Genomic DNA, 144179 nt, shown 5'->3' with positions numbered 1-144179 from the left:
AGACCCAGTCTTATTTTACTATAATATAAAAACCAGTCTGTAATATAATATAATAATATAATATAATATAATATAATATAATATAATATAATATAATATAATACCAGATTTTATATTAATTTTTGCTCCAAAAAATGCATTAGAGCTGATTGGCTGGCTATTTCTTATTTTCAGGGAAACACGGTAACTGTGAAAAAACAGCAGGGATTCTGTTTGTCTGGGTAAAACTAAAGACTGCTAGAAACCCAGGCATCCATTTAAAGCACCCGTGCACAGACTCACTCACTCTCAGGCACTCACCCTGGCAAAAAATCAGCAGAGTCAGCAGCTAAGGGGATAACATGGACATACAGGAAGAAACTTAGTTGTGTGGCTTCAGGGCAGAGGCTAGAGGGAGAGTCACCATTGTCCATGTGTTGAACCTTCCCCATCAAATGGCCAAATCTCAATCTGCATTAACCTGGTTAACACCACTTGCTCCAACCTGATAACTCTCTGAGATTCCATTCCACTTAACCCATGCACTGCCACAGACTTTTTCAGGGATAGGTGTACAGCCCTTGACATGTGCTTCAGTATTTCATAAAAAAAAAATCTCAGAGTGAAGTCATCCAAATGGCAGCGTGAGGTGAGCCTCTGGAAATCTCCCCTGGAATTTACAACAAATTAAAAAACTATAACTCCACAAAGGACTCCCTGCATAGCAGAAAGGCAATATAAAGAGGCTCACTACTAAATTCACCTGAAGGTGGGCAAATTGTGTGAACAGGGGAAGAGGGAAGGGATAAGTGTGGAGATGGTGCAGGACACAGACCTAGTTCGATACTCCAAGCTCGCTGCATCCTGGAATACCGCAGCTGTGGGAGAGAAAAGAACTCGGACTGCGAGGGCTCCGTTTATGGCCCACAGGGCTGAGGGGACAGCATATGACATGGCTGAAACCAACGCTCAGGGCAGATACCTTGGAACAAAGACTGAGGGAAGAAGGCTGAAAACTGTGGTTTAAGCCCTCACTGCCACAGAACGGAAGCCTTAGGCAGTGAGACTAGTGGCCTCCTCCCTACCCTTCCAGAGCTCGCCCCACCCCCTTCTGCCCAGTGCTAGAAGTGGAACAGTAGCAGTGTCAGATAAAAATAACAGAATATTTGCAGTTCTGAGAACTGTGGTCTGCAGACACAGATTCGCAGCCCAACTAGTTTCGGCAAAGGGGAAAGAGCTCTGGAAGCAGGACCAGCTGTGGTGGTGGTCGCCACCATTGCCCTGGGCCACCTCACACAACCTATCCTGCCCCTACCCCCACCTATCTGGGCAGACCCCTGCAGGAGTAAACAGAACTGCTGAAACACACCGGCTCTGAACCTGGTGAAGGTAGAGCTTGGGAAATTCAAAAGCTCTCTGCATCCCAACAGGGACGCAGTGTCCTATGACCCAGGCGAACTGTTAACAGAGGAGAAGACTGCCTTCAAGGGAATCCTCCCATTCTGTGTGAAGCTGGAATAGTGCAGAGAAAAACATAACACTACAGTGTGAGAGAGAAAAAAGACTGCAGTCGGAGAGAAAATATTCTACAAACACGTACTGGAAAACAAACGAAAGACCTCTTCCTATCAACCTGTTGCAGAACCCACTCCTGTAGATGTCTAGGAGGAGAAATAATAAATCAGTAATTGCCATGAATAACCAAGGCAACAAGACAGCTCAGAAAAAGGTAAAAAGTCTCCAGAAAAGGAACTTAAACATATGGAAATATATGACTTAAACGACAGAGAATTCAAGATTGCAGTTCTGAAAAAACTCAACGAGATACAAGAAGACACAGAAAGGCAGTTTAATAAACTCAGAATCACAATCAAAGAACAACATGAACATTTTCCCAAAGAGATTGAAATGTTAAAAAAGAACCAAATAGAATTTCTGGAGATTAAAAACTCAATAGAAGAAATGAAGAATGAAATAGCCAGCTTAAGTATTAGAGTTGACCAGATGGAGGAAAGAATCAGTGACATTGAAGATAGAATGCTGGAAATGACATGGATGGAAGAAGAAAAAGACTTGACACCTAAAAGAAAAGAAAGAACTCTACAAGAACTTTCTGACTCCATCAGAAAGTGTAATATAATAATAATGTGCATACCAGAAGGAGAAGAAAGAGAGAAGGGAACAGAGAATATATTCAAACAAAGAGTCAATGAGAACTTCCCAAACTTGTGGAAAGAACTGAATCCTCAATTCCAAGAAGCATATAGAACACCTAATTACCTCAACCCCAACAAATCTTCTCCAAGGCACATTGTAACGAAGCTGTCAAAAATCAACAACAAAGAAAAAATCCTCAAGGCAGGCAGGGAAAAGAAGATGGTAACCTACAAAAGAAAGCCCATTAGATTATCAACAGATTTCTCAGCAGAAACTCTACAAGCCAGAAGGGAGTGGAACCAAATATTCAAACTATTGAAAGAGAGAAATTATGAGCCAAGAATAATATACCCAGCAAAGATCTCCTTTAGATATGAAGGAGGAATAAAGCCCTTTCCAGACATTCAGCAGCTGAGGGAATTTTCTAATACACAACCTGCACTACAAGAAATACAAAAGGAGGCTATTCGACCACCGTCAACAGGGACAATTTGTGGCAACATAAAACATAAAAAGGGGGAGAGTAATGGACTGAACTGGAATATGTGAATGGAGAAAATAAGCGTGCTGAAGGAAATGGAATACTCTAAATATCAAACTTTCTTTTACATAAAATTAAGGGTAACCACTCCAAAAAAATCCAGCACAGAAATATATACTGTAATAAAAGAAGAAACAAAGGGAAACATCATAGAATACCACCACACACAAATAATAGACAACAACAAAAAGGCAAAGAAACAATGGAGACACAGCCTTACCAGAAAACTAAATATGGAATGATAGTAAATCCTCACTTATCAATAATCACCCTAAATGTAAATGGACTGAACTCACCAATAAAAAGTTACAGAGTAGCAGATTGGATTAAAAAAACTAAACCCAACCATATGCTGTCTCCAAGAGACACATCTCAGCTACAAGGACAAGCACAGACTCAAAGTGAAAGGGTGGATATTGACACTCCAAGCAAATGGTACACAGAGAAAATCAGGTGTAGCCATAATGATATCAGATGAAACAGACTTCTGGGTGAAAAAGATAACAAGAGGCAAAGATGGACATTTCATAATGGTAAAGCTGACTATACAACAAGGAGACATAACAGTCATCAATATTTATGACCCCAATCAGCCGAAATATACCAAGCAACTACTAACAGAACTAAGGGAGAAATTGACGAAAACACAATTATACTAAGGGACCTAAATACATCATTGACAGCTATTGATAGATCATCCAAAGAGAAAATAAATAGTGAAACAGCAACCCTAAGTGACACATTAGATGAAATGGACATAATTGATATTTAAAGAGAACTTCATCCTATAACAACAGACTATACATTTTTTTTCTAGTGTACATGGAACATTCTGAAGGATAGACCATATACTGGGAAATAAAACTAGCCTCAGCAAATTTAAGAAGATTGAAATCATACTAAGCACATTCTCTGATCACAAGGCTTTGAAGTTGGATATCAACTGCAAAAAGAAAGCGGGAAAAAACACAAATTCATGGAGATTAAACAAGATACTTTTTTGTCCAGGCTTTTTGCCAATTTATACACTGCTCATAGCAGATGAAGAAGCTACAAGGAGAAGTTCTAAATTTCATTCCAAGTTAATGTAATATAAAATCCAACCTAGATGAAAACAATTAGCATTTATGTCTCCGAAAAGTGCATCATATATTGCCATGTAAAATAAAAACTACAAAAAACATGTTTACTGTGCATTTCCAAATTAAATAGGTTAGAAAAACACTTTGAACTATCTGAAAATTGTATGTGTGCTCTAGTGCTACACAATGAGAACAAACACCATACAAATTGAGGAACAATATACATCTAATATAATTTTCTGTGTACATTTCTTTGGGACTTCAAAATAAAAATTTCCAAACTATACCCCAGAATCTACTGCCAATTTTACCAATTTTACCACACATCTGATGACATTTTGCAGAAGTGAAGTTCAAGGATAAACAACATACTTTTAAAGAACGACCAGGTCAAAGAAGAAATGAGAGGAAAGGTCAAAAGATACATAGAAACAAATAAGAATGAAAATACATCCTACCAAAATTTTTGGGATGCCGCAAAAGCAGTTTTGAGAGGGAAATTTATATCATTGCAGGCTTATCTCAAGAAACAAGAAAAATCCCAAATAAATAACCTCAAATTACACCTTAAAGAACTAGAAAAAAAAAAAGAAGAAGAACAAATGAAACCCAAGGTCAGCAGAAGAAAGGAAATAATAAAAATCAGAGCAGAAGTAAACGAAATAGATAACAAAAAGACAATAGAAAAAGTTAATTCAACAAAGAGCTGGTTCTTTGAAAAGATTAACGAAATTGACAAACCCTTGGCTAGACTCAAGATAAATAGAGAGAAGACACAGATAAACAAAATCAAAAATAAAAGCGAGGACATTATCACGGACACCACAGAAATACAAAGGATCATCCAAGAATACTATGAAGGACTACATGCCACCAAATTCAATAATCTAGAGGAAATGGACAAGTTCTTAGAAACATATAGCCTTCCAAGGCTGAACCATGAAGAACTGGAAAATCTGAACAGACCGATCACCAGTAATGAAATTGAATCAGTCATCCAAAACCTTCCCAAAAGCAAAAGTCCGGGACCAGATGGCTTCACTAGTGAATTCTACCAAGCCTTCAAAGAGGATCTAATACCAATCCTGCTCAAACTCTTCCAACAAATCCAAGAAATACAGTACTCCCTAATTCACGTTTTGAGGCCAACATTACCCTGATATCAAAACCTGGAAAGAACAACACAAAAAAAGAAAACTACAGACCAATATCTCTGATGAATACTGATGCAAAAATCCTAAACAAAATTCTAGCAAATCGAATGTAACAATGCATTAAAAAGATTATTCATCACAGTCAAGTGGGGTTCATCCCAGGGCCACAAGGATGGTTCAACATTCGCAAATTCATCAATGTGACACATCACATAAACAAAACAAAGGACAAAAATCATGTGATTATATCAATTGATGCAGAAAAAGCATTTAACAAGATACAACATCCATTTATGATTAAAACACTTAATAAAATAGGTATAGAAGGAAAATACCTTAGTATAATAAAGGCCATATATGACAAACCCTTGGCTAATCTCATAATTAATGGTGAAAAACTGAAGCCCTTTGCTCTACATTCAGGACAAGACAAGGCTGTCCCCTATCACCTCTACTTTTCAACTTAGTGTTGGAAGTCCTCGCCAGAGCAATCAAGCAAAATAAAGAAAAAATAGGCATCCAAATTGGGAAGGAAGTAGTTAAATTATCACTCTTTGCAGATGACACGATGCTATATAGAAAACCCTAAAGACTCCACAAAAAAGCCGTTAAAAACAATGCATGAATACAGTAACGTTGTTGGCTACAAAATCAACATACAAAAGTCCATTGCATTCCTGTATATGAACAATGAAATCTCAGCAAAAGAAATAAAAAACAACAACAATTCCTTTTGCAATTGCAGCAAAAAGAATAAAATACCTAGGAATAAACCTAACCAAGGATGTGAAAGACCTATATGCTGGAAACTGTAAAACATTTTTAAAAGAAATTGAAGAAGACACGAAGAAATGGAAAGACATTCAATGCTCATCTATTGGAAGAATCAACAGTGTTAAAATGGCCATATTACCAAAAGCAATATACAGATTTAATGCAATCCCCATCAAAATCCCAATGGCATTTTTTAAAGATATAGAACCAAAAATCATCAAATTCGTTTGGAACCATAAAAGATCCCGAAGAGCCAAAGCAATCTTAAGAAAAAAGAACAATGCTGGAAGTATCACACTCCTTGAATTTAGCTTGTACTACAGGGCAACAACAATCAAAACAGCATGGTATTGGCAGAAAAACACATAGACCAATGGAATAGAATTGAGAACCCAGAAATTAAACCACATAAATATGGACAGATAATTTTTGACAAAGAAGCAAAAAACATACAATGGAGAAAAGAGAGCCTCTTCAATAAATGGTGCTGGCAGAATTGGATAGACATGTGCAAAGGAATGAAACTGGACTGCTATCTGTCACCATGTACCAAAATTAATTCAAAATGGATCAAAGACTTAAGCATAAGACCTGACACAATAAACTGCATAGAAGAAAACGTAGGTACTAAACTTATGGACCTTGGGTTCAAAGAGCATTTTATTAATTTGACCCCAAAGGCAAGGGACATAACAGCTAAAATAAATGAATGGGACTATATGAAACTTAAAAGCTCCTGAAGAGCAAAGGAGCCATCGACAGAATAAAGCTACAAAGAACTGAATGGGAGAAGATTTTTCAATCAGTGCCTCTGATAAGGGGCTAATATCCAAAATATATAAGGAAGTTATGCAACTCAACAACATAAGAACAAACAATCCAATTGAAAAATGTGCAGACGAACTGAAAATACGTTTCTCCAAAGAGGACATACAAATGGCAAACAGAAGTATGAAAAAATGAAAAAAAGTTTAAAAAAAAATTACGAATAGAATTACCATATGACCTATCAATCCCTGTCCTGGGTATCTACCTAAAAAAATCTGAAAACTTTTATACATAACAACAAGTGTGCTCCAATGTTCTTTGTAGCTTTATGTACAATGGCCAAGACATGAAAACAACCAAAATGTCCTTTGATAGATGAATGGATAAAGAAGTTGTGGTATATATACACAATGGAATACTATTTGGCGGTAAGGAAAGATGACATAGGAACATTTGTGACAACACGGATGGATCTTGAGAGTATAATGCTAAGCGAAATAAGTCAGACAGAAAAATCAGAGAACCATATAATTTCATTGACATGTGGTATATAAACTAAAAACAACAAAAAAACAAGACAAACCAATGAGAAACAAAAACGCATAAACACGGACAATAGTTTAGTGGTTATCAGAGGGTAAGGGGGGAGAGGAGGGTAGATGAGGGTAAAAGGGATCAAATATATGGTGATGGAAGGTGAACTGATTGTGGGTGGTGAACACACAGTGGAATTATAGGTGATGTAATAGCATTGTTCACCTGAAATCTATGTAACTTTACTAACAATTGTCACTCCAATAAACTTTAATTAAAAACAAAAAATCTCAAAAGTCAGCAGGTCCCTGTCAGGAAGCAGCTGACTTTAGTGTGCCTTGCAATTCTTAACTGAATGGCTCCAGGCTCAGCAGTGTCACCAAATTAGAACCTGTATAAACTAGGTGAACACTACTCACCCCATTCTGGTGACACCATGAGACTCCATCTCACCCAACTCACGTACTGCTCTAGGCTCTTTCATTGGCTGAAACTTACCCAAAACTGGCAGATGGAAGCAGGCCTCAGGGTCCCCTGTGCCTTTGGCCAAGTAGCTCCAAGCCTGGTACTGGTGGCAGCCATCCTTGGTTCATAGTGTGGCTTCTATCATGGACCTCCAGACTTAGCAACCAACTGCAGATCACTTTATAGCTCCTATCATTTAGTCCTGGGCTGGCCACAGGCAGTGGATGACCTTGTTCTGCACCAGAACCCCTCGCAAGAGGCCCCAGAGCCAGCACACACAGTGGCTGGCTTTAGACCACAACAGAGCACCACCCAATTAATGCCACAAATGCACCCATTGGGTTGTCTCTGCAGGCACCAGAACCTACCGGGGTGAATCCTGCTCCATCAGCTTAACCCTACACAGAAGCTTGTATTCTGTGGTCATAACCAATCCTCACAGCCAGTCAGCCTTAGTGTCAATCCCATCCACTGAAGTGCCAATAGCAATCAAAGCTCAAATACAACAAGAGGTCACACACAACTCACACAAGTGATAATCTTGGAGCACTCAGCTCAAGTGATCATGGAAACTGCACCCTCGGCCCCACAAGACACCTACAACATAAAGCCACCCAGCCAAGTCAGGGAAACCTAGCAGATTTACATAATACATAGAAAAAAACTAGAGTGGCAGCCAAAATGGAGAGACCAAGAAATGTCCCAAAGAAAGAACAGGAGAAAACTCCAGAAAGAGAAATAAACAAAACGGAGGCAAGCTAAAGAGTTCAAAACACTGGTTAAAAGGGTGCTCAAGAAACTTAGTGAGAACTTCAACAAAGGGATAGTAAGCATAAAAAAGGACATAGAAACCATAAAAAAGGACCTGTCAGAAAGGAAGAATATAAGAACTGAAATGAAGGATACATTGGAAGGAATCATCAGCAGATTACATGAAGCAGAGGATCAAATCAGTGATTTGGAAGATAATAGTAGACAACGTCCAATTGGGAAAGTGGGAAAAACAAAAGGATAAAAAGAAATGAGGATAGTTTAAGGAATCTCTGAGACAATATCAAGTGTAAGAACATTCACATCATAAAGATACCATAAGGAGAAGAGAGAGAGCAAGGGTTTGAGAACTTATTTAAAATGATAATGACTGAAATTTTCCCTAAACTGGCAGAGGAAATAGACATGCAAGTACAAGATGTGCAAAAACTCCCAGACAAGATGAACCCAAAGAGGCCCACACCAAGACATGTTATAATTAAAGTGTCAATAGTTAAAGACAAAAAGAGAACCTTAAAAGCAGAAAAAGAAAAGCAGTTAGTTACCTATAGGGAGCTCCCATAAGACTTTCAGCTAATTTCTCAACGGAGACTTTGCAAGCTAGCGTGTTTCGCCAAAAATAAGACCACCGGACAATCAGCTCTAATACGTCTTTTGGAGCAAAAATAAATATAAGATCCAGTCTTATTTTACTATAATATAAGACCCAGTCTTATATTATACAATATATATAAGACCGGATCTTATATTAATTTTTGCTCCAAAAGACGCGTTAGAGCTGATTGTCAGGCTAGGTCTTATTTTTTGGGGAAAACGGTAGAAAGGATTGGCATGAAATATTCAAAGTGATGAAAAGTAAGGACCTACAACCAAGACTACTTTACCAAGCAAGGCTATCATTGGAAATTGAAGGAGAGATAAAGAGCTTCCCAGACTAAATAAATAAATAAATAAATAAATAAATAAATAAATAAATAAATAAAAAGAATTATTACCACCAAATCAGTATTATAAGAATAGTTAAAGGGAATAAGAAGAAAAAACAGATAAAAAATATTGATAATAAAATCGCAATAACTACATATCTATCAACAATTACTTTCAATGTAAATGGATTTAATGTTTCAATCCAAAGACATAGGGTGGCTGAATGGATAAGAAAACAAAACTCTTACGTATGCATTCTACAAGAGACTCATTTCAGATGGAAATACACAAACAGACTGAAAGTAAAGAGATGGAAAAAGGTATTTCATGAAAATAGAAACCAAAATAAATTTTTAAAAAATCTGGATAGCAATACTTATATCAGACAAAATAAACTTTAAAACAAAGGCTATAACAAGAGACAAAGAAGGACCCAGTAATTCCACTTCAGGGTATTTATCCAAAGAAACCCCAAACACTACTTCAAAGGGATACGTGGATCCATGTTTTCATTACAGCATTAGTTACAATAACCAAGATATGGAGGCGACTTTGTTACCCATTAATTGATGAATGGATAAAGAAAAGTTGGTGCATATCTACAATGGAATATTACTCAATCATAAAAAGAATGAAGTCTTGCTATTGGCAACAATATGAATGGACCTAGAGGGGATTATGCTGAGTAGAATAAGTCAGACAGAGAAAGACGAATGTCATATGATTTCACTTCTATGAGTATGTGGAATCTAAAGAACAAAATAAACAAACAAACATAACAGAAACAAACTCATAGATACAGAGAACATTTTGATGGTTACCAGATGGGAAGGGAGTTGGGGGAGTGGGTAAAAAAGCAGAAAAGATTAAGAAATATAAAATTTTTAGTTTCAAAATAGTCATGGGAGCATAAAGCATAGTATAGGGATACAATCAATAATATTGTGATAATTATATATGGTGTCAGATGGGTACTAGATTTATCAGGGTGATCTAACTCATAAATTATATAAATGTCTAATCACTTTGTTTCACACCTGAAACTAATATAATATTGTATGTCAACTGTAATTGAAAAATAAAAAAATTAAATAAATAAAAAATCATATGATCATATCAATAAATGCAGAAAAAGCATTTAACAAAATTCAGCCTCCATTTATTATAAAAAGTCTCAGCAGAGAGAGTTCTCTCAATAGAGAGAACTTAACTGAACATAATGAAGACCATATATGACCAACCCACAGCTAACATTATACTCAATGGGGAAAAGCTAAAAGCATTTTCCTTAAGATCAGCAACAACACAAGGATGCCCGCTTCCACAACTTTTATTCAACATACTCATAGTATTGGAAGTCCTAGTCACAAAATTAGACAAGAAAATTAAACCAAGGCATCCAAATTGGAAAGGAAGAAGAAAACCTATTGTTTGCACATGACACGATATAGTCATGGGGACCCTAACAATTCCAGCAAAATCTGTTAGGCCTGATAGATCAATTCAGTAAAGTAGCAGGACGCAAAATTAATATTCAGTAATAGGTCACATTTTTATACACCAATAATGAATTATCAGGAAAAGAAATTAGGAAAACAACCCCATTTACAATTGCAGCAAAACATAAAATACCTAGGAATGAATTTAAGCAAGTTCGTAAAAGACCTGTACTCAGAAAAGTATAAGATATTGAAGAAATTGAAGAAGAAACAAACAAATGGAGGCATATAGCATGCTCATGGACAAAAACAATTAACACCATTAAAATGTCCATACTACCCAAAGCAATCTATACATTAATGCAATTCCAATCAAAATACCAATGGCATTTTTCAGACAACTAGAACAAATAATTCTAAAATTAATATGGAACCACAAAAGATCTCCAATAGCCAAAGCCATCTTGATAAAGGAGAACAAAATTGGAGGTGTCACAATATCTGATATCAAACTGCACTACAAGGTATAGTAATAAAAATGGCATGTTACTGGTATAAAAACAGACACATAGATCAATGGAACAGAATAGAGAGTGCAGAAATAAACTCATGGCTATGTGGTCAATTAATCTACGACAAAGGAGGCAAGAATATACAATGAGGTTAAGACAGTCTTTTCAATAAATGTTGTTGGGAAAACTGGACAGATACATTCAAAAAAAAGTATGAATCTACCCCACCTTCTTCATATACAAAAAGTCAAAATGGATTGAAGACTTAAATATAAGACCTGAAACCATAAAATGCCTAGAGGAAAACATAGCCAGTAAATTCTCAGACACTGTTCTTAGTAATATTTTTTTTCTGATATACCTCCATAGGCAAGGAGAACAAAAGAAAATAAACAAATGGGACTATGTCAAAATAAAAGTTTTTGCAAAGCGAGGGAAACCATCAACAAAATGAAAAGACAACCTACCAATTGGAGATAGCATTTGCCAATGATATACCCAATAAGGGGTTAATATCCAAAATTTATAAAGAACTCATGCAAGTCAACACCAAAAAATCAAATAATCCAATTGAAAAATGAGCAGAGGACCTGAATAGATATTTCACCAATGAGGATATACAGATGGCCAATAGACATATGAAAAGACGTTTCAAGTCACTAATCATAAGAGAAATGCAAATTAAAACCACAATGAGATATCACCTCACACCTGTCAGAACAGCTGTCATAAATAAATCAACAAACAAGTGTTGGCGAGGACATGGAGAAAAGGGAAACTTTGTGCTATTGATAGGATTGCAAATTGGTGCAGTCACTATGGAAAACAGTTTGGAGTTTCCTCAAAAACTTAAAAATAAAACTACCTCATGACCCAGCAATTCTATTTCTGGGTATTTATCCAAAGAAATCCAAAATGCTAATTTGAAAAGATATATGCACCCCTATGCTCAGTACAGTGCTATTTATAATAGCCAAGATATGGAAGCAACCTAAGTGCCCACCAATAGATGACTGGATAAAAATGTAATACATATACACAGCAGAATACAACTCAGCCATAATAAAAGACGAAATCTTGTCATTAGTGACATCATGGATGGACCTAGAGGGTATTATGCTAAGTGAAATAAGTCAGACAGAGAAAGACAAATACAATATGATCTCATTTATATGTGGAATCTAAGAAACAAAATAAACAAGCAAAATAGAAACAGATTCATAGATGCAGGGAACAAACTGATGGTTGCCAGATGGGAGGGAAAGTGGGAGCCTGGGTTAAAAAAGTGAAGGGATTAAGAAGTACAAATTGGTAGTTACAAAATAGTCACAGGAATGTAATAGTCACAGCATAGAGAATATAGTCAATAATGTTGCAACAACTATGTATGGTGCCAGGTGAGCACTTGACTTATCAGAGTGCTCACTTTGTAAATTACATGTATATAAATGTCTAACCACTATGTTGTACATCTGAAACTAATATAAAATAATATCAAATGTGAAAAATGCAAAGAGACAAAAACAACAACAACAACAAAAACCCGATGTGAATTATATTGCTGGAAAGGTGAATGCTAACGACGTCTCCTTTTAAACGTGCTCTACTTCTCAGGAGCTTTGTCTCATGTGCCTTCTATATTGAGTCACTTTCTAAAGGTTTCGTCTCATGCAAACACCGAGGCATCTCCCAAACACCCCAAACCATGGAAAAACCTTGATGTGAGTTTGGAAAGGTTTAGTGTACAGGCGCGTAGTGTTACACTATAGTAACAGAACTAATTTGCTCACTGAGTTTGCGGTATCCCACAAAGACAGAAAATAAATTGGATCTGATGTTGTAGGAAATGTCTCTTTTCCCAAACTTGCTACAGTTAATGAGGATGCCAGAGTTTCTTAGCATCTGCAGTGTGACTGTTTCCTTGTAATCATGAAATGTTAACATTTTAACTCAGTAGTTTGAGAATGGAGGAACATTTGTGGAATATGTGGACATTTGCTCAGTTGAACAAAATAGGATTTTCCCAATTTCTAGTTGTAATTAATATATTTTACATCAATTGAAGAAAATATTAATAAGGTAAAAATAAGCCTTAAAAAACTACATATCTAAAATACCACACATTTTATCCCAATTATTTATCACCTAATCCATGTTTAATACGGCTCATACTAAGCCAAATCTGTATTCTGTAGTATTTACAATGTAATTAAGTACTCTCTTCTGTTAACTACAGAAATACTAAGCCATTATTTATTACCAGTCTCTCTTTGCCATGCAGGCTGTTTTCGGGATTACATATCAGGGATCAGCGAACTGTCAGGCTCTGCACTCATAGGCATCTCTCTGTCCAAACAGGATGCTGGGATGTTCCACCTCATGTACTGTTCTGAGCATTCTCTGGTGCAACGTCTCAGTGTGCTGACTTAAGGCAGATCGTTTTGTTTAACCATATATATATATATTTATTTAAAATAAACTTTGGACTCAAATAATGTCTCTGGTGTCAGACTGAGTGCTAGTTCCTTTCAAAAGGTAAAGAAAGTGGGTTTCTCTGATTTACTTCATGGTATGAAAGAAGCCAGACTCTATATAACAGAACACAAAAGGTTTGGCTTTATAGAGCACTGCCAACTCTGGAATAAGATTTCTTTGCATATATTTTTGGCTAAACTCTTTTGATGTCATCTATGGCCAATTTGTCATCCTCTTTCTCTCAGCAGTATATTTCCTCAGACTGCAGAGCTCTCAGGTCAGGGGGTCAATACCTATTCCTGGGCTTTTTTTGCGAAAACAATTCCATGTTCAGAGCAAGCTTGTGGTAAGAAGATATGAACAATGTCAATAAATAAACCTGGTCGATGTTAACCCAAAACACTCATTTTTAAAATACATTTTGAATGTTCTGTTTATGTCTATGATACTTATTATTTGTATTGTTTTTCTATTGATCTGTATCAGGACATCTGCTCTTATGTTAGAAGGACAAAAATATTTGACAAAGTACTGAGAAGCACTGTCAATTTTCCAGTGCCTATAGACAGACATAAACGCAGATACAAGAGGCTATTTCCTAGTAGCGCTTTATCCCAAGAAATAACATAATTCTAAAATATTTTGGCTAGAAAGTTATATTATAAAATAACATTCTGTTTCCTTTCTGTTAATTATAATAGTAATAAAAATTATAGCATGCTCTTTCCTTTTGTTTATTCAGTTACTTAGTAGTACATGGTATTTTGGTTTTGGGCAGGAAATTTATTAAAAACAAATAATTATATTAAAAATTTAGTAGTGATTTAAAAACAAGTAGGTTTTTTAAAGGCTAAAAAGCATAAGAAGGAAATAAATCTCTCAGGTAGTCCAAGGCATCAGTGTTTATGAACTCTTAACAGATATTTAGGCAAAATTAACTTTAAACACATTAACAAATATGATAAATTACAAATAAAGCATCATTTTGCTTGAAAATGTGTCATATTTAGTTAATCTTAGTGCTTATAAAATTTTGCAAAGCATATTTTTTTAGCCAGTGTTTCACTTTTGTACTTCACAAAAGTGCTTCACATTTGTGGCTGGACTATTGATTAGTGGCAGTGGTTTAAATGGCATTACCAAGATGTTTGTGAGATCGTACTTTTAGAAAATGGGAAAAGTATCTTTGTAGAGAAAGGGCTGTGCTTTAGAAATCTGCTTGTTTAATGGCAAATATTCTTCCAAGGAAACTTTTGAGAGAAATACTCCTGACATGGGAGATAATGAATTTTTTGGTCTTCTCAACAAGTAATTTTATTGCTGCTACGTAAACATATAAGACTATATCATGGTTATACGAAAAACAGTGAATAACTTGACAGTCAATTTCTCTATTTTAACTGACAAATATGAGGCTTGTAGGAAATAGATCTATAGTATCTACTATTTATTGTCTCTGAACCTCCTTACATCATACATTTAGTGTTTTATGAGAGGGTCTGAAAAGAACCCAGCTTTCTTCTTTCTTCTTTCTTCTTTTTTTTTTCTTTAAATTTTATTGGAGAATATTGGAGAACAGTGCATTTCTCCAGGGTCCTTTGCTCCAAATCATTGTCCTTCAATCTAGTTGTGAAGGTGTCGTGCGGGGCGGCCTGTGGGGTCTCTGGTCCCGCGCCCCACATAAGAACGCAAGACACGGTAAGGCCAAACAGGAACACCCACGGAACCATAGATAGGGGAGTCAAACCAATATATTCTCGCTGGTGGCTGGGCTGGAGACATAGGAAGCAGGATCTACATAATCTGCAACCCGCCGTCCTAACAGCACTTGCCAGCCACCATCTTCTTGCTAGCCCCCATTTTTTTTTTGCTAGCTTAGCCACGACAGTTCTATTAGTGGCCAATGGCTTAGGGTTACAGCTGACGGCCAACTAGCCACAGCTGATGGACATCTGATCACAGTTGATGGCCATTTACTACCCAAGCCAGCACCTTTCTATGTGAGGCCAAGAGCCTGGAAACTGCTTTTGGGGGCTTTGTCCCCACACTCCACCCCTACAGGGTCTCGCCTCACAATCTACATGACAAGCGTCTTCCGCGAGGGGCCCTGTGAGAGGAGCCTGGAGGTGAATGCAATATCCCGGACACAGCCAGGCTCTCTGAGCACAGCCAGGGTTTCTCAGGGCACCACCAGTACTCCTGGGCACAGCCAGACTTCCTGGGCTTCTTAGGGTACCACCTGTTTCCTCGGGCACAGCCAGGGCTCTCAGGGCACTGCCATTCTCTCTGGGCCTCTCAGGGTACCGTGCTGGAACAACAGCGGCTCACATCAAGGTGCTTACATATTCTCGATGGGGGCCAGTCAAGACACAAAAGCAAACACCCGCCAGTTCCACTACATGGTGGCATGTTCCCAAACAGTCAAGCAGTCCATTAAATTAGGGATGGAAGGCAATTCCCCATAGTCCATAGTCATTCGCCAGGGCTGTCCTGGGGGTGAGGGATGACCTTGACCTCACTCTCATCTCCCAAGGAGGACTCAGCAAGTGTTTCCTCCCGGGACAAGTCCCGCATCCAGGCCGCCTCAGCAAGCAGTTCCCAGCCCACAGGGCGGCAACAACCTTCGCTTTCTCCGGCCTCTGCTGGTTGGGGAACCATCCACATCTTTCCACCCCTCCACGGGGGTCCAGCTCTCAGGCAACTGCTCCTCCTGGTCTTCCTGAGACCGAGTGCTCATACGCACAAACTCCTCCATGCCCTTCGGAGGGCTTTGGCCAGCACCATATCCTGCCAACTACACCATGTGTCGTGCAGGGGACCCTGCACACTGCACCAGTGTGGGGACAAAGTCCCCAAAAGCAGTTTCCAAGCTCTCGGTCTCACATAGAAAGGTGCTGGCTCGGGTAGTAAATGGCCATCAACTGTGATCAGATGGCCATCAGCTGTGGCTAGTTGGCCATAAGCTGTAACCCGTAAGCCATTGGCCAGTAATATAACTGCCGTGGCTAAGCTAGCAAAAAAAAATGGGGGCTAGCAAGAAGATGGTGGCTGGCAAGTGCGGACTGCTGTTAGGATGGCGGGTTGCAGATTATGTAGATCCTGCTTCCTATGTCTCCAGCCCAGCCGCCAGCCAGAATATAGTGGTGTGACTCCCCTATCTATGGCTCCGTGGGTGTTCCTTTTTGGCCTCACCAACTTCTGCGTTCTTATGTGGGGAGCAGGAGCTGAGACCCCGCCAGATGCCCCGCATGACAAATGGCGCAGCGAGCAGGGTCCCATGCACGACACCCACGGAACCATAGATAGGGGCGTCATACCACTATATTCTTGCTGGCTGCCAGGCGAGACACAGGCAGTAGTAGCCACATGATCCACAGTCCGCCATTCACTTCTCTGCCTGCCAACCAACCAATCAACACAGCCCCGCAGTTACATCAGTAGCCAATTGGCTAACTGATTACAGCTGATGGCCAACCAATCACAGTTGATGGTCATTCACTAACTGAGCCGGCACCTCCCCACGCGAGGCCGAGAGCCTGGAAACTGCTGTCTGGGACTCTGTCCCCACAGGAGGCCACAGCTCAGCTCCAAGTCCAGTCACCGTTTCAATCTTTAGTTGCATGGGGCACAGCCCACCATCCCATGCAGGAATTGAACTGGCAACCTTGTTGTTGAGAGCTCGAGCTCTAAGGAACTGAGCCATCTGGCTGCCCCTCCGTAAGCTCAGCGTCAGCTTGTTGTCTTCAATCTAGTTGTGGAGGGTGCAGTTCACTGGCTCATGTGGGAATTGAACTGGCAACCCTGTTTGTTCAGAGCTCACGGTCTAACCAACTGAGCCATCCGGCCACCCCCCAGCTTTCTTCTTATGATGCAGCTTCATGAGGAAAATTCTTGTCTGTCTTGTCTGACTGTGATTTGTTCTCCAGCTCCCCTCACCTTCTGAAACGTCAGTCCTGGCAAGGGTTGTTAATAATGTTGCTCCAGAGTTTGGTAGATGCAGCCTGCGGTTTTGTTTGCTTATTGTTGGGAAGTTGAAGAAAGCCAGACTCGTCTCAGGGACTTCTTGATAAACACACATTGCAAAGTACAGAGCACCAAGGATCAGCAAATTCAGTTGCACATATTAGGCAAAGGGAGGAGAATCAACTTTAAACATAAACAGATCAGTTTAATGAAGACATGGGGTGATCCAGGCAGAAGCCTCGTCAGTAGATACTTTGTAGCAGGGCTCATTCTTTCCAAGGGCCCCTATGAATTAAGTGGTCAAAGGCATTGTTCATAACCACTGAATAGGCAGACACATTTAAAGACCAGTTGGCCTCATTAGTAAATGAAAAGCTTGCTTTAGGGTAAAATTCATTTTGTCTGTAAATTGACACCAAACCTTCAGGGCAATGATGCATGAAATTCTCAAGTGTTTGAACATATTTATGAGGAAAAAATCATTTCATCTTAGTATATACATGCCTTCTTGCTTGTTCCACCCCTGGTTGGCCAGGCAGATCCAAGACCAAGGTGGATATAACCATGTCTCTTACAAAAGAAGTGCAGTAGATCACTGTACTTACGAAATCTACTCTTGTGCCCGTTAGACTCTCAGTTTCATTAAACAGCATTTTTTATACATTTATTGTCAAAGGCTACATTGAAGCAGACTAGAAGACACGTGGATTACTATAGTACACAAAGGACTCTATGACTAATTTATTACTTTGCTGGGACTTCCTAAGGTCTCTGCCAGCCTTTTAGCCTGGCAGATACTTTAGGAGATTCTTTCAGAAGCTCCTGTCAACTTACAATAGTTGATAGATCTTTGATATTCTCAGCAGACTGTCTGAGGAAATCTGTTAGAAGCACTTATTAATGTACAGTATGTCCAAATTGATTTTCAAATGTTTCTCAATATCAAGAAATTACCTTGGTAAATATTTTTGATGTGGTCTAACAATATTTAGGAGCATTTTTGCTGCATTTAGTGCAGTTTGTCAAATACTTAAAGACAATTGGAGAGTTCTCTGATCTTTGGTAGTTTTAAGTGGAATTGTTTGTAGTTTATCATTTTTAGTTATATAACTGAAAGTCTATCTAGCTAGAGAGATACAAGTATTTAAGTCTGAGAATGAAGTGCTGGCATTTTGTAATTCAATCCAATGAATTTCAATGCATGCAAATATCATTAGAAAACATGCATAAGAACTACAAAATGAAGTGGCAATAAAATTATTGTTTTGCTAAAGATTATCAAAAGTTAAAAACAAAAACTTTTTGAAAAGTTTCTGAAGTGGTTTATGGATATGTTGTAGCACAAAGGCAAATTTTTCTGGAAGTACCCTTTCCTTTTTTCCTCCCGCTTATTTATTTTTAATTTCCATCTCTTTTTCTATAACAGAATGTTATTATGTGGATTTAAATAAAATTTAAAACATTTAAGGACTACTATAGGTATATTTAATAGTGATTAGGAGTTAAAATAGCTGAAAAATAGGATTTGTAAATTATTAATTTTTTTAACGTTAGATCATAACAAAAATATGTCTTGGCTTTTAGAAAGATATTGTTGATTATAGTTTTTGTTTTAGATTATAAGCTTTAATAATGTATTCATTAGCATTTTTTATATTATTTAAAAAGTTATTTGTTTTTAATGAACTGCCTGTGTTTAAGTGCAGGATCTACCATTTGCTAGTTGTGTGACATTGGACACAATACACAAACCTTATTCTCTACGTGCCTCAATTTACACATCTGTAAAATGAGGATAATAATAGTTCCTACCTGTTACAGTTCTTAGGAGCATTTTATGAGTTAGTATTTTTAAGATACACAGTCTCCTTGTGTTTGTTAAATAAATAATACAGGATATCTCATTTTATTGAGCTTTCTTTTATTGCACTCTGCAGATATTACGTGTTTTTACGAATCAAATGTTTGTGGCACCCCACATCAAGCAATCTATGGGTGCCATTTTTCCTAAAGCATTTGCTCACTTCATGTTATCTCTCACATTTTGGTATTTCTCACAATACTTCAAACTTTTTCATTTCTATTATATTTGTTATGGTGATCTGTGATCAGTGATACTTGATGCTACTATTGTAATTGTTTTGGGGTGCCACAACCGTGTCCATATAAGACGGCAAAAATTAATCTATAAATGTTGTGTGTGTTCTGACCTCTCTACAGACTAGCTGTTCTTCCATCTCTTTCTCTCTCCTCAGGCCTCCCTATTCCCTGAGATGCAACAATATGTAGATCAGGCCAATTAATAACCCTACAATGGCTTCTAAGTGTTCAAGTGGAAGGTAGAGTCACACATTTTTAACTTTAAATCAAAAGCCACAAATGATCAAGCTCAGTGAGGAAGGCATATCAAAAGCAGAGAGAGGCTGAAAGCTCTTGCGCCAAACAGCCGGTTGTTTAGCCGGTTGTGAATGCAAAAGGAACATTCTTGAAGGAAATTAAAAGTGACTCTCCAGTGAACACACAAATGATAAGAAAGCAAATAACCCTTGTTGCTGATACGGATAAAGTTTCAGTGGTCTGGAGAAAATATCAAAACAGACACAACATTCCCTTCAGCCAAATCCTAATCCAGAGCAAGACCCTAACTCTCTTTAATTCTTCTCTTCCCCACCTGCAAAAAGATTATGACCCTCTGAAGGTTCAGATGATGGTTAACATTTTTTAACAATAAAGCATTTTTAATTAAGGTATGGACATTGTTTGTTTTTGACAAAATGTTAATGTATACTTAGTAGACTCTCTATTTTTGTGCTAAGGAAACACTGTTACCCATGGAAAATAAATCTATAAGAATCTGGACTGAAAAGTCCAAGGTGTGTTTCATAATGAAATCATCCTCATGCAGGTAAGATTAGGAGAAAGGGGACAGTTTGACATTTGCTGACCTTCGGAGTCACAGCCTATTTTTCAGAGCTTGTTTGAAGGTGATGGTGCCCAGAACTTCTTAATAAAGATAATGGACTGTCATGATTAAGGAACTCTCATTTAGGGACCTGATGATAATAATCAAAGATCTGATGCCTCACTGAAAGCACTTCGGAAGTCACTTCATTTTAATGTTGAATGTGTGCAACTAGGGTTCACACTAGCATGAATGTGACTTAGATATCTAGGCTCAAGCATTAATGTGAAGAAGAAGAAAAAGAGAGAACATAAAAGGCAAATGTATTAGTCCATAAATCAGCAGTCTATGCAAAGAATGCGCATTTTAAAGACTGCTATAAAAGATGTACCTTACGTGGATCGAAGCAAGGTAACTTTGGATGGGGATGGGGATGGGGGATATAGGCTGAGAGGCTGGGTGGGGGCTGGGAGAGGCAAAGAGCGGTGGGGTAGGGATGATAGTAGGGGACTTACCTGGGTGGAAATGGAGGCACCAACTGCAACTTAACCATTCCCCAAGACTGCCCTGGCTCTGAGACTACTTTCTGGGCAACTCACCTTTTGAGAAGTGTTTGGCAATAGCTTTATAGATTAGAATGTGTGGTAAGTGCTCTAAACTGTGCGTGTGGGAATAGGCTCTTGGCTAACTCACGTTCAAACTGAAGAGAGAACAGACTGAATTATATTGCTTCAGGGACAGTGCATTTCATTCACTGGGCAGAACTAAACCACCCCTGACAGTGGCTCAGCTATAATCTCTGGTTCAGCTAAATAGCAATTTCACTTTGCCTTGAGAATGCACTAGCTCTACAAAAGTGAAATTTAAAAAAAGACTTTACCTTTAAAGTCACCCACAATATTACCTTATTTGGTCTATGTTTCCATTTAGACATGGAGGCGTTTCTAGTTAGTATTTTGCAGGATGGTAAAATAAATAGGTCCCATTAGTATCTCATCTAATCTTTATTCGTATCACTAAATGTTCTCTGTCATAATTAGTCTGTCATTACATATATTGCTGAATATGAAATATATATGTATATATATATATAGTTCTTCAAGTTCTGAATATATGATTCCCTAATATATAGGAAGTACATATACATTATATATAAATATACATCTATATAATATGTATACATTGCCCCAATATATATGTATATGAAATTATATATATATGCATTGCCCTAACATATATATATGAGCATATATATATTCAGAACTTGAAGAAACTAAAAAATGTATGATACATTTATGATTTTTATATACTGTTTAATCATTTTCTTTTATATAAATCAAATTTTATTTTCCTCTTTAAATATTTTCACCTCTTCTCTCCAAATAGATGTAGGCATTTATTGTTTTTTATTCAGTCATTCATTTTTCAAATATTTATTATTACCTGAAATATAGCAAATACTGTACCAGGAGATAGAGCAAGGAGAATTCGTGTTTCTAGTTCAAAGTGTTGAGTATCTGTTTGGAAAGATAAAAATCTGAGATGGGGCACAAGAAAGTTTTAAATCCTTTATAGATTGACACGTAGATAGTTGTACGTGCATAGAACTGGATTAGAAGGATAACATATATTTAGTTATCTTAAAAGAGGGCGAATATAAATTTAAAACAGGCTCTCAATTTCAAATCATATTTTTATTCAAAGAATAATTTTAGTTAACTTGCATTCTTAAAAGGAAGTTAAATACTTGGAGATTTTTTCTTCATTTTTTATGCTATTTAATATTTATATATTCTTTTAACTACAAAAAATTTGTAGTATATAAAAGTACAATTAATAGTTTAATCAATCCAAAATCCAACTTTAACAATGATCAATATTGGCTATTTTCCTTTCATCCATGTTCCTTCTCGCAACACTTTTTCCATATCCCCAATCTTATTATTTTAAAGCAAATGCTGGAATTATGTAATTTCTTTGGTAAATACTTATGCATGTATCACTAAGAGTAAAGGATTCTTAACATTATCAGAATACCATTGTCATACCTAAAAATTAATAATTTGAAGTGAATTCCAGAATCTCATAATTCCATCTGTAAATATTTCTGTTTGTATTGCTAAAACATAGGATTTTAAGAAACATAACAATACCATTATCGCACCTAAAAAATAATGGTAACTTAAAAAATATCTTTTAAGGTCAGGTCAGTGTTCACATTTTCTTAATTGTCTCCTAACAACCTTTTTATAGTTACATTGCCCTAATCAAGTTCAGAAGATCCATATTGCATTTAGTTAATTAATGTTGTAGGTCTATACCAGTCCCCCACCCCCCAACATACACAATTTCTTTGTTGAAGAATATAGGTTGTTTGCCTTGTAAAACTTTTCACTCTCTGTCTTTGGTTGATTGTAAACTTGTACTGTTTTTTTTTTTGTTCTTTGTTTGTTTTGTTTTTTAACATGTTCTGTTGTCCTCTGCATTTCATATATCATTGGATTCAGAGACTTGATCAGGTTTAGATTTTTGGAAGGAATATTTTTTTGGTGATTCTTTGTACTTAACCACATTATATTAAAAGGAGCATAATGGTGGGTTATTTCTGTTTTTGTCATAGGAAGATGGCTGAGCAAGTTTAGGTATTGTCTACTTCAGCTCTTCATTTATAAAGTTTCCTATTATCCTTTCACTCAATGGTGTTAGCAGTCCTTGATTATTATTTCTAGGTCCATTATTCTTTATTTCATTAATGTTGTAAAATAGCAGTATTCTCATTCTAGCACTCCTGCTGCTTTTATTAGCTATAAATCTTCAACAAAGAAAACAGATTTCCTTATCAACTGTTTGGTTATCCAGAAATACAGATTCTACAAAAAAGGTAGCATCTATTACTGATATTTTCCTTTAACTTATCAGGTTAGAATAAAGACTTGTTCATCCTAGCAGCCTCCAAAGCTAAACAATAAGTTTTCCCGTCATTACAAATTCATGTTTTTAAAAAACATATTTGATATTTCACTTCATTCATTATTTTTAATGTTTATGTAGTTTCATGTTGGGCCAATAAGAGCCAATTCAAATTTACTTCTATTGTTATTTTGACCTGACTCAAGTAGTCATCGAAACCTTCCTTGCATTGTAATATTATAAGATGTTCCAACCTCATGCAATACACTTCTTGCTCTCTATGTGGAATCAATCACTTCCCTAATTAAAACTATCATCTTTTCATGGAAAATGGTTCTTAGAGACCAAAATTTAATTTATAGTTATTGTCATTGTTAGTGGGGTTTATTACTGTTTCCAAAACAGTAATTTTGTGTGTGAAGCAAAGAAATAAAATTTTTGAAAGAAAAATAATGTACAAATAATATTTTCAATTCAAATTTAAGATTATAGATTCCTCATTTAGCTTCTTTGATTTTATATCCCTTTTCTCTTTGGCTGAAAATTCTGTTTCCAAGTGACATCAATATATTTGCTTATTTTCTTTATATTATAAATTATATTCTGCACTGCATATACTATATAGAGTAGTTTCAAAATAATGTTAATATCATTATAGTTGACCCTTCAGTAACATGGGGGTTAGGGACACCAATCCCTCCACATAGTAAAAAATCTGCATATAACTTTTAATTCTTCTAAAACTTAACTACCAATAGCCTACCATTGACTGGAAGTCTTACCAATAATATAAACAGTCAGTTAACACATATTTTGTATGTTATTTGTGTAATATACTGTATTCTTACAATAAAGAAAGCTAAAGGAAGGAAAATGTTATTAGGAAAATACACTTACAATATTTATTGAAAATAATCTGTGTATATGTGGACCTATGCAGTTCAAACCCATGTCATTCAGGGGTCAATTGTGCTATCAATATGATACTGAATATTTTTTTTAATTTCTTTTCAGTTCTTTTTATCCTTAGGCTATACTTGCAAATACTATATTTTAAACTCACTAGAAAGTAATTAATCAAGTTAATTATTTAGTTAAGTTTATATACTTTTGTTTTTAATTTTAGGAATTAATTTTAAATTAGATATTTTGGTTATAATTATGTTTAATGTTTACATGGCCCCAAAGTAAAATCTAAAAAAAAGTTATGTTGCATGAAGTCTAACATCCATTACAGACCTTCTTTTGTGTCCTTCACTCCCCTATAGGAAGCTATTTTTATTTGCTTTGGTTTATTTATCGTTTGTTAATATATAAACCAATATGTGCAAAATATTCATAATTCCCTTTCTTTAATAAAAGTCTGCATATTATACATCCAGTTGTGTGTTGTTGTCACTTTTTTTTTTTTTATGCTACCAGTTCTCAGAAACAAGAGAGAGTTCAAGTTGTGTCTATGTGATAGCCCTTGAATCAACTTCACTTTAGCTCTTGAAGGTTGTATTGGGGTAAGTGACAATATCTCCTTCTGTTGGTGTCTGAGACAAATTACACTCTCTCAAGAAGGATTTTTGTTTGTCTTTCCTCTATTGTTTTTTTCAGTCTGTTTCCTTAGGCATTATATTTATCTGAAATCCTTGTAGTTTTTGTCATATGAATAGTGTTCATTCCCACTTTTTGCAGTTGATGTAGTCTTTTCCTATGTGTAATAGTTTATCACACATAGTTATGGACATTTGAGAAGAGAAGGGAGAAGACCTAAATGTCTGGGTTATTGTGTAACTCTTAGAGCTGACTTAAAAAGATAATTTAAAGGGTGGAGGACAGGTCAATAAATAAAAGAGTATAATATATTTCATGTATGAAGGATAGTTTAGAGATAATATTTGGAAAAACAAGCTCAGAAAATTGGTTTCACTCAAGTTGGAAAATGCCTCGATTTAGTATGATTTCATTATTAACATCAATCACCATCATAATCATTGCTCTAATCTCAGACAAAAATCAGTAGCTGATGCCTATTTGTTTAGGGTTCTGTGCTATTTGTTGGAGACTTATGCCTCAATGAGTCATCTCTGAAAAGGGCAAGTTCAGTGATTGTTGTTGCAAGTGTAATGATGACACTCACAATGGTTAAGGTTACAGTATACCGGCTATTGACTTTATGGACATAGATTTATTCATGAAGAAATAGGATAGAATTCAGGTTGGTAAAGAAAGTGTGTTTGCAAACGTGATAAAGAGAAGAGTTGTGTATTTTTGTGAACAGGTATCAAAAATCTAGAAAAAGCCATATTTTCCAGTACAGCTAGAACTAGGTGTTTGTTAATTATTCTGAAAAAGTTGGTTAAAATAAGGGAAACATTACATAACTAATCATGCCTTAACATAAGATATCCAAATTACTAAAGATAATAGATTGAAATTCCTTCTTATCTATTTTACATAAATCACATGTGTAACATGGTGGATGAATAAACAAAATAACATACAGAATGCACTCCGCAAGAAACTGGGGGTGATGTAAAGAGCTATGTGACAGGATCTTTTGCTATTTGCATCTCATAACTAGTTGGACATATAATGCATACATAGCGAGATATTATGTGGAACATTTTTGCTACAGGAAAATTGAGAGCAAAGGATATTAAGTGACCACGCATTATAAAGAGAAGGGACTGGAGAGATCCAAGATGGTGGAGTAGAAAAACACATCCTTCCATGAACACATTAAAATTACAACTAAATTATAGAAAAATCAAGCTGGAAAATGATCTGAAGTCTCCAAACAGAAGTCCTATAACTAAAAATATAAGGAAGAATGTCACATCCAACATAACATGGGTAGTGAGAGAATGAGACTGGGAGGTGAAGGGTTAAGAAAGAAACAGAAATCAAGAAAGTTTTGAAACAGGGGCCAAGGGTCTCACAGCCTCAAAGGACTGAAAGCCCCAAATCGGGCCACCTTGTGGCTTTTATTGATGCACATACAAGGAAGTAGCATTGTTTTTTCTATGGTCTGTGAGTCTCATACACCATACCAGAAAACTGGTTCAAATCAATGACACTTGCCTACCGAAAGTCCCATGATGTATAAATAACTATTGCTTATACCTCCCCTGGGGACAAAACCTTCATGCTGAAATTTGCTGAGATGGAGAACTGATGTTATCACATCTAAAATCACTTCCCAAGCAGGGTGTGGGAAGGAATATAGCCACATAGGCAGAAGCTCTCCTTAACCAGGGGAAGGTGGGAGGCTATGCCCACCTCTATCAACCCCGTGAGTCCTCCTGGTTGTTCCCATGCAACTTCCTGTCTTAGGCCGTTCCTCTCTTGTGGAATCTTACCCATCTTTGGCTAGCCAGCCATCCTTTGGGGCAAACAAGGAGACATAAGGTGTAAGCACAAAGGTGAAGCAAAGTCCCTGAAAGATTAGTCTCATAGACTCTTCTTTCTTTTTAAGGGTAGGCACGAGGGGACAGGCGAGCAGGCAGCTGTGTGACAACAGAAGGAGCCATATTGAGACTGGTAGGAAGGGCTGAGATGTGGCATGGACCCCAAACCTCCCTGTGGCAGTTGAGAATCAGGAGGGGAATCTTGGTCATGGAGGTTCCCCTTGGAGGAACGAGGGAACCCAACCTCCAGATCAGGCTCCCCAGCCTGGAGTACTGGTGCTGGGAAAAGGAGCTCCCACAGCATCTGGCTATAAAAAACAGTGGGAATTCCAACCATTAAGTTGGGACAGAAGGCTGTGAGGAAATCCAGACATCCTCTTAAATGGCTCATGCACAGACTCACTCACTCACAGACACTCACCTTGGACTCCAGTGGAGGGATGATGACTCAGGGGGTTTCAGAGACATACAGGGGGCAGACTGAGGTGTGTGGCTGCAGGCAGAGGACTGGAGAACAGTTGGCATTTTCCTGATGAGATGTCCTTCTCCCATGCAGCTGGTGCCATCTTTCCTCTATTGAGCCTGCCCCCCATGTGCCAAATCTGAATCTGATTGATCTGGTGAGCTCCACTGCTCTGATCTGCTGACTCAGCTGGGGCCCTGCCACACCCAGAAAGCACATGCCAGAGACACTTTCTCTGAGAGCATCCAGCCCCTCCCACATTGCACTCTTTCCTGGGAAATTATCAGAGTCCCTGGGCCCCAGATAGGCAATGACTGGCTTCAGTATGCTTTAAAACTTTTACTGTGTCACTCCAGCTCAGCACTGGCACCAAATCATAGTCTACATTAACTTCTTGACCATAACTCTTACCATTCTAATGACTCCCTAAGGCCCTGCCTCAACCAACTGGAGTACCACATGAGGCTTTATCAGTGGCTGAACCTTAAGGGAGCAGGCAGGTAGCAGCAGGCCTCTGGGTGTCCTAGCTTTTGTAGAGCTACTCCAGGCTTAGTACTGGTGGCAGTTGTCCTCGGTTCACAACATGACATTTCCTACACCAGGTTTAGCACAGGCAGTAAACAACAGAGGATTGTTTTGTAGCTCTTACTAGGTAGCATGTGGCCAGTCATAGGCAGTGGCTGACCTGGGACTGGATCAGAGTCCCCCAAGAGGTCTCAGAACCAATAAACTTGGAGGTTAGCTTCAGACCATAGCAGAGTACCACCCAACTAGTCCCACAAGTGGCACACACAAAATGTAGTCTCAGCAGGCACAGGAGCCCACTGAGGCAAATCCCACATAGTGGGGTAAGCCTACCACACAGCAGCCCATAATCTATGGATGTGGCCAAACCTCACAGCCAGTCAGTCTGAGAGTAAAGCTCACCCCCTAATGTGCCAATAGCAATAAAGGCTCAATTATAGCAGGAGAGTATATACAATCCACACAAGTAACACTCCTGGAGCACCTCGTTCAGGTCACCAGGGAGATTGTGCCACTGGACCTCACAAAACACCTACTACATAAGACCACCCAGCCAAGACTGGGAGACATAGCAGATCTACCTAATACACAGAAACAAACACAGAGAGGCAATCAAAATGAGGAAAGAAGGAAATTTGTCCCAAATTAAAGAACAGGAGAAAAATCCAGAAAAAAGAACTAAATGAAATGGAGGCAAGCAACAGAGACAGAGTTCAAAACAATGGTTATAAGGATGTCAAGGGACCCAGCAAGAACTTCAACAAAGAGATAGGAAGCATAAGAAAAGGACACAAAAACCACAAAAAACAGCCAGTCAGAAGTGAAGAATATAATAACTGAAATGAAGAATGCACTAGAAGGAATCACCAGCAAACTAGATGAAACAGAGGATCGAATCAGTGATTTGAAAGACAAGGTAGAAGAAAGCACCCAACTGGAACAGCAAAAATAATAAAGAATAATTAAAAAATGAGGATAGTTTAAGAGACCTCTGGGGCAACAGCAAGCATAACAACATTCATATCATAGGGGTACCAGAAAGAGAGGAGAGAAAGCAAGAGATTGAGAATCTATTTTAAGAAATAATGACTGAGAACTTTCCTAAACTGGTGAAGGAAATAGACGTACACGTCCAGGAAATGCAGAAAATCCCAAACAGGATGAATCCAAACAGAACCACACCTAGACACATTATAATAAAAATGGCAAAGGTTAAAGACAAAGAGAGAATCCTAAAATCAGAAAGAGAAAGGCAACTAGTAACTTATAAGGGAGCTCCCATAAGACTGTCAGCTGATTTCTCAACAAAAAAAACTGCAGGCCAGAAGGGATTGGCAGGAAATATTCAACATGATGAAAAGCAAGGACTTACAAGCAAGATTACCCAGAAAGGCTATCATTTAATATCAAGGACAGATAAAGAGCTTCCTAGACAAGAAAAAAATAAAGGAGTTCATCACCACCAAGCCAGTTTTACAAGGAATGTTAGAGGGACTTCTTTAAGACAAAAAAAAAAAAAAAAAAAAAAAATTATGGATAATAAAATGGCAATAGCTACATATCTATCAACAACTACTTTCAATGTAAATGGATTAAATGCCCCAATCAAAAGACTTAGGAGGGTTGAATGGATAAGAAAACAAAACCCTTGAATATGCTGCCTACAAGAGGCTCACTTCAGATTGAAAGACACGGACAGAAAGTAAAGGGATGAAAAAAGATATTTCATAAAAATTGGAACAACAACAAAAACAACAATCTATGATAGCAATACTTACACCAGTCAAAATAGACTTTAAAACAAAGGCTATAAGAAGTGACAAAGAAGGACCCCGTAATCCCACTTCAGGGTATTTATCCAAAAAAACCCAAAACTCTACTTCAGGAGGATATGGGCATCCATATGTTCATTGCAGCACTATTTACAATGGCCAAGATATGGAGGTAGCCTGGGTTCTCATTGAAGGAAGGATATATGAAGAGGAAATTAATATAATGAAGAGGATGTGGTACATATATACAATATTGTTCGGCCATGGAAGGGAATTGCCATCTACAGTGGCATGGATGGACCTGGAGGGTGTTGTGTTGAGTGGATTATATCAGACAGAGAAAGATAGATACACTGTGATTTTGCTTATGTGTGGAATCTAAGAACAGAATTAACATACAAAACAGAAACAAACTTATAGATACAGAAAACAATTTAATGGTTGCCAAATGGGAGGGGAGCTGGGGAATGTGGCTGAAAAGGGGGAAAGGGATTAAGAAATACAAATTGATTGTTCAAAATAGCTATGAGAATGTAGGGTATAGCATAAGGGATATAGTCAATAATACTGTCATCACTATGTATAGTGTCAGATGGGTACTAGATTTGTTGGGAGTGATAGATGGAAAGGAGTTGAGGGGAGGATGAAAAGGGTGAAGGGATTAAGAAGCACAAATTGGTAGCTACAAACTAGTCATGGGGGTGTAAAGTAAAGCATAGGGAATATAGTCAATGATATGGTAATAGCTATGTGTAGTCGGTATTAGACTAGTCAGGGGAATCAGTTCTTAAATTATATAAATGTGTAACCACTATGCTATACAGCTGAAATTAATATCAAATAATATTGAATGTGAACTGTAATTGATAAATTTTAAAAGGGAGGGAAGGGAGTAGGGGAATAAGTGGTCCAAATTTCCAGGTATAAAACAAATAAATGATGGTGATGTAATATACAGCATGGGGAATATAGTCAATAATACTGTGATAGCGTGGTACGGGGACAGATGGATGCTGGAATTATCATGGTGATCACGTCTTTAGGTATATAAATATTGATTAACTATGGTGTATCCCTGAAATTAATATAATTTATATGTTCACTGTATTTTTAATAAAAATCTTAAAAAGAGAGAGAGAGAGAAAGGCCAGGCACCCTGTGCAGAACATGCTAAGGGTGATCACTGCCCACCCTGACATGCACACACCATGATCTGGGGCCCTTAGCCTTCAGCCATTTAGAGTATACAAAAGGAGTCAAGGAAATTAACTAGAAGATCATGGGGAGAGATTTCCTTGGAAAGAATTGCTAAATGGCTCTTTGCCCTGGCTCCCAGTCCAATGATTGAAGGAAACACTCTTAGACAGTGAGAGTGCTCAGAGGGGAAGCTGGACCTCTGACTTCAAACAATATGTTCTGAGCTGTCCAAATTAGCTGAGCTGTTGCGAAGGGCCAGCAAGAGAGGTGGAAGAGCATCTATGAGTCCTAAGAGTTTGAAAACACACCACGTGGGGCATACCTTTTGCCTAAAGAAGTCTGCAGGTGAAAAGCTTCTGGAATCAACCTGATGACAGAACAGGTGGAGAGAATCATGGAAGGACAAGGGTGTCTGAGTGCTTCTGTTAGTCAACGAGACCCTGTCAATGTAAGCAGGCTTGAAGCATCCTTGAGGGCTTCCTACACAGGCAAGATGACATAGGCAGAAAAAAGGTGGGGGTGTGCCATCAGTGAGAGATGCTTAGAGAAGGTGGAGAAGTCATCACGCAGAGGAGAGAGCTTATGCCAGCTGTGGTTCATGTGCACGTCTGCATAGAGGAGCTCTCTGAAGAACTCACAACAGAGCCATACAATTAAAACTGCAAACATACCTGGAGACACCTGCTAAACTTCGGAATGCAACTGCTTTGCTAGAGTAAATCTTTTCTATCTCTTATCCTTGTTTCTCTTGCCATACCAACCCTGAAGGAGCCAGAGGCAGAAGAAAGTACAAAAGGAGGGTTGGAAGATTAAGATGAAAAATCATGGAGATAGTGACACACATTCCCTTTTCTACTCCAGGCCGGAGTAAGGGAAGGGAGAAGACTTAAATTGGAATAGTTTGAGGTTATATGATTTTTCAGATGGAACTGAATGACCTAATACTGTTAATATCTGAAAGTGACCAGAAAGGTTAAAGAATCTATGTGAGATATTTTCCTCATGTGTAAAAATGGTCCCCATATCCCTCCCACATTCACATCCTGCACCTTCCTTATTGTGCATGTGGGTTGAACATTAGTCCTTGCTTCTCACTGTTCCTTTCCTTGGCCTGCTATACCCACCTACCACTTCGCTGCCCATCCTTTCAGCAAACAGAGGACTCTCACTCAGGGTTGATGACTTTTTGTTGATAGACAGGGAGGAAATAGAAGAGAAAGAACTAAAAAGAAGTAAGTCTATACTCCAAAGGATTTAGGTAAGTGAAAGAAATGCTTTCTTTCCAAATTTCTGAATGTGTTGCTGATGACAGTTAGGACCTCTATCCATGGAGCCTTTGAAGTCAGGATTTGCTCCCCTTTGGCTGAGGACACGACAGGGACAGCTCTGTGGCTCTCTGGCCACAAGCTCCCTCAGCTGTCTGTGCTGTCACGCTGCTTGTTTTTACCACTCAGTTTTTGAATTGAGAAGTGAAGACCAGGAAGAATGGCCTATCTGAAGGCCACAGAGGAATTCTCTTATTGGAAAGAATAAACTAAAATAAAAAATTCCCCTCCAAGCACATAGGCCAGTGTATCTGTTAACAAAGAAGTCTGTGTGACAGAAATTATGCATTTGGTTGTATAAAGTGTTTTGGCTTTTCCCAGTTGAGTTGCTGTGGAGTTAATCCCAAAATAAGGAGAAAAGATGCTGTCCTATTTTTGTGAGGATTAACTCTTCAGACAACTATTCTAGGTGAACAAATGTCTGATCCATTTCTATGCATCAAAGCCCGTCTGGGCACTGATGGTGCCAGAAGGCCTCTGCTGAGCTGCAGCCAAAGCACGGAGATGCCGGCAGTCTTTCAGTGACTGATGGCACCACTACAAGAACCCTTTCACGAGGCCCAGAGTCCTAGGAGTCACTTACAAAACCATGGCAAGAATCTGTTCAAGGTTCAGCTCTGCTGTCAGAACTTGACAGCGTCTTGTTATCCATCATATTCTTTGATCCGTGTATGAAACCAAACGGAGTGATTTTCATCACTCTGCTGCTACCATGAGTACATTTCTTGGACAGAAAACTCAGTTCCCTGCTGCTGCCTGCTTTTCCTCTGGGAGGTCTGGAGGGCCATGACCTTGAATTTGGTATGGTGTCTTCAGAGACCTGTGAGCCTGTTGTCCAAGAATGAATAACTCATCAACCCCAAGATATTTAAGTGCATTCTGTGTGTGGTGTACATGGTGGGCTCCGGGGCCTAATTACCTGGATTTGAATCCGTTTGCCCACTTCCTTGTTGTGTCACATTTGGCGAGATACTTGCCCTATCTGTAGAAAATGAGGGTAATGATAGTATCTAACTCACAGAGGAGTAGTAACTCACAGAGGTTAACAGAGGATTAAATGAAATTGCACATATAAAGCTTTTAGTATAATGTTTAATGAATAGTAGTATCTAATAACAAATATAATCATCAAATGGATAAATACGTATCTAATAATAAAATCTAATGAAACTATCTGATCTCAGTCAGATCTTGTCAGTATAGGAATACCTCTCAAGTTGTGCAAATATTCCAAGTAGTGTGACTAGTGAGATCAAAATATCCTAGGATGTCGAAATTTTGCCACTTTCCAGAGGATGGGTGTAAATCAGCACCATTCCAACGCACTCAGCCTTTCTTTCTCTCCCACCAAGCTACCATGTTTCCCCAAAAATAAGACCGGATCTCATATTAAGTTTTGCTCCAAAAGACGCATTAGGGCTTATGTTCAGGGGATGTCCTCCTGAAAAATCATGCTAGGGCTTATTTTCCAGTTAGGTCTTATTTTCGGGGAAACATGGTATTACCACTTATTAAATTGGCTTCTCCCTGAGGGACATAATATTTACCTTCTTGCCTAATCCCCAAGAGAGGAGATCTTACTGGTGTCTATTTAAGTCAAGGAGGGTGTATCTGAGCAGTGGGGTCTGCAGCAGACACCATGAAGCTCATGCTTCGTGAATTACGCAAATACACTCCTCCATGAGCAAGGCTGTGGCTGTGAGCATACCTGCTGAACTGCCCTAGTGTAATGCAGTGACTCAGCAGACCTGAGGACTCCGTAGGAGCTTTCCAGTTGATTGGTAATGCAGGCAATATATTCATTACAGAATTTAGAAGTAGGCCAGGAAATAATTTTTGTTAAGTTCTATAACTGTAAATATGTTCTATCATCAAGATAATTTTGTATTAATTCCTTTATTCTGTGTTTATGCATATTCTCAGGCACAACTTGCTAGTTTGATGATTGAAGTAATGAGAGGAGAACAGAATCTAGATAGTTGAGGTGGTCAGCTGAGGATGTGGTGTGTGTGTGTGTGTGTGTGTGTGTGTGTGTAGGTATGGCATGGTCGGCAAGTATATAACATTTAGAAAATGTAGTCTTGGTTCTCAAGATGTCTCAAGCTATCGCCAGCACAATGCTAGGCACTTAGAAAGCCAAAAATAACTGTCAAATATTGCACGATGGTCCTTAGTTTCTTGTTTAGAAAACACATTTATAAGAATATCAAGTTAGCATGTGAATTTTCCCTGGGACTTAGCTTCTTGAAGCATGAGCAGTTGGATATCCTTGCCTCCCTCCCTCCTGGGTGGTGGCTGGGGCTGGAGCTGGTGAACACCTGCCTGTAACTGGCTCACGGGCAGAGGAACACAGGCTGGCCTTGGCATGAGTTGGCCCGACTGGCCCTTTTCCAACACTCCCTCTCTTCTCCTTTTTCTTTTCTCCACGGTCAAACTCCTTCCCCCTGGCACTTCTCAGAGTGTTTAGTTATGCTTTTGCTGTTTCCTGTTTCTTACTTGGCAGTATCTACCAAAATGACATAAACATCTAGACATTTAAAGTGATGTATAAGCAGGCCTAAGAAGGCTTGCTGATTCCTTTAGCATCTTTACTTTTCCATCTGCAAAAGAAGACATTTCGAAGCTCGTCCCTACAGAAATACAAAGAAAAAGACAAATGCTCTATGTTGAACTCTGCATATTAAAATGCTTATTTACTTATCTAACTACTGTTCAGCACCAGGAAATACAGTACGAAGATAAGACCATGACTATTGCTTACAGCAACGCCTCATGTGTGTTCACATCCTGGACTTTGTACCAACATACCTTCAAAATATTTTAGTCAGACAATGTTTCCTAGGCTTCAAAAAATACAGGAAACTTATTAAAAGCACTTTGTTACCTATGGCTATTTTGTGATCGCCTGAAATGTATATCAAAAGGATGGGAACTTATGTAAATATAATAACAAAACAAGGGGACAAAGTTTAAGTTTGTCCAAGAAATGTGTCATGCTTCATACTCATTGCTCCCTGAAAACCCACACAATTCACACCAAATTTTCCATTTAAAGTTCTCCGTGACCTGGCTACAACCTCTTCCAGGTCTATTATACCCACTTTTCATGTGTCCTAGAAATACCGCTATTCAATGTTCTCTTTGTTCCATGTGTCTGCACCTTGGTTTTTGCCAACTGCCAGCATTTCACATGTGACAGTGATTAGTTTGTGTTTTGCATTTTTTGTGCACATTTCTGTCTCACATACTAGATTGCACAAGACATCTAATATGCCAATAAGATCAAAATCATCATCTATTGTAATTTCCAGGCAGTCATTGGGAGAGTGCATCCTGGTGACTAGAGAGTCATTTATTTTTTTAATACAAACGTATTCATCATCTTCCCTTTAGAATGTAATGCCCTTTAGAATGATTTCCATTTTACACAGATATATAAATGAAGATGTCATATAGTTCAAATATCAGCAGGATATAACGAAACAGAGTAAAGTGACTATTCCAACCGATGTTTCCCACCCATCCTGCTTTTCTCCTCCGTTTTATTAATTTGTTTCTTCATCTTTATTGAGATATTTCACGCATGTAAAAGTCAATATCAATATTCCTTTACCCCTCTATTTTTACATAAATGACAGCACACTCTATATACTATTCTGCAATTGTATTTTTAACTTAACAGTATATCTGGGGCTCCTTCCCTACCAATATATAATGAGGTCCCTCATTCTCTTTTTTATCTGTGTAGTATTATATCTTATGATTACATTGTCAGGTATCTGATCATTTGCCTGTGCATGGACACTTGAGTTGTTTCTAATCTTTTGTTTTTACAAACAACGTTACAGTGAATAACCTTGTTCTATCAGTATTTTCATGTGTTGACATAACTCTAGAATGCATTCTGAGATGAGAAATTGTAAGATCAAAGGTATATGCTTTTGAAATTTGACAGATATGGCCAACTTGCCCTCCGCAGAGCTTATATCATAAAAACTCTCACTCAAGCGGATGGGAGCGTCTGCTTCCTCACAGCTTCTCCAGTTCTGTTGTTTTCACAGGTGATATTTTTCTAGTTTGACAGGTGAAAATCGATATCTTAATATAGTTTTAATGTGCCTTTTTCTTTGTCTGAGTGAGGTTGAAACTATTTTTATTATTAAAGGTCACCTTTAGTTCCTTTTCTGTGAATTGCCTATTCATGGCTGCTGCCCATTTTTCTTTTTGATTGTTAAGGGCTCTTTAAACAGTGAGGGGATAAGCTTTATGAGTGTGTTGTATGTTTCAAATATATTTTCCCATTTTCTTATTTGTCTTTTAGATTTGCTTAAGAGATTTTTGCTCCAAAACAGCTTTCCATGTTTTATGGCCTTAACTTATTAATCTTTTCTATTATTACTTCAGGATTTTCAGTTATACCCCCAGTTCTGTCCCTCAGCTCAGAGAGACTGTCAGGCTCTGTCTGGTTTCCCTTCCCTGCACTTTCGCCTGAAAACTCACTCCAGGCAGTAAGCTGGGGCAACCGTAGCATAGGCCTAGGAGTAGAATTGTTATAGGGGATGTATATGATGAGCTTTAGCTGTCAAAATGTTCTCCCAAGCCACGGTCCCAATTTATAGTTCCACCGGCTGTGTATGAGAGTTCTAGTTACCCCACAACCTTGCCAACACTGGTTATGTCAGTCTGTAATTCGATTCATTTTGGTGGTAATGGTTTTAAATTTGTATTTTCCAGTGACTAATGATGCTCAAAACAGGAAAAGATCCACTGTAGTTCGGTCTTTACAGTCCTAAACTTTAAACACATAATCATAGACCTGCTTTTAAACCAGCACAAATGAATCAATCCCTAAATGCCCAGGGATTGAATGACTCTCTTCTGTAGTTTTGTGTTGAGAGTCAGCCATCAGCCACAACCCTCTCTGCAGCATGGAGCTAAATTTTCTGAATGGTACCTTTTCATAAACAGAAGTTTCTAGTTTTAATCCACTCATGTTAGTTATTTTTTTCAGTTATGGGAAATGCTTTAGCATACTGTGCATTTCAAAAAAGCTGTGCCTGCTGCAATGTTCTAAAACATTTCCCAATGTTTCATTTAAAAAACTTTGTGTTTTTTTTTTTATTACAACTAAAAAAAAAAAAAGAAAGAAACTTTGTTGTTTTACCATCTACATTGAGAGTTTTACTCCTGGAACTGAGTTTTTTGTTTGGAGTGAGGTAGGAGTTAGAATAGTCTCTTGTGCTATATGCATCCAATTTACATAGAAAAAAATTGTTAAGAAAATGAGTTTTTTCCCTCAACTGCACTGCAGCCTCACTTTTGAAAGAAATAAAATGTTCATGTAAACCTGACTCTGTTTCTGGACTCTTAATGAACTTGGAATTTTCTTTGCAGGAAAATCTTTAAACAGAAATTAATTTTTTTGGAGGGGGATGAAAGTTTACACCAATTTTCCATTTCTTATGTTTGTTGTAGTAAACTGTGTTTTACTAGGAATTTATCCTTTTTAATCTAAATTTTCAAATTGTTGGAATAAAGTTATTCACTATATTCTCTTTTTTTCTGTTTTTAACATTAAAATTTAAAACACTTAAAAAAGTTGAAAGAATGTTGCAGTGAGCATTCATATACACACCACCTACATCCTACAATTTATATTTACTATATTTTATTATTTCTCCCTCAATCTGTTTTTCCATTCTTTAATTTACTGTATTTTTAAATTAATTTCAAATTTGCAAACATCCGTACAATCTCTGCTTCAGAATTCATACTCTTAATCAGTACAAGTTCTATTAAGAATGCATATTATTAATCTGTTTTCAATATGTTTTATTTTACTTTTTTTCCTCTGGAGGGAAAATTTACTTTAAGTTACACGTACCTTAGGCGTGCCATCTAGATAATTTTCACTCTGCAAATCAAACCTCTACCTAGATATAGGACATTGTCACTCTCCAGGTTTCTTCATACCCTTTGTCAGTCGATCATCCTTCCCATTACCAAGAGCCAATCATTGTTTTGATTTTCTTCTTTTTTTACTATAGACTAATTTCTCCTGTTCTAGCATTTTGTATGTATGGAATTATGTGGTATTTTTCTGTTAAATGTTTTAGTGTTTTTAATATCTGTAGCAGTGCTCCCTTTTTCATTCCAATATTGAGATCTTTGTCTCTCTTCTTTCTCTTTTTGTTCATTGGGGTGGGGGCAGAGTGGAGGATTAGTCTCAACAGGACTGTGTCAATTTTATCAGTCTTTTCAAAGAAACAACATTTGACTTTTAGATATATGTAGTTTGTATTGTTTTCTGTTTTATGAATATCTGCTATTTACTGTTTCTTTCCCTCTAGTTTCTTAACATTGAATTACAAATGTAGAAGGGTGTTGCTTATTTCTCGATGGGGAGGTAAGATGGATTCTTATTTTTTTTTAAATGATTTCTAGCTTAACTCTACTATGGACAATAAGAATAGTATACATGATTTCAGTTCCTTGGCATTTGTTGTCCTTGTTTTATGAACCAGCGTATAGGAAATTTTGATAACTATGTCTTGTACTCTTGAAAAAATATGTACTCTGTAGTTGTTCTCAATATTTTTTTAAATGGAATAAAGTCCATTTGTTAAGTATATTTTCAAATCTTACTTTTATTTACTAATCGCTTCTGTGTGTGTGTTTTTCTTTAGGTATGTTAAAATTTTTCATGATGATTATTTCCACTTTTATGGTTTTTTCATTTTAGTTTCATATATTTTTAAGTTCAGTTACTTGATGCATACAAATTTAGGATTATTATGTTTTTCTACTCAATTGACACTGTTATTGTCTTAAAACATTCCTTTTTATCTCTAGAAATTCTTCTTCCCCATCTCATATGACTAACTTACACCAGTTCTCTCTCTCTTTTTTTAATTAGTTTCCGGTGCACAAAACAATGTGATAATCAGACATTTATCATTTATATCCCTCACACTGTGTCAACCCCACTCCCCCATCCACTATCCCTCTGACATCGAACATAACCATTACATTTCCACTGTCTCTATTCCTAATGCTGTACTCTGCTTCTTCTAACTATATACATATACATATATATACATTTATATATATGTATATGTACATATATATATATATAAACTTGTAGTTGACATTCATTATTGTTCAGCCTTAGCTTCAGGTGTACAGTGCAGTGATCAGGCATCTACATCTTCCCTGAGGTGGTCTCCCTAACGAGACAAGTGTCCATTGGATACCCTACAAAATCTTTACAACATTATTGATTACATTCCCCAAGTTAACTTTCGTAATCCCATGGCAATCTTGTGGTTACTGACTGTGTTTTCTAATCCCCTCACCTTCCCCCTTATCCCCACCACCCCTCCCATCTAGCAACCCTTAGTTTTTCCTCTATGTCTCTGAAACTGTTTCTGATTAGTTCATTCATTTATTCTTTTCTTTAGATTCCACATACAAGTGAGATCATATGTTATTTGTCTCTCTCTGTCTGACGTATTTCACTTAACATAATGTTCTCTAGGTCCATCCATGTTGTTGCAAATGGTAAGATTTCTTTCTTCTTTATGGCTGCGTAATACTCCATTGTATAAATGTACCACGGTTTCTTAATCCAGTCATCTACCTATGGGCGTTTCGGTTGTTTCCATGTCTTGGCTATTGTGTATAGTGCTGCAATAAACATAGGAGTGCATAAACTTTTTTGAATTAGAGTTTGGATTTCTCTGGATAGATACCTAGGAATGGAATTGTTGGACCATAAGGTAGTTCCATTTTCAGATTTTTGAGATACCTCCATACTGTTTTCCATAGAGGCTGCACCAATCTGCAATCCCACCAACAGTGCACAAGGGTACACTTTTCTCCATATCCTCGACAGCACTTGTTGTTTGTTGATTTATTGATGATAGCCATTTCAACCGGGGTGAAATGGTATTTCTTTGTGATTTTTATTTGCATTTCTCTGATGGTTAGTGAGGTTGAGCATTTTTTTCATATGTCTGCCATCTATATGTCCTTTTTAGAAAAATGTCTCCATGTCCTCTGCCCATTTTTTAATTGGGTTGTTTGTTTATATGGAGTTGAGTTGAGTGAGTTTTTTATAAATTTGTGATATTAACCCCTTATCGGATATATCATTGGCAAATATCTTTTCCCATTCGGTAGGATCCCTTTTTGTTTTATTGATGGTTTCCTTTGCTGTGAAAAAACTGTTTAGTTTGATGCAATCCCACATGTTTATTTTTTCTCTTACTTCTCTTGCCCTAGCGGATATATCAGTAAAAATCTTACTTTGGGTAATGTCTGTAAAGTTTCTATATTTTCTTCTAGGAATTTTATGGTTTCAGGTCTTACATTTAAGTCTTTAAGCCATGTTGAATTTATTTTGGTATATGGTGTAAGGAGGTGGTCCAGCTTCATTTTTTGCATGTGTCTGTCCAGGTTTCCCAGCACCATTTATTGAATAGACTGTCTTTACACCACCAAAAATTCTTGCTTCCATTGTCATAGATTAAATGACCGTATAGGCATAGATTTATTTCTGGGCTCTCTGTTCTGTTCCTTTGATCTATGTGTCTGTTTTTATGCCAGTACCGTGCTGTTTTGATTACTGTAGCCTTGTAGTATAATTTGATGTCAGGCATCGTTATACCTCCCACTTTGTTCTTATTTATCAAGATTGTTGAGGCTGTCAGGGGTCTTTAATGGTTCCATATAAATTTTAGGATTATATGTTATATTTCTGTGAAAAACATTGTTGGTAGTTTGATAGGAATTGTGTTGAATATGTATATGGCCTTAGGCAGTATGGACATTTTAACTACATTAATTCTTCCTATCCATGAGCATGGTATCTGTTACCATCTATTTGTATCTTGTTTCATTTCTTTCTTCAGTGTCCTATAATTTTCTGAGTATAGATCTTTTACTTCTTTGGTTAAATTTATTCCCAGGTATTTTATAGTCTTTGGAGCAATTGTAAATGTTATTGTTTTCTTAATTTCTCATTCTGATGTTTTATTATTGGTATATACAAATGCAACTGATTTCTGAATATTAATTTTGTATCCTGATACTTTACTAAATTCATCTATCAGCTCTAATAGTTTCTTGGTGGAGTCTTTAGGGTTCTCTATAAATAGTATCATATCATCTGCATATAATGACAATTTTACTTCCTCCTTACCAATTTGGATGTCTTTATTTCTTTTTCTTGTTTGATTGCTGTGGCTAGAACTTCCAGCACTATGCTGAATAGAAGTGGAGAAAGTGGACAATCTTGTCTTGTTCCTGATCTTAAGAGGAATGGTTTTAGCTTACCCCCATTGAGTATGATGTTAGTTGTGGGTTTATCATATATGGCCTTTATTATGTTGAGATATGGTCCCTCTATTCCAAATTTCTTAAGGGTTTTTATCATAAATTGCTGCTGCATTTTGTCAAATGCTTTTTCTGCATCTATTGATATGACCGTGTGATTTTTATTTTTCATTTTGTTAATGTGGTATATCACATTGATTGATTTGCGGATGTTGAACCACCCTTGAATACCAGGGATGAATCTCACTTGATCATTGTGTATGATCTTTTTAATGTATTGCTGAATTCTTTTCACTAATATTTTGTTGAGGATTTTTGCATCTATTTTCATTAGAGATATTGGCTTGTAGTTTTCTTTTTTTGTTGTGTCTTTGTCTGATTTTGGGATCAGGGTGATAGTGGCCTCATAGAAAGTGTTTGGGAGCCTTTGCTCCTTCTGGATTTTTTGGAAGCACTTGAGGAGAATAGGTCATAATTCTTTGTTGAATGTTTTGTAAAATTCACCTGTAAAGCTATCTGGTCCAGGGCTTTTGTTTTTTGGGAGATTGTAAAGCTATCTGGTCCAGGGCTTTTGTTTTTTGGGAGATTGTTGATTACTGATTCGATTACCCTGGTGGTAATAAGTCTATTCAGGTTTTCTGTTTCTTCTTGAGTTAGCTTTTGAAGGTTGTATGCTTCTAGAAAATTGTCCATTTCCTCCAGATTGTTAAATTTGTTGGTATATAGTTGCTCATAGTTATTTCTTAATTTTTTTTTGTATTTCTGTGGTATCTGTTGTCACTTCTCCTTTTTCATTTCTGGTTTTATTAATTTGGGTCCTCTCTTTTTAAATGAGTCTGGCTAAAGGTTTGTCAATTTTGTTTATCTTCTCTAAAAAACAACTCTTGGATTCATTGATCTTTTGTATTGTTCTTCTGGTTTCTATTTCATTTATTTCCCCTCTGATCTTTATTATCTCCTTCCTTGTACTCCCTTTGGGCTTATTTTGCTGTTCTTTTTCCAGATCCCTTAAATGTGAAGATAAACAGTTGATTAGTGATTTTTCTTGTTTCTTTAGGTGGGCCTGCAATGCTATGAATTTCCCTCTTAGGATTGCTTTCGCTGAATCCCATAGATTTTGGGTCGTTGTGTTTTCATTTTCATTTGTCTCGAGGTATCTTTTGATTTTTTCCCTGATCTCATGGTTGACCTGTTCATTATTTAGTAGCATCTTATTCAGTCTCCATGAATTGGTGTGTCTTCCAGTTTGTTTCCTGCAATTCATTTCTAATTTCATAGCACTGTGGTCAAAGAAGGCAAATGGTATGACTTCAACTTTCTTAAATTTATCATGACTTGTTTTGTGGCCTAACTTGTGGTCTATCTTGGAAAATGTTCCATGAGCTCTTGAGAAGAACCTGTATTCTGCGGCTTTGGTGTGAAATGCTCTGAAAATATCAATTAAATCCAAGTGGTCCAATGTGTCATTTAAGGCCGTTGTTTCCAGATTGATTTTCTGTCTGGAAGACCTGTCCCTTGTTGTCAGAGGTGTGTTGAAGTTCCCTACTATGATAGTGTTGATACTGTTGATCTCTGTCTCTATGTCAGTCAATATCTGTTTTATATATTTAGGTGCTCCTATGTTGGGTGCATAGATGTTTACTAGGGTTATGCCCTCTTGTCAGATCAATCTCTTTATTGTCACATAGTGCCCGTCTTTGTCTTTTAATATATTCTACATATTAATGTCTATTTGTCAGATATAAGTATTGCAACTCTAGATTTTTTCTCATTTCCATTTGCATAAAATATCTTACTCCAACACTTCACTTTCAGCCTGTGTGTGTCTTTGATCTGAGTTGAGTCTCTTGTATACAGCATATAAAAGGGTCTTGCTTTCTTATCCACTCAGCCACCCTATATCTTTTGATTCGAGCATCTAATCCATTTACATTTAAAGTGATTATTGATAGATAAATAGTTATTGCCATTTTTAAATTTGTAGTTAGATTGTTTTCATCTTTCCTCTGTTTACTGAAGCCCTTTAAATATTTCCTGCAATACTGGCTTGGTGATAATAAATTCCTTTAGCTTATTTTCTGGAAAGCTCTTTATCTCTCCTTCAATTTTAAATGATAGCCTTGCTGGATAAAGCAACCTAGGTTGTAGGCCTTTGTTTTCCATCACTTTGAGTATCTCCTGCCACTCCCTCCTGGCCTAAAATGTTTCTGTAGAAAACTCATTTGATAGTCTTATAGGACAATCCCTTTTATGTAACCCTCTGCCTTTCTCTTGCTGCTTTTAGGATTCTCTCTTTGTCTTTAAGTTTTGCCATTTTAACTATAATGTGTCTTGATGTGAGCCTGTTTGGGTTTATCCTGGTTGGAACTCTCTGCACTTCCTGGGTGTGTATGTCCGTATCCTTTACCAGGTTAGTGAAGTTTTTGGACATTATTACTTCAAATATGTTCTCAATCCCTTGCTTCCTCTCTTCACCTTCTGGTATTCCTATGATGTGCATGTTGTTGCACTTGATGTCATCCCAGAGGTCTCTTAAACCATCTTCATTGTTTTTTATTCTTTTTTGTTGTTGTTGTTCCGTTTGGGTTATCTCTGCTAACTTGTCTTCTAAGTCGCTGATTCGATCCTCTGCTTCATCTAACCTGCTGGTAATTCCTTCAAGTGTGTATTTTATTTCAGTTATTGTATTCTTTAGTTCCAAGTGGTTGTTCATTATGATTTCTTTATCCTTCTTTATGTTGTCACTAAGCTCCTTAAACATTCTTATCATCAGTGTTCTGAACTCTGTCTCTGATAGGTTGGTTACCTCTATTTAATTTGGTTCCGTTCAGCAGGTTTCTCCTGTTCTTTTATTTGGAACATGTTTCTTTGTTTCCCATTGAAGCTGACTTTCTGTGTTTGCTTCGATGTAATAGGTAGATACCCTAGGGTTCGTAGTTTTTGCTGGCTTATCTTATGTAGTACGTGTCCTTTATATTTGACTTGCATCACTTCCTTCTTCTCCTCTACGTGTGCTCCAAAGGTGACTCTTGTGTTATGTATATTGTCCTGTTAAAGTTGACCTTTAATTGCTTTTCGCTTGTGAGTAGGTGGGGTTGACTCGTAGGCTGACTAGTTGTGAGACTTGGCTCTGCCCACAGCAGAGTGTTCTGCTGTGTGAGGGTTGACCATTTAAATGAGGTTTGGCCTCTATAGGCTCTTGTTCCTGTAGAGGATTCCCTCTGGGTGTGTCACTTGTAGGTCAAACCCAGTAGTACTCTGGTTTGGTCTGGAGTTGGCCTCTGGGTGTGTTGAATCTTGTGCCTCTTAAGCTAGGCCCTGGTGTAGGGAAATTTCAGAACAAAGCAAATCACCAAGCACAACAACAACAACAACAAAGAAAAAACCCAATACATTCACATGTAAAACAACCGATAACCCACACTTGACACAGGCAAAGATATCAAAGATATAAAAACAAAACAAAACAAAAAAAGCAGCACCAGTCTTGGCTTAAGCCCACCAAGTAATCTCCAGGTTGTCCTCTGCTGTACCAAAGAGTCCTCTGTGTATTGTGCAGGCAGAGCTGGTCACCTGGTGCTCCGAGTGACCTTGGGACTGCAGATGTAGGTGAGTGGGGCTCAGGGGTCTGAATGGTAGTTTCTACAAAGTCAGTGTAGTTTCTGCTCTTGCCTGCACATATGCGCACTGAGAATAGCACCCCCAGTCCTGTGCCCAGTTCTCCTGAGTTTTAGGGCACTTCTTCCGTGTGTGTGTGTGTGTGTGTGTGTGTGTGTGTGTGTGTGTATTTGTATATGGCGGGCGGGAGATTTCTGAGCTGCTGAAAACCCAGAGCTGTATCTGCTGCCTACTGCTGATCCCTGAGAGTGTCTCCACAGTTGTAATTGCCCTGCAGGCCAGAAAAGGTGGGGGCTGGGGGTGAGGGAGTCTCTTCTTTCCAAGCCCAGCAATATCACACTCTTCCCAGCCTCTTCTCTGGCTCAGAGTTGCATGCTGGTCTTCCCAGATCCTGAGCACTAGGGCTCCTCTGTAATCTGACACTACTCCTCAATTTAGGGGCCAGCTTAAGTCTCTGGAAGGGTAGAGGTAGGATAGGAAGAGTGGGGAGAGGGGCCCAGGTATGGAGTTTATGTTTTTTGTCTGACGTAGGGCCCAGCTGGAGGTAGCAGCTGAGGTTACTGCTTCAAATGCTGGATATGCTGCTCTCTCAGCGGGAGAGCTCAGCTCTGGGACACAGGGAAAGAGCCCACCTCCTGGCTTTCGTGGTTCTGTTCCCTCCTGGAGTCCTCTGAGTCTCTGCTGCCATGGATGTGGGCCACATCTCCACTCCACTCCCTTCCCTCTTCCCTGCTCGCCCAGTTTGCCCACCTTCAAGTAATCCTCCTACGAGTCTCTTAGCTGTTCTGTGTGATATGCAGAGTCCTTTGATGGGTTATAGAAGTTCTGTTTGTAGTAAGATCCGGAGGAGAACTCAAGAAGTCTGCCTTGCTTCCGCCATTCCTATGACGTCACCTATAACTTTCATTCTTTACTCAATAATACCTGCTGGCCCTCAAAGTTTGGTGAAAATCTGATATGTTTAGTTAGGGACTGGACTCATTGTTGAATATCACTATGGTCACCTTCAAAGTACTCCCCTTGGGAAGCTATGCACCCACGCCAGTGCCTAGCCCACTCTTAAAAGCAATTTTGGAACTCTTTTTCTGGAATGGTCATCAGAGCTCTCATTGTATTACTCTTGATGTCCTGAATGTCATCAAAATATCTGCCTTTCAATATTTCCTTTATCCAATGTTCAGCAAGTGAATAATAGAAAAAAAAAATACAGTTGCTGGTTGTAATTAAGCTGCCTTGTAGAAAAATAGAATTCTGAATGACTCTGACAAGCTGAAAATTAAATATAATGAAGTTTCCTGGGGGTAAATGAAGAATAATTTGTTTTGTGATGTAAAGACAAATCATAGAATCTACTCTGGTCCCTGCATGGACAGAACTGCCTCCATGACCTTGGTTAGTGTGGCTAGCACTGGAACACGTTTCCACTTCAGGGTCTATTGAAAAAATTTTGTTCCTGGTAAGGGCCCACTCTGTAGTTTACAGATGGCTCTCTTGTTTTGTCCTCACATGGTGGAGAGACAGAGGACTCTGGCCTCTTCCTCTTTTTTTTTATTGGGGCATTTATCCCATCAGAAGGGCCTGAGCCTCATGACCTCATCTAAACCTAATTACCTCACAAAGGTCCCACCTCCTACTACTGTCACACTGGGGAAATAGCTTCAACATATCCACCATTTTCTTTTGATTAGCGTTTTCATGGTATAATCATTATTGTCTAACATCCTTGGACTTTAAAAGTTTTTGTCCTTATATTTAAAATGCATTTCTTGAAAAAAGAATGATTTAGTTTTATTTTTCCATACATAAAATTTTGATCTTTTACTTTTAGTGAAATTACTGATATATTTGAGCTTAAATCTACCATTGTAATATTTGTTTTCTATTTGTTGTTGCATTTCTGTTTTATGTTTCTAGTTCTCATCTTTTAAATTCTTTTGAATTTCGTTGTTTTTATTATTCTATTTTGTTCCCTTTATGAGCATTTGATTATTGATATTTTTACCCTTTCTTTAGTGGATGATCTAGAGATTTCAACAAACATCCTTCATTTATGGAATCCAATATTGTTCAGTAATTTTACCATTTCCAGTACTGTAAGAAACAGAATATTTAAAATTAATTTGTTCACTCTCACATTTTATGCTGTTTCTTCTCATTATACACACACAAACACACACACATATTTCTACAGAAGACAGTATTACTTTATACAATAAATAATCATTTATATTTATCTATATAATTACTCTTTCTGCTCTTCTCCATTCATTCTTTCATACGTTCCCGTGCTTTCATATGAGAACATTTTCAATTTGCTTAAAAAATTCCTCTTAGTATTTCCTTTAGTGCAAGCCTGCTTGTGATGGTTTCTTTACATTGTCTGAAAAGCTATTTTGTCTTCATTTGTAAAAAACGTTTTTTACCAGACATAGAATTTCATTGTCTTCTGGCTTCCACTGTTTCTGTTGAGAAGTAAGTTTTTAGTCTCATTGTGGCTATTTTTAAGGAGTTAAGTTTAATTTTTTTTCTCTTTATCTTTTATTTTCAACAGTTTTATTGTTATATACCCTGGAATGGATGAATTGTATTTATTCTGCTTGGGGTGCATAGCTTTTCTTGAATCTGTGATCTGATGCCTTTTATCTGCTTGAGTAAATTATAAGCCTTTTTTTCTGCATTATTTCTTTTCTACTTTCCTTCTGAAACTCCAATTGCAATATGCTATACTTTTTAACTATAGCCCATATGTTTTTACTCTCTTCTGTAACTTTCATCTTTTTGCACTCTATAATTTATATTCTTATCTAAATTATTCTTATCTAAATTTCTTATCTAAATTTATATTCTTATCTAAATTTCTTATCTAAATTTGGATATATTCTTATCTAAATTTCAGTTCAAAGATTCACTCTGTAACTATCTAATTGGCTGACAAAAACATTCTTAATTTCAATTATTTTGTTTTTTCATTTTAATAATTTCTGTTAAATCATTTTTATTACATTTTTTTAGTTTCAAGAATACTACTACACTTCTCTAGCTTGTCATCTCATTTCTTGAATGTATTAATCAAAATTATTCTTAAGAGCTTGTCTTATAACTCCATCACCTAGATCTCTGTTAGGTCTGTGCTATTGTCTGTGATTTCCCTTGGTATTTGGTCATGTAGTCTTATCTCCTGGTCTGCTTGATAATTATTATTTGAATACCTTCCATTATTTTTGATGAATTATAGAGAAAATTTGTGACTCTAGATGTTGTTACTTTCCTCTAGAAAGGATTTATTTTTGCAACTGGTCAGCAGGTAGATCATAGACAGTTAGATTCGAGTCAGATCATTTTAATCCAATCAGGGTCAGTGTTTTTAGGAATGGTCTATATCTTGTTCATTCCTATTCCTAATGTGCAACCTTTGAGAATTTAAACTGAATACTTCAGTTGTTTACAAGCATATATTCTTCTGAATGAGCCTTAAACTTAAAAGCCCAGTTTTAATGCACAAAATCTGTAGCTCTCCTTGGCTTCTCATCTTCTCATCTGCTGTTTTCTTCTTTGCTCTCTCCTCTTCTCCACCACTTTTGAGTCAGCAAATTCCTTAAGAAAAAAAAGTAACATCCAGCCACCTGTCTGCTTCTTTTATCTGAATCTTGGCTGCTCAAGTCATTGTTGACTTTAAAAAAGGATTTTTGGGTTTTGTTTGTTTTGAACTTTTCTAGCTTCTCTAGTTCTCATGGTAGACCTGTTCTGCCACCATCTATCATCTGGTTCACCCTTGTCACAGTATAATACTTCTTAGTATTTTCCTTGAATTACTAAATATGATTTCAGTTCTCTTACTTGATGTAAGATTTTTGAACCCCAGCTATTAGAGATGAGTCAATAAATATATGTATTTTCCTACCCACTTTCAATCCTCTCTCCCAATATTTAATGATTTTTTTATTGCTTTTATAGTGTTAGGGCATAAAACATATTTTATGCCAATGAAATATGTTCTGCTTATATTAGTGACAGTTTTACTATTAAACATAGTTAATATTTCTGACAGTGCTCCTTAATCATCTCTTGGCTGAATTTCCTCCTTAGTACTTTGGAAAGTGTTCTTGGGAACAGTATTCCCTGAGTTTTAGAATGCGGAAAACTGTTTGTTTATAGCCTTTATACCTTTCTTCTTTGAAATAGAGTTTTCTGGTTATGAAATGCTTAGCTGTCTCTCTCTCTCCCTTTTAAAGTATTTTGCAGGTTTTTTTTTTCTTATGTTCTAGCCAACTTCCTCTTGCATGCTATGCCACTTTAATTTGTAGATTAAAACATTTCATCTCAGGAAAAATTTAAGTTATATCTTATGTGTTTGCTCTAATCTATTATTTTTCTGGGAGTATAATTTCATATATGTGTACATAATTTCATTGTCACATGCACACATGCAATTTATATGTTTATTATTCATTCTCATCTCTACTCTGTGTATATTGTGTACTTTGCAATGTTTATTTACCCTTTCTCTTCTAATTTTATTTAATTTATTTAATGGTGGAATGTTTTTCTTTTACTTATTTAATGAGCTCTGCAAATTCACATTTCATCCATTCCTGCTCTCACCATTTTCTCCTTGAATTCTTGCATTGCTACCTAGCAGTCTCTTGTCATAGAAATTATTCTTCCATTTACTTGTTTTTTATTTCACATTCCTGATGAAATAATTGTCAACGACTTTTATCTGCCCCATGAAAAATTATTTTCTATGAGTATTCTTCATCTCTTAAAGAATCTTGCTACTCTTCTCTATTATCGTCTAACAACCTTGGACTTTAAAAGTTTTTGTCCTTATATTTAAAATGCATTTCGTGAAAAAAGAATATGATTTATTTTTCTATACATAAAATTTTGATCTTTTACTTTTAGTGAAATTACTGATATATTTGAGCTTAAATCTACCATTGTAATATTTTTATACATTTGCTGCACAACTCTTTTTATCACTCATTGATAAATGAATTTGGTTTTCTTGGACTAGGCATTTGCAAAAGTGTCCTATATATCTATATCTATATCTATATCTTTATATCTTTATATATCTGTATCTATCTATCTATCTATCTATCTATCTATCTATCTATCTATCTATCATCTATCTATCTATCTATCTATCTATCTATCTATCTATCTATCTATCTATCTATCTGTCTGGCTATCTATCTAGGGAAAAAGAGAGAGAGAGAGAGGGTCCATACCTAAGGCGTCTTCTCACATGCTAAAGTCTGACCACTCATTGGACACACGGCTTGCTTTTGGAATTAATTAGGAAGTTTTGTTTTCTCTGCTCCTCTGAACCAAATCAGACATGGAGTGCCTTCTGCATTCATTCATTTGACCTTTTTCTACAATATTGTTGAAAACAAGGCTTTTCTCTTCAGAAAAGTGTTTTCCTCTCACCTCAAGTGACTATATATTTGGTAGGACTTTCTGTGATGTGGTGTTTCTAGACCGACTGTGATCTCTCCTTGGCTTTCTTTAACTTTTTCCTCTATGTGCCATGCATAAATTTTGCTAGTTTTTTTACACATATTTTTAAGCCTTCTTCTTGATAACTGAAAGTAAAGTTTTTGTTTTTATTTCCCTTCTTTCTTTTGAGTACTTTCAAGAAGGAAAAGGGGGAACTCTGGTCACACCTTGTATTGGGCATTTACTTCTTTGAAGATAGTGATTGTGTATGTGCATGCAAAGTGGAGAGGAAGGGCAAGTTACAGTTGCTATTTGGTGTCTGAGCAATAGAGCGATCCCACTCGGAGACTGAATTAAAAAAAAAAAAAGTCTGGAGGGGATGGGGAGAACTCAATTGCTGAAAGCCAAGACACAAGAATAAGGTGTGAAGAAGTCTAATGAATACATATATTGTTCCAAGTAGAATGAATTGTATTTGGGAGGTTGAAACAAAAAGGAACGGAGACCTGCTCCAAGTTTGACATCTGATAAAAACGGACTGTTTGTGGCAGTATATCTGGTTTACAGCATGCTCCAGGATAATTGGTTAGGGTTCGTGATCTGTTGAAGATGAGAAGTAAATCTTTAGGAATCAATATGAAAAAAGAGAAATTTTAGATGTTTAAGAAAACAGAAACAGAAGAGATGTGTTAATCATTAGAAACATTTCTCAAATCTGCCTCTGCCATGGTATGGACTTAGCAGTGTGATGCCAGGATAGGCAATTTGCAACAAAACCTGGCTTCCAGATACTTGGAAGGTGGGAAGAGAGAGAGACTAAGAGAGAGGGAGAGATCAGTTGTGAGGATGAGAGAGGATTTCATGTTAATTTCCAAATGTCTGCATGCAAGGGATCCCTGGGGATCACCTGGGCCAGGTAAGATGTACCCCCACAGATCTGGGGTGATAGTGGATGAGAGTTGAGCATAAACTGCCTCCCAGTGAAAGTGGGAAGATAAAAAACCTGTCAAAGACTCATTTGCCAAGTGATGTCATAGGAATGGAGAGGCAGTGAGGTGGGCTTATTGAGTACTCCTCTGGATCTTACCACATATTGAACATCTATAACCCATCAAAGGATTCTCTGCGTATCACGCAGAACAGCTAAGAGACTCACATGAGGATTACTTGAAAGTGGGCAAACCAGCTGAGCAGGGAAAGAGGGAAGGGAGTTGTGTGGAGACTGTGGCCCTAGCTACCGTTGTGGAGATGGGGTCCCCAGGACGCAGACGAGTTTGCAGCAGCCAGGCTCTGGGCTCTTTCCCCTGCATTCCACAACTGATCTCTCCTGCCTAGAGATCAGCATATCCAGTATCTGAGGCAGTAACCTTAGCTGAGATGTCCAGCTGGGCCCTACCTCAAACAAAAGGCAAACTCCATACCTGGGCCCTCCCCCACACTCTCCCATAGCAATCCTACCCCCACCCTTCCAGAGTCTCAGGCTGGTCCCTGAATTGAGAAATAGTGTCAGATTACAGAGGAGCTAAAGTACTCAGGATCTGGAAAAAGTCAGTTGCAGCTGTGAGCTGGGACCTAGGAAAGAGGCTGGGCAGGGAGACTGAAGATACCTGCCTTCCCAGCCCCCACGTTTCTGGGCTACTCCTGGCAGGGCAATTACAGCTGCGGAGACACACACAGGGATCAGCAGCGGATGGCAGAAGCAGCTCTGGGTTCTCAGCAGCTCAGAAATCCCGCACCCTCCACACCCTCCGATGGAGAAGTGCCCTAAGATCCATGAGACCTGTGCACAGGGAATAAGCCCATCTCCCAGTTTCTGGCTGTGGTGCTCTATGCGAGCGTTTGTGCAGGCGAGAGCAGAAACTGCATTGACTTTGTAAAAACTACCAACCACACCTCATAGTCCCACTCATCTAGAACTGCATTGCCAGGGACACTTTGGGCACCAGGTGGCCAACTCTGACTCCACAAGATGAAGACGAATCTTTGTAGAGCAGAGGACAACCAGGAGATTTTTTGGTGGGCTTAAGCCAAGACTGGTGCTGCTTTTTATAATTATTACTATTATTATTATTATTATTATTATCATTTTTAGCGCGCGCGCGCACACACACACACACACACACACACACACACACACACACACACATTTTCCCCTTTCTCTCTTTTTTTGTTTTCTTTTCCTGGCCTTACTTTACTGCCCTCATTCCATTTTTCTGTATTGATTTTTTTTTTGTATTTTTTATATTTTAGTCTGTTGAGTATTGGTTATCAGATGTTTTTACATGTAAGTGTACTTGGTTTTTTCTTTGTTAATGTTGTTGTGCTTGTTGATTTGTTTTGTTCTGAAATCACACTACACCAGGGCCCAGCCCAAAAGGGCCAGAATACACCCAGAGGCCAACTCCAGATTAAACCAGTGTTACCAGATTTGACCTACAAGTGACACACCCATAGGAAATTCTCTATTAGGCACAAGAGTGCATAGGGGCCAAGCCTCATCTGAGGGGTCAACCCTCACACAGCAGCACATCCACTGTGAGCATAGCCACTTCTCACAGCTAGTTAGCCTAGGAGTCAATCCCACCTACTGACAAGTCAAAAGCAATTAAAACTCAATTTTAACATGAGACTACACAAAACACAAGGGTCACCTCTGGAGCATACACACAGGAGAATAGGGAAGTGGTGCAATTCAAATATAAAGGACACATACTACATAAGATCACCCAGCAAAGACTGAGAACTCTAGGGGATCTACCTAATACATCGAAGCAAACACAGAGAGTCAGCCAGAATGGGGAAACAAAGAAACATGTCCCAAATAAAAGAACAGAAGAAACCTCCAGAATTGGAACTAAATGAAATAGAGGTAACCAATGTATCACAGACAGAGTTTAGAACACTGATGATAAAAATGTTTAAGGAGCTTAGTGACGACATAAAGAATGATAGAGAAATCATAAAGAACAACCAGTTAGAACTAAAGAATATAATAACTGAAATAAAGTACACACTTGAAGGAATTACCAGCAGGTTACATGAAGCAGAGGATCGAATCAGCGACTTAGAAGACAAGTTAGCAGAGATCACCTAAACGGAACAACAAAAAGAAAGAAGAATAAAAAACAATGAAGATGGTTTAAGAGATCTCTGGGATAACATGCACATCATAGAAATACCAGAAGGAGAAAAGAGGGAACAAGGGATTGAGAACATATTTGAAGTAATAATGACTGAAAACTTCCCTAACCTGGTGAAGGAAACCGACATACAAGCCCAGGAAGTGCAGAGAGTTCCAACCAAGATGAACCCAAACAGGCCCACACAAAGACACATTATAGGTAAAACGGCAAAGGTTAAAGACAAAGAGAGAATCCTAAAAGCAGAAAGAGAATGACAACAGGTTATATACAATGGAAATCCTATAAGACTATCAAATGAGTTTTCTACAGAAACTTTGCAGGCCAGAAGAGAGTGGCAGGAAGTATTCATAGTGATGTAAAAACAAAGGCCTGCAACCTAGATTGCTTTATCCAGCCAGGCTATCATTTAAAATTGAAGGAGAGATAAAGCTTCCCAGAAAAGAATAAGCTAAAGGAATTCATTACCACCAAACCAGCAATGCGGGAAATGTTAAAAGAGCTTCTGTAAGCAGAAAAAAGATGAAAACAATCTAACTAATGAAGACCAGAAATACAAATAACAAAATGGCAATAAGTATGTACCTATCAATAATCACTTTGAATGTAAATAGATTAAATGCTCCAATCAAAAGTGTGGCTGAGTGGATAAGAAAACAAGATCCTTGCATATGCTGTATAGAAGAGACTCACCTCAGATCAAAAGACGCACACAGGCTAAAAGTGAAGGGTTGGAGTAAGATATTTCATGCAAATGGAAAAGAGAAAAAACCTGGAGTAGCAATACTTATATCTGAGAAAATAGACTTTAAAATGAAGAATATATTAAAGACAAAAAATGGGCACTACATAATAAAGGGATGATCCAACAAGAGGACATAACCCTAGTAAACATCTATGCACCCAACAAAGCAACACCTAAATATATAAAACAGATATTGATTGACATAAAGACAGAGATCAACAGTAACACTATCATAGTAGGGGACTTCAAAACACCACTGATAACAAGGGACAGGTCCTCCAGATGGAAAATCAATATAGAAACAGTGGCCTTAAATGGCACATTGGACCAGTTGGATTTAATCGATGTTTTTAGAGCATTTCATCCCAAAGCTGCAGAATACACAAGCTTTTCAAGCACACAGGGAACGTTTTCCAAGGTAGATAACATGTTACGCCACACAAAAAAGTCTCTATAAATTTAAGAAAATTGAAATTATATTTAGTGTCTTTTCTGACCACAGTACTATGAAATTAGAAATCAATTACAAGAAAAAACTGGAAGACACACAAATACATTGAGGCTGAAACATGTTACTAAATAATGAATGGGTCAACAATGAGATCAGGAAGAAATCAAAAGATATCTCAATACAAACAAAAATGAAAACACAATGACCCAAAATCTATGAGATGCAATGAAAGCAGTCCTAAGAAGGAAATTCATAGCAATGCAGGTCTACCTAAAGAAACAAGAAAAATCTCAAATAAGCAGTCTATCCTTACACTTACAGGATCTGGAAAAAGAACAACAAAATACGCCCAAAGGGAGTACAAGGAAGGAAATAATAAAGATCAGAGTGGAAATAAATGAAACAGAGACAAAAAAACAAATAGAAAAAACAAAAAAATAATACAAAAGACCAATGAAACCAAAAGCTGTTTTTTTTTTTTTGAGAATATAAGCAAAATCAACAGATCTTTAGCCAGACTCATTAAAAAAAAGAGAGAGAGGACGCAGATTAATAAAATCAGAAATGATAGAGGAGAAGTGACAACAGACACCACAGAAATAGAAAAATTTTTAAGAAATTACTACGAGCAATTATACACCAACAAATTAGACAATCTGAAAGAAATTGATAATTTTCTAGAAGCATACAACCTTCCACGGCTAACTCAAGAAGAAATGGAAAACCTGTATAGACTGATTACCACCAGGGAAATTGAATCAGTAATGAACAAGCTCCCAAACAAAAGCCCTGCATCAGATGGCTTTACAGGTGAATTTTACAAAACATTCAAAAAAGAATTATCACCTATTCTCCTCAAACTATTCCAAAAAATCCATAAAGAGGGAAGGCTCCCAAACCCTTTTTATGAGGCTACTATCACTGTGATCCCAAAATCAGAAAAAGACATTACAAAAAAAGAAAACTATAGGCTGATATCCCTAATGAACATAGATGCCAAATCCTCAACAAAATGTTAGCAAACAGAATTCAGCAATACATTAAAAAGATCATACATCATGATCAAGTGGGATTCATTCCTGGTATGCGAGGTTGGTTATAGTCATATCTATAGATGCAGGAAAAGCATTTGACAAAATACAGCAGCCATTTAAGATAAAAACTCTTAAGAAAGTGGGGATAGAGGGACCATATATCAATATAATAAAGGTCATATATGATAAACCCACAGCTAACATTCATACTCAGTGGGGAAAAGGTAAAACCATTCCCCTTAAGATCAGGAAAAAGGTAAGGCTACCCATTTTCTCCACTTTTATTCAATATAGTTCTGGAAGTTCTAGATACTGCCATCAAACAAGAAAAAGAAATAAAAGGCATCCAAATTGGTAAAGAGGAAGTAAAATTGTCATTATATGCAGGTGACATGATGCTGTATAGAGACCTCAAAGACTCCACCAAAAAACTATTAGAACTGTTAAATGAATTTAGTAAAGCAGCAGGATATAAAATTAATATTTAGAAATCAGTTGCATTTGTATATACCAATAATCAACTATCAGAAGGAGAAATTAAGAAAACCGTCCCATTTACAATTGCTTCAAAGACTATAAAATATTTAGGAGTAAATTTAACCAAAAAAATAAAACACCTGTACTCAGAAAATTATAGGACACTGAAGAGAGAAGTTAAGAAGAAGCAAATAGATGGAAAAACATACCACGCTCATGGTTCGGAAGAATTAATATAGTTAAAATGTCTATACTGCCTAAGCCAATATACAGATTCAACACAATTTCTATCAAACTACCAATGACGTTTTTCACAAAAATAGAACATATAATCCTAAAATTTATATGGGACCATAAAAGACCCCAGATAGCCTCAGCAATCTTGAGAAATAGAACAAAATGGGAGGTATCACCATACCTGTCATCAGATTATACTACAAGTCTATAGTAATCAAAACAGCATGGTACTGGCATAAAAACAGACACATAGATCAATGGAACAGAATAGAGAGCCCAGAAATAAATCCATGCCTATATGGTCATTTAATTTATGACAATGGGATCAAGAATTTACATTGGGGGAAAGACAGTCTATTCAATAAATGGTGCTGGGAAACCTGCACAGGCACATGCAAAAATGAAGCTGGACCACCTCTTTATACCATATACAAGAATAAATTAAAAATGGATTAAAGACTTAAGTTTAAGATCTGAAACAATAAAACTTCTAGAAGAAAATGTAGGAAGTAACTTTGCAGACATTACTGTTAGTAATATTTTTACTGATATTTTTACTGATAAGGAAAGTAAGAGAAAAAATAAACATATGGGGTTATGTCAAACTAAAAAGTTTATTCACAGCGAAGGAAACCATCAATAAAACAAAAAAGCATCTTACTGAATGGGAGAAGATATTTGTCAATGATATATCTGATAAGGGGTTAATATCCAAAATTTATAAAAAGTCATCCAACTCAACACCATAAAAAAACAAACAACCTAATTTAAAAATGGGCAGAGTACATGAAGGGACATTTTTCTAAAGAGGACATACAGATGGCAAACAGACATATGAAACAATGCTCAACCTCACTAATCATTAGAGAAATGCAAATAAAAATCACAATGAGATACCACCTCACCCCAGTCAAAATGGCTATCATCAATAAATCTACAAACAAGTGCTGGGGAGGATGTGGAGAAAAGGGATCTCTCCTGCACTGCTGGTGGGATTGCAGATTTGGTGCAGCCACAATGCAAATCTGTATGAAGGTATCTCAAAAAGCTGTAAATGGAATTACCTTGTGACCCAGCAATTTTACTCCTGGGTATCTATCCAGAGAAATCAAAAACACTATTCCGAAAAAAATTATGCACCCCTATATTTATTTCAGCACTATTCACAATAGCCAAGACATGGAAACAACCAAAATACCCTTTGGTAGATGACTGGATCAAGAAACTGTGGTATGTTTATACAATAGAGTATTACTCAGCTATAAAGAAGAATGACATCTTACCATTTGGAACGATATGGATGGATCTAGAGACCAGTATGCTAAGTGAAATAAGTTAGACGGAGAAAGACAAATACCATAAGATCTCACTTACATGTAGAATCTAAAGAATATAATAAATGAACAAACTAATCAGAAATAGTCTCAGAGATATGAAGGGAAAACTGAGGGTTGCTAGATGGTAGGGGGTGGGGATAAAGGAGAAGGTGAGGGGATTAGAAAGCACTGTCAGTAACCACAAGATTGTCATGGGGATATGAAAGACAGCTTGGGGAATATAATCAATAATGTTGTAAGGATTTTGTAGGGTATCCAATGGACACCTGTCTTATTAGGGAGACTTAATGGACAGTGTAGGTACCTGACCACTGCAGTGTACACCTGAAGCTGAATAATAATGAATGTCAACTATAATTTATATATATATATGTACAGATATCTGTATATATATAAATTATAGTTGACATTCATTATTATTCAGCTTCAGGTATCTGTATGTATATATGTATATATATATATATATACAGATATATATATATATGCAGATATGTATATATATATATCTGTATATATATATATATGTATAGTGACAGGAAGTGGAGTACAGCATAAGGAATAGAGACAGTGGAAATGTAATGGCTGTGTGCGATGTCAGAGCGGTAGTAGATGGGGGGAGGGGGTTATCATTTTGTGAGGGATATAAATAATAAATGTCTAACTATTACATTGTTTTGTACACCTGAAACTAATAAATAAATAAGACTCCCGTGCCAACTCAAACACGGAATGATATCAAGTCTCAGTGTAATCTACTTAATATCTTTGTATTTTTAAGCATTTTGTTTACTTAAATTTTTAATTATAGCTTTTTGACATTTTAAGTATTCATAGGAATGATGATAGAGAGAAATTCTGTGGTAGAAAACTGAGAGAGGAATATGCTGAGTCCTGATGTCAGAATCACAGTTGATAATGAAGAGACAATAGTCCATTTTGTGTCTCTGGAGCAGTAATAACTTCCTGTACATTATGTAACCCACTAACGTTACACAAGAAATCCACTATGGTGTGGGAGTCAGATAATAGGTTATCACAGAATAACAGTAAAATCACAACTCTGTGTGTGTTTTAATGCCAGATCCTTTGAGAAACGCAGTTTTTAGAGGTGATGGATTAATTTCCAGATTATGAGGAGATTAATACACTTGCATTTTAAAATAAAAGGAAGGACACAATGAAGGTGTTCTTGCCTATCTTAAACTGATCTCTTTTCTGGCACAGAGGAAAGATTAAGATGAAGAATTTCAATTTAAGGCAATCCTGTAAACATTTAAAATAAAAACTGTTAAGCCTATATGGAATTAAGAAGAAAACACCTGCTGTCTCCCCTAGCAATCACATGCCTGGTCTGACCACCTATGAATATGCAATTACAGTGTGAAGCCAGCAAGAGGAATGTGTGTTTCCTTCAGTAATGAAGAGAAACTGGATTGAAATTGATCACTAAACATAGTGTTTTACGTTGTCTGAAAAACTTCTCAGTTCAAGTATGGTATATACATAATTGAATCATGTATAAAGGCATTTGGTTTTTAACCTAGATCCCCAATTTAAAATAAATTAAAAGTTAGTTAAATGGAACTTTCTCAGAGATTATTCTATATAAGACCCTCTAGCTAGATTACAACTTATTAGTATTTTTGTTTATCTGTAACTAGAAGGTAATAGTATTTAGTACTATTTACTTGAAAAAAATCTTTTCTGATTGTCAGATTGGAAATATTCTAATGTAGTTAGAATTCTCACTTTTGAGCCCAAAGGGGGTTCACATAAGATTCAGACATATTATAGGATGGATAGTCTCTGCCAGGGGTCTGAAATTTTATAAATTCTGGGAACTCTTGAGGAAAAAGAGTGATAAAAATAGAAGACACACACACACACACACACACACACACACATATACATGGTGTGATAAATAAATACGGGGAATGTTTAAATTTAAAAAAATATTACAGTAAAAGACATATTGCCATTAATCCCCCTCAGAATATGCCCACTTACTTTGAACACACTTATCCCATCTTTTTTTCCCCTTTCTGAAACAGTTCTGGAAGTCCTCTTTCGTGAGTATCTTTAATTGCACTGTCCTGGCTGCCTTGATGTCCTGAATCAATTCAAAACATTTTTCTTTCATGGTTATTTTGACTTTGGGGAAGAGCCAGAAGTCACACGGTGCCAGATCCAGTGAATAGGGTGGATGAGGATGACACACCGTAATGTTTTTATTTGACAGAAATTGCCATATAACAGAAGCAACGTGTGACAGGGATCATTGTCATGACAGGATGAAGCAAGGACACTCACAAAAGAGGACTCCCAGAACGGCTTCAGAAAGTGGCAAGAATGATGGGACAAGAGTGCTTGAAGCAAGGGGGAGTATTTTGAAGGGGATTAATGGCAATGTGTATTTTACTGTAATAAATTATATATATATATATAAATACTGGTGTGATAAAAAATATGGTGAATGTTTAAATTTTAAAAATTGATTACATGTTATAGCCTCTCTGTTCGTTAGTGTTTTCTATTTCATTATGTTTATTATTTACTTCAACCCATTTTTTTGTATTTATACTGTTATTTTTTATTTTCGAACTTCCTAAATAGGACACAATGTATAATTTTCATCTCTTTTACTTTTCCTTTCTTTTGAACTTATGTTACAATCTGTACCCAATACATTTAATACCTAAATTTCTTGGTGTTCTATTTATATTGTTTATTGTGTTTGCTGCTGCAATTCATGGTGGCTGTTTCCTTATGCTAAATTTGGGATTATCTGCAAAAATCCTTCAAGGTGTGAATGGAATTTACAATCCTCCAGAGAGTTTTCTTGATGATTTCTTCAAATACCCTGGCTCTCCAAGCCCAGGATCATTTTGATATCTGGTTGATATCTGGTTGATATATTTTGATATCTGGTTGATATATTTTGATATCTGGTTGAATTTCTCAACCAGAGTTTCCCTGAACATATTGGCACTGTAACTTAAGCTACTAACAAAATACTAAAAGATATACAGCAAATACAAAAAGGATCTTCCATCATGAGCTGGTTGGTTTATTCCAAAAATGTAAGGTTGATTTAACATAGTTTAAAAAATCAATGTATTCATTCTACCATGTAATGAAAATAAAGAAGAAAAATTTTATGATAAAAAAATGATTACAGTAAAAGACAAATTGCATATATATATACACATATACACAGACACATATATACACTCATATGCACTCATGTATATACACACAATCTTATATAATACACACACATATATAATGTATACACATATAACATGCCTATGTTATATATAGGTTTTATATGTTATGTATAGATATTAAATATAAAATACATGTATGTACATATATATGTACTTATATACATATATATTATATGTACTTATATACATATATATCATAGGTATTATAAGAATTATTAAATTTTGGTCAACTTACTGAGCAGTACCAAACTGTTTTAAGTGTCATTTCTTTGTAATCATAGTTAGATTATTCTTAGCCAGGGGTAAAGTAACATTAAAATTGCAGAATCATAATTCAATTTCTTTGACCGTGTTCGAACACACAAAGATTTATTTGTGCCTTCAGAGTTTATTCTATATATGATCTATGTCACAGCTTAACTTGATGTGAATTCTGATCCTTCTCAGTGTCCTCCCTCATACACAGGCAGTACTCAGAAGTTGCTCACGTGTGTTTACATGCAGTCCTCAAACCTTTCTCCTGTTAGCTGAGGTCTGCCTTTCTCTCTGCAAATGCACCGTCATTCCTTTCTCTGGCCCAGTTTCTGCTTCCAGGACCTGCCACACACTCCTGTACACTGCCTACAGTTGACCTCTGTTGCTCTTGTCTGGTCCAAGTGCAGCCAAGGCTGGGATCGCTTTTCTCTCGTGCCCCCTGATGTTGCTTACATCATGAGTCTCAAGTCCACACTGGAGTAGCAAGGCTACAGAATATGAGGATCCTAAGAAATTCATGAGTTCTAATTTAAGAAATATTTTAAATTGAGGTTTCAAAACTTATATGTATGACTTGACACAATGATACAACACTTTCTTAGCTTAAGACTTTAAAAAAGTACATTGAGTTTCTTCCTTCAGAGGGACTACCACATCATAAATGCCTCCACCTCCTACCCCCTGTGGTGGACATCAGGAGTCTCAGGGGAATAGAGAGATGAAATTGTTCTCTGCCTTCATCCCTTCCTTCATGAAGCCTAAAGGCTGCCCACAGCTACCCCACCATCAGCTCTCAGGAAAATAATGGTGAGGGTGCATGTGGTGAAAATTCTTGATTAGAATAGGTGAATGAGATTATGAACTATAATTTTATGAAAGATAGAATGAACATTTTTATCTCTTTGGTTCTCTTATCAACAGATCCTCTTTAAGTAGCAAAATCAAACCAAACCAAAGGCAGAAGTAATAATGATACATCACAGCCCAGGGTAAGCTTTTGGACAAATACCCAGATAATGAGCATCAGGCATGGCTAGTCATAGGGCAAGGATATCAGTGGGGGTTAAGTAGGATGTTAGCAGAAGCTGAGCTTAGAGCTGGGTTCGACATGACTCATGAAAGAAATAGAAAAAGTCTGGAGTAAGTGTCAGAAAGTCCAAGTAAGATGAAAGACATGGACATAGACAAGATAAGATGTGTGGGATGGAATTGTCTCCAGAGGTCCTTGTGGTATAAGCACACACATCAGTGTAGGATCTCGTCTCAGCATTCAGAAGTCTTTTCCAAGCAGGACTATGACTGCAATATAAGGGCTCAACTTGGGCAAAAAGAAGACAAAATAATTGTTCCAACCTGGAAACTGGGCCCTTAGAGTGTCATTAGGTTTTGTGTAGGCAAGACCACCCAATGAGAGAAAATGAGAAAATGTGATGCCAGAATAGAATCTTGTTGTCTTCTGCTTTGAGATCCAAAGTGTGTGTCAACAGAAATCTACGTTCAGAAAGTGCTGATCACTCCATGAGCAGACTGGGGGCTTAGAGCCCCTTCTTTCATGACCCCGCCCAAGATATAGAAGGAGACAAGATGATGGATACTATTCTGTTAATTTGGAGTCACAGACCCTTTCAAACTGTGTGGCCTTTTGACACACAGTTTCTTCATCTCCTTGTAGGATGATACTAATATCTCCCTTGTGTTATTGTAACATGAATCAAAAATAATGACTTAAAGTTCTTCACTCTGTGCCTGGTTCATATATAACACTTAATAAGTGACCATATGATTTCACTTATATGTGGAATCTAAAGAATAGAATAAATGAACAAACTAATCAGAGAAAGTCTCAGAGATATAGAGGAAAAACTGAGGGTTGCTAGATGGGAGGGGGGTGGGGATGAGGGAGAAGGTGAGGGGATTAGAAAGAACGATCGATAACCACAACATTGCCACGGGGATACAAAAGACAGTTGGGGGAATATAATCGATAATTTGTAAAGATTTTGTAGGGTATACGATGGACACTTATCTTACTAGAGTTACCACTTCATGGACGGTGTAGGTGCCTGACCACTGCAGTGGTCTGAAGGTGAAGCTGAATAATAATGAATGTCAACTATAATTTAATATATATATATATATATATATATATATATATATATATATATATATACACACATATATATATGTGTATATATATACGTATATAGTCACAGGATGTGGAGTACAGCATAAGGAATAGAGTCAGTGGAACTGTAACACTATATACAATGTCAGAGGGGTAGTAGATTTGGGGAGGAGGGTTATCACTTTGTGAGAGGTATAAATGTCTATTACATATTTTTGTATGTCTGAAACTAATAAAAAAATAAGTGGTTATTGTCTCTGTTAAAAGCTTAATTGATGCGGGATTATAGCATATAAAGATGAGATGAACAGTAACTTAAATCTATTTTCTAGATGGTAGAAGCAATAATGAAGATGGAAGGTAAAAATACATTGTTTTGTGGTCTGGATGAGTTTTATGAATCTATCAAACCATAACATGTTTATAATGTCATCAGCACTGTGTTGCCTTTTGCACTATGAAACCAACAGCCATTTCAAGTTTTCAAGTCTGCCAAATACCTTCTTCAAGAATGGGGAATTCATTTTATCCCGGTTGCCATTTTGGAGGGAAGTAGTGAAACCCTTTATGAGCTCCTTCTAGCAGCTGTGAAGACAATAGGGAAGTGAAGACAATACAACTACAAGATTTTCAGATTTATTAGAAATGTAAAAAGACAGTTAATTGTCCAGTGAAAAATAAATGTATAACCAGCTAAGCAACCTAATAAAAAGACCTGAAGCAAGTCATCTTTAATTCAAAAATTAAAAATTGGTGGTTGAGGGCCATGGTTAGGAAATCTAGAATTTAATAAATTGTTAGACCTTACTTGCTCTTTCAGAAGTAGATGTAATAAATTATAAACACCTTGGTTAATGATTCATTTAGGTAATATTTTTGACATATTTTCCTTATTGACTGTCAGAAAAAAGTAGAGAAGCATTTAGTATGATGATTCACTGAAGCACATTGTCAATTTCCTTTATCCCAAAAGTTCAGAAGGGCATCACATAAATCATGTTTTTCAATATGTGCGTTTTTTGTTCCTCTGCAATGCAGTAATTTTTTTCTCTCACTTATTTCTGGTTTATATTTCCTTTGTTTCTTTTTAAAACAACAATAACAGCAAAAACATGTATATATATATATATATATATATATATATATATATATATATATATCTCCCTTTCTTTTACAAAAGGAAGTATATTTTACTTTCCCCCATTTTTTTTTCATAAAAGGAAGTATACATTATGTACTAAGTGGATCATTTACATTATTCTTTCTTTTTTTTTAATTTATTAGTTTCAGGTGTACAAGACAAGGCAATACTTAGAGGGAAGTAAGAGAAAAAATAAACATGTGGGATTACATCAAACTAAAAAGTTTTTTCACAGCAAAGGAAACCATCAATAAAACAAAAAGGGATCCTACTGAATGGGAAAAGATATTTGCCAATGATATATCTGATAAGGGATTAATATCACAAATCTATAAAAAACTTACTCAACTCAACTCCAAAAAAACAAACAACCCAATTAAAAAATGGACAATGTAGTGATTTTTGATATGCTCTTTGCATATCTGCTTTTAAACACTGGGAAGCACTACCAGCAGTTCTATTAAGAAAAGCTGTAAAAGTTACTATGCATTTTTTAATTAAACACTCCACTTTTGTACTCTTCTTACAAATCTGAACTCATTTTGTCCTCGCAACAGTCCTGTAATGTTGGTACTATTATCATCTGTATTTCATAGATGAGGCGACTGAGGCATGGAGGCCGGAAGTAACTCTCTCTTGCAGAGCTGGGCTTCAACTCAAGAAGTTTGGGTCCAGACTCCTTGCCTTGGGTCCAGACTCCTTGCCTTGAGTACATTCAGTACTGTCTTGGTTTCATTGTAAACATGGATGTCTTTCTGTGTTTGGGAGCCCCAGTCTCTTGACCTGATTTTATTTATTTATTTTTAGACCTCAGGGGTACAAAATTGAGTTAACCATATGGCAAATTTTTGTCCTATGATTCTGCAAGCACTTTTTTTGTTGGATCATTTTTTGTTTCTCTCCTTCCCATCTCCACCCTAATGTATTTAACATGCTGTTCTCCATTCTTCCTCCATGTGTTCGTGTAAATGCATGTAACTGTATCTCTGAAACCTGTCAGGATACTTGTGCATGTTTTAAAAATTACATAAATTGTACTGTGCCATGAATCTCCTTCTGCTTTGTTTCTTTTTGCATTTCAAATCCTTCTGATCTAGCCACGTTGTTCTAAGTAAAATAAATTCATGATTTCTGACTGTTGCAGAGTATGCTACTGAATGCATTTATCACACTAATTATCTTTTCCTCTACTGAGGAACATCTATGTTGCTTCCAACTCCTTACTACCGTAACCAATGCTATGATAAATATTCTTCTACATGTGTCATGATGGAGTTGAACAGGAATCTCTCTAGGATAGACCTAGGGATGGGATTGCTAGATTCCATTCATACTTAATTTCTTTAAGTATTTTTAGATCTCTCTTTAGCTGAGCTATACAAGTTTATACTTCTACCCACAATTCATACTATTTTCTTTCCCCACATTCTGACCAGCTCTTCCTATTATTCAAATGTTTAACTCTTACCAATGTGATGGATACAAAGGCTAATATATTTATAAGATGCCCAATTTGCTAAGAATCAGAACCAGAACTCTTGTTTTACACATTCCCACCATTATTTTCTTGAGAGAGAGCTGCTGGTGTGGTAGCTGTCGCAGCACTTGGACTGCATGAAGGCAGAGAAGAAGGTGGAGAGTAGGCTCATCCTCTGTTCCCCCAAGACTCCTGTGGCCCAGCGTGGGGAGAGTATGGCTGATGGTGTAATGCGGTAGAAACTCTGAGGGAAGAAACTCAACCTGTTTTTCAAAAGTCTGAAACTGAAAAAGAGTCACTTCATTGTACTGATTCATAAATATATTTTTTAAAACCTCATTTAAAATATTTCTCAAATTAGAAGTTGTGAAATATTTCATATATTCTAAAATAATTTAACTATACCTTTCCTATTCTCTATTGTTTAGCTTTAGAAATTTTACCTTTCATATTTAGATATTTTATGGATTTGAAATTTGTTTTGGGATGAATTTTGAGGCAGGAGTCAGATTTACTTTAATACTATGTAACAGCTAATTTTTCCCACACCATCTACTTAATAATCCATATTTTCCCTAATGATTTTCAATGATATATCTGTCATATACTTCATTTCCAAGTCTGTTTTGGGGATCACTATCCTGTTCCACTGTTCTATATATTTTCTTGTGCTAACCTAACCTTATGACTTTTATTTCTGAAAAGGAATCTTAATTATTTGTGTAAATTTATTATTTTATGTGGTTTTTAGAATCAGTAGGAAAGTTCCCTCCAAAATTCTGTCTGTACATTTATTCTAATTGGTTTAACCTAATTGAATAATTTATGGAAATTGACACCTTTATAATTTCAGGCATCCCATCTATGAACCAAGTATATTCCATTTCTTTAGACAGTTTTCTTTTATATTCTTTAATAGAGTTTGAATACTTTTTTCCATAAAGAATGTGTACATCCTTTGTTAAGGTATTTCCAGTCTTCAGTTTTTGTTACATTGTTAGTGGCACTTTATTTCCTTTTATATTTTTTAGTAAACTACTGCCAGTTATATAGAAATACAATTGATCCTATATCTAGCACCCATGATAATCTCTAATTATTCTACTATTTTGTTATTCTCTTAACCCTTATTCTCCCTATTACTAACATCTTTTTTCTTTGGCCATCAGTACTATATTGAAACATAAGAAATGCTTCTAAAATTTCTTTACTGAAGATGAAATTTGGTATGGCTTTTAGTCGTTAGATTCTTAGATTAAGAGTTTTTAACATAAATAGTTATGAAAGTTTTTAAGTTCTTTGTCTACATCTATTGAGATCACCATGTGTTTTTTTCTTTCAGCTGTTTTCTTTTTAATGTTAAATTGTTCTTGAATTCCTGGCATAAAGTATAATTAAGCATGATGTATTTTTCCCATAAACCATTCGATTGTATAATTTAATATATTATTTAAATGTTTGCATTTATGTGAAATTGTCTCATAATTTTTTTCTTGTACTGTTCTTATAGTAGCATCCTAAAATAAGTTTGGCAGCTTTCTCTTTTTTTATTTTATGGAATTAGTATAAATAATCTGTTTCTGGAAAGTTTGGTACAACTCGACTGTAAAACCACCTAGTATGGGAAGTTATTTTGAGAGTGGGAAAGGGAGTAGGAGTGTGGTGAATAGGATTCTGACCAGCAATTTCTTTAATGGTTATTGGTCCATTTAAATTTCTTTATATTTTAACAACTCTTAACAAATCTAGTTAAACACCTCCTTTCATGATTATTTGCTTATACATATCTTCTCATCCCCGTCACCCCCAAGCCATAACATATGGTTAGAAGCGTGTCTAAATTATTAGTCTTTTTAAAGAATTGAGTTTGTGTTGTGTTAATTATTTCTATTATAGCTCTGTTTCAATTTTTGCCTTTATTTTTATTTTCTTTCTTCTTATTTATCTTTATTCAGTTGGCATTTTCTGCTTCATTTCTTTCCCACCACGCTTTCTTGTTTTCCAATTTAAGCTGTAAGTTTTTTTCTAAGTAATTTTAAAACAATTTTCCACAAATAGACATGTAATATTTTCATTATCATTCAGTGATATATATATTTTAAAATTTTCCTCATGATGTCTCATTCACTCAAAGGTTATTTTAATTGTATATTTTTGTCTATTTTTAAATTGTACATATAAAGTTATTTAGCCAACCATTGTTAATGATTTCTATGACTTTGTTGCCTGATTATCAAAAAACAAAGTGTACATGATACTGATTCTTTTTCATTTCTTGAGGTTTTCTCTGTAGCTTAGTGCATAGTCATTTCTCATGATTGTTGTCTGTGTTGCCAGAAAGAATATGTAGTCTGTGCTTATATGGTGTAAAATGTTCTGTTCATCTATTAGCTCAAACACAGCTCAAACACAATTTGTTTCCTCCTGTGTCTTTTTCAATTATTTGATTGTTGGCCAATTACTTTTCAGGAAGAATTTAGTGATATTCCCATCAATTATAAATTCAATTATTTTATTCCTTGTAATTCTGTCAGTTGTTGAAACTATATTTCTAGGTGTATGCAGGCTTACATGCAGGTAATGAAATCTTCTCAATTATTGTTTCTTTTACTACCATTTGAAAGTCTTTGACTTTTCTGACTTTTTAAAAAAACTTTAAATTTTATTTTGTTTTATGTTAAAGTTCTTTCTCTTTAACATAAGAGATATATTTTGGTTCATATTTCATGGTTATATCTTTGCCCCTAGTTTTATTTTCAAACTTCTCTGGACTTTTGTTTAAATGTGTTTCTTTTAAATAATATATAGTTTTCATTTTTATTCAATACGAGTATCTCTCTTGGTTAATTTAAGCTTTGTTTGGTAATTGCCGTCATTTAAAAACTACTTCTATTTTATTTCATGTAAATTTACCTCCTACCTTTTATCTTTTTGTTTTTCTTGTCATTTCCAACCTTCAGTTGGGTCTGTGAAGTTTCCTTCTTGTTTTTAAAAAAGTTCAACATTTTATTGTTATTATCTTGGCAATTTTCCAATTACCAATTTTGTTTATTTTTCTTGACATTTTCTAAAGCTTATCAACAACTATCTTTTACTCTCAACTCAGACAAGCTCTCGGTTACTATATTTCTCCTAGTTTCTCCTTATACTGTGAGTTAGAATATTTTTAGTTTTATACACAATATATGTTTGCCATTGCTTATTTAGGTAATGATGAAATTATTAAATTTCTAGTCATTTATATTGCGCATTGCTTTCTCTTCTTTTTGCAGACCTCTGCCAACAGTGCTCTCAGAGTCTTGTATGATCAACTGTATGAGGCTTAGCCTGATGATATTTTCTTTTTTTTTTTTTTTATTTTTTTTTTATTAATTAATTTATTTATTAGTTTCAGGTGTACAAAACAAGGTAATACTTAGACGTTCATCATTTATATCCCTCATACTGTGAACCCCCCTCCCCCCATCCACTATCCCTCCGACCTCACACTGAACCATCACATTATATATATAAAATTATAGTTGGCATTCATTAATGTTTAGCTTCTGATGTACAATGCCATGATCAGGTATCCACAGTATCCCTGAGGTGGTCTCCCAAATAGGACGCATGTCCATCGGATACCCAACAAAATCTTTACAACATTATAGAATACCTTCCCCAAATTAATTTTCAAAAGAAAAACCCTGAGGCCATCTTGTGGTTACCAGCTGCTTCCAAATCCCTTCACCTTTCCCCTTATCCCCAACCCCCTCCCACACACCCATCTAACCACTCTCGGTTTTTTCTCTGCGTCCCCAAAACTGACTCTGATTAGTTCATTCACATAGTCTTTTCTTTAGATTCCATATATAAGTGAGATCATATGATACTTGTCTTTCTCTTTCTGACTTATTTCACTTAACATAATGTTCTCTAGATCCATCCATGTTGCTGCAAATGATAAGATTTCTTTCTTCTTTATGGCTGCGTAATACTCCATTGTATAAATGTACCACAGCTTCTTAATCCAGTCATCTACCGATGGGCATTTTGGTTGTTTCCATATCTTGGCTATTGTGTAAAGTGCTGCAATAAACATAGGAGTGCATACAGATTTTTGAATTGGAGTTTTGGATTTCTCCGGGTAGATGCCTAGGAGTGGAATTACTGGATCATAGGGTAGTTCCATTTTCAGATTCCTGAGATACCTCCATACTGTTTTCCATAGTGGCTGCACTAATCTGCAGTCCCACCAACAGTGCACTAGCGTTCCCTTTTCTCCACATCCGCGCCAGCATTTGTTGTTTGTTGATTTATTGATAATAGCCATTTTGACTGGAGTGAGGTGGTATCTCATTGTGGTTTTTATTTGCATTTCTCTGATGGTTAGTGAGGTTGAGCATTTCTTCATATGTCTTCTTGCCTTCTGTATGTCCTCCTTAGAGAAATGTCTCCCCAAGTCCTCTGCCCATTTTTTAATTGGGTTGTTTGTTTTTTTGGAGTTGAGTTGAGTAAGTTTTTTATAGATTTGTGATATTAATCCCTTATCAGATATATCATTGGCAAATATCTTTTCCCATAGAGTAGGATCCCTTTTTGTTTTATTGATGGTTTCCTTTGCTGTGAAAAAACTTTTTAGTTTGATGTAATCCCACATGTTTATTTTTTCTCTTACTTCTCTCTCATGAGGAGATATATCAGTGAAAATCTTACTCCGGGTAATGTCCATGAAGTTTCTTCCTATATTTTCTTCTAGATATTTTATGGTTTCAGATCTTACATTTAAGTCTTTAAGCCATTTTGAATTTGTTTTTGTATATGGTGTAAGGAGGTGGTCCAGCTTCATTTTCTTGCATGTGTCCGTCCAGGTTTCCCAACACCACTTATTGAACAGACTATCTTTACCCCATCGTACATTCTTGCTTCCATTGTCGTAGATTAGATGGGCATATAGGCATGGATTTACGTCTGGACTCTCTATTCTGTTCCATTGATCTATGTATCTATTTTTATGCCAGTACCATGTTGTTTTGATTACTGTAGCCTTGTAGTATAGTTTGAAATCAGGTATCGTTATACCTCCCACTTTGTTCTTATTTCTCAAGATTGCTGAGGCTATCCGGGGTCTTTTATGGTCCCATATAAATTTTAGGATTATATGTTCTATTTCTGTGAAAAACGTCGTTGGTAGTTTGATAGGAATTGCGTTGAATATGTATATTGCCTTAGGCAGTATGGACATTTTAATTATATTAATTCTTCCTATCCATGAACATGGAATGTGTTTCCATCTATTTATGTCTTCTTTCATTTCTTTCTTCAGTGTTGTATAATTTTCTGAGTACAGATCCTTTACATCTTTGGTTAGATTTATTCCCAGATATTTTATAGTCTTTGGAGCAATTGTAAATGGAATTGTTTTTTTAATTTCTCCTTCTGCTATTTTATCATTGGTATATACAAATGCAACTGATTTCCGAATATTAATTTTATATCCTGCTACTTTACTAAATTCATCTATCAGTTCTAATAGTTTCTTGGTGGAGTCTTTAGGGTTCTCTATATATAGTATCATATCATCTGCATATAATGATAATTTTACTTCCTCCTTACCAATTTGGATGCCTTTTATTTCTTTCTCTTGTCTGATTGCTGTGGCTAGAACTTCCAGCACTATGTTGAATAGAAGTGGAGAAAGTGGGCAACCTTGTCTTGTTCCTGATCTTAGGGGGAATGGTTTTAGCTTTTCCCCATTGAGTATGATGTTAGCTGTGGGTTTGTCATATATGGCCTTTATTATGTTAAGATATGATCCCTCTATTCCCACTTTCTTAAGGGTTTTTATCATAAAAGGTTGTTGTATTTTATCAAATGCTTTTTCTGCATCTATTGATATGATCATGTGATTTTTATTTTTCATTTTGTTAATGTGGTGTATCACATTAATTGATTTGCGGATGTTGAACCACCCCTGCATACCAGGGATGAATCCCACTTGATCATGGTGTATGATCTTTTTAATGTATTGCTGAATTCTGTTTGCTAATAATTTGTTGAGAATTTTTGCATCTATGTTCATTAGAGATATCGGCCTGTAGTTTTCTTTCTTTGTGGTGTCTTTGTCTGCTTTTGGGATCAGGGTGATAGTGGCTTTGTAAAAAGTGTTTGGGAGTCTTCCTTCCTTCTGGATTTTTTGGAAGAGCTTGAGGAGAATAGGTGATAATTCTTTTTTGAACGTTTTGAAAAATTCACCTGTAAAGCCATCTGGTCCAGGGCTTTTGTTTGTTGGGAGATTATTGATTACTGATTCAATTTCCCTGGTGGTAATCAGACTGTTCAGGCTTTCTGTTTCTTCTTGAGTTAGCTTTGGAAGGTTGTGCGCCTCTAGAAAATTGTCCATTTCTTCAAGGTTGTCAAATTTGTTGGCATATAGTTGCTCATAGTAATTTCTTAAAATTGTTTGTATTTCTGTGGTGTCTGTTGTCACTTCTCCTCTTTCATTTCTGATTTTATTAATTTGGGTCCTCTCTCTCCTTTTTTTAATGAGTCTGGCTAAAGGTTTGTCAATTTTGTTTATCTTCTCTAAGAACCAACTCTTGGATTCATTGATCTTTTGTATTGTTTTTCTGGTTTCTATTTCATTTATTTCTGCTCTGATCCTTATTATCTCCTTCCTTGTGCTCCCTTTGGGTTTATTTTGCTGTTCTTTTTCCAGATCCCTTAAGTGTGAAGATAAACTGTCAATTAGTGATGTTTCTTGTTTCTTTAGGTAGGCCTGCAGTGCTATGAACTTCCCTCTTAGGACTGCTTTCGCAGCATCCCATAGATTTTGGGTCGTCGTGTTCTCATTCTCATTTGTCTCAAGATATCTTTTGATTTCTTCTTTGATCTGCTGCTTGACCCATTCATTATTTAGCAACATGTTATTCAGCCTCCATGAATTGGTGTATCTTCCTGGTTTTTTTCCCCTGTAGTTCATTTCTAATTTCATAGCACTGTGGTCAGAGAAGACAATTGGTATGATTTCAATTTTCTTAAATTTATCGAGGCTTGTCTTGTGTCCTAACATATGATCTATTTTAGAAAATGTTCCATGAGCACTTGAGAAGAACGTGTATTCTGCAGCATTGGGGTGAAATGCTCTGAAAATATCAATTAAGTCCAACTGCTCCAAAGTATCATTTAAGGCTGTTGTTTCCATATTGATTTTCTGTCTGGAGGACCAGTCCCTTGTTGTCAGAGGTGTGTTGAAGTCCCCTACTATGATAGTGTTGCTGTTGATCTCTGTCTTTATGTCCATCAGTACCTGTTTTATATATTTAGGTGCTCCTATGTTAGGTGCATAGATGTTTACTAGGGTTATGTCCTCTTGTCGGATTGATCCCTTTATTATTATATAGTGCCCATCTTTGTCTTTTAATATTTTTTTCATTTTAAAGTCTATTTTGTCAGATATAAGTATTGCAACTCCAGCTTTTTTTTTTGCTTCCATTTGCATGAAATATGTTACTCCAACCCTTCACTTTCAGCCTGTGTGTGTCTTTTGATCTGAAATGAGTCTCTTGTATACAGCATATACAAGGGTCTTGTTTCCTTATCCACTCAGCCACCCTATGTCTCTTGATTGGAGCGTTTAATCCATTTACATTTAAAGTGATTATTGATAGGTACATAGTTATTGCCATTTTTAGATTTGTAGTAAATTGTTTTCATCTTTCTTCTATTTACAGAAGTCCTTTTAGTATTTCTTGCAATGCTGGCTTGGTTGTCATAAATTCTTTCAGTTTGTTCTTTTCTGGGAAGCTCTTTATCTCTCCATCAACTTTAAATGATAGCCTTGCTGGATAAAGCAATCTAGGTTGTAGGCCTTTGTGTTCCATCACTTTGAGTATCTCCTGCCACTCCCTCCTTGCCTTCAATGTTTCTGTAGAAAAGTCATTTGATAGTCTTATGGGAGTTCCCTTGTATGTAACCTTCTGCCTTTCTCTTGCTGCTTTCAAGATTCTCTCTTTGTCTTTAAGCTTTGCCATTTTAACTATAATGTGTCTTGGTGTGGGCCTGTTTGGGTTTATCCTGGTTGGAACTCTCTGCACTTCCTGGGCTTGTATGTTGGTTTCCTTCATCAGGTTAGGGAAGTTTTCTGACATTATTACCTCAAATATGTTCTCAATCCCTTGCTTCTTCTCTTCGCCTTCTGGTATTCCTATGACGCGCATGTTGTTGCGCTTGATGTTCTCCCAGAGGTCTCTTAACCCATCTTCATTGTTTTTTATTCTTTTTTCTTTCTGTTGTTCAGTTTGAGTGATCTCTGCTAACTTGTCTTCTAAGTCGCTGATTCGATCCTCTGCTTCATCTAACCTGCTGGTCATTCCTTCAAGTGAGTTCTTAATTTCGGTAATTGTGTTTTTTAGTTCTAGCTGGTTGTTCGTTAAGATTTCTACATCCTTTTTTAGCTCTAACTGGTTGTTCTTTATGATTTCTATATCCTTCTTTATGTCTTCTCTAAGCTCCTTAAACATTCTTATCACCAGTGTTCTGAACTCTGTCTCTGACATGTTGGTTACCTCTGCTTCATTTGGTTCCAGTTGTGGAGGTTTCTTCTGTTCTTTTATTTGGGACATGTTTCTTTGTCTCCCCATTCTGACTGACTCTCTGTGTTTGCTTTGATGTATTAGGAAGATCCCCTAGAGCTCTTAGTTCTTGCTGGGTTATCTTATGTAGTATGTGTCTTTTATATTTGACTTGGACTACTTCGTTCTTCTCTGCATGTGCTCCACAGGAGGCTCGTGTGTTTAGTATATCGTCCTGTTCAAGAAGAACTTTGATTGCTTTTTGCTTGTGAGTAGGTGGGCTTAACTCCTAGGCCGTCTAGTTGTGAAACTTGGCTCTGCTTACCACAGGGTGTTCTGCTGGGTGAGGGTTGGCCACTTAAATGAGGTTTGGCCTCTATGGGCTCTTGTGCCTTCAGAGAATTCCCTCTGGGTGTGTGACTTGTAGGTCAAACTCGGTAGTACTCTGGTTTGGTCCAGAGTTGGCTTCTGGAAAATGTTGAATCTTGTGCCTCTTAAGCTGGGCCCTGGTAGGGCAGTTTCAGCACAAATCAAGTTACCAAGTACAACAACAACAACAACAAAGAAAACAAATCAAGTACATTCACAAATAAAATACAACCGACAATCCCCCCTCAACATATAGCCTGATGATATTTTCAGTTAATCTTCACATTTAGATAATAGTTTAGATTTTTGTCTTTTCCGCTTTGAAACTATTACTCCATTGCTTTCTTACATCCAGTGTCATTTTGTGATATCTGATGTTTTTTTGAAATAATCTCCTATTCCTTTCCAGAGATTTTAGCATTCTCTGTCATTGATTTTCTTAAATGTTACTCTAACATGTATAGTAGCTGAGATTTTTTTACTTATCCCATTTAGCACAATTTGTTTGAATTGTTCAGGAAATTGTAAGGAAATGTTTTCTTATATCCCCTTCCCCCGACCACACACACACACACACACACACACACACACACACACACACCACACTTGTTAATTCTTTTCTTCTGGAGCCCCTCCTGACACTTCTGTTTCTGCCCGTATCTCTTGATATTTCTCCCGTTCCTTTCTCATCACTTACTCCTTTTCCGATGCCTGTCCTGGGAGTTCCTCAGTTGCACTTTCCACCATGGTAATATGCTATTCTGTACATTCTGTTATTCAAGTCATTGGTTGTGTTCTTTATTTCTACAATTACATTTTTTTACACTCGATAACCCAATTGAACATTCTGTTACTTTGTGCACTTGCCTCCTGTGTCTAGTGTCCGTCCTCATCTCCCTGAAGGTATTTATTTCCACTCACTTGAGATTCCTGTTCTAGCTGGTCAATTAATACTGTGACCCCTGCTAGGTTGTTTAGTTTCTTGCTCTTTAAAGTGCTGAAGCTTCTCAAAGTTGTTGTTTTTTTTCCTTTGAGCTCTTATTCCCGCTGGAATTCTCTGTTACCCTGGGCTTGTGATATGGATCTGGGAAAAGAGAAACAATCTGAAATCCCAACTGCTGTTTCTCATAGGAAGTTTGGGTTTGGGGGCCTGTGGTCTCAGGACAGAGGAGCCCCTGGTATTTCAATCTAAACTCCATGCATCCCTATCCCCCTTTCTTCTGATGAGCCTCTCCAAGGGGAAACCCCAATGACCCTCCCATATATTGCTTCTCTGCATGATGCCATCCTCTGATAGTATTTTAGTTCACAGGGTGTGGAGAGTGGAGAGGATTTCCAGAGGTGACCATCTCTGGCACATTTCCTGCTATTGGAGCTTACCTTGTGCAGACCCAGTATCTTCCCATAGGACCTTGTCTCCCACTGACACAGGACAATGTTTGGCCTTCTTTTTCACAGAAGGCACCAGGCAGACCCTGTGTATAGAATAAGGATATGAAAGAGAAAAAGGCACAGCTAGAGTCGCCTATCCTTAGCCTGTCTCCTGTCTTTGGCAACTGATTCTCTGCATAAGTTACTATTTCTCTTCCAAACAGGAACAAACTTCTTTATCTCCAAGCATTCCTTATGTCTTTTATGTTATGTTCAGAGATTAATTAGCTGATTAACTTTTGTGATCTCTCCAGAATGGGTTCAGGAGAGGAGGCCAGCAGATCAGGCAAATTTACCATCTTCTCTAGAACTAAAAATCCTTGTTGAGTTCAGGAGAACATTCCCGAGATAGCACCTATTATTTTATATATTTATTTGTCTATTTTTGAGAATAATGACAACAGGGTGTGAGCACTACTGAGACTAGGGGATTTAATTAAATTTCAACACTACAGGATAACATCTCTGTGTTTCTCTGCATTTAACTTCTCTGAGCCTCAGTTTGCTCATTAGTAGGTTGGAAAAATAACATTAAAACACTTTTTATTCAGCAGTCACTGTGTATGAGGCACTGACATGAGACCACAACTATTTCATAAGAAAGCCAGAAGAATCGAAGGTGGTACCATGTAAAATAGCTAGGTAGGCCGCAGTGTACTATACTGACGTGGAAAAATTCTTTTTACTTAAGAACTTGGGTTCTGGAGTGAGAAAGGTGTGTGTTCAAATCTTGCCTTTGCCACTTAGCTCTCTTATTTTGAGCATGTTACATAGTATCTCTGATCATTGGTTTCTTAAATTGTAAGGTGGAGATAATACCTACATTAAAAGATTGCTGTGGATTGAATGGAGCTAATCTGATGAAACACTCAGTGGGTAATAGATGCCTGACATCTATTATGTGTTCAATAACTATTGGCTCTTAGTAGTGTATACATTTACTCCTTCCTGGAATGCCAGTGCTCCAATAGCTTTAATCACTTCTCAAAAGAAATTAAAGGGACATTGACCTTTGATGATTTGATGTGGAGAATCTAACTGTAGTTTCTTTATTAAATACTGAGTGATTATGATCCCTCTTTATGCCAAAATGATGCTCTTTTGCCATAAGAGCATCTCTTGAATTCTTGAGTTGTCTGGCTCAATGTCATAGTCTTTGAAGAAATAGCTGAAGTTGTTTGAACCACTGCCCGAGAACTTGGTCTTGAGTGGTACTGCAGTGTGTTGAAAAGGAAATGTTTTAAATAGTAACAATTCAAAACTTGAGGAAAATGTGTGTGGACAGGGTGAGTCAATGAAGGGTGTGAGCGGAAATGAAAGACAGAGGTTAGAGACCGAAGAGCAAGAATGCCACCATAAGACATAGGCTATGGTGATTTCAGTGTGGATTATGACTGAAGGTGTGAGAAAGAGGGTTCATATTCTAGAACAGCACTACTTTCTCCTATCCCATACAACTAGCCACATATGGTTATTAAACACTTGGTGTATGGTTACTGTGATTGAGCTGGAGTTACATTTTATTTGATTTTAATTGATTTAAATTGAAATTGAAATAGCCACATGTAGTTGGTGACTACTATATTGAACAGTGCAGCATTAGAAAGGGAATTGGCAAAAAGATTATGTCAATTAAAAGTGGTTAATGAAGGAGTGAGAAAAATAGGCATTCACAAAGACCCTCATGGGAAGACTTAGGGAGCCAGGGGTTACGAATAGCCTTCGTTTCCTTCAGGGTCCTGTAGACAACCATCTGTCATGACCACATTCAAAACTCTATGCTCCATAACCTTGTCATCACCCTGTTAACATTTCCCTGTCATAACCAGAGCCCCGTGGTAGGAACCCAGGGGAGCAGCACACCATATGGCCTGGAGTTGTACCGAGGCCCAAGGAGCCACAGTGAAGCCAGAGCATGGAGATTAATATCCATGGCATCAAAGGCGTACCTTCTGTCATACAGCCCATACCACCCCGTCTGCTGGCATGCAGAGGGCAGAAAGCAGCTTCGTGAGATGGAAGTGTGATCTTCCTAGATTTAGTCACAGAAAGCCAGAGCCTGTAATTTGCTGAACAGGAATTTCAGCTCAATTTCTGGTGTGTTTGGGCAAGATGTACCTTTGGATATGGGAAATGTGTGTGTGTGTGTGTGTGTGTGTGTTTAAAAACAAATAATACGGCACTATAGATAATGGCACTTTGTACATAGCAAGTTTAAAGAAAAGAGATTCGTCCTCTTTTAGAAGTAAAAGATTTGAAGATGAACTCATGCTTATTTTGCGTTGTGTCTTTTCAGCCTCTTCCTGATTATCTGGAGCTGTGCTGAGGTTTATGCTCAGAGTTTCCCTGGTTTAAATAGCTTGTCAAGTGCTATCCCAGGAGCACTTGCCAACTCACCTGAGTACAGGACCAGTTGCCTGGGGCCCTGTTATGGCCCCCTCTTTCTGAATCTATATAGTAGGGAAATTTTCTGTGAGCATCAGATGCGTGGTTTGTCAGCACTATTCCCTGACAATTCTGGCTGCACTAGAGAAATCATGAAATGAGAGTTAGGGAGAGATTGACATGTGAAGGGAGCATTCCAGGTCACAAGGAGATCTCCCCAGACAAGAGTAAAGAGCAGGTGAGCCCCATCTCACAGGAAATGCTGTGATTGCTAATACTCGTTGCCACATGGTAACAGCTTGTAGTAACTAGAAATATTTTTATGGTTTTAGGGAGATATAACGTGTCCTCTGTGGTTATGATAGAAAGCATTTTCCAACATCTACCGAGTGATACTCAGGTATTTACAATATATTCTGGAGCTGAATGTCACTCTTTATAGGAACATGAAAAGCTGCTAGTGGATGATTATTTCTGCAAGTCCTAAATTAACGTAAAGTTCACAAAGAAAATAATTCTTAAGATGGAAAACTTTTCTATTCTTCCGTTACTGAATGAAGTTCCCATATTTATATCTGTGACCTTTATCATTTTTTATTTATACACTGAAGCAGGACAAAGACTTCTTTGCTGTAAAAAATGTTTGGCAGGAATGAAGAACCAGTAACAGTTTCAAATAATATCTATTTTTCTTCATCTGTTGTTTTTGCAGTGACCACACCTACACCTCTAATTATGTAACATGCACAAACACGCATTAGGTGCAGAGCCTTTGAGTTTGCCCTCCATTGTAGGGTACTTGGGGATTTTCTCCAGTTGAAACTTAGCTGACTTTGTTCTGGGAGTATTTGCATGCTCGTATTTATTTATTTATTTATTTATTTTCTAAAATTTACTAAAAACAATGACAATAATAGCGAACATTTTCATAAGGCTTATTGTAGACCAGGTACTTATTCTAAGTGCTTTATATAAATTAAATCATTGAAGCCTCACAACCCAATTAGCATATCACTTTCAATAACCCCATTTTAGAGATGAAGAAACCAAGGCACAGTTTTCAGGCAGTCTAGAGCAAAAGCTTTTGCTTTCAACTACTACGCTATATTAGTCCCGATAGCACTATGTCAGTAATCATTCTTAAATGATTCACTAATTATTGTTTAGTGAATCATTTAGTTTTTATCACTTAGTTATCATCATTTAGTTATTATCATTTAGTTTTGATTTGGCTTGTGAGTGTAGACGTGTTTGAATCCAAGAGGATGTTGCCTGCCCACCAAGAAGCCATGTGAAGTGCTGTCTGGCCTGGGGAACCCGCATTGCTCCATGGTCTTGTGCTCAGTTTTGCTGAGTGATTTTTGTTGGCACAGACAGTGGGTCTATTTCTCTAAACAGTTTCACATCAACCAAGCTCATGAGATGGTGAAGTTGATTCCCAATAAGCTTCCCGTCACCTTCTCCAACTGTAAATAAACTCTAGGTGACACCAAAGTCTAAACCAAGTGTGCTTAGTGGGCCCAGATCGGTACAGAGGGAGAAATCCTATAATTTGAATATTAGCTGGCCTTAGGTTATTATAAAGTAATAAATACACTACGGATAAACCTACTACTTAGACAGATCAAATCCTTAGCTCAGGGCCCCCTTGACTCTGAGTGCCAACAAGGTTTGCTCATGTGACTCCTCCTTTCCAGAACTTCATTTCTAGCTAACTCCTCCCAATCACACAGATGATGACATTTTCTTTAAATATGTTCATACTTTCAGTCAGGGAAATGGATTGCAGCCTTTTGTGACTGCTACACAATAAGAAATATATTTGAAATTCATATTTTACAATGGCCGATCTTCCTCTTCCAGTTTTGGTTGCATTTTATCTCCACTACCCTCATTGGATTTATAGAATGAATCTCAGAAGATAGTTGCAGGCACTTAGGAGACACCTAACTGGAGCTGCCTTCTCCCACAGAACATGAAAACAGCATTTGTCACTGAGAGAAATGACCGTACCTTCCGGAGATAAACAGCTTCCTGTCAGCAGTGTACTGCCATAGCTGCAGCAACATAAATGCATTCAAGTTTTTCATTGATTAAATAACCCTTTGTTAGGAACCTATTATTTCCTCAAGCCCAGTGGGCAGATAATTAATTGATTTATTAAATTTGCATAAAGTGCACAGTGCTGCTCCTAATACCCTGTTGTAAAAACTCTTGGGCACTGTGAATCTCTCACTAGAAATACCTTATTTTAAACAAACAAATACTTGAACAATAGTAAATTATATTGATAATTTATGACTGTTGTTTTGTGATAATACAACTAACATCTTAAAGGGCAATCAAAAACACGATGTAAAACTAACAGTGACCCTCAAATTTGGTCTCCTACTCCAAAAAGGATACTTTGTAAAACCCAGATTTTAGACCTGTGGTGCTGAACAGATGCATGCATGATTCACTTTTCAGTATTTTTTTTTTCTTGGCTTGGAAAAGCTCTCCTTCTTCCATGAAATCCTTCTTGGCCACAATATCTACTATGAGATCATATTCATGTGATTCTTGTGGTACTCACTTTGCATGTATGAATTCATGACATCATTAGCATGAATTAACTTTTGCTTTGATGGCTCCACTTTCCTGTGTGTGAGTGCTCACATAGGTGTTCTTTTAGGACTCACGCTGCTGACCTAAGCTGTCATCACCCAGGACTAGGACATACAGTGTGAGGGCTGGCACCTACAAAGCATGCTGAATGAATCCCCAGGCCATGGCGGGAGGGGGTGGCCATCACTGATGGTCAACGTGTAGCCTTCAACAATCTGCTTCAGGAAAAGATTTGATTTGAACAATCTGTTCTTTCTTTTCAAAGGGCTGTTTTCAGCACACCATTTGGTTTACTTTTGGATTGCCGTGAAAATACAATGAGGAAGTAATTACTTCAAAGAAATCCCTCTATGTCTAATCAAAATCTACTTTTGGCTACTCGGCCTGCCTGTCCTTTTTAGTCCTAAAGCCCTCATTCTCAACTTGCTTCTCCTCTGTGTGTTCCCACCAAGAAGACTGGCATTTCTGCGTGGCTCTGCCTCCTGGCAGAAACAAAACCAACAAAACTGCTGTGATTGCCCCCAGCTGTTGATAAAAGGAAGGCTGTAATAGCGTATTTGTTTTTCAGGTTGGCTTCCTTCTCTCTCTCTCCCTTTCTCTGGAAACAGAACCTAAAATAGAGGTTAGGTTAATGTTTTATTGATGATTAAGAAGAGAAAGGAATCATCAGAGATCCGTGAGCCCTCAGATGATTGTCTAACATTCCCCTTCTGAAGAGAGACAGGAAGGAGAGTGAAATAAAAAGGATTTTATAAAATGCTTGACTTTGGAGAGTGAGAGTAGGAAAACACACTAATTGGGAGTGTAGGGGTGTGTGTGTGTGTGTGTGTTGAGGGGTTGGGACAATGAGGCTGAAAGCCAGGGAAATGCAGTGACATAAATCAGGCTTGTGCTGAGTTTCCTGCTTTTTTATTGGTTTGTTCCCTGTGGTACATTTACTAAAACTGCTTCCTATTTTTCCATATTCATTTTGTTCCCAGTCCAGAAGGTCCTGGATAGTGTTGACAAGATGCCAAACATCTGGGTTTTGGAAAAGAGAGCGAGAGAGGGAGAGAGAGAGAGGAGAGAGAGAGAGAGAGAGAGAGAGAGAGAGAGACAGACAGACAGAGACAGACAGAGAGAGACAGAGAGAGACAGAGAGCTTTCTACAGTTTAGTAATTGAATCTTTACTGCCCTCTAAGATGCTCGGTGTTGTGTGTCCCCACAGGTCTCATGGCTCTCTATTTGCCAGACACCTGTTGAACACCGTAGGAATCATGTATGATGCCTCGGTTGTTTAATTAAGAATTGAATAAGAGGTAGTCAAGTTTATGACATTCTCACAATAACTAAAGTTATAACAATTATATCATTACAAATGCTATATTTTATATACATTATTATTAGAGCTCCCACTTTTATATGTTGTTCTGTTCCCAGCCCTGAAATAAGTGCTTTGCATATATTAGGTTGATGCAGAAGTAATTGCGGTGTTTGCAATTATTTTTAACCTTTTAAACTGCAATTATTTTTGTACCAACCTAATATTGGCTCATTTAATCCTCACAATAACCCCAATATGTAATTAATGTTATCATTCCTGTTGTATAATCAAGAAAACTGAGGTTCATAGAAGTTACATGACTTGCTTAGTATAACCTAAGCTAGAAAATAGTATAACTTATATTTACAAACATATTTGTAAATCTGGGTCTTTCTGACTTAAGTAAGAACCCTGGACAATGAGTTTTTTACATTTCAGTTGATCATTGCAAATATTAATACAAATAATGAAACTAATAAATGAAACAGTGAGGTCCCCTACTTTGTTCATTTGAAGCTGTTTAATTGAAATATTTGTTTTATGTTTTTGCACTTTATTTCTCTAACTTATGTGTGATCTTAGTTGTTAACAAAAAAGGAGTAGTGAACTGTGTTTTAATGAGGAAATTTTAAAGCATTCAGTAAATTTGAGGCTCCATACTTGCTATAAATGATTAATTTAGAGAAAAAGGAAGGCATTTGGTTAAAATTCATTGACCATAAGTGTGAAAATGATATTTGGACCAACCACATTTCTTCTTTCTAAATTCTAAAAGATTGAGCATAATTGCTACCAATCACTTAATATTTTTATATATAACTTCTTCAGTTATATATGGCTATGTATCAAACTCCTCCAAAATTTAGTAGCTTAATGCAACAACCACTTTGTTATATCTCACAGGTTTTTTGGTTTAAGAATTCAAGAATAGCTTTGCTGAGTGGTTCTCCTGCTTCATGTGACATCATCTAGTAGTTTTCAGCTGATGGTTGGCATGGTCGAGTGCAGTGCTGTCCAATTACATTATATATATATGCATATAGCTTTAAATGTTCTAATAGCTACATTTAAAAAGTTTAAATAAATACAGAGGGTGCCAAAAATGAATACATATGTTAAGAAAGGAAAACACTGTATTAAAATTGTAATACTCAATATATACTGATAACAAAAGATAAATACAAGTCATGTGTATACATTTTTTGGCACGCCTTGTAGAATTCATTTTAATAGCATATTTTATTTAACCCAGCATATCTAAAATGTATGTGTTAAATGCCATTGAGTCAGCTCTAACTGCTGGTGACCTTATGAATGACACCCACAATGTCCTGTCCTCAACAGCTCCTACAGACTCATGCCTATGGCTTCTTTTATGGAGTCAATCCATCTCATATTTGGTCTTCCTCTTTTTCATCATTTAAACGTAATCAATGTTTAAACATAATCAACATATAAATTTGAATGAGTTTGTTTCATAGATTTTTTGAAATCCAATATGTATTTTATTCTTACAGCACATCTCAGTTTGGACTACTGACATTTTGAGTGCTCAGTGGCCACATGTGGCTGGTGGCCTCTATATTGGATAGCACAGGTTACCAGAAGCTTGAAGATTTCTTCACTCCAATGCTTACCACCCTTCTGGAGTTGACTAGAAGGCTGGGCTCAGCTGGGCCTCTCTCCTTTCCGAAGGATTCTCAGGATTTTTCCTATGTGGTTTGTCTTGCAGGTAGTCAGGCTTCTTACAAGGTAGCTCAGGTTCCCAAGAGATAGAGGAGGAAGCTGCCAGTCCTGAACTGGCATAGCAATATTTCCTCTGCACTGGGTACAACAAAATAATCACAGGTTAACCCAGATTCAAGGGGAGGGGAGAAACTGTCCCACCTCTCAATGAAAGGATTGTTAAAGAATTTATAGTTATTTCTAATATGCTAGAAAAATATATTAGTTTATATCAAAGAATGATATGGTAAAGTTGCATATTTAAAAAAACATTTACATACATTTGTAGGATATTGAGACATGCTGTATAATGAAAATGAAGCAATAGTTACACATATTTTATGAGCCCTGGAGTATTATATTAACATGTCAATTTATTATAGATGTTTAGAGTTATATATATATATATATATATATATATATATATATATATACACTTATAGAAATGAGAACTTATCATATATCATTTATATCACATTAGATTTTTAATTAATAACACACCGAATATCAACATTGTTCCTACAGTGAAATAAAAAACATTTTTCCTTCTTGTTCCACTATATTTCCTAATGCTACCCTGTATCGTGGTGAAAAGCAAAGGATTATTTTAATTTTATAGTTATGACAAAAGCATTATCATTTTTTGTCTCATTTCTGTTTGGACTTTAGTTTTAGTAATCGTTTTGCTATTTGGGTGAATATTTAGCAAATTGGAGATTGTTATTTGTTTTCAAATAACCTGCTTCAAATATAAAAGGGGTAAATGTAGCAATTGCAAAACAAAGAGAAACTGAGGAACTTATTTCCTTTTTAAAGAAAATATACATATTTGGATAGGTCAGTTGATATCTCATTTATATTGAAATCAATAATTTATGAGCGCCAACTATAGAAAATGAAATTAAAGTACAGGGACTAAGGAATTCAAAGAACCGCTGTCTAGTAGTAATATATTGTGATTCTGAAATACATTAGTTCTGTCACTAAAGTAGAGAATGGCAATTGAGCCAGCCAATTTTGCTAACTCAACGTAGCTAGCAAAAGTCCTGACAATCCTCTAGATTCTAGGAGGCGGTCTCTGTGACTAGCTATTGGTTTCACCTAAACTTTTGTTTTTGATGATGACAGGTCTCTGTTTTTGAACTTATCTCAGCAGCTAGAGTTTTCTTAATATTTCACAAATTTGTAGTTGTGTTCCATGTGATACTATTTTAAAGAGAGAGGTCTGAATGTATATACATATATGTATGTATATATGTAATTTTAGTGAATCAACCAGTTAATTTTTTTCTAACACAGTATTGCATGCATTTTGCTTTATAAAATCAACTTTCATGCTCTTTCTTTTTACCCCTAATTGGTGAAAAATCATTCTACAATCCAGTTTAATTATTAAAAGCTTTCATATTGCTTCACACTTCACATCCATCCCCAACAATATTTAATAATGATTTAGGAAAGTTCATCTATTTCTGCTTTTATGTTTTGCAAATGGGTTTTACTTTGCTTTGCTACAATTTCAAAAAATAATTCTCTCTAGATAATCAAGTTAATTAGATGAATTTTCGTATAAAATACAACCAGAATCCTTAAATACTCAGAAAACTGTGTAAATGTAATTAATTATTTCTTATAAAGTTATACAGCTAATCAAATATTTATTAAAATGTAAGCCTAAACATCACTGATTGGGGGCTGAAAATCTCCAGGTTAACATTCTACATTACTGTAAAATTCATTTTTAAATGAATTCTTTAATTCTTGGTAACCATGAGCATTACTCTTTAAAATCTTTCTCCTAAATAGAAAGTTTTTCTACCTGAATTTCTGCTCTTCATTTGGGGGAAATAGGAACTTAGAAGAAAGCAAGGGAAGGCAAGGTGGGCAAGGTGTAGTGTGCCTCTGTGGGGAGATGAGGAGAGGTGGGGGGAATGGGGGTAGAGAGTGGGGTTAAAGAACATGAGGGAGTTTGTTGGCTTGTTTGCTCTGGGAGGAGGAAATACATGAATATACATTTATATAAAACCCATGAATTTATTATGAAGGCAATCATGAAATTTACATGACCTTGATTCCAATTCTGAGCTAAAAAAATAAAAGGAAATCAAAATGGCAATGCCAAAGGAGGAAAGATTTTTCTTTTCAATACACTGAGGGTTGGAGAACTGTGTCATGTGAGGTGGCCTGCAGGGTCTCTGCTCCCGCTCCCCTCACAAGAACTCAGGATACGTTGAGGCCAAAAAAGGAATACCGACGGAGCCATAAGTAGGAGAGTCATATCACTATGTTCTCGCTGGCAGCATCCGCCTTGCTGCAATCCGCTCTTGTCAGCCCAGCCACCATCCTCTTGCTAGCCCCCATTTTTTTGCTAGCATAACCACAGCAGTTATATTAGTGGCCAATGGCTAGCCGGTTATAGCTGACAGCCAACTAGCCACAGCTAATGGCCATCCAATCACAGTTGATGGCCATTTACTACCTGAGCCAGCACCTTTCTATGTGAGGCTGAGAGCCTGAAAACTGTTCTCTGGGGCTCTGTCCCCATACTCCACCCCTACAGGCTCTCACCTCACAATCTACGTGACAAGCGTCTTCCGCGAGGGGCCCTGTGCGAGGAGCCTGGAGGTGAATGCTATTTCCTGGACACAGCCAGGCTCTCTGGGCACAGCCAGGGTTTCTCAGGGCACCACCAGTCCTTCTGGGCACAGCCAGACTTCCTGGGCTTCTTAGGGTACCGCCAGTCTCCCCGGACACAGTCAGGGACTCTTAGGGCACTGCCACGCTCTCTGGGCTCAGCCAGACAACCTGGACACAGCCAGGGCTCTCAGGGCACTGCCACTCTCTCTGGGCTCAGCCAGACTTCCTGGACACAGCCAGGGCTCTCAGGGCACTGCCACTCTCTCTGGGCCTCTCAGGGTACTGTGCTGGAACAAGTGGCTCACAATAAATGTGCTTACATATTCTCGATGGTGGCTGGTCAAGACACAAAAGCAAACATCTGCCAGTTCCACTACATGGTGGTACGTTCCCAAGCAAACAATCAAGTGGTCCATTAAATTAGGGATGTCCTCTCTACCCTCCTAGAGCTCGCCCCACCCCCACCTGCCCGGTGCTAGAACTGGAACAGTAGCAGTGTCAGATCAAAAAACAGAATATTTGCGGTTCTGAGAACTGTGGACTGAAGACAAAGATTTGCAGGCCAACTAGTTCCGGCAAAGCGGAGGGAGCTTTGGAAGAGGGACAGGATGTGGTGGTGGTCGCCGCCATTGCTCTGGGCCACCTCTCACAACCCACCCCGCCCCTGTCCCCACCTACCTGGGCGGATCCCTGCAGGAGTAAACAGAACTGCTGAAACATATGGGCTCTGAATCTGGTGCAGGAAGAGCTTCGGAACTTCAAAAGCTCTCCGCATCCCCACAGGGACATGACGCCCTATGACCCATGCGAACTGTTAACAGAGGAAAAGCCCGTTTCCCAGGGAATCCCCCCCACTGTGTGAGAAGCTGGAATAGTGCAGAGAAAACGTAACACTACAGTGTGAGAGAGGAAAAAAAAAGGCTGCAGTTGGAGAGAAAATAAAACATTCTACCAATAAGCATTGGAAAACAAAAGAAAGACCTCCTCCTATCAACCTGTTGCAGAAGCCACTCCTGTAGATGTCTAGGAAGAGAAATAATAAATCAGTAATTGCCATGAATAACCAAGGCAACAAGACAGCTCAGAAAGAAAGTAAAAAGTCTCCAGAAAAGGAACTTAAAGAAATGAAAACATGTGATTTAAATGGCAGAGAATTCAAGATTGCAGTTCTGAAAAAACTCAACGAGATGCAAGAAAACACAGAAAGGCAATTTAAAGAACTCAGAAACGCAATCAAAGAATGGCCAATAGACATATGAAAAAATGCTCAACATCACTAATCATCAGAGAAATGCAAATAAAAACCACAATGAGATATCACCTCACCCAAGTCAGAATGGCTATCATCAACAAGACAAATAGTAACAAGTGTTGGAGAGGCTGTGGAGAAAAAGGGACCCTCATACACTGTTGGTGAGAATGCAGACTGGTGAAGCCGTTATGGGTGGCAGTGTGGAGGTTCCTCAAAAAATTACGAATAGAATTACCATATGACCCAGCAATCCCTCTCCTGGGTATCTACCCAAAAAGTCTGAAAACATTTATACATAAAGACATGTGTGCTCCAATGTTCATTGCAGCTTTGTTTACGGTGGCCAAGACATGGAAACAACCATCTATTCTTCGATAGATGAATGGATAAAGAAGTTGTGGTATATATACACAATGGAATACTATTCGTCAGTAAGGAAAGATGAAATAGGACCATTTGTGACAACATGGATGGATCTTGCGAGTATAATGCTAAGCGAAATAAGTCAGACAGAAAAAGCAGGGAACTGTATGAGTTCTCGGATATGTGGTATATAAAGCACAAACAACAAAAGAACAAGACAAAGAAATGGGAAACAAAAACTCATAGACACAGACAATAGTTTAGTGGTTACCAGAGGGTAAGGGGGTGGGGGGAGGGAGATGAGGGTAAGGGGGATCAAATATATGGTGATGGAAGGAGAACTGACTCTGGGTGGTGAACACGCAATGGGATTTATAGATGATGTAATACAGAATTGTACACCTGAAATCTATGTAATTTCACCAACAATTGTCACCACAATAAATTAAAAAATATATATTAGGGATGGAAGGCAATTCCCCATAGTCCATAGTCATTCGCCAGGGCTGTCCTGGGTGTGAGGGATGACCTTGACCTCACCCTCACCTCCCATGTAGGACTCAGCAAGCGTTTCCTCTTGGGACAAGTTGTGCATCTGTGCTTCCTCAGCAAGAACTTCCCAGCCCACAGGGCAGCAACTACCTTCGTTTTCTCCAGCCTATGCTGGTCGGAGAACCATCCACATCTTCCCACCCCTCCACAGGGGTCCAGCTCTCTGGAGCTGCTCTTCCTGGTCTTCCTGAGACTGAGTGTTCATACGCACAAACTGATCCACTGCCCTTTGGAGAGCTTTGGCCCGCACCGTACACTGCTCGCTGCGCCATTTGTCGTGCGGGGAGTCACGCGGAGTCTCTGGTCCCGCTCCCCACATAAGAATGCAGGATATGGTGAGGCCAAAAAGGAACACCCATGGAGCCATAAGTTGGGGAGTCATATGACTATAGTGTCACTGGCGGCTGGGTTGGAGACACAGGAAGCAGGAGCCACACTATTTGCAACCCTCACTGCACCGCTTGCAGGCTCAACCACCATCTATTTGCTGCTAGCGTAGCCAGGGCAGTTATATTAGTGGCCAATGGCTCACTGGTTACAGCTGACGGCCAACTAGCCACACCTGATGGCCATTTACTACCTGAGCCAGCACCCCTCCACGTGAGGCCAAGAGCCTGGAAACTGCTCTCTGGGGCTCTGTCCCCACTGTCTGGCTGGACCCCTCTGAACTGCTCGGCTTCTCTAGCTTCCTTCTTTCCTCTGTCTCTGCAGAGCTCTCCATTGCTGAAAGGATAGCTCCTAAATAAGCATAAGTTTTGTTTTGCTTTGTTTCATTTTTGTTTTTCCCCACAGGGATAAGTGAGGAGGTAAGGAGTGCTGGATTGAAGGTACAGAACACTGGCAGCACTTACTTACGTGTGTGAGTCACTTGGAAAGAGAGTCTAAAATGAGAGGAAACGTGTTATAAGTGAGCATCTTCTTGAGCTTGAATTTTTAACCAGTAAAATGGGGTAACAAAACGCTTCCACACGTTTTCCTAGAAGATATAAATAAGTCGAATTTGTAAAAAATCCTTACATGTCAGAGCTCAGTTAATGCTATGCCTGTTCCACATGCATATGCCCTTAAACTTTCCTGTATGAGCAAACAACTCTGGGGGAGCATATTAGATTGCTACATGTAATGAAAGACTTCATCTTTGTAAAACTGGGGTGTGTTTTGTGCATAATTTATGGCCAAGCATCCAGGTACACGATCATGGGGTTTAAATAATCTGAAGACTGCTGTTAAGATTTTGTTCTGGGCTAATCCCAATTCAGCACACTAGGTCTACCAGCTGCCAAAGGAGCTGCTCTTTGAATATTTTATTACAAAACTTTATTTATTAAAAAAATTAAATTTTATTTCCCCCCCAGAAAACTCCTCTATTTTCATCAGAGTCCAGATATTGAGGCCTTGGGCTGGCTCCCCAGCAATGTTTCCTTCCTGTGGATACTTCCTCTGCTAATTTATGTCTTATGATTAAATAAGACTGTTCACTGAAGATGATTTTTTTTCACAGCTACATCACTGAGGTGGACTCCCATATATTCCTGGAAGAAAAGCTCATTTAATAAATATTGGCTAGAACAGCTCTCACTATGTGTTCCATAAAGGCACATGGTGTTCTAAGGATGCAATTCAGAAGAAGCCACTAGAAGATTTTATTAAAATATCTCAGTATTACTACAAAGCCCTGAACTTGTGAATATTTCTCACCTCACAGTTTAAAACTCTACAAACTTTTTACTCAGTAGATATAGAATCAATATGTCTATTCCATCATAATCAAAGTCAAGCAAAAGACACAACAGGCATGTGGCAAGTGCGAGCGGTGCAGCTAGTTTTCTTTCGCATGGTTGATGTCCGTCATGGCAACGGTTGATTATCCACAGTGGGTGAGAGAGCAGGACCTGGAGGAGGACCATCTGGGTGAAGTCCCAGCTCTATAACCTTGGGCACGTTACTCCACCACTCTGTGCCTTGACTTTCCAAACTATAACCTCAGGATGATATTGACAGTAGTAACATGCAAGGTTATTACAAGGATAAAACACATAGAAAACACTTGGAAGTGTGCCACAGTATCTCCTCAATGAGCATTAACTATTATTGCTAAACACATCTTTTCTCTTGATCTAACCTTAAGGTAATTCAAGCTGTGAAAATATACTACTGAATATATAGTGTTACAATTCCAAAAGTTGAATTTATATTATTGATTTTCAGTTAAATGATGACTTCTCAATATCATTACTTTCATTACATTAAATGCCCCTCTGAAATTAAATTCACATGCAATTAAACAGAATTTGGCAACTTTCTTTCAAAGTCCATTGCAAAAGATAATTCCAATAAGCAGATATACAATATTTGGGATCACATAATAAGCAGTGTTAACTTACTTTATTTTATAAACTACAAAAAAATCATATGACAAAACAGTTGAAATTTGTCAATAAGTTATGAAAATAATCAAAATCACATACATTTTAAAAGCAAAGAAAAATATTTATTTGCTTTTGAATTCAATGAGCATTTAGAGAACTTCAACCAGCACCTAGGTTGAATGAATATGATACTGATGTTATCCTGGAGGTTCTCAGGAATCAGTGGGGGAGTCATGCAGATCAAGGGCAAAATGGAGAGAGCTATAATAGAAAGGTGTGTAGATTACCATGAGAACCAAGTGAAGGTAAAGCAGCAGTGAAGGAAAAAAATATCTTTTTGAAGAAATGAATGCATTTTACAAGTTAAGTAACAAGGAAGAGAGTGCCTTTTTACTTAGGGAAATGCAATTTACAGTAAGAGGATACAATTTCACACACATCAGATTGACAAAAATTAAAAGGATGACAATAGCAAGTGAATGGGAACACGTCTGGAAATAGAATTCTCATATGATGCTGGAGGAAGTGTAAATCGGTACAAATGCTGGTAGGGCAATTTGGCAATATCCAGTAAAACTGAAAATGCACCTCTTTATGCTGTGCTACTCCTATGTATATATCCCAGAGAAACCATCAGATTAATGCACAGGAAACAACAACATGAATATTTGTAGTATAGTACAGCACTGTTCAGAAGAGTGAAAAATTGGAAACAATCTAAATGTCTATCAGTAGGGAAATGAATAGTAACCCATTATTACATATAGTTTTATATTTATACAATAGGCTTCTATACAACAGTTGGATTACTGAAATAGATCTATATTTACCTCAAAGACATAATGTTGAATGAAAAGTGAATTTCAAAAAAATGCATATACAGTCATACCATTCTTCTAAATAAAAAATACATATATATATGCACATCCATTTTTATACATTTACACATAAACTAAAAGAATAAACATTAAGAGGAGAAGTTGACCTTTGGGGGAGATGCAAAAAGAAAACAAGGTATGGGAAGAAAACTGGGAATTTAAAATTTGCATGCAATTCATGATTCCTTTAAACAAATCTGAGGCAAATATGAGAAAATATTAATGTATTTTCAATTTATATTATTCATTGTACAGAGAGCTCCAAATATCTCTTCCTAAGTGGAAAATTAATGTGGTCTCCTGTTTTATATTAAAAGTTCACATAAAGAAGAAAATCAGAGACTAATTTGTGTTAGCAAGTTTCTTTCCTTAAAAAATAAAGTAGTTGGAATCTTCCTCTCTTCCTTCCACCCATTTCTCGAATACATACACATCTGTGCGGGCTCTCAGCTTGTGTTACTTTCTGTGGACAGGGGCTCCAGGCCCCTCTCTCTAATGACTATGTCAATGCTTGTCTTCCTACAACTAATTCTGGTAACAGAAGCCAGAGCCATCTTTGCAAAGCAAACTTTATATTAGATCAATTCAGTCTCATGCTGAAATGTCTCCCAAGGTCACCAGCCTCGCTGACAATAACATCCGACCCCTGGAGCTGGCTCATGAGGCCCTCCTGGCTCTACACCTACCACTCTTCCTACCTTGGCCATAATCTATGTTCTTCCCTTGAACCCACCAACCTTGCTATCTACCTAAAGCTGCATTAGCTGTTCTCTCTGTCTCGTCATTATATGGCTGCTTCCTTTTTCTGGTTCAGATCTTACTTTAACATCTTCAGCGAGGACTCCTCTGACCTGTCTAGGGGAGGTACCTATTTATGTCTGTCATGTTTGCCTGTTTTAGTTATCTGCATAACACTCAATTATAGCTATTTTCTTGTTTGTTTATTTATTTATTGTTTGCCTCTCATTCACTTGACCAGGGATATTGTTTGGCTAACTCAAGCTCTATTACCAGTGTATAGAACAAGGCACCACCTTATACATCGTCAGTCAATCCTTGTGGAATAGATGAATGAATGAAACTGTTCATAAAGATCTAAATGTTAAAATTCCCTATGGATCATTTGATAATTATTTCTTTCAAAACATAGTTGCTCAAAAATATAGCATGTTTTGATAAATAATTACATAATGCAAAATCTCTAATGTTTTGGGAATGCAATTTGATTATATGAATGAAGCCATTTTCTTTCCATTTTTTCATGTATCTATTCATGAATTTTACTAATTGCTAAGATGACTTAGAGTTTATCATCAATTCTGTTTTCTTTTTCTGAGGAGATCTAAGTGCTGAGCTAACTTGTTTAAACTAATAAGTAGAATGTCATGAGTGGTTTTAAGAGCAATGTCACACTGCTTTTTCTTTGATTATATGCCAAGAATTACAGTGCACTACCATCAAAAACTTGGGGTTGTTTTTTTTTGTTTTTTTTTTTTTGGTTTGTTTGTTTTTTATGATCAGCTGAAATTATAGTCTCCTTCTATTTTATTGAAAGGAAATATTTGGAGACCACCAGACTTGCAAAAGTGTCATTTACATTCTCAACATAAACTCCAACATTAGGACCTGCCACTTTGGTGTGTCCCAGGGCTAGGCTCCTTGTGCAATTCATGGGGACCGGTGAAAGGTAAGTCCATATTTTGTAAGTAGGAGAAAAGTGATGGTGAAGGAAGGTCCACAGAAGAGAGCTTATGTGACCTCAGGAATGTTCTTCAAAAGGTCAGATTTAGTCCAGAGTACATTTGGGAAAAATAAGATGGAGGTGGGTGTGCATGTCCTGCTTGTAGCTGGGACAAGCAAACCTAGTTGGAGGCCCACAAGCAACTGAAGGCTTGAGAGGCAGCTGCCAAGAAATAAGAGAGGAGGGGTTGAAAAAAGGAGGTGGGAGGATGCCACGGACAAGGCTTGCTGTTTCTGGTTTTTGAGCATTACTAGACCTTCATGCCTTCCTCTTTCTTTTCCTGCCTGCTTTTCTCCCCCATTTGCTCTATTTTCTCCCTATTCCAGAATTCCTTCCTGCAGCAGCTTGTTTCAGAAACATTGTGTGTTAATTAGTTGGAGAAATTGGGCAAGGAACCATACTAATTCTTTCTATTAAAAAAAAAATGAACGTAAGTTCCTAAACAAGACATGCACATGTTTGAAGGAAGGGCTATTTGCTTGTTTGTTTTTTCATCTCACATATTTTAGAGCCTTCTAAGAGAAGAGAGGAGGATGGTTTGGGTAAAGAAACAAGGTAGCTCTTTTCTGACAGTCTTGGTATGGATTCACTTGTAACCTTTGAAAATGATTCACAAATATGACACTCATCAGAGTTTTTAGGACAAACCATGTAAAAACCACATGCGTGGGCCCCTCTGCTGTCTGTAGCTAGGGGGCCCCATGTATGCTCAGGTGCTCTGTCAAACCACATTTCATCATGTTCCATCTACTATCAGGTGTTCCCAAACAGGTAACCACAATGAGTGCTTGTCAATGCCACAGTGAAACAATTCCCACAGTCTCTGAGACAAATCAGAGAAAAGGAAAAAAAAAAAATCAGAGAAGGGTTTTTCCCTTACCTTTAGTATGCTGACACTCGTTTTGCTGGGATAGAAAATATAGAACATGAGAATAATTATGAGAAAGTACCAACATATTTAAGGACTGTCATGCGGGGCGTCCGGCGGGGTCTCAGCTCCCGCTCCCCACATAAGAACGCAGGACATGGTGAGGCCAAAAAGGAACACCCACGGAGCCATAGGTAGGGGAGTCATACTACTATATTCTCGCTGGCGGCATCCACCTCTCTGCAATTCGCTCTTGCTAGACCCCATTCTATCTGCTAGCGTAGCCACAGCAGTTATATTAGTGGCCAATGGCTCACTGGTTACAGCTGACGGCCAACTAGCCACAGCTGATGGCCATCCGATCACAGTTGATGGCCATTTACTACCTGAGCCAGCACCTTTCTTTGTGAGGCCGGAAACTGCTTTTGGGGGCTTTGTCCCCACAAGGACATAATAGGTATAACTGAATATTATAGCTATATATTTGATTTCCTTTGAAATTTTTATTTTTGTCTTCCTGGAAATGACTTAAAATAGCTTTTCATGTTAATAATGACAATTATTTTTTAGAATTGTCATGTCATTGAAGAGGACTGAAGCTTGGTGTTCTTCAGCCTCTTTCTCCCTGACATCTTTCTGCTTTCCTCAGTTCAATCTGTCACCTGTCTCCCTTAAGGATAGTGAACATAACTTCCTTTAAGTATTCATTGCTCTACGAAGACTCACTTCACTAAAGTCTCTTCCTTCAGCAGTTTCAAGCTTTCTGTTTCCTTTCCTCCCAGTGTCTCCTGGATGAGTTTGAACACCCTGCAGGATTTCCTGACTGAAAGGAAAAAAACAACAGCACGTGCTATACCGAATTACACTCTCCTTTTATTTCTCCCCTTTTCTCCAAGTATGTTGCCTTCAGCCTCCATCCTCTTTATTTAAATAGACTCTCCCATCTAAGGCCACAAGCACACCCACTACAGAACAGAAATAAATCCTTGCATCTGAGCCTCCATTCCCCTGGCTGTCCTGGGGTCTTGCAGACAAGGCTAATGGTCCCCCAGGCATTCAAGCCATTCTCTGGGTTTTAGTTTTCATGGAAATTGCCTGCTTTGCACCTGCTGAACTCTTCTTTAAGCAGGGCCTTGCAGAGCTGAGACCAAAGAGTCACAAGGATGCTCTCCTGGTGAAACTTGGAGGATCTTTGACAAAGATATTGGAAACTTAGAGGGCTTTAGGCATCTGCCTGGGAGAGTCATAGAAACATCCTTATAGGGTCTACAGCTCTAGTGTGAAGGAGACTTTTATTATGACTGTTGCTTTTCCTGGAAGACAGCTAGCCCTGTAAACTGGGGACGTGAATTTTTATTAAAATAATAATAATAATAATAATAATAATAATAATAATAATAAAACAATAGCTCACAGCTAAAAACTGAATGATTTCATGGTATCTTCTCTATTTCCCACTCTTCCACTTTTCTCAAATAGCCACACTTTAGCTATGTATTTCTAAAGTATTTTTTCAAGGCATATATGCATATACTTCCAGGCTGTTCGTTGGTATACTATCTAATGAGAATTAAAGTAACTTTAAATAAAACAGAATTATGCCTCATATACTGATTTTATTATTTAAATAGCTATATGGGATTTCAATAAACATGCTATTTCTTTGCCAAAATTTAATTTTCTGTCTTGGGGCAAAAGTGATAACATAAATCACTTGTTGCTTTGGACTAAATCACTGCTTATTTCAATCACACAAAACATGTGCCTAATCTCTTCTCCCTATTACTTGAATGGATGATTGAATTATCCATAGGGGTTCACAATTAGATTTTATTTTTATTTCATTTATTTTATTTTTTAATTTAAGTTTATTGGGGTGACAATTGTTAGCAAAGTTACATCGATTTCAGGTGTACTGTTCTGTAATACATCATCTATATGTCACATTTGTGTTCACCACCCAGAGTCAGTTCTCTTTCCATCACCACATATTTTATCCCCTGTACCCTCATCTACCACAGCCCTCCCTCCTACCCTTCTGGTAACAACTAAACTATTGCCTGTGTCTATGAATTTTGTTTTTTCATTTGTTTCTCTTGTTCTTTTGTTCTTTTCAGTTTTATATACCACATATCAGTGAAATCATATGGTTCTCTACTTTTTCTGACTTATTTCACTGAGCATTATAATCTCAAGATCCATCCACGTTGTTGCAAATGGCACTATTTCATATTTTTTATGGCACAATAGTATTCCATTGTGTATATATACCACATATTGTTTATCCAATCATCTATCGAAGGACCCTTAGGTTGTTTCCATGTTTTGGCCACCATAAATAAAGTCGCAATGAACATTGGAGCACATATATCTTTATAGATAAATGTTTTCAAATTTTTTTGGTAGATACCCAAGAGAGGGATTGCTGGGTCATATGGTAATTCTATTTGTAATTTTTTGAGGAATTGCCACACTGCCTTCCATAACATCTGCACCAGTCTGCATTCCCACCGACAGTGTATGAGGGTTCTTTTTTCTCCACAGACTCTCCAACACTTGTTATTATTTGTCTTATTGATGATAGCCATCCTAACTTGTGTGAGGTGATGTCACATTGTGGTTCTTATTTGCATTTCTCTGATGATTAGTGATGTTGAGCATTTTTTCATATGTCTATTGGCCATTTGTATGTCCTCTTTGGAGAAATGTCTCTTCAGGTCCTCTGCCCATTTTTTAATTGGATTGTTTGTTTTTGTTGTTGAGTTGTATGAGTTCCTTATATATTTTGGATATTAGCCCCTTATCGGAGGTGTTGTTTGCAAATATCTTCTCCCATTAGGTTAGTTGCCTCTTTATTTTGTTGATGGTTTCTTTTGCTGTACAGAAGATTTTTAGTTTGATATAGTCTCGTTCATGTATTTTAGCTTCTACTTCCCTTGCCTTTGAAGTCAAATTCATAAAATGCTCTTTGGACCCAGGGTCCATAAGTTTAGTACCTATGTTTTCTTCTATGCAGTTTATTGTTTCAGATCTATGTTTAGGTCTTTGATCTATTTTGAGTTAATTTTGGTGCATGGTGACAGATAGCAGTCTAGTTTCATTCTTTTGCATATGGCTTTCCAGTTCTCCCAGCACTATTTATTAAAGAGGCTGTCTTTTCTCCATTGTATGTTTTTTGCTTCTTTGTCGAAAATTATCTGTCCATACATGTCTGGGTTTATTTCTGGGTTCTTGATTCTATTCCATTGGTCTGTGTGTCTGTTTCTCTGCCAGTACCATACTGTTTCGATTATTGTTCCCCTGTACTACAAGCTGAAGTCAGGAAGTGTGATACCTCCATCATTGTTCTTTTTTCATTGGATTGCTTTGCCTATTTGGGGTCTTTGTGGTTCCATACAAATCTGATGATTTTTTGTTCTATTTCTTTAAAAAATGCCATTGGGATTTTGACGGGGATTGCATTAAATTTGTATATTGCTTTGGGTATTATGCCATTTTAACTGTGTTGATTCTTCTGATTCATAAACAAAAAATGTCTTTCCATTTCTTTGTGTCTTCTTCAATTTCTTTTAAAAATGTCTCATATAGTTTTCAGTATATAGGTTTTTCACATCCTTGGTTAAGTTTATTCCTGGGTATTTATTCTCTTTGTTGCAATTGTAAAAGGAATTGTTTTTAAATTTTCTTTTTCTGAGGTTTCATTGTTAGCATATAGGAATGCATTGGACTTTTGTACGTTGATTTTGTCGCAGGCAACTTGACTGTATTTGTTTATTGTTTCTAATAGCTTTGTGGTAGAGTCTTTAGGGTTTTCTCTATATAGCATCATGTCATCTGAAAAAAGTGACAATTTAAATTCTTCATTCCCTATTTGGATACCTTTTATTCTTTTCTCTTGCCTGTTTGCTCTGGCTAGGACTTCCAATACTATGTTGAAAAGCAGAGGTGATACGGGACAGCCCTGTGTGTTCCTGAACATAGAGCAAAGGGCTTCAATTTTTCACCATTAATTAATATTAGCTGAGGGTCTGTCATATATGGCATTTATTATGTTATGGTATTTTCCTTCTATACCTGTTTTATTAAGTGTTTCAATCATAAATGACCGTTGTATCTTGTCAAACAACTTTTCTGTTTCTATTGATATAATCATACGATTTTCATCCTATATTTTGTTTATTTATGTGGTGTATCACATTGATGGATTTGCATATGTTGAACCATCTTTGTGCTCCTAGGATGAATACCACTTGGTCATGACATATAATAATTTTAATGCATTGTTGAATTGATTTGCTAAAATTGTGTTTAGGATTTTTGCATCTGTATTCATCAGAAATATTGGTCTGTAATTTTCTTTATCTGTGTTATTCTTACCAGGTTTTGGTATCCGGGTAATGTTAGCCTCATAAAATGAACTAGGGAGTATTGTCTCTTCTTCACTTTTTGGAAGAATTTGAGTACGACAGGTATTAGATCCTCTTTGAATGTTTGGAAGAATTCAGTAGTTAAGCCATCTGGTCCCAGAGTTTTGCTTTTGGAAGGTTTCGGATGACTGATTTAATTTCCTTACTGGTGATCAGTCTACTTAGATTTTCCAATTTTTCGTGATTCAGCCTAGGAAGGTTATATGTTTCTAAGAACATGTCCATTTCTTCTAGGTTATTGAATTTGGTGGCATATAGCCCTTCATAGTATTCTTGGATAATCCTTTCTATTTCTGTGGCATCTGTGATAACTTTCCCTTTTTCATTTCTGATTTTGTTTATTTGTGTCTTTTCTCTTTTTATCTTACTGAGTATAGCCAAAGGTTTGTCAATTTTATTAATCTTTTCAAAGAACCAGTTCTTTGTTGAATTAATTTTTTCTATTGTCTTTTTCTTCTCTACTTCATTTAGTTTTGCTCTGATTTTTATTATGTACTTTTCTCTGCTGACTTTGGGTTTCATTTGTTCTTCTTTTTCTAGTTCTTTAAAGTGAAATGTGAAGATATTTATCTGGAATTTTTCTTGTTTCTTGAGACAGGCTTGTATAAATTTTACTTTTACAACTGCTTTGCTGCATCCCAAAAATTTTGGTAGGATGTATTTTCATTCTCATTTGTTTCGATGTATCTTTTGATCTCCACTCTTATTTCCCCTTTGACCCAGTCGTTCTTTAAAAATACGTTGTTTAATCTCCACATATTTGTGGTTTATCCTGCTTTCATTTTGCAGTTGATATCCAATTTCAAAATCTTTGATCAGAGAATATTCTTGGTATGATTTCAATCTTCTTAAATTACTGAGGCTAGTTTTATGTCCCAATATATGGTCTATCCTTGAGAATGTTCCATGTAGCTAGAAAAAAATGTATAGTCTGATGTTCTAGGATGAAGTGCTCTATAAATGTCAATTATGTCCATTTCATCTCCTGTGTCATTTAGGGCTGCTATTTCTTTATTTTCTGTTTGGATGGTCTATCCATAGCTGTCAGTGATGTATTTAGGTCCCCTACTATAATTGTGTTTTGGTCAATTTCTCCCTTTACTCCTGTTAGTAGTTGCTTTGCACATTTTGGTGCTCCCTGATTGGGGGTATATATTGATGACTGTTATGTCTTCTTGTTGTATAGTCCCCTTTATCATTATGAAATGTCCATCTTCGTTTCTTGTTACCTTTTTTCACCCTGAAGTCTGTTTTATCTGATATCAGTATGACTACACCTGCTTTTCTCTGCATACCATTTGCTTGGAGTGTCAATTTCCACCCTTTCACTTTGAGTCTATGCTTGTCCTTTAGCTGAGATGTATCTCTTGGAGGCAGCATCTGGTTGGATTTAGTTTTTTGATCCAATGTGCTATTCTGTGCCTTTTTATTGGTGAGTTCAGTCCATTTATATTCAGAGTGATTATTGATAGATGAGAATTTCCTATCATTCTATGTTTGGTTTTCTGGTAGAACTATGTCTCCATTGGTTCTTTGCATTTTGTTGCTATATATTAGTTCAGTGTTGTGGTATCCTATGATTTTTTTCCCACTGTTTCTTCTTTTTAATGTTATATATTTCAGTTATGGATTCTTTTTTTTTTTTTGGTGTGGTTACCATTAAGTTTCTGTAAAAGAAAGTTTCATATTTAAAGTATTTTATTTTCTTCAGCATGCTTATTTTCTCCATTCCCTTGTGCCAGTTCAGACCTTTATTCTCTCCCCTTTTATGTTTTTATTGCCACAAATTATTTGTACTTATGGTGTAAGTTGATTTCTTTATTGCAGTAGCAACTTGTCTTTTTCCTCTTTTTTTTTTTTTTTTTTTAGTTTTTTTTTTTTCTTTTCTTATCCTGTATGTCATTTTTAAGTGTATAGTTTCTTATTTGGTGTGGGAGTTGTCATTTTCTGCTTCTATCTGTCTGTTCGTAATACTACTCACAGTTTTGTATTCTTCTGTCTTTTTGTTGCAGGTCGAATACCTTTCTTCAGTATTTCTTGTAATGCAGGTCGTGTGTCAGAAAATTCCCTTAGCTTATTTATGTCTGGAAAGGTCTTTATTCCTCCTTCATATCTAAAGGATATTATTGCTGATATATTATTCTTGACTCTTAATTTCTCTCTTTCAATAGTTTGAATATTTGATTCCACTCCCACCTGGCTTGTAGAGTTTCTGTTGAAAAAATCTGATGATAATCTAATGGGCTTTACTTTGTAGGTTACCATCTTCTTTTCCCTGGCTGCCTTGAGGATTCTTTCTTTGTCATTAATTTTTGATAGCTTCAGTACAATGTGCCTTGGCCTGTTGGGATTGAGGTAATTATTTGTTCTATTTGCTTCTTGGATTTGAGGTTCCAGTTCTTTCCACATGTTTGGTAAGTTTTCATAGATTGTTTGTTTGAATATACTCTCTGTTCACTTTTCTCCCTTTCTTCTTCTGGTATGCCCATTATTCTTATATTGCTCTTTCTGATGGAGCCAGAGAGTTCTTGCAGAGTTCTTTCATTTCTTTTAAGTCTCAAGTCTCTCTCTCCTTCCATCTGGGCCATTTCCAGATTTCTATCTTCGATGTCACTGATTCTTTCCTCCATCTGGTCAGCTCTATTACCTAAGCTGGCTATTTCATTCTTCATTTCTTCTATTGAGTTCTTTTTTTTAAAAATTTATTGGGGTGACAATTGTTACGGAAATTACAAAATTTCAGGTGTACAATTCTGTATTACATCATCTATAAATCCCATTGTGTGTTCACCACCAAGAGTCAGTTCTCCTTCCATCACCATATATTTGATCCCTCTTACCCTCATCTCCCACCCGCCACCCCTCTTACCCTCTGGTAACCACTAAACTATTGTCTGTGTCTATGAGTTTTTGTTTCTCATTTGTTTGTCTTATTCTTTTGTTGTTTTTGGTTTATATACCACATATCAGTGAAATCATAGGGTTCTCTGCTTCTTCTGTCTGACTTATTTGGCTTAGCATTATACTCTCACGATCCATTCATGTTGTCACAAATGTTCCTACATCATTTTCCTTAAAGCCTAATAGTATTCCATTGTGTATATATACCACAACTTCTTTATCCATTCATCTATCGAAGGACATTTTGGTTGTTTCAATGGCTTGGCCAACGTAAACAAAGCTGCAAAGAACATTGGAGCACACGTGTTTTTATGTATAAATGATTTCAAATTCTTTGGATAGATATGCAGGAAAGGAATTGCTGGGTCATATGGTAATGCTATTTGTAATTCTTTGAGGAACCTCCACACTGCCTTCCATAATGGCTGCATGAGCCTGCATTCCCACCAACAGTGTATGAGGGTTCCTTTTTCTCCACAGCCTCTCCAACAGTTGTTACTATTTGTCTTGTTGATGATAGCCATTCTGACTGGGGTGAGGTGATATCTCATTGTGGTTTTCATTTGCATTTCTCTGATGATTAGTGATGTTGAACATTTTTTCATAAGTCTATTGGCCATTTGTAAGTCCTCTTTGGAGAAATGTCTCTTCAGGTCCTCTGCCCATTTTTCAATTGGGTTGTTTGTTTTTTTGTTGTTGAGTTTCATGAGTTCCTTGTATATTTTGGATATTAGACGCTTATCAGGGGTGTTATTTGCAAAAAATCTTCTCCCATTCAGTCGGTTGGCTCTTTATTTTGTCAATGGTTTCTTTTGCTGTGCAGAAACTTTTAAGCTTCATGTAGTCCCATTCGTTTATTTCAGCTTTCACTTCCATTGCCTTTGGAGTCAAATTCATAAAATGCTTTTTGAACCCAAGGTCCATAAGTTTAGTACCTATGTTTTCTTCTATGCAGTTTATTGTGTCAGTTCTTATGCTTAAATCTTTGATCAATTTTGAATTAATTTTGGTACATGGTGACAGATAACAGTCCAGTTTCATTCTTTTGCACATGGCTATCCAATTCTCCCAGGACCATTTATTGAAGAGGCTGTCTTTCCTCCATTGTATGTTTTTAGCTTATTTGTCAAAAATATTCTGTCCATATTTATGTGGTTTTATTTCTGGGATCTCAATTCTATTCCATTGGTCTATGTGTCTGTTTTTCTGCCAATACCATGCTGTTTTGATTATTGTAGCCCTGTAGTACAAGCTAAAGTCAGGCAGTGTGATACCTCCAGCATTGTTCTTTTTTCTTAAGATTGCTTTGGCTATTCAGGGTCTTTTGTCGTTCCAAACAAATCTGATAATTTTTTTGTTCTATTTCTTTAAAAAATGCCATTGGGATTTTGCTGGGGATTGCATTAAATCTGTATATTGCTTTGGGTAATATGGCCATTTTAACTATGTTGATTCTTCCAATCCATGAGCACGGAATGTCTTTCCATTTCTTTGTGTCTTCTTCAATTTGTTTCAAAAATGTCTTATAGTTTTCAGCATATAAATCCTTCATATCCTTGGTTAAGTTTATTCTTAGGTATTTTATTCTTTTTGCTGCAATTGTAATGGGAATTGTTTTTTTGTATTTCTTTTTCTGAGATTTCATTGTTACTATATAGGAATGCAATGGACTTTTGTACGTTGATTTTGTAGCCAGCAACTTTACTGTATTCATTGATTGTTTCTAACAGCTTTTTGGTGGAGTCTTTAGGGTTTCTATATAAAGCATCATGTTATCTGCAAAGAGTGATAATTTAACTTCTTCATTCCCAATTTGGATGCCTTCATTTCTTTCTCTTGCCTGATTGCTCTGGCAAGGACTTCCAACAGTATGTTGAAAAGCAGAGGTGATAGGGGATAGCCCTGTTCCTAAACATAGAGCAAAGGGCTTCAGTTTTTCATCATTAATTATGAGATTAGCTGAGGGCTTGTCATAGATGGCCTTTATTATGTTAAGGTATTTTCCTTCTATACCTATTTTATTAAGTATTTTAATCATAAATGGATGTTGTATCTTGTCAAACGCTTTTTCTGCATCAATTGATATAATCATATGATTTTTGTCCTTTATTTTGTTTATGTGATGTATCACATTGATGGATTTGTGGATGTTGAACCATTCTTGTGCCCCAGGGATGAACCCCATTTGGTCATGATGAATAATCTTTTTAATGCATTGTTGTATTCGATTTGCTAAAATTTTGTTTAGGATTTTTGCATCTGTATTCATCAGAGATATAGGTCTATAGTTTTCTTTTTTTGTGTTGTCCTTACCAGGTTTTGGTATCAGGGTAATGTTGACCTCATAAAATGAGTTAGGGAGTACTGTCTCTTCTTCAATTTTTTGGAAGAGTTTGAGCAGGATTGGTATTAGATCCTGTTTGAAGGTTTGGTAGAATTCACTAGTGAAGCCATCTGGTTCCGGACTTTTGCTTTTGGGAAGGTTTTGGATGACTGTTTCAATTTCTTTACTGGTGATTGGTATGTTTAGATTTTCCAGTTCTTCATGGTTCAGCCTTGGAAAGCTATATGTTTCTAAGAACTTGTCCATTTCTTCTAGGTTATTGAATTTGGTGGCATATAGTCCTTCATAGTTTTCTTGCATGATCCTTTGTATTTCTGTGGTGTCCGTGATAACTTCCCCTTTTTTCTATTAAGTTCTTAATCGCCAGAAATTTTATTTGGTTATTTTTAAAAATTTTGATCTCTTTAGTAAAATGTTCATTTTGTTCTTTGATTATGTTTCTGAGTTCATTAAATTGACTGTCTGTGTTTTCTTACATCTCGTTGAATTTTCCAGAACTGTAGTCTTGAATTCTGTCATTTGAGTCACATATTTCCATGTCCTTACATTCATTTTTCTAGGGATGTTTCATTTTCTTTCTGAGCTGTCTTTTACCTTGGTTATTCATGGCAATTAATGAATTATTATTTTTCTTCCTAGGAATCTACAGGTATGGGTTCTTCGAATGGTGGTAGGAAGAGGTCTTTCTTTTGCTTTCCAGTAGATGTTGATAGAATACTTTATTTTCTCTCTGACTGCAACCTTTAATTTTCTCTCATGATGTAGTGTTATATTTTCTCTGCACTGTTTCAGCTTCTCACACAATGGGGGGAATTTCCTGGAAGATGAGCAGGTTGCCTGGGTCTCAGTGCACTGTCTCCATTCGGGGATATGGAAAGCTTCTGAAGTTCTGAAGCTCTTCCTGGATCAGATTCAGGGCCTGTGTGTTTCAGCAGCTCTGTTTACCCCTGCAGGGATATGCCCAGATAAATGGGGATGGGGGCAGGGTGGGTTGTGAGAGATGGCTCTGAGCAATGGCAGCAACCACAAGCATAGCAGTCCTGAACCCAAGGCTCCCTTCCCTTTGCTGGAACTAGTTAGGCCGTGAGTCCATGGCTGGGGAACACAGTTCTCAGAACTGCATGTATTCTGTCTGTTGATCTGACACTGCTACCTTTTCACTTCAAACACTGGCTAGGTGAGGATGGGGCGAGCTCTGAGCACCTGTCTGCGTCCTGCAGCCGCATGGCTGGCGTCTCCGCACGTCTCCTACTCTCCTCTCCCACTGGCCCAACTTGCACACCTGTAGATGACTTCAGTTGCATGTATCTTAGTCTTGCCTGTCTGCTGTGCAGGGAGGCCTTTGTGGAGTTATAGTTGTTCAACTTGTTGTAAATTCCAGGGGAGATTTCAAGAGGCTCACTTCACGCTGCCATTTCTATGATGTCACTCCACAATTAGGCTTTAAAGATGAGGCAGTTATAACATTTGAAACTAATTTTTACATAAGGAAACCAACATTTTCACAGCATTGTAGAGTCTAAGGGTTGGACCTCACTTGAAAGGTCATCTGGAGAATCGCCTGGTCATTAAGCCTCAGTCTGTGTATGGCCAGTGACAGGGACATCACTATTTCCAGAAGCAGGAAATTTTCTGAGACTACATACTGTAGTATAATGCATATAGCAACATACTATATGCATTCCAAATATAGCAGCCAAACCCAAGACACTTGAAAGAACATCTGTTTCTAGGGAGTCACAGAGAAAGTATGATTTTGGGAGTCACTCATACCTGGGTTGAACTCCTTTTTTAAAAAAATCACTAGATTTAAGCATTAGACAAGTTTAAAAAAAAAAAAAAACACACAACCTTCTATATCTGCTATACTGCGGCTTATGTTAAAACCACATACACAGGCTTAAAGTACTACTCTTGATGTGGCAAGATTTTGGAATGGAGAAAATCATTTTTTCTCTCTACAGAGCCAGGATCTCAAGTCTATTGCCTCGTTGTGGGGGAAAAAAAAATCTAATAAGAAACTCAGAGCCAAGTAAGGGCACTTTCTCCTAGGTTGAATGCCTCTCTCCTGAAAAAATGAATAACTGTTATTTATTGGGAATATTAGGGGAACAGAATTTGCAGGGGTTGAAAAATACTCTGGAAAATATTTTTGAACATATTTTCAAAAATATTATCTCTATCCTCTGTGCTAGGCTGAGCTCTGTCACCCACACACTTCAAGGGGCATCTATTTATTGAAGAACCCAGATCTCTGCTTTTCATCTCTCCTTTGAGTTTCAGTATTATAAAGTAAGCTGTAAACTAATAATCTTTATCTGAAGTCATCAAGTCTACACATTTGCTGATCACCTTTTCTATGACGGATTGATACTGGAGATGAAAAGATGAACAAAATATTGTTTTTTTGTTACAAGGTAAACTGAGGCATATTAAAAATTTTAAGAATTTATTTGAGCAAAAGTTTTGTCCAATCAGGGAGTGCCAAACTAGAGTTGTTATGAGAGCTCTGCCCACAGGAGCCTGGGGAGAGACTTTTATAGAAAAAAAGGCAGAAGACAAATAAGGAAATTATTGCTCAGTTATGACTTAAAGCTTCGTTGGTTCTTTATGATTGGTTGTCCTTAGGTTTTGATTTTATAACTTTGAGGCATTTACAAGCTTAGATTTTGGTTTGCTTAAGGAGGCCACCATGGCATAAGAGCCACTTCAGTCTAATGGCTTCCTTGTTTAATTTAACACCTTGTTCTCAAGACCTCCTAGGAAAGATAGACCAGTAAACAGGGAGCCATACGATCACTAGCAAACACCAAGGAATGCTAGAGCAGATGTGTTCTAGACAAAATTTTGATGGAGGCAGCAGTCAGGCCTTGGTGAGTGGGTGGGGTAAGAGTGATGTGAGAGGTTATGTCTTAGAAAGAAGAGAAATAAAGGAAATAGCATTCCAGGCATAGCAATCAAACCCAAGACACTTGAGAGAACATCTGTTTCTAGGGAGTCACAGGCAGGGCAATATGAATGGTGCACGATATAAACTTAGTCTGGCAGTGATGAGAGAGGAAGGTGAAGTAGTTTTTTTATTGCTGTCATAACAAATTACCACAAACATAGAATTTTCAGATTTCTTATATCAAAGTTACGTGTGTCAGAAGTCCAACACGGAGCATCTCTGCTCTGTCCTCTGTTTAGTTTCAAGGCTAATTTTAAGAGTTGGCAGGGTTGAGTTCCTGTCTGAAGGCTCTGGGGAAGAATCTGTTTCCAAGCTCATTCAGATTGTTGGCAGAATTCAGTTTTTTGTGAGTAGTACTGAGGTTCGCATTTCCTTGCTGACTGTCAGGTGTGGGCCACCTTTCGCTCTTAAAGGACTCTCTGCAGTTCTTCCACATGACCCACTACATGCATAACTAGCCATAGATTATCAAATCTTTCTCATGCTTGAAATTCTCTGACTTCCCTTCTGTCTTCTGAGATAGCTTTCTGCTCCAAGTGCTCATGTGATTAGATTGGGCCCAACAAACAATACAAAATATCTTCCTATTGTCAAGGTCCTTAACTTAATAATATCTGTAAAGTCCATTTGGCAATGGGGATGAGGAAATGGACACTGTGGTGGGGCATTATGTTACTTACCACAATTGGGACACCAGTAACAAGAGATAAAGGTGTGTGTGTGTGTGTGTGTGTGTGTGTGCATATGCATGCAGGCAGAGAGGTACACACACACGTACACAAGTCTGGATTCCAAAATTTGAGAAAAACTGAATATTGTATTTCTTCCTTAGAGTTTCAAAAAACATATTTTTTATGTTAAGGACTAGAGTAAGAAAATCTATGTAACTTTTTTCCAGGGTTTCCCAAATTTGTTTTACCTTAAAAACTTTCTCCTTGACATGCGTCCTATTTGGGAGACCACCTCAGGGATACTGTGGATACCTGATCATGGCATTGTACACCAGAAGCTAAACATTAATGAATGCCAACTATAATTTTATATATATAATGTGATGGTTCAGTGTGAGGTCGGAGGGATAGTGGATGGGGGGAGGGGGGTTCACAGTATGAGGGATATAAATGATGAACGTCTAAGTATTACCTTGTTTTGTACACCTGAAACTAATAAATAAATAAATTAATTAAAAAAAAAACTTTCTCCTTGAAGATTTCTTATTAAGTTCCTAGGAAGTGGTATTATATGCAAGTAGAATGGACTTTGGGAAACTGAGTTAGAGGTAAACAAAGGCCCACTCATAAAGATATTCTTTAGTCATGCTTAGATGATTACATACTGTCTTGTAGATTATAAGATTCAGTGTAGGGCCTTTAGGAAAGAAATAGATCAAATGGATTTTAGTAAGAATCACTAGACATGGAGGAGAATGAATGGAAGGGAAGGAAGAGGCGTGACACAAAGGAGAGAATTTGGGAGGCAGGAGTAGGATTCCAAGGAAGAAATGGTACTAATTAGGTCGTTAAAATGGCAGCGTGATGTGAGCCTTAGTAAAGCTCCCCTGCAATTTACAACTAATCGAACAACAATAACTCCACAAAGGACTCCCTGCACAGCGTGAGTGGGGGAGGAGGAAAGGAGAAGTGCGGAGACAGAGCCCCACCGGCGCAGGACACAGACCTAGCTCAGCGATGCTCCGAGCTCGCTGCATCCCGGAACTACTGCAGCTGTGGGAGAGGAAAGAACTCAGACAGCTAGGGCTCCGCTTATGGCCCACAAGGCTGATGGGGCAGCATATAACATGGCTGAAACCAACGATCACAGCAGAGACCTCGGAGAACAGACTGAGGGACGAAGGCTGAAAACAGTGGTTTAAGCCCTCACTGTCGAGTAGAGAATGGAAGCCTTAGGCACTGAGACTAGCTGCCCCCTCCCTACCCTCCTGGAGATCGCCACGCCCCCACCTGCATGTGGCTAGATGCAGAACAGTAGCAGTGTCAGATCAAAAGAACAGAATATTTGCTGTTCTGAGAACAGTGGACCGCAGACACAGATTCACAGCCCAACTAGTTCCAGCAAAAGGGAAGGAGCTATGGAAGCGGCACAGGCTGTGGTGGTGGTTGCCACTATTGCTCTGGGCCACCTATCACAACATATCCCGCCCCTGACCCCACCTATCTGGGCGGATCCCTGCAGGAGTAAAAGAACTGCTGAAACATATAGGCTCTGAGTCTGGTGCATGAAGAGTTTTGGAACTTCAAAAGCTCTCTGCAACCCCACAGGGATGTGGCGCCCTATGACCCAGGGGAACTGTTAACAGAAGAGAAGCCTGTCTCCCAGAGAATCACCCCATTGTGTGAGAAGCTGGACTAGTGCAGAGAAAACATAACACTACGGTGTGAGAGAGGAAAAAAAAGCCTATAGTCAGAGAGAAAATAAAACATTCTACCAACAAGTATTGGAAAACAAAAGAAAGACCTCTTCCTGTCAACCTGTTGCAGAAGCCACTCCTGTAGATGTCAAGGAAGAGGAATAATAAACCAGTAATTGCCATGAATAACCAAGGCAACAAGACAGCTCAGAAAGAAAGTGAAAAGTCTCCAGAAAAGGAACTTAAAGATATGGAAATATGTGACTTAAATGACAGAAAATTCAAGATTGCAGTTCTGAAAAAACTCAATAAGATGCAAGAAAACACAGAAAGGCAATTTAATAAACTCAGAAACGCAATCAAAGAACAATATGAGCTATTTACGAAAGAGATTGAAATTTTAATAAAGAACCAAATGGAATTTCTGGAGATTAACAACTCAGTAGAAGAAATTAAGAATGAAATAACCAGCTTAGCTAGTAGAGTTGACCAGATGGAGGAAAGAATCATTGACATCGAAGATAGAGACTTGGAAATTACACAGATGGGAGAAGAAAGAGACTCACGACTAAAAAGAAAGAACTCTACAAGAACTTTGTGACTCTATCAGAAAGAGCAATATAAGAATATTGGGCATACCAGAAGGAGAAGAAAGAGAGAAGGGAACAGGGAATATATTCAAACAAATTGTTGATGAGAACTTCCCAAACTTGTGGACAGAACTGGACCCTGGAATCTAAGAAGCAAATAGAACACCTAATTACCTCAATCCCAACAGGCCTTCTCCAAGGCACATTGTGTTGAAGCTGTCTAAAATCAAAGCCAAAGAAAGAATCCTCAAGGCAGCCAGGGAAAAGAAGACGGTAACCTACAAAGGAAAGCCCATTAGATTATCATCAGATTTCTTAAAAGTAACTCTACAAGCCAGGAGTGAGTGGAACCAAATATTCAAACTATTGAAAGAGAGAAATTATGAGCCAAGGATAATCTATCCAGCAAAGATATCCTTTAGATATGAAGGAGGAATAAAGACCTTTCCAGACATACAGAAGCTGAGGGAATTTTCTAATACATGACCTGCACTACAAGAAATACTAAAGGAGGCTATTCTACCACCATCAACAGGGACAATTTGTGGCAACATAAAAAGGGGGAGAGTAAAAGTCTGAACCAGAATATGAGAATGGGGAAAGTAAGCATGCTGAAGAAAATGGAATACTCTAAATATCAAATTTTCTTTTACATAAACTTAAGGGTAACCACTCAAAAAAAAATCCAGAACTGTAATATATACTGTAATAAAAGAAGAAACAGAGGAAATCATCATAGAATACCACCACAAAGAAATAATAGACAACAACAAAAAGGCAAAGAAACAATGGAGACACAGCCTTACCAGAAAACTAAAGATAGAATGACAGGAAATCCTCACATATCAATAATCACCCAAAATATAAATGTACTGAACTCACCAACAAAAAGGCACAGAGTAGCAGATTGGATCAAAAACTAAACTCAACCATAAGCTGTCTCCAAGAGACACATCTCAGCTAAAGGACAAGCAGAGACTCATAGTGAAAGGGTGGAAATTGACACTCCAAGCAAATGGTACCCGGAGAAACTCAGGTGTAGCCATAATGATATCAGGTGAAACAGACTTCAGGGTGAAAAAGATAACAAGAGACAAAGATGGACATTTCATAATGGTAAAGCTGACTGTACACCAAGAAGACATAATAGTCATCAATATTTATGCCCCCAATCTGGTAGCACCGTAATATACCAAGCAACTACTAATAGAACTAAAGGGAGAAATTGACCAAAACACAATTATACTAGGGGACTTAAATACATCATTGACAGCTATGGAATAGATCATCCAAACAGAAAATAAATAACGAAATAGCAGTCCTAAGTGACACATTAGATGAAATGGACGTAATTGACATATATACAGCACTTCATCCTAAAACATCAGACTATACATTCTTTTCGAGTGTACATGGAACATTCTCAAGGATAGACCATATGTTGGGACATAAAATCAGCCTCAGCAAATTTAAGAAGATTGAAATCCTACCAAGCAAATTCTCTGATCACAAGGCTTTGAAATTGGATATCAACTGCGAAAAGAAAGCAGGAAAAAACACAAATACATGGAGATTAAACGACATACTTTTAAAGAAAGACTAGGTCAAAGAAGAAATTAGACGAGAGATCAAAAGATACATAGAAAGAAATGACAATGAAAATACATCCTACCAAAATTTTTGGGATGCACCGAAAGCAGTTTTAAGAGGGAAATTTATATCATTGCAAGCCTATCTCAAGAAACAAGAAAAATCCCAAATAAATAACCTCATGTTACACCTTAAAGAACTAGAAAAAGAAAAACAAGTGAAACCCAAGGTCAGCAGAAGAAAGGAAATAATAAAAATCAGAGCAGAACTAAATGAAATAGAGAACAAAAAGACAATGGAAAAAATTAATGTGACAAAGAGCTGGTTCTTTGAAAAGATTAACAAAATTGACAAACCCTTGGCTAAACTCACTCAGATAAGAAGAGAGAAGAGACTAATTAAGAAAATCAGAAATTTAAAAAGGGAAGTTATCACGGACACCAAAGAAATCAAAGAATCATCCAACAATACTATGAAAGACTATATGCCACCAAATTCAATAACCTAGAAGAAATAAACAAGTTCTTAGAAACATATAGCTTTCCGAGGCTGAACTGTGAAGAGCTGGAAAATCTAAATAGACCGATCACCAGTAACGGAATTGAATCAGTCATCCAAAACCTTCCCAAAAGCAAAAGTCTGGGACCAGATGGCTTCACTAGTGAATTATACCAAACCTTCAAAGAGGATCTAATACCAATCCTGCTCAAACTCTTCCAAAAATTGAAGAACAGATAGTACTCCCTAACTCATTTTATGAGGCCAGCATTACCCTGATATCAAAACCTGGTAAGAACAACACAAAAAAAGAAAACTACAGACCAATATCTCTGATGAATACAGATGCGAAAATCCTAAACAAAATTCTAGCAAATCGAGTACAACAATTCATTAAAAAGATTATTCATCACGACCAAGTGGGGTTCATCCCCGGGGCACAAGGATGGTTCAATATTCGCAAATCCATCAATGTGATACATCACATAAAGAAAATAAAGGACAAAAATCATATGATTATGTCAATTTATGCAGAAAAAGCATTTGACAAGATACAACATCCATTTATGATTAAAACACTTAATAAAATAGGTGTAGAAAGAAAGTATCCTAACATAATAAAGTCCACATATGACAAGCCCTCAGCTAATCTCATAATTAATGGTGAAAAACTGAAGCCCTTTGCTCTACATTCAGGAACACGACAGGGCTGTCCCCTGTCACCTCTGCTTTTCAACATAGTGTTGGAAGTCCTTGCCAGAGCAATCAGGCAAGAGAAAGAAATAAAAGGCATCCAAATTGGGAATGAAGAAGTTAAATTATCACTCTTTGCAGGTGACATGATGCTATATATAGAAAACCCTAAAGACTCCACCAAAAAGCTGTTAGAAACAATCAACGAATACAGTAAATTTGCTGGCTACAAAATCAACGTACAAAAGTCCATTGCATTCCTATATACTAACAATGAAATCTCAGAAAAAGAAATACAAAAAACAATCCCCTTTGCAATTACAGCAAAAAGAATAAAATACCTAGGAATAAAGTTAACCAAGGATATGAAGGACCTATATGCTGAAAACTATAAGACATTTTTGAAAGAAATTGAAGAAAACACAAAGAAATGGAAAGATATTCCGTGCTCATGGATAGGAAGAATCAACATAGTTAAAATGGTCATATTACCCAAAGCAATATACAGATTTAATGCAATCCCCATCAAAATCCCAATGGCATTTTTTAAAGAAATAGAACAAAACATAATCGGATTTGTTTGGAACCAAAAGACCCCGAATAGCAAAAGCAATCTTAAGAAAAAAGAACAATACTGGAGGTATCGCACTCCCTGACTTTAGCGTGTACTACAGGGCTACAATAATCAAAACAGCATGGTATTGGCAGAAAGGCAGACACATAGACCAATTGAATAGAACTGAGATCCCAGAAATAAAACCACATAAATATGGACAGAATATGACAAATAAGCTAAAAACATACAATGGAGGAAAGACAGCCTCTTCAATAAATGGTGCTGGGAGAACTGGATAGCCACATGGAAAAGAATGAAACTGGACTGTTATCTGTCACCATGTACCAAAATTAATTCAAAATGGATCAAAGACTTAAGCATAAGATCTGACACAGTAAACTGCATAGAAGAAAACATGGGTACTAAACTTATGGACCCTGGGTTCAAAGAGCATTTCATGAATTTGACTCCAAAGGCAATGGAAGTAAAAGCTAAAATAAATTAATGGGACTATATGAAACTTAAAAGTTTCTGCACAGCAAATGAAACCATCGACAAAACAAAGAGCCAACTGACTGAATGGGAGAAGATTTTTGCAAACAACACCTCCGATAAGGGGCTAATATCCAAAATATACAAGGAACTCAGGAAGCTCCACAACAAAAAAAAACAAACAACCTAAGTGAAAAATGGGCAGAGGACCTGAAAACACATTTCTCCAAAGAGGACATACAAATGGCAAATAGACATGAAAAAATGCTCAACATCACTAATTATCAGAGAAATGCAAATAAAAACCACAATGAGATATCACCTCACCCAAGTCAGAATGGCTATCATCAAGACAAATAGTAACAAGTGTTGGAGAGCCTGTGGAGTAAAAGGAACCCTGATACACTGTTGGTGGGAATGCAGAGTGGTGCAGCCGTTATGGAAGGCAGTGTGGAGGTTCCTCAAAAACTTCCGAATATAATTACCATATGACCCAGCAATCCCGCTCCTGGGTATCTACCCAAAATATTTGAAAACATTTATACATAAAGACACATGTGCTCCAATGTTCTTTGCAGCTTTGTTTACGGTGGCCAAGACATGGAAACAACCAAAATGTCCTTCGATAGATGAATGGATAAAGCATTAGTGGTATATATACACAATGGAATACTATTCGGTAGTAAGAAAAGATGATATGGGAAGATTTGTGACAACATGGATGGATCTTGAGAGTATAATGCTAAGCGAAATAAGTCAGACAGGAAAAGCAGAGAACCCTATGATTTCACTGATATGTCGTATATGAACCACAAACAACAAAAGAACAAGACAAAGAAATGAGAAACAAAAACTCATAGACACAGACAGTAGTTTAGTGGTTACCAGAGGGTAAGAGGGGTGGGGGGAGGGAGATGAGGGTAAGGGGGATCAAATATATGGTGATGGAAGGAGAACTGACTCTTGGTGGTGAACACACAATGGGATTTATAGATGATGTAATACAGAATTGTACACCTGAAATGTATGTAATTTCACTAACAATTGTCACCCCAATAAATTTAAAAAACAAACAACAACAAAAAACAAAACAAAAACAAAAACAGAAAAAAAAAAAGAAATGGTACTAACCTGAATTGAAGTAGTGGGGGTAGAGACAGGAACAAATGAAAGTTTTGAAGGATACTAATAAAGCAGAAGAAACAGAGGTGAAAACCAATTTAAGAAATGAAAATGCTACGGGAAGTTAAGGGTTACTAATCCTAGGTTTCTGAATGAATATGCCTTTGACACACTCCTTTAAATATGCTCATTGGCAAGGAGGCTTTAGGCTTTGGAGGGTGGATTTGATTGTTGGCTACACCTAGAGTCTGCGGCCACCACAGGCCTTCACTCTCCCCTTGTACCTTACACCCCAAGGACAGTTGCAGTTCTCTAACAGGCCAAACCCCCACACTTCTGATCTTTGCCCCTGCTACTTCCTCTGATGGTGCACTCCCTCTTCTCCTCTTCACCCCATATTGGCTTGGCCAGCTGATACTTCATTTCTGCATTTTAGAATAGATGTTACTACCATTAGGAAGTCTTCCCACCCAACTACATTCATTGCTTCCATCTATTATGACCCTCATCAGACTGTTTTATGATCAATTTTCTTGTTTGTTTTCTCCTATAAAGTTCTGTTAAATGAACAACCATGAATTAATTGTTAGTTTCCTTTCATAGCCCATTTCCTGGCACAACACATAGGCTTAATACTTACTTAAACGAGTCAGTGAAAAAAATTAATAAAATATTTCAACTGGATAAGATGATTTTGGGTAAAAAATAAGATGTGACTATAAACGGTCCCACATTTTTTCTAATGTAAGAGCCACTTATTTTCATAAAGCCTAGATATATATCCTTGAGATAAGTTAATAAGAAGGATAACCTGGAATTTTCTCCCTTAAACACAAATCCAGATAGTTGGCAAGTGGTAAAGTAGAAGTATTCATCGCAGTAGTTTCATTCGCCATAGAAGCTCTGGCCCATTGTTTGTTGTCAGCCTAGGCCCCAGTCTCCCTCTGCAGCTCAGCATCTGCCTGGCTTCCTCCTGTGTTGAGATCATTCCTTGAGTGAGATTTCAATATGCATCAAAATGGGACATGGCTGATAAAAAAAAAAAAAAATGAGAAACCCTGCTTTATGCCTTGTTAGCCATACAAGGCTTGACGAGGTTTTAATGATTCCTCTATTTCTGGTTGTAGCCCATTAAAAGAGTTTCTTTTGCTAGTGTTACGTGAGGGGAGCATTTGGACTAAGGGGAGTGATGACAGCTACTTTGAAAGGGATGAAAGTCATTTGGGGGGTTGCGATGTTAGATTTTAAAAGTCAATTTTTTTAGTTTGAAATCATATCCTGCACGTGATCGAAATCTGATATTTGACCAAATGTTTTCTGGGAAGTTTTGAAATGAGCTAACTTAAAGCAGCTATTTGATTTATAGTCAAATGGGATATGGTCTGAAAGGGTAATTGGAAAAATTTCTCACCAAGAGAGATACCTGTTTCTGTAACTGTACTGTCCATCTCAAGAAAATACCACATTCTCAGTTTTGTCTCATTGAACTGCGATTATGAGATTGACCTAAAATAATCATTTTCACATCTGACTGATGCACGGTTTTTGTTGGTCCTGTTGACATTTTGAGTTCAGGCTGCTTCAGTCACAATCTCTGTTCAAAGCCTGATAGGTCGGCAGACATAGCGGACCTCGCCCTGCCAAGTCATGCCCACAAGCTCCCTGATAAGGTGTCACACATTTGTCTGAGGATGCCAAATTTGTCCATCAGTGATCCATGAAGCTGGTAGAGGGACATGAGCTAGATGTGGATATTTATTTTAATGGATGGTAGAGTTATGGAATTCTCCATAAAAATGATGCCTGAACAAACATAGTACCACTCTTCATACAGTTTGTTTTGACTTTTAGCTACCTCTGTGGACCTTACTACTGACCTTCTTTGGTCTTTATGTACACTTTTTCAATTGGTTTAGAATGGAGTAAATTCAATTTTTTCACACCACAGAAACAGAAAACTACCAAAACTCAATTTTAAAGAAACATTTTCGATTTAAAATGGATAACCATTTTTGAGTAGCAGTGAGCCAACACTTAAAAGGGAGAGATAGCCTTGAAAAGTACAAGATTTTAAACTAGAGCAAATCAGAGGGCGCTGTTAATTAATGCTAGTCCTGTGTATCACTTTACTGTTGAAAACAACCTAGTCAAAAAAAAAAAAAAAAAAAAAAAGCAACCATTATGAGGGAGTTTACCAATGTAAAGACAATAACATACTGTATAATGTGGATACTTTGTCTCTTTTGGCTTCGGGGTAATCCTGAAGGTCCTCAATTTATCCTTTCCCTATATTTTATAGTCATACTTTAAGAGATATTAAAATGATGGCTACAAATGAAAGTAACCTACATTGCAGAGTGTTCTCCAAAGACTCTTTCAGGGCTCTTTTCTTTTCCATAGAATGTGGTGTTGAAAGAAAGTTGGGAGATCATTGATTTCAAGCTTTAGATGATAAGACAATGCTCTAGGAATAGCCCTTTGGAATTGATACAATTTCCGGGTGCTATCAGACACTTCCGTGTCCCTTTTGTATTCTAATCGGTTTCTAATCTAATATGGCTCCCTGTGAATTTGGGGGCAGAGTATCCATCTAGGTTTTCAGATTTGCAAGAGCCAGCTTGATGTGGCTCAATTCACTACCCCTCCTTGTGGAAGGGTTACATGTCCTTGTCTCCTTGACATTGGGTTTGGTCAGATGACTCATGATACCCCTTTTCTGGGGGATGACTGTACTGATCTAACCTTGAATTAAGGTTTGGCTACATGACTTGCTTTGGCTGACGAAATATGAATGGAAGTGATGGATGTTCCTTTCAAGCAAAAGCTATAAGAACTATCCTGTGACTGTCATCTCCTTTTGCCATCTAACTGAAATTAGCATATCTTAGATATGCTGCTTCAGGAGCAGAGCTGTACCTACTAAACAGTCATGTGAATGAAAAATAAACTTAACCTTTGTTGTCCTTAGCACTGAGGTATTGGGGTCAGCTGTTACCACAGCATCAAAGCCGAAGCGGACTGGTTCAGTTGCTTAATATTGGATGGCACTCTTTACTAGGAACTGAAATAAAGAAATTAACCTAATTGGCCTGGTCAGAAACAAGGGTGGAGGTAAGGAGAGCTACAGCACTGCTGCCCCAGGGAGAGAAACTTATTTACCAAAATTTGGGGCCCTAGAAGCATGAGTAACAGAAGTGGGAATGTGAAAAAGCTAAGTCAACAGATCAAGGCAAAAATCCAATGATTCATGTAGTCATTCCTTATTCAACAAATACTATTTTCTACTGGTTTAGGGTTGAAAGTAGCGAACACTGGAATGTGTTTGTTTTGTTCACCATTATATGCCCAATGCGAGAAATCATCCTGGACCTATTTTAGGGACTTCAACACTCAGTAGTTTCTTATTGAATGAAAGGGCACCTAGTAGGAGCCGGGTCTTACCATGAAGGATAAACATGGCATCCTGATTAGGACTTATAGTACAGCACATTTTGATGCCAGATGTCAAATGGTTGAGCTAGAGAGCTCCTTGTAGTTCCCCAGTTGGAGTCAGGACTGAGTCCCAGACCTGGTCCTATACTAGAGCTGCAGGTGCTGTGCAGGAGGTGACAAAGGTCAGCAGAGGCTGGGACATAAGCGATGTCACCTGGATATTCATAAGAAAACCAGAAATGCATCATATGTAGACATTCTCCGAGAAATTGTGTGCTCAGTCTGATTGAGTGATTTTACCCCAGGGGAAAGGCCAAGAGCATAGTCTTTAAGATTAGACACAGTTGAATGTATTTATTAGCTAAGTGACTGTGGGTAAGTTGTTTACTTTCCCTGAGTTACCTCTTTTTTTAAGACTAGGTTAATAGTACTTATGGCATAAGGTTATTCTGGGGATCAAATTAAATAATGCATGTAATTCCATGTGTTACATAGGAAGTAATGAACACTTCCTAACTGATGGTATGTAGTTGATACTATCAGCTGTCATTAATTGTATAACTATTGTCATTATTTTATCTGAGTGCCATGGCAATTTCACAGAGTGACTTGGCATTATGAAATTTTGTTTGGTCTACTTGGTTAAAGTAATATAATTATAATACAATTATGATTCAACTCTGGCTTCCTTCTATCATATAGTTGGGATTCTCCTTTCTCAAAAAATATGAATTGATGATGGCATGATAAAGGATTAAAGGTGACCACTTATACTAAAACAGATATAGTCAGCTTTGGATTTAATCTTTTCACACTTTGACAACAATGATCATTGTGCTAGGGGCTTTGGAAATATAAGAATGACCTCAAAGAATATTCGTTGAAATAAAAGAAGCATAGATATTTAATAAAGTAGAAGTGGTAAATATCATAAAAAGGAGTAGTGATGCACTTGACAGTTCAGAGGAAGCTGGATTCCCTTCACCTAAGAAGGCCCCACAGAGGAAATGGCATGTGATGAGGGCCTTAATTTTGAATAAGTGAAGACAGACCTAAATTTTGGGAAGAAGGAACAGCTTTGGTCTGGATGTTTGGATTGGATTGGATGGATTGGATAGGATGGATTGGATAGGATGGATTGGATAGGATAGACTGGATAGGATAGACTGGATTGGATAGACTGGATAGATTGGATAGACTGGATAGATTGGATAGATTGGATTGGATCAATTGGACTGGATCGATTGGATAGGATGGATTGGATAGGATGGATTGGATAGCATCGATTAGATAGATTGGATTGGACAGATTGGATTGGACAGATTGGATTGGACAGATTGGATTGGATAGATTGGATAGATTGCATAGATTGGATAGGATAGATTGGATAGGATAGACTGGATCGGATGGATGGATGGATTGGATCCGATGGATGATTAGATCAGGGGGCTGATTAGATAGGATAGCTTTTTTTAAGATAGCTTTGGTCAAATTGTGGAGAGATTTTGTTATAGGCTGGGCTCCTCAGTAAACAGACCTTGAGATGGAGATTGTGTGCTTTATTTTACATTCATTGGGGTATATGTACAGGAATAACATTTCTGAGGAAGAAGAGAGTGAGGAAAGCAGAGTTGGTAGAAGGAGTAGTTAAACTGTGATGCAGCTGCAACAGAGGCCATGCCTCCCCGCCCCCCCATGAGGAAATCTGAAACTGAAATGACCCATCAGAGACATCCTGGGTTGAGGCAGCGTCCTAGGTCTTTACAGTTTGCAGTGATGAGTCATAGGGTATGAGTTGCCCCTGAGGAAGGAGGAGGCTCCCTTCAGCCTAAGGCAATTTCTAAGAGGAGGAGTTCAGCTGTGAGAGTCAGCAGGCAAGTAACAAGGCAGCTGGAAGGATTAAGCAGGGCATCTGGGCCACACACAGCAGCATACTCTACAGCCTTAGATGTTGACATAGGGACACTGTGTCTTGTGTTAGTTTCCTAGGGCTGCTGTAACAAGAACAAGAACAAAACAAAACAAAACAAACAAAAAAACAACACAGGAACAGGGAGGCTTAAACAATAGAAATGCATTTTCTCATGGTTCTGGAGACTAGAAGTCTAAAATCAAGGTATCAACAAAGTTGTTTCAAGCCTTTCTCCTTGGCTTGTAGATGGCCACCTTCTACCTTTTCTTTGTGTCTTCACATGATCTTCCCTTCCTGTGTGTCTGTGTCTTAATTTTCTCTTCTTATGAGGACATCTGTCATATTGCATTAGGAAGCACCCTCATAACCTCATTTGACCTTAATTACCTCTTTAAAGACTCTGTCTCCAAAAGTCACATTCTAAGGCACTGGGTGTTAGGACTTCAACACATGAATTTTGGGAAGACGTAGTTCAGCCTATAGAACACCTCATTTTCTTGCAGAAGGAAGAATATTAGAAATTTTCACGTGAGAAATACTCACTAGGGGATATATTTCAAAAAAAAATAATCTGTGGGTAGGGGAAAATGAATGCTGAAAAGAGAAAAAGGATGGAGGCCAAGTAGGTGGCTAATGCTTCAATACTGAAAAGACATAATAAAACCTGAACTAGAATAGTGATAGTAATGATGGAAAATAGAGAACCCATACAAAAGATTCTCTGAGTAAAATTTGTTGGGACTATGGTTGGTTGGATATGGGGGGCAAGTAAGAGGCAGAGGTTGAAGATTGGCAACTTGGATAAATGCCTTCAACAGAAACGGGACATGAGAGGAGGAAATATTTGCAAGTAAAAAAAAAAAAAAAAAACTGATTATTTGAGAACATCAGGATTGAGTTGCCAACAAGATCTCCCAGTAGAAATGTCTCACGCAGCTGGGAAATGAGGGGCTAGAATGTTAGCAAGATACCAGCATTAGACATATTCAGGGGTCATCCATGGATCAGCACCATCCTTAGTTTAGATGAGATTCCCAGGAGAGCCTGTTGAGAAAGAGAAGAGTTCAGTAGGAAATGTCAAAATTTAAGGGACAAATAAGAAAAGAGAGAAACAAAGAGGGGTAGAGAAAGGCCAAGGGGAACAGAACAAGAACATGTTCTTGAAGCCAATGGAGAGAGTTTCCAGAGGCACACTTGGCTGCTCCATAGATATTTGTTAGGTAAACGGATGAGTAAAAAAGTGACAAAGTAAACAAATACAACCATTTTTGTTCACAAGCCTTTTGTTTTCTGACAGCTAACAGATCTGAGCTTGTTTACCCCATAAGTTAGCTCACTGAGAACAAAGCAGTAGAGTGTTCTTAGGTGTCAAATTCTAAAAAATGGAATGTTCTCATCCATCTATCTTCCTCAGATAAATGTTAAAATTGGAACTGTATTTAACACTCTTTTGGAATTCACAAACTATCAGGAACTTACTGGAAGATAGAATGGTCTAGTTCTATCTTCTGGGTATAACTGGTGGGAGGGGTGGGCTTCTGCTGGAGGGTCCCTGGCCCAACTGATGTTTGGGATGTTTGTTAGGAAGTGGGTATCTAAGGCCCTTTTTGCCTGTCAGGGGTGTTACCAATCTCTGGGCTTGCTGGGGGCAGGAAACACATTTTATTTATCTCATGCCCTGAGAACCTGGAGCTATGGATAGCACATAACAAAAAATAAATCTCTGTCCACCTGAACCTTGCCTTCTGTGGTACACAAGTGACTCAGCATCAGATGTATAACTTGCTCCAGGACACCAGCTCATTAGCCCCTAAAGTTCTAGCACATTTCAGTCCTGACATGGAACTTCAGTGAATTTATGAAATTTTATCATGCAAATAATTATGGTTTTAAACAATTGGATGAAGAAGGTTACCTAAGATTAGGATGGTCTACTTGACAGAGTAGCCAAAAGAGATGGGTGACTTTCCATTTTGTTAGAATCTCTGAGTTGTTCCTCTTTATCAGTCTGGAACTCTAGAAAACATAGCAATTACTACTCCAAAAATACTTGTTGAACTACTGAATTAACATAGCTCCTGTGAATTTCACCAAGGAGACTATGGTTTGACTTTCTTTCCCATCCCTCTCAAGAAGCCAATATGCTCAATACAGTCTCTGTGAAGACACTTGAAAATCATTCCAATGGTATATGTACAATTTGCTCACTCCTGATTTCATCCTTTCTGGGGCCTGAGAATGAACTGACTGGGAAGTAATCATAAAGAATGGATCGCCACTTGCCTAATTATAGATAAAATTGTAAGTATTCTAGAATAACTGCCTAAAGATAATGGGAAGTAAAGTTTAACAGAGTATAATGACTTTAAGATAATATCATTTGCATCTCTTTTTTTTTGTGATTCATGTAGAATACATCTAACCAAATCAATCAATCCTCTCATTGTAAGGTAGATAATAAGAGAAACCTCATCCTTTTACATATCCAGCTTGTGTCTCTATGGCCAAAGGAGCTGTAAGTCAATGTTTCTGCTATTCCTTTCAGAAATTGCCAACAGAAGTATATATGGCCTGACTGAGCCTGTAGCCATTAGTATTAAAAAGTAGGAGAATCCACATAAAAATCTAGTTTTAGTTTCTCTTAAACCAGATATGGAAACAGGGCTGTATTTCTAAGTGGTCATATCTGCTGAAGCTGAGTCAATGATTAGTTAGAAGGACCCCAAACCATGTTTCTCTCATCCCCAGTTCTCAATCATGTGTGATGCCTGCTCGGTCCCTGTAGGCATTGAGTTTTACAACCGCTGCCTCATTGGAGATTAAGGCAGGAAGGTGTCGCCCTGTCTATTGTGTTATTCCACTTTTCCTGTGTGACTCTTCTGCTCTGAATCTTATCTATAATAAGGTTATGCATATTACAGAACCAATCTTTTATTAGAGTGGGTCTCTTGGTAATAACTGTTTTTTTGCGTTTTTTCACTTTGGGGAATTCACAGCCTTTCTCAACAACAAAGCCTTCTTCTTAGGTCTGAGTATATTTATGGTCATTCCAAAGAGATCGTCTTCACAAAAGTCTCAACAATGTTGATTTTAAGGCTGTGCAAACCGTTGAGCTACAAAACAGGAGCATTAAATCATAGAGAGTGTTGAGGTCTAAGCACGGGGCGGGGAGAAAACACGATTCTTTTGTGCATGACTGCCAAAACTATGTTTCATACTACAACTGGTTTCTCAATCTGGAAAGAGATGCAAGTTTCGGGACTTACTTCAGGAAACAATATTTCTATGCTAGATTCAAGTTATAGGTGTATCTCCCAGAGTAGGAATTTGTTATTCTTGGGCTAAGTCTTTGCTCTCCTCAAGTGAAGATTGGATGATTAGACATTTCAGAGGAAGTGAAAATGTCCCATCCCTGCTTGATAATCCACCAAAGGTGAGCATGTGCTAATGGGACAATTTCTGCACTTTTCTGTTCTCCCTATTTTTGGCCTTCTCTCATCCCTCCTGGCTCCACACTGCAAGGACAGTCTGTCCTCTGGGAAGCCTCTCTTGACCATCAAGGCTAAGATAAAGCCTGTGTGCATTCATACAACTCTGCAAACATCTAACATAACATTTTCACAGTATTAAGTGTTTGCTTCCCATCTGTCTTCATCCAACACTTGGGATACTTAAGGACAGGGACATTGCCCTTTACTGCTGTGTCCTATCATTACTTACAAGCAATCTTGGCTTAATGACTAAGACACAAAATAATTCCCTAGACGTGAGATTCAATAACCTTTATCATACTCTTACATCAAAAAAAAGTTATCTGAACTTCACTATTTTAAAATCAGGTCAAATTTATCCAATATTTTACTTAATAGATCCCCAATATGGGAAGAGATGAAATAATTTTAATTTTTGCTTTTATTTTCAATATTAATTCTGGCTCCCAATACATCCTCCTGTTATAGCTATTTAGAGAAACCACTGTAAAAATTTGGTATGTGTTCTTCTATCATTTAAGATTGGTTTTGGCTCTGTAGAACACTGTCATAAAAAACCATAGCATCTACAAACTTTCCAAATACACTGGCTTAAAAGAAAGAGAATGAGTGTTTCTCTTTGACATGAAATGAACCTGGAGGTAGTCATTAAGGGCTGGAAAGGTAATCAGTGAGGGTTCAAATTTTCAGGACTTGGGACACTTCATCCATCCTTAATTCCAGCCATATCCTCTTCATTCCAGCCAACAGAATGAAGAAGGGGAAAGGAGGAGTCCATCACTTCTATTTTTAACAAGCCCTCTTAATACCTCACAACATTGTTGCCTGCCCCAATGTCTGCACATGGCGGCCAGGGAGGCAGGGAAATGTGCATTTACCTGGGTGGTAATGTGGCTTGAAAAACAGATTCTTCATTCTTTCTGCTTGTTTTAGTTTTAGTTTTGTTTTCTAAAGAAGAGCAAAGGGGAGAATGGATGTTGCAAGGTAACACTCTCTGTCATTTTCCCCCCAATTTACTTTATATTAAGTTAGCGGGATCAAATATATGGTGAAGGAAGGAGAACTGACTCTGGGTGGTGAACACACAGTGGGATTTATAGATGATGTAATACAGAATTGTACACCTGAAACCTATGTAACTTTACTAATAAACTTTATTTAAAAAAAGAGATATTAATATTCATGTTAGGATTTTATATTACTATATTAAATATAAAGATTTATTTTAAATATGTTAATATGGAAATATGTTTGTTTATTTTTACACAGATAATATGATATACATTGTTCTAATTTTAATGGTATCACTTAAAAAAAATCTGTGACTAAACAATTTTCCATAAGATGCAGGTACTCAGTTAACCATTTGTACCTTTTTATTATCTGTTTGCCCTTCTTGAGTTAAGAGCTATGGATTTTCTTTGGAGAATCTTCCAGTGGTTCCTGTAGAGTAAACTCAACTCTCCATCCCCCAGTCCGAGGTCCAGAAGTTGTAAGGGGTTGGCTGAGTCCTGGCCATCAACACCTTGGCTTCCTCTGGTCCCAGTGGTGGATTGGAGAACAGGTGCGTCACTAGCAAAGTCAATGAGTGTTGGCAAAATATTTGCCGAGGCTACTGGAACTGAAGGGGGTAATCCTTTCCCTCTGCAGTGTACCTGGAAACATGTCACTAAAACTCCTATCTCCATCTGGCCATTATATGAAGCACATGAGAATGAGTCCTCGTACACAGGGCAGCAGGGATTTAAGACAGAGGAAATCAGGCCCTAGCAGCAATTTTATTCACGTTCTGACCAAGCCTGTCCTGAATTCAGTCCTATCTCTGGATTTTTCAGGTATGTGAGATAATTAATTTCATTTTGAGTAAGCCAATTTGGTTTGGGTATTCTGTCACCACATTTAATTGGAGGGGATCAATTCAAAATTATCATTAGAAAAAGATAGTAATGAATTACTAATAATATCTGCCCCAGTGTTTCTAAGTTGATAGGAGAATGGTATCTCTTTTATTAGAAAACCTATGCATTTCTATAAACTTGTTCTCTGAACTCAAGAAGAAAAACTTTTTGCCTATGTGCAAAATTTAGAAATTCTTTAAATAATATGAAAAGTAGTAATAGAGTTAGAAATGTCGCATGACTGAAATGGTTCTAGCTTATACTCCTGATGTTTTTGCAATCTAAAGGGCATTTTCAAGGTAAGGCACTAAAAGACTACACAATAAGAACTTTAAAATGACCTTCTGTCTTTTAAGAGTAAGAGGGGGGTTCTTCCCTTCATCCTCCGCCCCCTCCCCTCCCTTGGCAAATAGCTTTCTTCGCAGCGTAGGCAGATTAGGGGCTTGGCTTTCATCACACACTGACAGGTTTTTGTTTACCTTAAGTGAGAAATGGACAAAAGGAAACACAAAACAGATGAATGGGCAAAAGTAGGAATAAACAACTCCCGCAGCTGAGTAACAGATGGCTGTAGGGATCTCATGACTAAACAAATTGATTTGCAAGATTTCTGGAAGGAGATACTTGTTAGTGTTTTTCTCAAGCAAAAGACATAGTAATAGAATAAAAATGATCTCATTACTGACCGTAGCCTTCTATAATAAAAACAAAGAAAAAGTTGTTTTCAAGAAGCAAATGCAGGCTTTATTGCAAGGAAGGACAAAATGAGCCCCACAAGAAGCTCCTAGGTGAATTGAAGAGGATGTCTTGCAAACACTAAAATGATAATGCATCCTGGAAGAATTCCACAGTGAAGGTATGGAGCAAATATTGCAGACAGTAGTATGCAGTGTGAGAAAGGTCAAAGTCATGGGCTATAGAAGCAGACAAGACTAGACTGAATCTTGAGTGTCTCTGCCCTGATTTACTTAGTTTTGCAGAGCTTCAAATTTTTCTTAAACTTAAAATAGTAATATTACAACTTTACGTACTTGACCAACGTTTATTAAAAACAGTCTCCGGTCCTCAGACATATGCATGAGAGACCAAATGAAGAAATATATGCTTCTGGTAGGAAGGTCTGAAGACCATCACCTTTCTTAGAGGCTGTGGTAAGAATTCCTGCAGGCTTCATTGGGGAGGCAACTGTGGAGGTTGGAGCTTATATACCGTGGAGCCAGATTTCTGTATGAAAATCGTAGCTCTGAGCTTACTGTGTGACTTTGGGCAAGTTACTTAACTTCTCTGTGCCTCAAGTTCCTCTTGAAAAATGGGGATAATAATAGTAACAATCTTACTGGGCCATTATGAGAATTGAATGAATTAATAACACACGTGGATACTTTAGTACAGGACCTGGCACCTACTAAACTCTAAAGAACAGTGAATAGTGTGATACCAAAATAAGATAACATGTTAAATGCAGAATAAGCCTTCTGATTCATTAAAAAAAAAAAAGTCTAGTAAATATTTTGTTCCCTGTGGAACACATAAGCACAGCATACAATTTAAAACAGCTTATAATTGAGATTTTTTTATAAGATAATAAGCTAAGTATCACAAGTTAAAAATAGTAAAATGCCTCACCTTGAATCTGATAATTTCAACATAGAATGCAATAACTAGACTGGAAAATCTAACAGACGTTTAATTTGTCTTCCATTTAATTCATTAGTTCCTCATTTTAGTTAATTACTAATTTTTTTATTGGACCTCACCTATGAATTTTGTCAACTCCAACCTCTGATATTATTTCCGGATTTTGCAACAGGCCAATCCAAGTCTCTCTGCTGCAGATTTAGGAAAATAGTTGACTACCAGATTGAATGGGGGACCGTGTGCGGTGATTCACAACCAACACTCAACACTTCTAAGATACCCCCTGAGATGGCTTTTGAGATAGTGGACATAGGCGCACGCTGTCTGTAGGACACCCATTTTGCTGGAGCTACCACCACCAAGGACTTGCCTTAGGCACTCTTCTCTCACTTTGGCTGTGGAGGTCTGTCAACCAGGGCACGGGCGCAGATTTTTCTAAAGATCCTTGTCACTTGAGTGGAAATAATGTTCATGCAAGCTGCTGTGCTGTGATCAGCAACCTAGGGGACAGGTCCACCTCCAGAATTAAGGGAATCATCGATTTGCAGGGTTTTAGGGAAGAGAGGCTTTGCATGGCACTAGGAGTGTCCTTTTTGCAGCACCGCACAGCAGGAGCGTGGCAGTGCCTAAAAGCCCATGCCCAGTTTCCACAACCCCTAAGCACGCGGTGACTGCCTGGTAGTGTCTCCTTCAGCTTTCACAGCACTGGAAAGACCAGCGCAGGAGTCACCCAGACTTCTGCCTGGTGATGGGAACTCCTCCCTTTGATGTTGCGGTTCTCTGCGCCCTTTGCCAGGGGCTTGGCATCCTACAACTATAATAGAGGCAGGCCGGCCTTATAGGTGCTTCTCAGTGAATGAAACAGCATCTTCATGAATGGCACGTGTCCTGACAGGATCTAACATCCAACCAGGATGAAGTTTGAGTGTGGATCCTTCTGATAAGACCGCAGAGAAATAGCACAGCCCCGGGAGGCCCCAGTTCCCCTGGCCAGCTCGCACCTGGTGCTGAGTGGCTCCAGGAGCCCCGCCCCTTTCCTCCCAGGCAGGCTGATTAGTCACTAACCCATGGAGATGTCTTATTTAAGAGGAAAGAATAGGCGATTTTACGTGAGATGACCCTGAAGAACCAGATGTCATTTATATCCCAAGCCTAGAGACCCCCACGGTTTATGGGCCCTGGGCGAGAAGAGGGATCCTTCTCGCAAGGGTTGCTGGTTTCACGTGAGTTGGTAGTTAAGAAATGACCCATTGGAGGTGATATGGGTGTTGTCTGGGATTGATTTGACTTAACAGGGTATGTACGATTAACCATATTATAATATACTATGTAAGATCAAACATTAACTTTGGTCGAGGATATTCATATTGATAGTAATTTTATGTACGGTTTCAATCATCCCATTGATCCCCTCCAACTTGACCCATTGCACACAGGTTCCCACTCAGGCTGACACCTTCCCCCAGCTTTGAGTGCAATAGTAGCAGGAATTACCAGCCACACTCTTTTTTTTTCTCATATTCTCCTCCCAACAAAACCCTAATGCCTTGTTTACTATCCCCAATTGTAAATAAAAAAAAAAAAAAAATTAGAGTCAGAAACTACAAGATCTGGTCCAAAGCCACGTGTCTCCTAAAGGGTAATGTGAAGATTCTTACTCCAACCCCAGGCTAACTTCCACACGGATGCTCTTAAACTTAGTATCACCCTGAATTTATTTACAGTGAAATAAGCCAGGTGAGGCACATACATACAAAGGTATTCTAAAGTATATAATTTATTCCAAAAACAATTTTCTCTTTTTTATTGTTGTTGTGATTATTATTATGTTGTTGTTGTTGTTTAATAACTGGTTTAACAAAGGACCAAAGGAAAGGGTCCAACAAAATCCCCAAAGTCCCTTGTGAGTGGCTCCATATGACTTCCCGCCATTGAAGTCCTCAAAGCCTTGTCAGGTGGAGACTGGGCCCCGCTGACCACCCCCTAACCCCCTACTCCAGCCCCGAGCTCCTTGCTAGACCCATGACCCCGCTTCCTTCAGGGATGATAGAAGAAATACACAGGAACGGAAACTTGAGAGACTGCAGCTCTTTTGCTTAGAGAGGTCACAGAGGACTGACAGTGGCATATAGATTCAGATGCCTCTGGTGTTTGGCAGCTTCCTGGCTCACGTATGTTTAAATTGACAACAAAGACAAGACTGATAAGTGCAATCCCTGGAAATGACCCAGGACGTCATGTGAAGAAGAGTAATGCTTACTTGTGTTCAAAGGACCTCAGCACAGAAGACAAATGTTTCCTTCTCGCCTGGTAGTGAGGGACAAGTTGATTGTGGAAAACAAAAGTAGAAAATGATTTTGTAATCAGGTGTATAACATAGGGATTAGAGAAATATAATATTGTATGTCAATTGTAATTGAAAAAAATTAAAAATAAAAATGATTTAATGTTATTATCAAGAAATTCCTGGAACCATGGACATAGAATATGGAGTAAAGACTGTCCACTGTATTTTAGGTTTGCATTTAGATACCAGATGGAAAAACTTTTTTTTTGGGGGGGGTGCTTTTATGCATTCATTTATAAACATATAATGAGGACATACTCTGTACCAAGCTCTGTTCTATGTGCTAAGCATGTAAGAATGAACTGGTTCTTCCACCTGAGTCAGGCAAGTCAATTAATTCAATTTATAAGAAATTTGCTGAAATGGACTATATTCTTTGGGATATGCCATCTGATGTTAACAAATGACCTCAGTATTTCCGTGACTTATCATGTCACTCATCCCATTAATCTAGAGGGCCCTGCACTGCTACAGCATTCTGGAACCCAGGGTCTTTCTACCTCAAGGCTTCACCTCCCTCTATGTTCTTCCTTCTATGAGAGGACTGGCAGAGAAAGGGAGAATTGCTCTCAGGAGGTTTTCAATGGGGCTTTCCTAGAAGTGGCAGAGATTACATCTGCTCACTTTCCTTTCGCCAGAATGTAGTCATATGGCCACATCTAAATGCTAAGAAGGGTGAATCATATAAAATCGATGTATAACCAGAAAGAAAAGGAGAACCTGGATATTTGAAACTCTGACATGGAGTTATGTTCAAAGACCAGTCTTAACAATTCCACTGTTTTAGAAGGGTGAAAATTAACACTGACTGAGACCTTCACAGTTAGTTATGGACCAAAAAAATCCTCATTATTATTCCTTGTTAACAGATAACCAATTTTGTTTGCTAGGCCCTGTCCCAAGCGGTAAACTATTAGTGTTCCAAGCTTATCGTGACAATTCTGTTTCTGTTTGGCTGACATACATTCTCAGCTTTACTTGCAGCTAAGGGTGGCAATGAGATGTAAATAGACATCTAATGAGGGCTTCTGCGAAAACAGCTCTTTTTTTAAAATCTGATTAAAGGGCAGGAATTGGAAGCAAGTTTGCTATCATGTCCTCTTCCCCTTGCTTCTTGCATTTGAATATGGGGATAGGACTAGTGTTTGGAACTGTGGTAGTCATTTTGAGATGATGAGACAACAGCAAGACAAAACAAAAAAGTCAGGTAACCATATGTACTGGTTTGCCTAAGACGGCCCCCAGTGAATCCTGTTGTCTCAGTGCCCTTTTTGTACTCAAAAGTAAGTCTCCTAAATTAGACAACAAATTTATGGTCAGACCCAGATAAAGGTTCAGATGCTAAAGCTGATAAAGAGGAAAGAACAATAACATGAACATTGAAGACTGTTCTGGACGATTTACTTCCTGATTTTGATTTCAAGTAAACAGCACGTTTAAACCTATGTTCATCCAGTTTTCTGTTACTTTCAGCTAAAAGCTTTCTTTCCTGTATTTATCTTCAACAGGAATTTTGGAGTACAGCTAGAGCTTGACCATTACTTTGAAACTAAAGCCTTCTAAAATTCTGAAAATTTTGGATAAGTTTTTCTTTTTTGCAATTCCTGAACTGGCATAATAATTACTGAAATGTTGCACAGAAGGCTTATTTTGTGGTATTTCCAATAGGAACCAGAAGTGGAAGTGTCAAAACTCTCACCAGAAAGCTTGTTATGAGATGTTCTGCTCAAGCTGGCAACTCCAGGTGGTTTGGAAAGTACAAATAAGAGGTATAAAAAAACCTCTCTCAATTCATCTAATTTTCCAACTTTTTGGGTTTCAACTTTTCCCAGCAGACAATATACTTCTCATAAATCTTTAAATTTTAATTATAACCTTTTCATGTATTTTATTTTAAATGCAAGCCAAATTTTCAAGGAAATGAGTACTGGAATCCTGGAGGAAAATGTAAACTTTCCTATCTATTACATTTGAAAAGATTTACTGGTCAGATCTGTGTCTGATGGAAAAGAAGTATCAAGTATATGGGAAAAGTTAAATTTCAGGAGGAGGAAATTAAGTTGTTAAAAACATTTAAAAATTAAGTGACAAATCTGTAGAATTAATTCTACTACAAACTTTATATAAGTAATCTGGTATAATGTCATATTACAGAAAGTTCTCCCATCCTCCACTTCCCACAGGACAGTTGAAACAGGATGATCCAATTATGACCTGAGTTCATTAGCAGTAATTGCTGACTAATAGACAACTTGCATATGTTTGTAATAATTTGGTTAAATTTGGGATAAGTTTCTAATATGACCAGCAGGTACTTTTTAAACTTGTTTTCCTTATAAGGTGTATTTTCCAAATAGTCTTTCGCCTCACTGAATCTCATGTCTTGCTTCTCTCAATAATCTATATCACTTAGGTCTGAACAGATAAGCATTCAGGCCACTAATCCGACATTGCTTCTCTCTAGAGTTAACTTGACATGAGGCTGCTAGTCTGTTATGCTAATTACTGGACTAGCTTTTACTTTTACCCATTTAGGACACTAATAAGGTGTTCAACCTGACCTCCCTCCAATTGATCTTCCACTCAGCTGCCAGAATGATTTTTCTCACACACCAACCTAAGCCCTACCTGCCTCTGGTTGAAACCTGCCAGTGGCAGGGCAGGGCCTGACCCTACTTCCCACTTAGCAAGATGGACACATTGCTCCCTGATCTGGCCCTCATTGCTTTGCTGGACTCACAGGCCCTCACCCCGTACCTGGCCTTTGCCCCAGCTGTAAGGACCTTCTTTTAGTCCCTGAGCTGGGGATGTTCCCTCTTCCTTCCCTGCCTCTGGGCCTCTGTACTTGGTGCTCCTTCTACGTGGAATACTATCCTCACCCTCTCAACCCACACAATCACGTCTTCCATTGAACACACCTACTTTTCCTTCAGATCCCAGCTTTAGTGTCACTTTCCCTGGAAAGTCTTCTCTAACCCGGAAGTTCCTGCTAGGTGACCCTTCTAGGCACTCCCAGACTTTCCCCCATCAGCATTTAGCCCACTGTATGGTGACTGCTCCTTCACTTGTTTATCCCCTACTAAACTGTAAGGCCTATGAGGCTATGTGGTGGGCTGACCCAAGGATGTCCACATCTTAGTGCTGGAAACTATATGTGATATTACGTGGCAAAGGGAGATTAAGACGATCATCAGGTAATTTTAAAATGGGGAGACTATTCTGGATTATCTTGGTGAACCAGTGTAATCACAAGGTTCCTTAAAAAGAGGGAGGCAGAAGATGAAAGTCACAGAGATGGGACTGTGGGAGAATGATCAGAGAGATGCAATGTTGCTGGCTTGGAAGATGGAAGAAAGGAGCCATGAGCCAAGGAATGTGAGCAGCCTCTAGCAGCTGGACAGGTCAGGGAAATGGTTTCCTTCCTAAAGACTTCAGAAAGAAATGTAGCCCTGCAGATTCCTTAATTTTAGGCCAGTGAGGACCATTTTGGACTTCTAACCTACAGAACTGGAAAATAGTAGATTTGTGTTGTTTGAGCCACTATGTATATGGTAACTTGTTATAGGAGCAATCGAAAAAATAAGGGAAGAAATGCTGTCTCTCTTGCTCATAGTTGTAGCGTAAGGTCCATAATAAATCCCTAGACTGTAGTAAACGGCTTGATTCGTTGAATGGGATAATAGAAGGTCAGGCCCAGAAATGACTCTTAAGGGATACTCTGTAAGAGTGAATGGTGCCATTTGCTCACACACTTTTTCCAGTCACCCTGCTCAGGAAAGATGATCATCTACTGTGTACTTACTTCTTCACTCTCTTTCTTGCTAATGAGGAAGAATATTTTTCTATTTGAGAGAAGTTAAGATGATCCATGCACTAAAAGTAGTAAGAGGGAAGAAAGGGGACAAACTGGGCCAGGAGAGAAAGTTTTAGCATCCTGAGGAACATAGAGCCATGAAAAGCACAAGAGTACTGAAGTGTGGTGTAAGGACTGATAGGCATTATTGATGGTTATAAATTAGATCGACTTTATCATTCTTGGTAAGACAAACACCTAAAATGGGATTGCTTTAAAGTCACTTATGACTACTAAATTACATATCTTTGAAAAAAATGTCTGCAATGGCTGAGTTATTAGGGCATTCTCCGTTTATTAGGGTTACATTTCTTCTGACACAATAGCACAATGATATGGACACACTGTTAAGTCCATTTGGGGTATATGTAGGTTAAGCAAACTAAGTCTGTATCTTTGTCAGGTGAACAATATTTCCTTTTCCAGCTAACTGAGCTACTGGGAGAAAAACGCATAAGTTCTTGGTTTCTCACATTCAACATAATGCCCGGTGACATGGGAGGATTGATTTATCTGGGCACCTTTGGGATCCTCCATAAGGAGAAAAGTTCAGACAAGAGCACAGAGGCATCAAGCAGCCCCTGGAAGAATTTGTCCTGATTGCTGTTGTACTTACAATTATCTTACATGTTTGTTCTTTTCTCCTTTTGTAAAGTTTAAGTGAGAAGAATCTTTGCTTACTTAATGTACTTTTAATAAGCTACTTTAGACATTAAATTTATAAGCAATTTTCTTCAAAATCCATTTTCCAAGAAGTTAAAATTAAAAGAAAACCCTTAAGAAAAAAAAATTCCCAATATTTCGGAACTTAAGAGTAAGGAAAATAAAGCTGCCATAGATACTAAACAGGAAACAGTAGATTTTACCCCCCAAATTCCTAGGTTATAGGAAAAAAACTAACAACTTTAAATTGCAAGCTTCGAGAAAATTTGTGCCATCCATTTTCCGTACATTTGCTAAACAGGAAAAGACCACTGGAATAAAACAGATCTAAAGGCTGATTTTTAAAGACAAAATTGGGTGCCATCATTGTCACAGTGCTGACAGAACAATTATGTTTCATGTGGAAAAGCCAACAGGCACCAGGAACAAAGAGACTGACGTGTCTACAGTGCTTCTCACCAATGACACACGGCAATAAGGATATTTATACGCGACTCTTGAAGTTTCTTTTCCAGGATATGTTGGGGCTGTGTTAATCCAATAAACTCTGAAAACACAGTTTATTATACAAATTTTAAAGTTCACAGACCTTAGTTTAGTAGCTAAATTCACGTTTTTCTCTCTTCCCAAGAACTTAAATTTTCTGCACTAAGTAAGTCAGGGACGTTAAGCTTGTGTTGCCTAACTTGCAAAAGCCTATTTTCAAAATTCCATTTACTTGTGAAAATAAAGCATACACAGGTTAAAAATAAATTAAAACAACAAAGAAAGGTTTACAATGAAAGGCATCATCAAAATTATAATTATAGTTTTTTTTTATTATGATTCATTAATACCTGACCCACCACTAGACTGTTCTATCCAAGAGGGGATTGGATTATTGTATTCAATCAGCAATTATGGCAGCAGTTTCCTGAGTGTCCAATATAAAGCTTGGCATATAATAGGCTCTCAATAAATAATTCTTGGTTGAAAACATTAGAGGAAACATAAACAGTCTGATAAAATCTGAGTCTGCAAATGAGACAAAGTATGTGGCATGCCTAAGAAAATGAAATGGCTCATAGTAGAAACTTCACTAAAATCCAGACTGGACCCTAGGCTCCATGAATAACAGTCAGTGTTCTTAATGCCACAGTCAATTTAAATAGAAAACAATTTCTTAATAATCCCCAAAGCAAGATTCCATCATGACAAACAAGTTAAAGAGCTCTGCAAGTTTCTTATCTCCCATTTCAAATTAAATGCCTCCAAGGTTCCTATGACTTGCCCACCAGTCTCAGGTGTAGAAGGTAAAGAATTAAGGATGAGGGATTAGAAGATGAGGAGTGGGTACTATGTGTGGTCTTGGTACCTCAAACAAACAAGCAATCTAATAGATGCAACAATATATGTCAGGACATCACCTATCTCCATAGCTATTTCTCTTCCCTTATAAAGGAGTCAGTGGGAAATGGAGAGAGAAAATAAAATTGCTAAACCTTAAAATTTCACTCACCATCCACTTCTCGCCAACGAAGGGGAAGCTTATTCTACTTCTTAAGAAATTGTGGAAATTAGGAAATAGAGGGCTACTCAAAACACTCCAAATTTTTGTTTTCATTACCCGTAGTATTCATAGGTACCTCCAGTTATTCAATTTTCAGAGAGAAGTTCAAGTCCAAGGAATGAAATAAATTCCCTCAAATTAAAGTGAAGGAAAACCACAGTCCAGAATGCTGCTCTCCTTAATGTCTTCTGCTCTGTCCCTGTTGGAGGGAACTCACAAAGATGCTACCTGTGAGCTGGATGTCCCCTTACAGCAGCTGCATCCTTAGCCTTCTGCCCAGGAAGTGGGGGGTGGGGAGTTCCTTTAGCACCTACAAGGTGAATTCCTGTTAACGTGATATCTTCGTGGATCTCAATTTCCAATGAATCAACAAATCAGTAAGTTCTATGGAATAACTAGCTGCAGCACCACATCCACACAATTTAGAAGCCAACATGCCATTCTCCAACTACCTCAACATGTATATCAAATACATGTATGTTCTTGTAAGTATATAAATATTTCAGTGCGGATCCACACTGCTGTGGAGTGCAATGAATCAAGAACCATATCAGTAAAGTCTTAGAGAAGAGAGAAAGGAGACAACTTCCCTAATTTTATACTTACAACATGCCAACTAATTTCTCAACTTGAATTCCATTGCCGTGAGAAATTTCCTTCATGTCCTGTGCATTCCAAATTCCCAGAGAAACATTCATCTTGCAAACTGACTATGTTCTCAAGTAGGGGTATTTTCAACACTCTGTCTTCTTGCAAAATTTAGGAATTTGCTGTGTTGTGATTCCAGGGGCTGTGGCCAGCACATCAACAGCGTTGCTCTACCTTGGTACCCCAAAGGGGGACTAGCCATGGGCTCTAGCTAGAGACACAACTTCTAATTCCTGTTATAAGCATTTATAACAGAATTCTCCATGCAGATATATTACCTACCTTTCTCTAGAGACCTGGTGACTTGTCATCCTCTTTCTACTTTATCTCCAGAAAGGTCATAGAACATTACGAGTTATTAACTACCCTTCTTATCTTGGAATTCCACAGATCTGTCTCTATATCAGTTTTCCCCTGATTCTTGAGGAATTATGAGTAGCAGTTCCTTGAACTAAAGCTTATTTTCATGTTTCCACAACTTATGCTAGCAGAGGGTCCAGCAAACTGGTCTGTCTCTTCTCAAAATATTGCTTTACTCTGTTTTAATTCTCCAGGTCTGGACTAACTTATATTAGGAAAATGGCAGTGAAATAGTTTCATTTTGCCACTAGTTTTTTTTCTTGCAACAGAAGGATCTGACTCTAATTTTTCTCCAACTTATTTCAGGTAAGCTCAGCTGAATTTATAAAATTTACCTGCTTCCAAGTTACAGTTAGGAATTTGCCTTATCCACATAATTCACTTTCCACAGTCTTATTTAACTGCAATTAACCATGGTTCAAAAACATTAAATGAAACATTTCATAAATAAACAAATCACAAGTTTTAAGCCTTTCTGAGTAGTATGATAAAATTTTGCACTGTCCCGCTCCATCCCCCCTGGGCCATGAATCATCCCTTTGTCCAGCATCTCCATACTGTAGACACCCCCCACACTTTTGTCACTCAGTATCTGTCTTGTTACCAGATCGATTGTCATGGTACCGCAGTGCTTGTGTTCAGGTCACTCTTACTTTACTTAATAATGGCTCCAAAGTTCGAGAATAGTGATGCCGGCAATTTGGATATGCAGAAGAGAAGCTGTAATGTGTTTCCTTTAAGTGAAAAGGTGAAGGTTCTCAACTTCATAAGGCATTTTATCATCTCATGTCATCACAAGAAGCTGGGTACAATACAATACATTACAATACAATACAAGAAGATATTTTGAGACCACATTCACATAACTTTTATTACAATATATTGTTACAATTGTTCTATTTTACTATTAAGTAGGTGCAAAAGTAATTGCAGTTTTTGCAACTATTTTTAACCTTTTAAACCACAATTACTTTTGCACCAACCTCATAGTTATTGTTGTTAATCTCTTGCTAGGCCTAATTTATAAATTAAACTTTACCATAGGTATATATGTATAGGAAAAAAGCATAGTATATATAGTGTTTGGTGCTATCTGTAGCTTCAGACATCCAGTGGGGGTCTTGGAATGTATGTGGGTAAGGGGGGACTAATGTAGCTCTATATTTACTCTTCCATGTGTAAGACCAGCACCAACCAATATTCCTTCCTTCTTCCCTGTCTGCCTTTCCATCTTCCCCTCCCTTTTCCTTTTCTTTGGAGCCAGTTATTAGCATTCCTAACATATTCTTGCAGAGTCTACTTTGTGGGAGCCCCTTAGTAAGATTTATGACATAAATGAGTTTGAGTATATCAAAATAATTCTTTGTGAAACAAATCCTACCTACCTTGCAACTGCTGAGAGCAGTAACTCCCCCAGATGTTACTCCATTTTCAGTTTAATGATTCATCTAAGACCATGCTTTAATCTGCTATTCCTCCTGCCAGGTTCCTTCTTATACCATTTTCCCATAACTCACCATGATATATTCTCTTACAGTATATGATATCTCTTCCTCCCCATGAAAATTTACTGAAGAGTAACCTCTGCTTAGACTCTAAGAGCAGGAAACAAGCCTGCCTCATTCACTGCTTTATACCCAGTGCCTTTAACAGTGTACAGCACATAGTAAGTGCTCAGTAAACATTTTCTGAAAGATAAATGAATATGCATGATAACAGCATCTTAAAATTCACCTAAGAAAAACTGAAATTTTGTATGCTTATCTTCACAGCCACTCTTTTAAATTCTGTCCAGATCTTGTATAACCTTTAAGTGTAATTGTCTTCATTTTTAATTTTTTTCTTGAGTATTGACTCCTCATATCTGGTTTTACAAAAGTATTTCACAGTGGATTCTGTCTTTACGTTCCTACTGGTGAAGTTACTCTAGTCTTCTGTGTCTTCCTCTCACTGACAATTCAATATCTGTGTACCACAGTCATCTTCCCTGATCTTTTAACAATTAATATATCACACACTTTCTGTCTTTAAAGGCATTAGAATTAGAAATAGCTCCATTTTCCCACTTTACAAGATCGGACAATTAAGTTCACGAACTTGTTGCAACGATGTTGCTAACCTTTTTTTTATATATGAATATCAGAGGGATTTTTCATTATGAATTTGTACCAACTGGACAAAGAGATAACCAAGTTTACTATTTGGATGCGTGGAAAAGTTAGACGACCTGAAATTTTCACCAACAATTTATGGCTCTCGCATCACGACAATGCACCAGCTCACACAGCATCTTCTGTGAGGGAGTTTTTAGCCAGTAAACAAATAACTGTATTGGAACATGCTCCCTACTCACCTATTCTGGCCCCCAATGACTTCTTTCTTTGGGAGCCAAAGATAAAGGAAATATTGAAAGGAAGACATTTTGATGACATTCAGGACATCAAGGGTATATTTGATGACCTTCAGGACATCAAGGATAACATTCAGGAGGACAGCTCTGATGGCCATTCCAGAAAAAGAGTTCCAAAATTGCTTTGAGGGGTGGACTAGGCACTGGCATTGGTGCCTAGCTTCCCAAGGGGAGTACTTTGAAGGTGATAGTAGTGATATTCAGCAATGAAATATGTAACACATTTTCTAGGATGAGTTCACGTACTTGTCTGACCTTGTGTATTTGTCTAACTTAACCTTCAATACCTCACTCTTTCCCCTAAGGATTTTGACTAGAGTGCTGAGGGACTATTCATTGAATAAGTGACAATTTGAGGCAGACTTAGAAAAATAAATGGAATTTTGGAGTGGAATTTTGCCAATGGAACTTTGACAATGTCTTATAAATCTTACTATTAGATCCCTTAGCATAATGCTTGATAATACAAATTAATGAAATAATAAATAAATGAATGAATCAGGGGAATAGTGCATGAGTGAAAATATAGGGAACTATATCAAGTAAAGCAAAGCAAATTTGGTGGTGACTCTAGAAAACAGTGGTCTAGTTCACAGATAGCCTTGAATGCCAACATAAAGGGTCACAGCTTTATTTAGTGGACAAGGGTTTTTTCCACTAGGTGTGATATGAGTTATGCTTTAGAAATTTTATATAGGATGGTAGTATGTAGGAAAGTTTAGAGAGAGATGTCGGAGGTAAGGGGATGAGTTTGAAGTCTACTGTAATAGTGCTTAAGACAGGCAATTATGACATATATTACACTGGTAGTATTAGGAAATGACAGGAAACCATGGTAAATGCGTTCAACAAAATAATAGTGCTTATAAATAATATGAAAATATGGAAAGTAAGGTATTTGAAAGATCTAGCTTATATGTTAAGTCTTATATCAGGGAAATAGGATTTTAATAACAGATGTAGAGAGGAACTACTAATTCAGGGTAGAATTTTAGACTGCCTGTGTTTATAAACCAGCTCTACGAGTTATCTAATTATGTGACCTTAGGAAAATTACTTATTTGCTCTGTGTCTCAGTTTTTTCATCAGCAAAATGAGGATAATGGTATGCTTCCTTTTTAGAGTTGTTTTGAGGGTTGAAAGAAAGTATGTTATATACATAAAACACAGGTTGACACATGGAAAGTGCTCAATAGCTATCAGCTCTTTATTTTTATTATTATTAATATTATTGAACTTAAGGTCCTAGTGGCATATCCTGGCAGAGTTATTTAGGGGAAAGTTAAAAATATATGACCAGGCTTCAAAAATAATTGTGACTAATGGCGTGTTAGAGTTGATATTAGATTTGAGTGTTGGAATTGACTCAGAGTGAGTGAGATCACCCAGAGGGTGATAGGAGTACATGGAACAGAAGAGGATAGACAAAGAGCTCTGGGAAGAATAGTAAAGTGAAAAGAAGAAGGAACAGATGGTGCACGTTTGGGGAGATTACTATAACAGTGATCATTACTAGAAAAGGTTGCAGAGAAGTAGGTAGAGATGAAGGACAGGAAAGCTGATTTGATAGGAACTGTGAGAAGGATGTTTCAGATGCATGGTGGGGACAGAAATCAGATTTTAAGGACTTGGGGATTGATTAGGTGGTGAAGACATGGAGACAGTGAATGCAGCTCTTCCTTCAGTGACTGTGATGGAGGAAGGAGGAACTGGTGTGGGAGCAGGGGTAGAGAAAGTTGCTGTTGATAGAGGATTTCAAGTATGTTTTGGAAAGAAACAACCTGAAGAAAGAGGGAGAGTGATTTCTTTCTTTTCACAAGGTCTATTTCTACTACTTCCACTCTTTAATTCAGTTCAACATTGAGTGTCTGTTCTGGACTAGGCACTGTTCTTGGGACCGGACGCAAAATGGCATATATCACCTTGACCCTTCCCTGGAGATGGTCTTCACATAGGTTCAGCACAACCCATTGAAGATAACCAACTGAAGTGTGATGAGTAACTGCTTCTTCAGTGTTAACAATGCAGTGATTTGAGAACACAGAGCAGATAATTTGGTTCTTTGCTCCAGATGGAGAGGCATTAGGCTTTTTTTTTTTGTTTTACACAGTCTTATGAGTTATTATTTCTTCTGTTGGAATTTTTAATGGTAAAAATAATAAATCTTCTTTTCCATATGCAAGGTAATATTAATTGCTTATTTGCAACATTAACTGTACCGTCTTTTTTTCTTATAATCTCCAAGTCTAATTATAGCGAATTTCAAGCTTAAGTGTTGCTGAATACCCTTTCCACAGCCTTATCCTGGGATAGTGAATTTTGCATTAGATGCACAACATAGTGATTAGACATTTAATACCTTACAAAGTGATCACTCCGATAAGTCTAGTACCAGCATAACATCATATATAGTTATTAGATTGCTTATAACATCTCTGCTATGCCCTGTCTTCTGTCACTTAAATCAAGTCCCTTATTTAACATTATCATTGTCTTACAAATTTTACTTTTTCTTCTGAGTCAATTCCTTCACTGAAACATTTTTGTCTAGAATTCTACTTGTTCCCATTAAATTTTTATGCTATACCCTCTTTTTCTTTTTAAATGCTTTTTCTCTTTGTTTTTTTTAAAACATTGTCACATAATAAGACAAAATTTGGAATTTCAAATTTTTCTCTTTCCACAAATATATTTTCCTCTTGCTTTCCTCCATTGAGGATTGGCCTTTGTCAAAAGGAAGAATAAAATGAATAATTTCTGGTAATTAGAAAGAGCTCCATCTAAAATCATGAATCATTGAGATTTTATTTATTCATTTTTTTCATTCATTGAACAAATATTATTGAGAGCTTTCTGTGTCCGGGAAAGAAGTATTCTCAGCTCCAGTTCTTTGAGTCAGAGCCACCTCCCATAGCTGATAGTCTCCCTTCTTCAAACAATCCACATCCTCAGACATTCGCCCTTCTCCCTATCAAAAGCTGCTAAGAGAAAAGCATCTAAAAATTATTAATACTAAAATGTGAATAAGTGATAGCCTGAACTTAAAATCTATCTCACAAGTATTTTAATTTTAACGTGAATAAAAGCCATAAGCAACAACGAAGTCAAGACAGTATTATTTCCGACATTATCAGAAGGAGAAGGCTTTCAGTGAAAGAGGAGGACCAGTCATCTGATCATCAGGGAAATGACGCCACGCAAATGTCACAAGACTTTTCCAGTTGTCTTGACTCCTCATTAGATAACTTCAAATGTGCCTAAATGTTGGAAAAACTTACTTGTATACAAATTGTTCAAACTGTTCAGCTGTTATTAAGTGATCTCTACTGCATACTTCTTGTGCAATATGTAAGTGATAGACATATGAGAACTTGTGAAGAGATAACAAAAGAAATAGACCAAGAGGACACACCAGGGTATTACAAAGGTAGGCTGGTTATGTTGGATGCACCAACTTTGTTCATATATTTAAATTTTCTTGCCTCTGCTTGGAATGTTGTTACTTGCTTTATTTCTTGTCTATCTCTTGCATCTTTTCTTATGCACTCACCTTCCATAGAAGCCTTCCACGTCTGTCCCCAGTAATCTATTAAGAGATTATCCCCTCTGCTATTTCTTTGTTCTCCCAGAGCACAGATCTCCCTGGGCATATTTTTATTTTAATATCTGTCCCACTGTATATTATTAACCATTTCCTTGTTCACCTCTGACATTTCATTCTTTGAGGGTAAAGACTCTGTTATGTTCTTTTCTGAACACTCCAGACCTTTTTTTTTTTTTTTAAGTCCCTGATTAGAAGAAAACATAGGTACTAAACTTATAGATTTTGGGTTCAACAAAGATTTTATGAATTTGACTTCAAAGGCAAGGGAAGTAAAAGCAAAAATAAATGAATGGGACTATATTAAACTAAAAAGCTTCTGCACAGCAAAAGAAACCATCGACAAAATAAAGAGGCAACAAACCAAAGGGGAGATTTTTGCAAACAACGCCTCTGATAAGGGACTAATATCCAAAATATATAAGGAACTCATACAACTCAACAACAACAACAAAAATACAAACAATCCAATTAAAAAATGGTCAGAGGACCTGAAGAGACATTTCTCCAAAGAGGATATACAAATGGCAAATAGACATATGAAAAAATGCTCAACATCACTAATCATCAGAGAAATGCAAATAAGAACCACAATGAGATATCACCTCACACCAGTTAGAATGGCTATCATCAACAAGACAAATAGTAACAAGTGTTGGAGAGTCTGTGGAGAAAAAGGAACCCTCATACACTGTTGGTGGTAATGCAAAGTGGTGCAACCACTATGGAAGGCAG

Source organism: Rhinolophus hipposideros (assembly GCF_964194185.1).
Source record: "Rhinolophus hipposideros genome assembly, chromosome: 13".
Classification (NCBI taxonomy): Eukaryota; Metazoa; Chordata; class Mammalia; order Chiroptera; family Rhinolophidae; genus Rhinolophus; species Rhinolophus hipposideros.
Note: the sequence above shows the minus strand (reverse complement) of the source record.